General features: G+C 38.8%; 11 protein-coding genes across 15 annotated transcripts; 1 reads left to right on the plus strand and 10 right to left on the minus strand.

Annotated features, from left to right (window-relative positions):
* The first annotated feature begins 4,556 nt into the window (after window positions 1-4,556).
* Window positions 4,557-22,861, plus strand: kcnk10b (potassium channel, subfamily K, member 10b). Of its 2 annotated transcripts, none has more exons than XM_035951473.2 (7): window positions 4,557-4,675; window positions 9,153-9,568; window positions 17,009-17,126; window positions 19,449-19,609; window positions 19,890-20,082; window positions 20,185-20,327; window positions 20,959-22,861. In XM_035951473.2, coding segments are annotated over exons 1-7 (1,677 nt in total). In that variant the 5' UTR covers window positions 4,557-4,674; the 3' UTR covers window positions 21,604-22,861. The 2 variants fall into 2 exon arrangements, with proteins under 2 accessions (XP_035807366.2, XP_023133130.2); XM_023277362.3 differs by lacking the exon at window positions 4,557-4,675 and adding an exon at window positions 4,704-5,270.
* Window positions 22,862-34,592: 11,731 nt separating this feature from the next.
* LOC129347743 (psychosine receptor-like) lies at window positions 34,593-35,519 on the minus strand. The gene has a single exon (XM_055005734.1). The coding sequence runs from the start codon at window positions 35,517-35,519 to the stop codon at window positions 34,593-34,595; it is 927 nt and encodes a 308-aa protein (XP_054861709.1).
* A 3,059-nt stretch (window positions 35,520-38,578) lies between these two features.
* LOC111573253 (B2 bradykinin receptor-like) lies at window positions 38,579-41,805 on the minus strand. Its single transcript, XM_055005735.1, has 2 exons — window positions 41,789-41,805; window positions 38,579-40,497 (listed from the first exon to the last, which is right to left on the minus strand). The coding sequence occupies exons 1-2, from the start codon at window positions 41,803-41,805 to the stop codon at window positions 39,465-39,467; spliced, it is 1,050 nt and encodes a 349-aa protein (XP_054861710.1). The 3' UTR covers window positions 38,579-39,464.
* A 3,546-nt stretch (window positions 41,806-45,351) lies between these two features.
* On the minus strand, window positions 45,352-46,691 carry LOC118469107 (B2 bradykinin receptor-like). Its single transcript, XM_035951476.2, has one exon. It carries the CDS (start codon window positions 46,689-46,691, stop codon window positions 45,639-45,641), a length of 1,053 nt encoding a protein of 350 aa, XP_035807369.2. The 3' UTR covers window positions 45,352-45,638.
* A 4,814-nt stretch (window positions 46,692-51,505) lies between these two features.
* Window positions 51,506-53,604, minus strand: LOC129347744 (B2 bradykinin receptor-like). The gene is made up of 2 exons (XM_055005736.1): window positions 53,585-53,604; window positions 51,506-53,127 (listed from the first exon to the last, which is right to left on the minus strand). Exons 1-2 carry the CDS (start codon window positions 53,602-53,604, stop codon window positions 52,137-52,139), a joined length of 1,011 nt encoding a protein of 336 aa, XP_054861711.1. The 3' UTR covers window positions 51,506-52,136.
* Window positions 53,605-59,935: 6,331 nt separating this feature from the next.
* LOC111573256 (B2 bradykinin receptor-like) lies at window positions 59,936-63,595 on the minus strand. The gene is made up of 2 exons (XM_023277325.3): window positions 63,476-63,595; window positions 59,936-62,244 (listed from the first exon to the last, which is right to left on the minus strand). Exons 1-2 carry the CDS (start codon window positions 63,493-63,495, stop codon window positions 61,200-61,202), a joined length of 1,065 nt encoding a protein of 354 aa, XP_023133093.3. The 5' UTR covers window positions 63,496-63,595; the 3' UTR covers window positions 59,936-61,199.
* Window positions 63,596-64,995: 1,400 nt separating this feature from the next.
* LOC111573257 (B2 bradykinin receptor-like) lies at window positions 64,996-69,923 on the minus strand. Its single transcript, XM_055005737.1, has 4 exons — window positions 69,909-69,923; window positions 68,348-68,484; window positions 68,069-68,255; window positions 64,996-66,074 (listed from the first exon to the last, which is right to left on the minus strand). The coding sequence occupies exons 1-4, from the start codon at window positions 69,921-69,923 to the stop codon at window positions 65,037-65,039; spliced, it is 1,377 nt and encodes a 458-aa protein (XP_054861712.1). The 3' UTR covers window positions 64,996-65,036.
* A 1,441-nt stretch (window positions 69,924-71,364) lies between these two features.
* On the minus strand, window positions 71,365-82,927 carry LOC111573283 (B2 bradykinin receptor-like). Of its 4 annotated transcripts, XM_055006219.1 has the most exons (3): window positions 80,740-80,898; window positions 78,240-78,798; window positions 73,671-73,839 (listed from the first exon to the last, which is right to left on the minus strand). In XM_055006219.1, exons 1-3 carry the CDS (start codon window positions 80,757-80,759, stop codon window positions 73,816-73,818), a joined length of 603 nt encoding a protein of 200 aa, XP_054862194.1. In that variant the 5' UTR covers window positions 80,760-80,898; the 3' UTR covers window positions 73,671-73,815. The 4 variants fall into 4 exon arrangements, with proteins under 4 accessions (XP_054862193.1, XP_054862192.1, XP_054862194.1 ...); XM_055006218.1 differs by lacking the exon at window positions 78,240-78,798 and having other exon boundaries at window positions 71,365-73,839; window positions 80,740-82,927; XM_055006217.1 differs by lacking the exon at window positions 80,740-80,898 and having other exon boundaries at window positions 71,365-73,839; window positions 78,240-78,410.
* Window positions 82,928-85,587: 2,660 nt separating this feature from the next.
* bdkrb1 (bradykinin receptor B1) lies at window positions 85,588-87,668 on the minus strand. The gene is made up of 2 exons (XM_023277394.3): window positions 87,564-87,668; window positions 85,588-87,252 (listed from the first exon to the last, which is right to left on the minus strand). Exon 2 carries the CDS (start codon window positions 87,247-87,249, stop codon window positions 86,134-86,136), a length of 1,116 nt encoding a protein of 371 aa, XP_023133162.1. The 5' UTR covers window positions 87,250-87,252; window positions 87,564-87,668; the 3' UTR covers window positions 85,588-86,133.
* Window positions 87,669-88,496: 828 nt separating this feature from the next.
* LOC111573258 (B2 bradykinin receptor-like) lies at window positions 88,497-91,307 on the minus strand. Its single transcript, XM_023277327.3, has one exon. The coding sequence runs from the start codon at window positions 90,457-90,459 to the stop codon at window positions 89,425-89,427; it is 1,035 nt and encodes a 344-aa protein (XP_023133095.1). The 5' UTR covers window positions 90,460-91,307; the 3' UTR covers window positions 88,497-89,424.
* A 564-nt stretch (window positions 91,308-91,871) lies between these two features.
* On the minus strand, window positions 91,872-95,437 carry LOC111573294 (B2 bradykinin receptor-like). The gene is made up of 2 exons (XM_023277388.3): window positions 95,224-95,437; window positions 91,872-93,456 (listed from the first exon to the last, which is right to left on the minus strand). Exons 1-2 carry the CDS (start codon window positions 95,241-95,243, stop codon window positions 92,418-92,420), a joined length of 1,059 nt encoding a protein of 352 aa, XP_023133156.1. The 5' UTR covers window positions 95,244-95,437; the 3' UTR covers window positions 91,872-92,417.
* Between the last annotated feature and the right edge of the window lie 15,799 nt (window positions 95,438-111,236).

A 111,236-nucleotide genomic window follows, 5' to 3' on the forward strand; every position in this document is an offset into this window, starting at 1 on the left:
TTAATTAACAGGAGGGGGAAAAAAAAAACTTTCATTAGCTTGCTTCTTAAAATGGCTACAGTAGATGCAGATCTAAATTCCAAGGGGAGCTGATTCCAGCAGTGTGCAGCATATTGACAAAAACGTCATTTCACTGAGTTTATTCTGAACTCTGGGCATCACTAACTGACCACTTTCTGCAGATCTGAGAGACCCTATAGGCTTGTACTCAGCAAACATATCTACAATATATTTTAGGCTAAACCATTCAGAGACTTAAAGTGAACTCTATTTTTTACCAGTGTGGGCATGTAAAAAAAATGTCGTCTTGGTGTTTGTCAGTATTACCGGAGCAGTATTTTGAAGGTTTTGCAAATGTTTAAGGGTTTTATTAGGTAGGCCAGTTGGGACTGCTTTACACTAGTGGAGTCTACAAGCTATAAAGGCATGAATTAGTTCTTCTAAATCCTACTTGGACAAAAACGTTCAAGATTCAAAGATGCCAGAATGAGGATTTAGTCACAACTTCAACGCAGCAGCTAAAATTTAGATCCTCATCAATGATGCACTAAGATTTTTGACCATTTTTAGTGGCCAGGACTCAAGACTTAGTTATTTATTGCCAAATAGAATTCATGCCAGCCCTGTCTTTAGTTTTAGTGAAGTAAGTTTTGTTGCATCTAATTTTTTTTTCTTTGTCAAGACAATGTAAGAGCCAAAGGTAGATCAGGGTGTTGTCTGCATCCCAATGATAAGCAAGACAGATTGAAACAGACAGATTGAAAAGAAGGCGGCCAAGAACCGATCCTTGTGGGACTCCATATATTATTGGGAGTCTTTCAAGTACATATGTATATATAAATAGTCACTTTATATATTCCCTATCTTTTAGCTATAATCAGAGCCACCAAAGGACCATTCCCAGAAGTCTGATCCAATCTTCCAGTCTTTGTAGGAGTACCTAGGATATCTAGGATTTAGGCGAAATAACAATCCTGTGTACATATCTGTGTTTCAACACTAAGGGATTTCTTGGTTTGAACATTCTGCATAAGAAACAAATCATGTGGAGAAAGATCGAGGCAAACAATGAGGTTTTATTATAAGTGAAACAGTTTTTCAAAGTTTTGTCTGTCAATAATGTCAGATTTTTTAAAGATCCTTTTCACTTCTCACGCAAAGATTGATGTAAAAGACAGTTTTACTTGTTTAATGATGACCAGAGAGTTGCATTTTTCATTTTTGGATGCAAGCAAAGCCAGGAAAAACCCATAAAGCACAGTAAAAGCCAGCTCATATTGTCCCAACCGGTCATTACACATCTAAATTAGAGTCACTGTACCTGCCCATTAACAGCAAGATTACACAAAAATTTCCCTGGTAATTGCACTGATATACAACTGTCTTCCTGAACCGAGCAGATGCCAGTGCTATTAAAAATGCTGGTCTATTTAAAAATAACCCTCTTATGGTCTTGCTTGACAGGGCCTCTGGGCTTCCTGAATCAAACGTCATTGTCCTATGATGCACCCCTAGGAGACAATATAGGAATAACTATGACTGTTATTTTATGCCGTCATAAAAAGTGAGACCTATTGGCAACTGTGTAGTGATAACTGAAGCTGCTACACTTGTCATCCAATGAATAAATATTGAAGTGAATGCATTACTGTTTTTTTTTTTTTTTGAGATGTAAGTGCAAACAGTTAATTATGGGACATTTTCACTGTCCTAATGTTACAGCAGGTTCAAAAGGCTCAGGAGCAGGAAATGAAACAACACCAGCATGAACGTTTCAAAAATGCTTTTATTCACAACAAAAAAAACTCTATACAGGAACCGGAACTAGAATCTTAGACAAAGAAGAACTAAACTACTACTAGAACTCAAAACAAAAACCATCTAGAGGTACAGAGGAATAACTACATAGAAACTGAAACTAAGGTTAACCCACGTATGGTAACACCAAGGTAGGGAAACAACTGAAAATACAAAACTAACCCAGCCTAGACTGCCAGTAATTATGAGGTGAAACCCCAGACTAAAGCTATCCTGTGCAAAGCATAAAATACATTAAGTTAAATACGGAACGCTGACTATTTAAATCAACGTATTAACAATACAAAGAGTCGGGTGATACTAGGGCTTGGAAACTTAGCTGATGAGCTGAGAACAGTCCTTTTGGTTTGACTTCATCTAGAACTCTCTCTCCCGGTGTTCGCCATGTGCTTGGTAAGTTGGTGTCAGTAGAACCCAGTCGTGGCAGATGTTTCCAGAGAAAATCTTCTTTCCAGGTGTACGTTGATGGTCCCAGGTTAAGCTGGCGACAGGTGGAGATCCTCCAAAGAAGAAGGCAGAATCTGTGGTTGGACGGAAACCAGCAGATGAAGGAACCCAGGCAACTCAGCAGGCAGGAATCAGCTTTCTAAACACAGAAAACAGAATTACCGGCAGTTCTAGGCTGGTGGCAAAGACAGTTCTACTCCCAGCACTAACTGGAGATTAGACGACGGTCCAGCTTTGAATGACAGGTGCCATCTGCTTTTATAGAGACGCTCAGAGACCAGTCACTCAGCTCCACCTGCAGCTCGTCTGCTGATTACAATGCAGCACACCTGCTGCCAGCTTCACCACGAACACACCTAGGAGAGAGAGAGAGCAAGGCCGAAGGAGGAAGCACTACCACAGCCCACAGCCTTAAGCTGTGGCTGTGACACCTAAACTGTCGTAACAGAAAAAAACACAGATATTTCTGATGACATTAATAATGCATCAGTTCTGTTCAGGTGTCCCTATAAGACAGAAAGCATGAGTAAAACAGGACCACTAAACCGGAAACTACAAAAAATTCTGTCTTATGTCTTATATGGAAGGGTCTGATTGTGCATGTTTGTGCAACTTCCACTTTGGTTTTAGTGACTTGAGGTGAATGTATTACATCTCAGTCCAGTTACTGACCTTGACTGAACCAGCCTGGTTATCCGTGTTGCTAATAAGAGGAGGAGTGTGATCATTAATTCAGGATCTGTATGATGTTCTCCTGGGTCCTAGACATCTACCAGATGTACTGAGGCCATTATCTTCTTTATTACTGCACTGTAAGAATTGACCATGGTGTGCCGTTGTCATGAAAACCACAACCCTCAGTGGCTTCATTTACAACAATGCGGCAGTGGGAAAAACTGTCCAATGTGGGAAAACAGAGTGCAGCAAATAGAAGTTATGATTCGAGTGACTACATATCAACCATGAGAACATTCTGTCAGCAGCATATTGTTAATTCTGCCGTGTTCCGTGTATTGTGTGATAGACCTTTTAACCCCTTGCGTAATTTCCCTGCAAAAGATTATGACTTTCAAAGCGGTAATGTAACATGCAAAATGTGAAACTGGTTGGATAGTGTTGTTAGCCTGAACCATAATGCTGCCTATCAGTATCACTATGCACTTAACAGCCACAAACTGATGCAAACTGATCAATTAATGTATCGCATTAAAACTTAATGACATTAGACATGAACATTATCTGAGCCAGTAATGTTTTCTAATGCAAGTTAAGTCTTGTTAACTCCAGTAAACCGCTCTGACATGAACAAAGCTTAACTTGCATTTTGTAAGTACAGAGAAAAACAGGCATTTTGCATTTTTGCTAAATAAAGGAACAATGAAGATGCAGATTCAACCTGTATAGTGACAATGTAGTACGGAGCCTGTCTGGACACAACATCACACTTTTAGTCTTTGAGGCAGTGTTACACTTTACATCTCATTTTGCTGTCTGATTGAATCTAATGTGACTTTTGGTCTTGTTATTCACAAATTCTCAAAGAACATTTTATACTCTTTGTCTTAGTAGGAAAGGCACAGGTAGAAAAAAGCCACTAGTGATTGTTCTGTGTAAAGCAGCAAATAATGGGATTAGTTACACCTATTTAGTGCCCACATGCTGAATTCTGCTGTTATCTTAGCAGTTTTACCACAAATTTTATTTTCAATGCTGTTTTACTGGCTGAATCCATTTACTGCAGATTGTGCTTGTTTTCCTGTTTTTTTTCCTCGTATTGTATTCTGTTCTTTTTGTGCTATGAAAAAAACTCAAAATACTCATTATTTTGCACTTGCACTTGTAATTGCAGATAGTTTTGTGATTATCATTGTATAACTATGACAAAACCATAAAAGACGATGTTCAACTCTTTTTTTCTTATTATATTTAATTATCAGGCATTAAAAAGTGAATTAACTGTCTATTGAAATCAATGAAATGGTAAAAAATGAATACAAAAAACTCGATACTTAAATAAAATATGAATGAAACAAGACTTTAGCCACAGATACTCCACAATGAAAAGTCTTACATTTTGGATATATTTCGTCATTAAAAAGGGGGAAAGTATCCGTGAGCTGGGATTTACTTAAAATTTTCTAAGTAGCCTCTTTAAAAACTGTCTCCTACAGTCTGCCCAACCATCTGACCGAATACACGGTTCACAGCCTAAGAGGATGGTGGAGGTGACGTGTTTTAACAACTGAACTTAATAAATAATTCAGTTTCCCATACATGTGAATGATGTAATGGTTAAAGTCAGCCGCTGATTTGGTGCTTTACATCCCCGACTTGCTTTCCTGCGCCATGTGCTCAGTCGCCGGTTGCCAAACGATGAGAGGATAACCCCGTTTGGAGCCAACATACAAGAGTGAGTATTGATTTCAGTAATTAGTGAAAATGTAGCTGATGCAAAGCTCGATGCACATTTACAGTAAAGGCAGGTGGAGTGTGGTGCGCTTTTGGGTGATAAAGGGAGGAGAGCATCATCTCCCGTTGTTCTTGCTTGGATGGTGTAACGCGTGCGTAAAGTTGCCTGGTTGGACGCGCTCCGGCTGTGTTTTTGGACCGGACCACTGCCGTGCGTGTGTCTGAGCGTGAGATGGGATGTGGTTTGGACCGACGGCTCAGTGAAAAAGGTGTCACAAGTATCTCAGTCTGTCAGACGAACGACACGCGTCCAGGCGAGGTGGAGAAAAAAAGAGGAGGGGGTACCGGGAGGGCAGACAATGCGGTTCTGCGACGCGCTGATTCCTCTTTACAATTTACACCCACTTCCACGCAAACATGATGAGGACGCGCCGAAGATGCCGGGGAGGAATTTCTCGTGATTTTTGTGTTATTGTGTAATTTGGCAGTCGTGCTGAATAAATTCAGATTACTGACGTTTTGACTGAGAACAAAAACAGAGATGAAATTTCCAATAGAAAACCCGAGGAAACAAGTTAACTGGGACCCAGAACAAGGTTAGTAAATTCTGTTTTTGTACTAACTTTAAATATGTGTAATCTAATAGGGGGCTACTCCTAATCTCAGTAACATCTCGTGGAGAAACCTGAGACGCAATCGCGTCAGACATCTTTCACCGACTTAAAAAGCTTTCATTTGTTATTCACGTGTTATTTTTTTTACAATTATTATTAGTAGAGACGTTTCTTGTATTTGCTTCTGTAAAACAAAAGAAACGTTTATTCAAGAAAAAGAGGTTGTGGTTTTTCTATTCTCCATCCTTTCTCTGCTCAATTGTAGCTGCAATACAGCGCTGCTGGATGCGGGGCTCAATAGTGTCAAGTGAGCAAAAATAACAACAAGTGAGACTGTAAAAGTTGTCAAAATACAAGTATTAAACGTTACTGCTTTCCCTACACCAGGCTACACTTTCCAATCATAATACCTTTACTTTATCTTTTGTCTCTATTGAAATTAAAAGTGCTGAAAGATGCTATTTAAAGGTATAATGAGGAACAGGCTGCGTAACCTCATGAGCAAAGTTTTTATTTTGAAATCAGTTTTTGCCGGAAGACTTGGTCTCCATATGTTATTCAGATCGACTTGACGCTTCATTTTGAGACAGCTGGTGAATTTCAACGCCTACAACCTGTCCAGTACCTTCTGGAATAACTGGGCCAAGAGCCAAACTTAGCCAACCTGAAATTCTACATGTTTACTATTACTAAACTTAGTTTGTAGAGCTTTTTCATCTAATTCCCGCACACAATATGGAGCTGGCATTCTGAAATGTTGACAAAAACAATAGTGCCATCACAACTGCACCTCATCAAATTCATGTCGATATATATATATATATATATATATATATATATATATATATATATATATATATATATATATATATATATATATATATATATATATATATATATATATATATATATATATATATATATATATATATATATATATGGACCTGAGGCTCCCTTGAACATTTCCTCTGTTCTGGCCAGACATACTGGAGGCAGGGAGTGAAGGCTAAGAGGGAGCATCCGAAACTATCAGATAAAAAGCCCTGCTTCTTTCCACTCAGGCCTTATTTAATTTGCAAAAATCAATGTGGAGCTGTTTCTGTGGCTCAGAATGGATTTTAGATTAATGGCACATTGCCTCAGAAATGCGAAATGCAAACCAAACTGTGTTCATTTCAGTTAGGCTTTTTATTGCATGCTCTAAATTATAGATTCATAATCGTTATGTGTAATTATTAATATTTTTTGACACTTAAATAGACCAAAGTGAATAAATATGTGACTTACAGCTTTCTCCCCTATAGCTGCCGCTACCCTGCTGTATAGCTCATTTATTCAATTTCACTCACTCATGAGATGAGATGAAAAGCAATTAACGCCTCAGGAAGAAAAGTTATGGACTTCTTTTGGCACTATTTTTAATTCATTTACCAGTAGGTGCTCTACTGCATCCATGAAAGTGACCTCACCAAATACAGCATGAGGTATTGATCACATATCTGTCAACTGCTTCACTTCTTGGTCTTAATTTGCTAATTCATCTCATGTTCTAAAAATAACTGGCACCGCCCTTTAAGACACATATACTGCAACCTGAAAGGATTCGCTTTGCACCTGCCTATAAGCTTGTGGCACCACTTTGCTGTTATTGATTCACTCATGATAAAGGGATTAACTAACTAGATTCATAGCTCCTGGATCAGAGAGTCAGACACTTCCTGGACGTCCTTGACTCATCATCTGTGTGTGTTTGTGCGTGAGTGTTGTATGTGTGTGTGTTTGTGTGTGTGTGCGTGTGTGTGTGTACACTACATTTATCTCACCATACCCCATGAGCGATACTCATCCCATTAAACAAAAGTGAGCCGCCATCAACCAAATCCATTTCTCTTTCCTACCTTTGAGGGTTGCATCATAACAGACCACAGGCTCCGCCCATAGCTCTGAGGCTCTCCATGCACTCCCATCTGAGAGAAGTGGGGGCGTCAGAGGTGAAGGCCGGAGCAGTGGAAAGCTTATACAAGGCTTTATATACATTAAGGGAATCTAAATTTGGCTGCCTCCTTGGTGCTGTTCGCTTCATGGTTGACCTGCTGCAGCACACATACATTTATTATAAAACTCACCTAGAAGACAATGGTCAAAAGTGACGCTTATCCCTCACTCATATCCTGTTGGAAAAATTGAATCTTGCTTCCCTGCAAAGAGAATAACTCAATTTTCACCTCCGCCTAACATCAGGATACTGTAAGGGGTGTCAGTGGAGTGTCTCTAAATGCTTGTGTAATCTTCAGGTAGTCATTTATTGCTGCTGATTCACTTTTCCAGATTTTTTTTTCAATTAATGTTATTTAATGATGAGATTTTCTACTGAAGCGGGAGGTGAGGGGCTGTAGATGTTTGAGGCTGTAATTTACAACACCCATCTTTAATGGCTTTAATGTATTAAAGTGCTAAAACATCTGGGGTCACTTAGACATGTCCTTATTTTTGAAAGAAAATCAGTTTTTTTCAATGCAAATAACATTAAATTAATCAGAAATACAGTCTAGACATTGTCAATGTGGTAAATGACTATTCTATCTGGAAACAGCTGATTTTTAATGGAATATCTACGTAACGGTACAGAGGAACATTTCCAGCAACCATCACTCCTGTGTTCTAATGCTACATTGTGTTAGCTAATGGTGCTGAAAGGCTAACTGATGATTAGAAAACCCTTGAAATCCTTGTGCAATTATGCTAGCACATGAATAAAAGTATGAGTTTTCATGGTATCTCGCAAAAAACAAACATGTATATATATATATACTAAGGACATTTCTAAGTGACCCCAAACTTTTGAACAGTAGTGTATAAATATTGTTTTGGTTTTTTACAGTCAATGTGTAAATTAGTAAATTAATACACTTTTCTGTGACTTTACTAGATATTATATGAAATCTGACATAACTGGGAAATTTTGTAAAATGACAATTTTAAAAATTATTTAGCATTTTTGTAAAGAAAAAAATGTTTTTTCTGATTTAGATTCTATAAAAAAAAACTGTCTAAATATACAATCAAATGTTGTCAAAGAATGAATTAACATTTGTAAAAAAAATCTATTTTTTTACAGCTTTTTTTTTACTGTTAACATATATTCATATAAATGTAAAAAAAATTCTTCATTTTCTGTCATTTTAGAAGATATTACGTGTAATTTCAACTAATAAACAAGTAAAATAACAGTAAATAGTTTAAAAGCATACTGTTAAAAACTAAACTAATGTGGATTTTTTGTCCAGTGTATTGTCTTGTAAAATTTTTGAGGGTACAGAAAGTCTTGCTGTGGCTCAGCTGTACACTGCAGCTTTGTCTATTGGCTTTATTTGCCCAGAGTCAAAGGAAGAAATTGCTTTTTATAGCTTCATACAGGAGGCAATAGATTTTTTTTTAAATCACTGTGATGAGCTCATGTTTATGCCAGGATAAAGCAATGTCCCCTTGCTGTTATTAGATGTGAAATGTAGGTCATAGGAAAGCTAAAAGGTGGGAGTTATTACTGTTATTAAACTCATATCACACATTAATTTTAACTTTCTCATTATCTGTTGCCACAGATTGGTTATCAGAGTCTAAGACAAATGACACACACAGGAATCTGGAAAGAAATCAGCACAGCAAATGAACAAAATGTCCCTGTGCAGTCATTTCAAATGTATTTCTTAAAGCTTAAGTACCACTTACAAAACAACAACTGGCAAAGCTTGTTCGCCTACAACAATCACAAGACAAACGTTTTCTGTCTTGATACCCTTAAACAAAAAAGGTAAATAACATGCATTTATTCTGTCTCCTGTTACATCTCACTCTCTTTCTTAGTGGCGGTCCAGACCAACCTGGTCCCTCCTAAAAAGGCCCAGCCGGGGGCGGTGAAGTCCAGTCTAGTCCAGGCTAGCGTGGCCACCATGCAGAACCCGATGGGCTGCGACCCAAAGGCCAATGGTCACTGTCCGCTGCCTCGCCTGTCCATCTCCTCCCGCTCCGCTAGCGTGGTGGCCAGTATGGACGCCAGCTTTGACGGCTCGACCACGGTGCTGCACTCGGTGATGAAATGGAAGACGGTGGTGGCGGTGTTTGTCGTGGTTGTTCTCTACCTGGTCTGTGGAGGTCTGGCTTTCAGGGCTCTGGAGCAGCCGTTTGAGAGCAACCAGAAGACCAGCATCACCCTGGAGAAGGCCAAGTTCCTGGAAAGATACCCGTGTGTCATTCCTCGCGAGCTGGATGCCATCATCGAGGTGAGTGGAAATGAGATTTAGAGTCTATTAAACAGTGTCATTTTCTTGTTTCCTCTTACTACATGTTTGACAGCCTTGAGTTTAGTTTGTAAAGGGAAAAGAAGAAAAGAGAAACTCAATGAAAATGATCTGAAAAATAATGCTGAGTGTCAGTCTATTCAGTCTGTCAGATAAGGGAGGAAAGTCAGAGGACGGACCTTTATAGCAGCAGTTTTTTTAGATGGTGATTACCATCAGGGGTAATTAAGAGATCTTGCGTAATTAATTCCTGTTTCAATTAGCCTGTCGCATGATCCTAAAAAGATTAAATTATCACTTCCTACACTTCCTTTCCATTCTTTCAGCACATGAGACCTTTAAATCAAAATAGGAAATTTAAAATTGGTCTCACGTGGATTATTTGTATTTATGACAAACTAGTCTGAACTTAGAGCAACTTAAAATCAAACTTTTATAATAATGGTAATGTATCAAATGACAAAGTAAAAACTAGTGACAGTGAGAGAGGGGTCACTCATAGTAATAAACTTATAGAGACTAATCAGTGGAATCTGCAACTTTATGGAGCTTCATGTTGAATTTCAGATCAGTCCAGAGAACATCACATGTGTGTATGATCACTCATGTGACAATAAGTGTTTATATACGGATGCTGATATGATGAGTAACCCTCATGCTTGCTGCCAGTTTCACCCATTAATGAAGATAACAGGAAGTTACTCATGAAGAACTTCAAACTGAGATTGTGCAAGTGCTTCACTTGGAGTAGTTTTGGTGCTGTTGCTGCAAAAACAGCTGCTTGAACATGATGTTTTTAGATGAACAGTCATCCATAATCTGACTCCACCATACAATCGGTATACTACTTTGAAATACAATGGTTGGAGAAGAGCTTGTGTGCCCACTGTTTCAATTTTTAACTGAACAAATTGTAGTATCTTGTGTCCCATTTGTCATTCTTGACTTTTACTTTTTTGCTACACTATTTAGATGTACTTCATATCTAAATGTGAACGTGGGTGAGATGCATACTGTACTCACAAAACTGAAGGTAGTTGAGATTTTGCAAGGGTTACACTCAGCTCGGTCACAATTCTTTCACCAAAAGAGTGTTTTCATGCAATAATAAAGCCCATTTACCAACTTAAACAGCAAAAAACAATGTCATTTGCCTTCTTCTAGCAATCCAGATGAAATAATAAATTGATTATCCTGTGTCTAAAGCACCATCAGATGACAGGCTGTCTAGCATCTGAACCCAGGCTGCTTCACAACAGGTCCATCCTCAAGCCACAAGCACAATAATAACTCCAGGGTCACCACAGAGATAGCCGTTATTCTCAATGACACTTCACATCTGTTGGAAGATACACCACAGTGGCACATGCGGTATTATATATTACATAACAGTGCATCAAAGTAATCTCAGAGAAAAGGGCAAGTAAGCGCCTTCTACCTATATGGCATTTATCCTCTGTGAAAATGGTCAGTCGCAATGACCTTTATGCTGTAGTCACAACAGAGAAGTGCAATCGCAGCTCAATATTGATTTTATTGTTCAGTTTGTGTGTCAAGAAAAAGTACTGCTAATAAAACAGACCTAGTTTTTAAACTTGTAATAGAGAGTCCTTTTGAGAAATAACTAAGTTGCATCTTAAACTCTCTATAATAAATGTATTAGTACAGTGTGAAATTCCAGAGTGCTGCTTTAACAACACCCACACGTTTTAAATAAGGAAAGTAGCTCATGGCCATAACAGCAGGGTTGTATTTATTGTAAGAAATATTGGAAGCCAAGATTTTCTGGTTTCTATCAGAACTGTGTGTGATGTTGCTTCTGGGCAATTTTAACAAAAATGTTATTAAAAATCAGGGTTTTGAAGAACCAGAATCTACACAAAACTGTGTGACCATGAAGTGAAATACATTTTTGATAGGAATTAACTATTCTGTGTTTGATATATGAAGGTGTACACAATTACTTGTTCAAAGCATGACTGATATCACCTGATATTGTGACATATTGTTGATTTAAGCCAACCCGTCGCACGCTGTGTTCCACATTTTACCAACGGAGCTTGTGAAACTTTCTTTCTCAATCAATACTAGTGTGCATTGGACCAGATAACCAGCAGGACGACAAAAAGAAGCATTTGCATCAGACTGCAACTTTACTGTGCATTTTACAATATCTTTTTCCACTGTCAGCTGCTTTATAACACAGAGCGCGGCGATGCTTCACGCTGCTCTCTGGCATCACACCCAGAATTATAGGTCAAGCTTTAAGGTCACTACATCAAACTGACACGTACAACTGGAAAAGGGATTGGAAAATGATTTGAGACTCACCACTGTGCAGTTTGCTGAGTGGAAAGTTTGATTTGTGAGGGGATGCAGAGATAGAAAAAAAACTGAACTAAGATCAATCTAACATTGCTTGATATGGACTTCAGATTTTCAGGAAGCACAGACAGGGACATTTTGTGCCAATAACAATCAAAAGAATTGACCAACACAGGAATTAAAACATTAGTATCTAATTAGCAGAAATTAAAAAAAAAAAAAAAAGCATCATACTGATGTCAAGAGAGCAAAAAAGACCTTTTTGGAATAATGTGCTTTCCATGTTTCCCTCTTGTAAACTGAGAGTAGGAAAGACAAGACTCACATTAGTGCCACAGTGGGCCCCTGTGATTCTCTTAAGTTTGAAATATCCCTAAAGAGAAAACCCAACGAGTGGCATTTGCTGTGCTCCACTTTCCACTAGAATGCCTCCATTTGATGTTAACATCTTCAACACTGCTGTGGTGAGTAGTGGACTGAATATCTAGTTCTCTCCTTCTCCACGCCCACCTGTGTTCTTTTATTCTTCCTCAAAGAGGCATCCTTGGTTTTTTCCTCCCTTGCGGTGCTCAACCTATGAGCTTTCAAAGGCACTATCACGACTTTGTAAAAATCAATGACAGTGTTTCCTAAGGAGAAGTGTGGAAATTAAAACCTTTAGCATGGTGTGCCTGGGGTCCAGAGGGAATCAATTATTCATCGCACAGGCCAGCAGTCACACAACTCCTGCTGCTCGGAGCAAAAGTACGAGCAGCAGCAGCTGAATCACTAGACTAGAGTGTCTTCTGGACAAATGATCAGATTCAGGCATTAGAGATATATGATGGCTTATCATTAGACCTCAGAGAGAAGGAGCCAAGAGGCTGAAATTTGAGGAAATCATTTACAATATTACATCTGGCAGATTTTGTTTGATTTTTTTGAGCAATGTGCTTATTTGCTGTTTTGTCAAGCTGTCATGAACTTGTCATATTTGCTTTGAGATATAACCCGTTTATTCAGAGCTTTCGGAGTGTTAGCTAATTTTGATTCTGCCAATGCAGTTTCTGCCAGTTGATATGTCCTGGTATGATTATACATTAAGCATAATTTATATAAGTACAATTTATTTTGAAAAGCCATCATATTTCAGAAACCCCTGTTAAGTTTGTTCTAACATCTCTGCATGACTTTACAATATTTCATAAAACTTAAAGTTCGACTGCATAAAATCCATAGAAGATATGAAAACACAGATATAGCCGAATAATATTCAAAGCCTTGTGACCTGTTGAAAGTTTGAATGAAATTTATACTGTAAAATATACCAGAGCTACAGGGTTCCAAAGATGGCTGTGTTTTGACAGTTGTCCAGCTGACTTCCCATTAATTTCTAAGGGGACTGTTAATGCAGTTTATTACGAATTTCAAAAAATCATATGACAAATCAAAAACCAAAACCAAAAGACAAAGCACACCATTCCCAATCAAGCCACTTGTTTTCATATGTTTTGTATGGGTTTTCTTAAAACTGCGAGACGAATATCATGTTGGAGAAATCTATAATAACACAAAGCTCGAGCAATAAAACTAAAGGTGCTTCAATGCTTGTGCAATGGCACAATTAATTACTGTACAGATATGTAACATGCCATTTTCCCAGCTAAGTCTGTGCAAGAAAGTAAACTGCCATTTTCCCTGAAATGTCATTTTCTGTAAATCAGAAGAGATAATGTTTGATTTCACTGAGTTATGAAGGTATTTCAACAATAAGTGTTGCAGAAATAACAAATACCAAGCCATGTGTCAAGCTCACGCTGACAAATAACACAATTTTTTTCCTCCTGCTATCTCAAGAAAAGGCCTTCAGGACACACTCCTTCACAAGTACTCCATCAAAAAGCCTGTCTGGTCCTCTAACAGGTCCCTTTATCGGTCTGTTCATGCTGTGTCAAGCCTGTCACTCAGCTACTAGATCTTCTGTGGGGATACAGCAGTGGTGACTCACTGTTGTCAAACTGTTTGGTGGAGGAGTTAACAGAAAAAATGGCAATCTTGAGTAGCATGTACGTGCATGAGAGGAAGGAAAGAGACGATATTTTACAGGGGCAGCTCTCGTTAAGGTGTACTCCACAGCGTTTGTCGCTGTAATGTGTGTCAGCTTGTGTCTCGGCATGTCTGTTGACCTCCTCATGTCTGCCTCAGTATCTGTGTTGTCCACACACCCACTGGGTGCCCACAGAGACAGCAGACCTAATTGGCTTTCCGGTACCGTATGGATGACTCACGCTGAGGCACGATGTGAAGCCACGCCGTTATTGACACCAGTCAAGCCCCATTTGTTGATGAGTCACTTTCCTACTCATAAACTTTTGTCTTGACTGAGACACCTGCAGTAAAACTACATCAGGATATGCAACCTACACCATCATCATTTATACCAGTATAGATTATTTTCTTTAGAAATGATTCTGAAAAAGCCAAACCTCCATCTGTGATGGACCTCAGTCTTCCCATATGGCAATAAGCTTCAGGGCTTCAAGGTGGTTAAGGTATAGCTATAGACGTCAGTCATGGTGAAAGTGCTGCAGAGGAGAGTGCTTGGCACTGAGTCACAGCGAGGTTGGGTGAAGGAGAGAGTGAAGCACCATGCTGGCTGGATAACTGCCGTCACCTGCTGTGGGGCAGGAAGGCACATTGAGAGCATAAAAATCTGCAGTGAGTTTGATTGCTCTGTAATGATCCTGCAGTGAGAAATGTGAAAGCACACAAGCTGTCACAAGTGCTTGGTGGCGACGTCTGCAAGAGAGTCTGAATGCTGATTCCTTGGTGGAATCAAAATAGAAGATGCTGTGTGAAAGAAAAACACCATTTGTCTTGGTAATTAATGTGCCGCAACACAAAGTCGGCATCCTCAAAAGTGCATGTGCGAAAGGAGGATTTTTCACATCTCTAATGCAGCATGAACTTGGCTGTGAAAAAGGCACGAGACAAAAATAGACCGCCTCATAAAGAATTCAGACACATCGTGCAGCTATTTATAGCGCTCCCTCGACTCCAGAATTAGGCTATTTGGGGTTTTATGATATAATTACCACTTTGATATTTCCCCCATAAAGTATCTGAGTCTGCTAAAACATGTGAAATAGTATTATTGCAATTGGCTAATTTTAGATGCAAAATCAGTCTCACTGGGGGGCTGCGCTGATGGAGCTGAGGTAATCACATGCAAGATTATGAGTAGGCATGTGCGCCGATGCGTTCAGAAATGGTCCTACACTCTGTCTGCTTTGAAATGTATGTCACGAGAGTTGATGCATATTTTATTATATGGACGTGCATCTCACTAAAAGCCTGCACGGGCAGATTGAGGGGTTGCTCTGAATGAAGAAGCTATAAACCTTATAGGAATGTTGGTACATTCACTGAAGCTATTTCTTACCAAAGAAACTCCTCAGTGATTTTCATGTCAGCAGAAATGTTTAATGAAACCAACAGGCAACATTCTATACCACAAATTTCTATATAGATGCAAAAATAAATGAAGAAACTGAAGAAGCCTCTTGAATGGGGGGTTTATTGAAGCTCCGAGGATCACCATGACCTCGATGACTGAGAATCTGCACAGATGCATCCTCACAAAATGCTCATAAACAGGGAAATTAGAAAGAACACAAGACACTGGAATAAGTTTTCATGGCTGCGTAATGGAGCACAGGAGACCATCAGTGAGAATAATGATGCAGGGAATGTTTTCCAGACACGAGGCAGTCTGGGAATATAGAAAAGCTGATGGACGAAAGAAAAAGGGCTGAGGCTGAAGAGAAGCGAGATAATGATCTTTGAACTGCAATTGAAGGTCTTTGTGGATTTAATCTACGGGTGGAGAAGAGAAACGGCTGCATTCGAAGAGCCAGACACGGAATAATTTAAACCCATCTTGTGCCATATGTTTGTGCACAACACATGTCAACAGTAGCAGTAAAAGAGGAATTATGGTATGGTTTTGAGGCATTAGTTAGAGTTGTATGTACATTGTGCAACAGCAGTCTTCTAGCTTGCATTTAGACGTCACTTGCACATATGTGTTTTTTTGAGAAAGGGGCTATTTTGTGGATACAAAAGGCTGTGTACTGGGGAAGCAACCCCAACAAAAAGGTGCAAGATAAATCTGAATTTAGAATTCAAATAAAAAAGGAGAAAATGGAACTTTTGCTAAACTGGTTAGTGATAAACATACATACATCTTGCTATAAGGGATTGCAAACAGACATTGTGTTTGTTGTAAGTTCACGTGCCAAAAAGATTGGGATTGCTGTTGTGGATTTTATCAATTAGAGCTCGAGTCATAGCAGATGTTTGCAAAACGTTTAATAATAAAATTGCTTTATTAATGCTCATTACAATTCTCATTTTGCTAGTTTCTAATTAGTTTGGACTCAGTAATTTAAACAAATAGTGTTTTGTTTAACAGTAACACAATATAATATAATTCTGCTGAGATAGAATTATACTGAAATGATTGAATTAATCATAGATTGATCCACATAGCTCCCCTGCCTGTTATTGCAGCCTTAGAATAATCAAATTCCCCATTTGACTCACATCCCTTCACCACTTTCAGGACTTTGTTCTGGGGTTTTTTTTCTTGTTCTCTGTTCTTTGTTATCTGTAAGTGACTTTCCAGGTTGATGCTGAAGATAGTAACACTCGATCCATCCTGAGTTACCTCACAAGTGTTACATAATCAGTGGCAGGGGTCACTCATGAATAATTAAACACATGTAACAGACACCGATACACACAAACATTGATGGGAGCTGGGTTAATTACTCTCTCTGGTCACACAGTCAAGGCTTTGTATAGCAAAATAAAAAACAGCAATGTGCTTGTTGAGCTGCCATCAGATTAGCTGGCATTAAATCATAACTCTTGATTACTGTTTGTATAAGAATTCAGTAGCAAAATTGGAAGCAGGTGCTATGAAGGGTTTTGGCTGCTTCTCGGTCCAACAGTGTGTCTCTGTTTATTTGGGTAAGAGCTTGCTGTGAAGCTGTAATACCTGCTTTTGTTATCATTGTTATTTATGTTTTTTTTTTTTTTTTTAAACCTTTCCAGCATGCCATAGACGCTGTGAGCCCAGGAGTGAGGCCTATTGGAGACATGTCGTACAATTCAAGTAACTGGGACCTGGGCAGTGCCTTTTTCTTCGCTGGAACTGTCATCACAACCATAGGTGAAAGATTTAAAGTCTCTCTCCTGGCATTAGATTAACCCTTAAAATCATCTCTGTTAATAACACATTTGTATGTTTTTTTCCCCATCAAAATAATGCCTCAGTGGCTTAGATGTAACTGTACACTGTCGCCTCCGTTAGTATGCACAGATCTGGTGTCCATGCCTCTTTCTCCACCCAACTGTCTGCCACTTGCTGCAGCTTAAGCACACCAGTTCACCAATGAATCTGCTCAAACACTATAAAAGTACTCTGCTATACAATGAAAAGTTATGACATTGGAATAATTCAGTCATGCATGCATGAATCAGAAACAGATTAATGATACAGAAAGCCACACCTTACAAGATGGGATTGGTTCCTCAGGTTTGTTATGTATGAAACACTTGCATGAATCCATGTTTTTGAGACTGCAGTTGGTACACTGTAGTTCTAACACAGAAATGCTCAGCCAACATGGTCATGGTACATAATATGTCTTTTAGTATATAAAAAACAATATATGGACAAGTTAACAAGGTAAAAAAAATAATAAATAAAAAAAAATAAAATCAATCTTTAAATAATTCTCCCTTTAATACACTAAAATTAATGAAACCTTCTATTGTTGACAGTCAATGTCCCAAAAATCCCAAACTGCAAAAAGAAAAAATAACATATATATGCAGAAGGTACCATGGACTACAAGTCTTCTCTTATATGTACAGTCATAACAGTCAGTGAATGCTATAATGCTGCCTATTCATTGTTGATTGTATTATCATGGAAGAGAGAAGGCACTAATTCTGCTTTTCTGATGTTGTCCCGCAAGTGTTCTGTGTTTAACAAATGACCAAGGGGACATTATGAACTAAATAATCCTAAGAAAAAAGTGTAAAACACACAAGTAAACCAGCAATCTGTAAAATAATTAAGGGAGAAAATTAAACTGAACTTATTATTGTAAAATTAATTTCATTATTCTATTGGATTTCATTTTGTTTTATTTTTTAATTTTAATTTTTATTCTCACAGTGATGGTGTTATTTCACGTCACTAAACTGGATAAAAAAATTACATGAACAATAAATTCTGAGATAATATTATTAATAATACATGCATTGCCCTCCAAACATGTCATAGCAATAGAGTGAAATTTCCCCGCACAATCTCTATTTGTCAAAGATGTTTTCTCATTACAAATCCCTGTAAATGTGTGTAAGTCTCTCTGTGTTATTGCTGCCCTCAGGTGAGTTTGAAAAATTGCTTTGCCCTCATAAGGTGATGCTAAATGATGCAAAGCCCAACCGCTGTGGAATTTAACAACCCGTGAAGCTCTCCATTCTCAATAATGCTCACAAAACAGATACTGCTGGCACTGATGTGGTTTTACTTTAAGTCTTTTCCCTTAAAAGCTTCTGCTGCTTTTGCAAGAAGCATATGTTATAAATAATTTGCGACTGATCACAATTCTTTGAAATGGGAAAGTGAAGCTTTGATCTAATGAAACCATTAGATATACTTAGAAACCATAATTGTAACATCAAAGCTGACGAATTAAAGTCTCTATTCTTTCTACTAACTGCATGTACCATTGCTTAAGTGACTGGAAAACATAATGTCCCTGACCCGTTATTACGGTGCGGTTCACAGATTTAATTAATATAGCATTTGCTGCTGAACTGTGGCATTCAGTGGCTTCATTTACTTCACTGCTTGGATAAAAATTGTTTTTTAATATCAGAAGTTAAAATTCAAAACCCAAGGCAACCAGGATTAAATTCAGAAATAAGAATGCCATTTCTGAGACAGAATCAAATGAATTTAAATACAAACCTCTATGAAATATTCATGATCCAACTCAGCTTGATGTGAGAAAACTAGAAGAACAGCATGAAGAGATTGAAAGAGAAGTAAAAGTAAACATGGTACAAAGACACACTCATTTTCTGGTTGCGACAGGTTAAAATGCAAAGAACTGAGTAAAATATGCAGTATGTTGTGTCTCCTGTTTCCTTGCCATCTTCGTTGTACCTTCTTGTATCACTGTATGTCACTGTAAGGTCATTGTTAACATAATTTGCCTTACAAGGAACCTAATTATTGTCTCTCCTGGAGCTTATTTGAACCGTGCTCCAGGAACTGAGAGGTATTACATAAGGGCTTCCATTGATTAGGTTGCATAAGGAAGCCTTGATTGTCTTCTGCTTCTCATCTTACTCACCACCTCTTCTCAGCCCCGCTCTGTGTCTTTGTTTTCCTGTCCTTAATGTCATGTTGCCTGACTCATTTTCCCTCCTTTTTTCTTCTCTCCTCTTCTTGCTGCTCTCACTGTTTTGACAGGTTATGGAAACATAGCTCCAAGCACGGAAGGCGGAAAAATCTTTTGCATCCTTTATGCCATATTTGGCATCCCTCTCTTTGGCTTCTTGTTGGCGGGGATCGGAGACCAGCTGGGGACCATCTTTGTGAAAAGCATCTTGAGAGTTGAGAAGATATTCAGGGTGAGTTACAAGTATTACAGTGTAATGTTCTGTCTTTGCTCGAGTGTTGTGTTGCCTTGGAGGTTTTGCTGCATTTGCAAGTGTGTTAAAAGAAAACGTCGAAAGTATTATTCAAAAAGTTTCCAAACAACAAGCTATTTTCAACTTTTTAGTTCATGTTTTATTTATATCCCATTGTTCTTCAAAGGAATATTTAACCATATCCACTTTGTTTCGCTGATTGTCTCCTTTAGATGATCTTGTGTTATGTCTAATGGCACCTCGTATTCGGTTTTCTCAGCAAAAACACAAACAGATCAGTCAGACAAAGATAAGAGTGACGTCCGCCATCCTGTTCATCCTGGCCGGCTGCATTGTCTTCGTCACCATCCCTGCTGTCATCTTCAAACACATCGAGGGCTGGACCACGCTGGAGGCGATCTACTTTGTTGTGATCACTCTCACTACAGTGGGAATAGGAGACTATGTGGCAGGTAGAGTCATGCAACAGAAGGCTGTTCACTCACAATGGACTGTTTTGTGAAACTATCAGGACTAATTTCTGATCGTGCCGGTATTTCTTCCTTCTCCACCAGGTGGAAACCGCGGGATCGAATATATGAAGTGGTACAAGCCTCTGGTGTGGTTCTGGATCCTTGTAGGTCTGGCGTACTTTGCCGCCGTCCTCAGCATGATTGGAGATTGGCTCCGAATGCTGTCCAAAAAGACCAAAGAGGAGGTGGGATTCTTTTGATATATTGGTCATCCCTATATCAGAACAACAGAAAATAAACGTCATTTAGCTGCTAGCTCTGCTAGCCCTTCTGTCTACTCTCTTGTTTCATATTTTTGATTGATGCTTAGACTTTCTCAGAAGATCCTCTGACAGGCTGCTGGTGCTTTAAAAGTTGAAGATGTTGCTGAATTTTACTAAGTCAGAGAGGAATGTATGAACTAAGCCTACAGTTCAGTGTACTGTTTGTCATTTCAAATGAGAGAGAAGTCGAAATTTCATAACTGATCCCAAAAAATCTAGAAAACAGTTGTGTGGTGTTCAAGATGAAGCTCTACTTTACTAAGTCTGATAAGAATGTATGAACTAAGCCTTTAGCACAATGAACTGTTTGTCATTATAGATAGAAAAAACTAAATTTCATAACTGATTCCAATGTATTATTTCAAAATAGATCAAAAAACAGCTGTGTGGTCACATTTTCTGTGAATTTACCAGTTTTTGTTGACGAAACAGTGACGTATATTTTTGTTGGCCTGCCTTATTAACAGTATCTGTAAATTACTGAATCTATTGTTAACTAAAAGATTGACATCAGTTATATTCTGATCCTTTCGTTTTTGTGCTCTTGTCACAGGTTGGGGAGTTTAAAGCTCATGCAGCTGAGTGGAAAGCAAACGTACGAGCAGAGTTCCGTGAAACGCGGCGACGTCTGAGTGTCGAGATCCATGACAAGCTCCAGAGGGCCGCCACCATCCGCAGCATGGAGCGCCGTCAGCTGGGCCTGGAGCAGCGAGCTCACTCCCTCGACATGCTGTCGCCAGAGAAACGGGCCATGTTCGCCAGTCTGGACGCCGGCCGTTTCAAGACTTCCTCCCAGGAGAGCATCGACACCAAACTGAACAACCTGAGGCTGAAGGGGGCCTGCGAGTCGTACGAGCATCAGGGTAGCGAGCAAACACCACAGACAGCGTCTTCCTCGGAGGAGAATCTCTTCAACCTTCGCTTCGGATCCCTCACCAAAATGGCCAGACGCAACAAGAACCGTGAGCTGAGGAGGAACATTCCTGAAGACTTGCGGCGGGCGAGTGTAAGCATAAACAATGGTAGCGCCATGCTGGGAGAGGAGAGGACGGAGGAGGAGGAAGAGGATGGGGAGCAGGATGAGGAAAACAGGGAAAGGAAAGAGGGAAACACCAGTCTGACCAACCTGTCACAGTATGTGATGGATCGCACCAAGTTAAATGGCTTTGCGCCAGCACGGGACAAAGAGAACGATTAGATATCGAATGAAAGAATACTTGAGTGTAGAGTGCAGAATGTTGAGACTTGAGAAATACTCAGACTGAGTGACAATAAGAGTGCACGGTCCTTTCAGATGTCAAGAAATGTGCCTTTCTGTTTCCTATGCTTAGATTGGAGCTGCTCCCAGGAAATTCAGTCACCGTGCCATAGCTATGGGAAGAAAATGTGTTGCCAAATATGAATAAAAGAGAAGAGGCTGTAGTTAAAATACCTCATTACGGATGTTGCTGTACAAATGGGCTGCATAAGAACTTTAATTTCCACCGGAGCTGTCTCACTCAGCCCTGTTGTCTTTCAGCCCTCCAGGCTCTTATGAGCCACTTGGGCAATGACCATCTGTTCATGCTGAATCTTATTTTTTAACAATGTGAGCTGGACAGCTACAGAGCTGGACTCATGTCATTCATCTCCAGAGACATTATCGATCCACACTCACTTTGTCATCTCATGCTGCGGTGGCTATTTTTAGCCCAGCAGCCAGCTACAAAAAGGACTACCAACGTTTAATGAATGGAGGGTGGGAGGTTGTGTTTTTGCTGGATTAATAGACAACGTGAGTATTTACCTAGATGGCTTGTACAATTATTCCTACATCATATGTGGCTTTTTGAAAATGTAGCCCGGGGGAAATGCTACTACATACTAAGAGCTTCTGAAAAACAACAACAAAAAAAAAGAACAACAACAAACTATTCCCAGTGCATGGTTATTAAAACACAACCATAGCAGTTAACTGACATGATCTAACTTGAAAGCTTGGAGCTGCAGCTGTAATAATGTTTCTTTCTGTTTTAATAAAATGAAATGTACGGCTTTTATTCATATTTTGTACTGCGTATCCACAGTAGATGACATGTGATTCAGTAATGATTGCTACCGTTTTTTTAAATGTGAATCAGCATAGGCATAAATACAATACAAGCCTACTAAGATTGTCAGCAATGTTGAACACAAATCAGTTTTGTTTGTTTTTTTATTTTGTGTATGACATTCATAAGATCACATACAGGTCAAGAGTATTTAAATGAATTTTAATCAATGAATGTGATGCTATTGATTTTGTACTCACGAAGCATGTTTGCATCTCTGTTTACTCCTTTTTCTATCAGACAAACACCTGAGTTGTATTTTCCATTGAAATGTAAAATATGAACTAAATAGGTCACGTTGCTTTTTTGTATTTCTTTTTTGAAACACAGTCTATCATCATGGTTATAAACATCTTTACACTGAAATGTCTTTGCTTGCAGCTCTTTGAGGTTTACTCACTGAAATGTTGAGAACCTGACTATTTTTAATTTAAAAAAAACTTTATTCGTATTTTACTCAAAGCCTACTTTGAATTTTACAGAATTATTAAATGTATCACTGGCGTGCTTTGCATGCATTTCTCAAGGTGAACACCACACATGTTGACTGTTCGGGTAACCTTCTTTTCTGATAGCATTAATCTTTCCATGACCATGACCTGTGACACATTAAAATGACTGTTTGATGTGTACAGTTTAATTTATGAAAAGATTGCATTAAATGTAGTGAGTGCCTTTTTCCAGGTAATAAACATTACAAAAGAAACATGAAAGTGCGTAATAGCTGTACTAACAACAGCATGTGCATGTCAGTGGACGAGAATAGAACTGAAAGGTACATTATAAGGGGACTGCATGTTAAAGGACATTTTTTTACCTCATTATTTACCACAATTAAAGCCTTTGTGCCGGTTTTCCAAAGGACAATATGACTTGCTGTGACAGAAGGAAAAGCACAGGGGTTAATAATGGCAACAAAGTCGGGCTGCTAGAAGGAATTATGGCTCTGTTTTATACACATTTGTTTGGTATGTTATTACAGTAACAAAGAAATTCAAACGAACATAAAGATAATCACGTAAACACATTTATTTCAGGGTTTCTTCTTCTTCTTTTTCTTCTTCTTCTTCTTCTTCCTCACCTCCTCCGTCTGCTTCTCTTTTTCTGTGAGCTGCAGGACACCCAGAGATGGTACATCTTCTATTGATCACTATAGCTAATGCATCTAACCTCAGAGGCTCAAGACTACACAAAAAAAGAAAGAGTGATGCCATGGTAACCAGCCTAACTACACAGCAGCAGCTTTTTTGGCCAGCTTTACAGAATGATAAAAAAAACAATAATACTGGAAATATGTGCACTCTATTTGGATTGAATTCCAAGGCGAAGAGGAGAGTCTTTGGTAGCAAATTACATTTTTCTGACGTCTGAACAGTTCTTACAAGGAAAGTTAAACCATCCAACAGCATCTCGGTGGCCAACATCAGTGCTTTAACCTGATGGTATCATGATATAAGAATTTTGCAGAAAAAGGTGGCACCAACTCATTTAAAACCCTAAAAACAAGAAAAAATGAAATCTTAAAATGAATCCTGAAACAGACAGAATGCAAATGTAGGGAGACCAACACTGGTGTTATGTGATCACACTTTCTTTTTCCTGTTAAATGACAAGCAGCAGCATTTTGCACCAGCTGCAGACACCGAAGATGACTGCTTTTATGCCAACACATAAAGGATTACAATAATCTAACCGAGTGGCAATAAATGCATGAATAACTTTTTCAAATTGTGTGGGACAGAGATGAGCTTATGTCTAAAGGGTCAAGATTTTTACAACATCTCTTGTCAGTTTCTCGTCCAGTCACAAACCATGTCCTCATTAAATGTGCATCCTTTAACTAGAACATTGATAAGGACACAAGTGCCCATGAGGAATTACGGTCTCTGTAGAACAACTGAGTTGGAAATAGTTAAACTTGACCTCTATTGTAATGCACATCTATCCTGGTAAAATCCTTCCAATAAACCAGTGCTGACAGATGCACTTAGCATTTTTTGCAGTTAAATATAGTTCATAGTTACTGGCATGTACGCCACATCAAAAGCTATTTAATGATTTAAAGGGGTACATGTGTATTAAAAAAAAGCCACATAGGGATACAGCATATCAACCCAGCATTGATTCTTATCCCTTGTCTTTATTTGCCCCTCTCCGAATTTTAAAATGGTCATTTTTAAGATAAACATCATCACTGTCAGTCTGCCTCGGTGCAGCTTTTGGGTAATTAAATGGCAGAATTCATTATTATGTAACCGGCTCCTAGCGTGCTGGAGAACGCTGAAGGTCTCTATTCGTGCATGTCTACCTCAGAGCCACAGTCACGTGTGTCCGAGTGTGTTGGCGCCCAGTAAAAATCATCCAGCTGACAGCACCGCAAAAGGAATTAACCAGAGAGGCAGGTAAGTAATGGCAGACACATAAATTGCATGTTATAGTGTGTGTGTGTGTGTGTGTGTGTGTGTGTGTGTGTGTGTGTGTGTGTGTGTGTGTGTGTGTGCATGTGTTTATGGCGCTCTTCTTCAAGGTGGTAGTGACCTCAACCCGCTCTGCCCCACCCTCCTTCCCTCTCTTTCTGTTTTGTCAGTCCCTCACTATCTTTCTGTCCTCCGTCTTTATCTCTCCCCCACACATGATGAATCACCAGGGGATTCAATTCACACAGTTTTGTTTTAAAGATTGCTGTTCATTAGTCTATTTACTAGTGACTTTAGACAATCAATTGAAGTAATTTATAAGGAAAGGGGTTGACAGGAAACGTGTTCTTGATCTGCCCAGGAAAAGCCATCGATAAGCATGTCTTTCAAGGATTAAGCTTCGCATACACTGCTGAAAACACAAATATTTTTTGGACTTGGAAAACAATCCTGACATTTTAATATGCAACAAAACTTCACTAACACAGCATCAATTGAAACTGAAAAAAATGCTTTTGCTTTGGATTGAATCACTGCACCCTTTCAGTGAAAATTCAGTTTGTTACTTTTTTAAGATGTCCACATGTGGCTTTTCTATGCTAGAAGACAAATTAGGAGTGAAATAAGCATTCAGAGCATTTCCACCTTAAAACTGCAGCTTACCAATGACGGTGTCAAAAGCAACGATTCAGACTTGTGGAGTTTCAATGAACCAATACGTTCTTCCTCCAGGGCAGACCCTTCCAAATCATTATTCTTCTTCGGAGTAGGTTTTCCAGTTCGATTATGTATGCCTGAATTATCCAGTCCAATATTACAAGCTGCTATTGTCGAGCATGGAGTAGTTTCACGGTGTTTGAGCAGAGTTGTAAGTTAGTGAGTGGGGAGCAGTCAGTGGAGAGAAGTCAAGGAAAAATCTTCTAAATATGCAACTTTGATACATATAATTGAGGTTTTACGGGTTAAATCAATGACCAGAGAGGGACTTTAAATCAAAGAATGATTCCAAATATTAACCTTCAACTGTGCATCAGTATTCTACAGTAACAGAAAACATTTTTCATATGCAAATGCTCCCAGTTTAAAATTTTCTGTTCTTTAAACATTGCATGTCTAACTTTCCTATGAAGAAAATTAGGAGCTGAACCTGGAATAATATTGCATTTCAGGCAGGAGTTAAGATTTAGAACCATATGTGGTCAATGTGGACTCTAGAAAAAGGAAAGCAAAGACTGTATCAATTTTTAATGATGGTCTAAATAAATAGATACATATATATAGACATTTAATTTGCCCATATAGTCATAAACTGCGATTTTACGTTTGCAGCCTCGGTTTGTTTGACAGATTATCATTATTGCTGTGTTGGGTTGGATCAAACTACATACAAACAGCATACATTAAAAAGCAACACAGTGAAAGTAGATGTGAAGTTAATAATTTCGCACTTATGTTACCCTTATTGAGGAATAAGATCGCTAACTAAATGAGATCAAAATGATCCAGATTTGTCCTGCAAAAATCTCCCTCCCATCACTTTTATCTATTTGACACATCAGACACATCAAAAATGTTTATCTTCCTGTGAAACTCTTTGTTTTAACAGTTTTGTGTTGTTAATGTAGAAGCTTACATCTATCTACTGTGCTATTCTAAATGTAGAAAGGGTAGAAATCCATACAAGGGGTAGTCAGTTACATCTGGATGCACAAAACACCTGTTTCCTCATGAAGGAAAGTGAGAAGGAGGTTGTGGAAGCGTTTGAGCTTGATGGCTGATGAGACGATATGTGATATGATTGATTCATTGCTCTGAACCATACAGTAGTCATGATGCTCTAAAATTAAGTTACTTTATCGTGTATAAAGACTTTGATTAGGTTCAGGATTTTTGGTTAAAACGGAGGATTTTAGTTGTTATGGGCATCATAATAAGCACAAGCTAAGGTTCTGTAATGGTCAAAGGGTTAAAAAAAGAAACAATGGTCAGCTTTCAGTGTTAAAGTCTAGAATTTTGCAGGTCTATCCATCCACTCCAAGCTCCTGTGTAGAATTTGTTGTTCCATATCTACATCACCTGACTTTCTCCTTTGCTCCCCTTATAATTACCACAGCCACTAGAGGTCACTGTCCCAGTTACACTTGGATCATCATAAGATACTTGCCTAATTGATCTTTAGGGTTGTTTTTCATAGAAAGAGTGTTTCTTTATCATGTATTTCATCACGTTAATTGACTTGTGTATCAACAACTTGAAGGCAACTGTAAAGCGCTTGCATGACATTGGCACGTGCAGTTTTCAGTGCTGCTTTAATTCAGTTTACCCATGCATAACTGATGGGATGTTTTAGTGAGACTGAGCCTTGAATGCAACAGAAAAAAAACATGTATTCGTTTGATACTTTGGCAAAGTAGTTTCATCCATCTGGCCTTCATCTAAATTGAGACAGACACGGCCAAAGGATAGTGAGTGACACTAACAGAACATTCCTGGTCTTAACACTTATGTAATGCCAAAAAGCATTCCTTATGGCTTCAGTTTTTTTTTCTAGCATACTGAATCCTTAACTGCTGTCATCCATCAAAGTGAAATGTTTGAGAATGTGCATGTTTGACCGTACAGGCTTGTTTGCCTCGTTCAGGGAGCTTGACACAGCATGCGTGGGCACACATCCTAATCTTAGTGAGGGTAATCAAAGGGATGAGGGGCATGAAATGAATTCACATCTTGTTGCAAACAGATCAAGAAGAGGGATTCTAACAGTGAATTCCCTTTGCACATTGAAAAATGGCCATGAATCAGCCATGAGGAAGGCCTCTGTGGGGGGAAACTCATTCCCTATGTTTGCACATCATTTAGTCATGCATAAAGCTTAGTTGTAAATAGTAATATTCTGCACCCAAACCACAGCTTCTCTCTGTCAGAAAATGAACTTCACTTCCTGCTAGAATGACTAGAATTTGAAATCATTCCTGTTACACAGCCGTCCACTTTGCTGAACCTTCACCTGCTAAGTAGTGTGACTCATGATGCTGTGGGTGGGACCGACCTCGTGTTCCAAATTCAAAATAGAGGAAATGTGGTTGCTATTTTAGGTAATCTTCAAAACAGCATGACTGAAAGGATACATGCAGCAGAGCAGAATAGATGTTTTTTTTTTCAGCTAACAGGGGCTAATATACTTAGTCCAAATCCACTTATCTACATTATGGAAATAAACCTTTCAGCAAAGCTTTCAGTCCCACAGTGATTTTAGCCTCTTATTTCTGGTCAGACACTGATGTAAGAGGACAAATTCTTGATCGTCACATATAATATTTAGAATTAAAATCACCAAATTTTTACTTAAAAAAAAGCACAAACATATCAGCTAAAAGGGGCATATACTAACTATATTGAAACAGGTTTTATCATCATTCAGCTTCATGCCACCAGAGTGACTTTGCACATTTGTTTGGCGATTGAATCTCTGCTGTTTCACAAAAGCCTAAATACATCTCCAAAGATAAAAAACGACTACACCTGATCTGCACTCTGAGTAGTCTACAAAAGCCTATGTCTTTGAAACGTTGAAATGTTTGAAACAATTTTTGCTTCTGCATTTTACAACTTCAAGCAATCTGCAATCTTTACTTCAAAAGTGAAAAGGATTGTTAAGTCTTTGTATTTGTTTCAGATTATATGCCCTAGAGCCAGATGTACAAAAATACAACTCCAAGGAAAAAAACGCATGACACTGTTACCCAAAGAAAACCAACAGAAACAGCATTTCACCTAATACGTTAAAATTAACACCAACACCGCTGCGCTGTAACACTGAGAGCTGCTACCCAACTTGAACATCTGATTATAATTTCCCCACAAACCTTCGAGAGGCTGTTGCCAGAACAAGGAGTTGTTATGAGGAAGAGAGAAGTGTGAAAGTGCTGAGAGCGACAGGATGGATGATGAAGAGCAAAGGTTGGAGGGAGTGCCAGACGGCAGCCTGGAGAAAACCCAGCATGCCTCACTTAAAAAGTACTGGGAGAGAGATGTGAAATCTGCCTGACAACGTGTCTGACAACTGAGACACTGAAGCGAAGAGAGGTGTTGCATGATGTCATCTAAACTAGAGAAACTGAACAATCTGGAGTTTGGTTCGAATGACACCTACAGTAAAACTGGTTTATTTAAAAATGGCAAATCTGACTTGACAAAATGGCGTAATGATCAGGGTGAACACCACATGTTCTTAGAAGCCCCTGGTTTGACTGTCCAGACCTTTACCACATGTTGTTCCCCAACTCTGTCCCGCCATATTTCCCATATGTACACTACTGTTCAAAAGTTTGGTGTCACCCAGGCAATTTCATGTTTTCCATGAAAACTCACACTTTCATTCATGTGCTAACATAATTGCATAAGAATTTTGTAATCATCAATTAGCCTTTCAACACGATTAGCTAACACAATGTACAATTACAACACAGGAGTAATGGTTGCTGGAAATGTTCCTCTGTACCCCTATGGAGATATTCCATTAAAAATCAGCCATTTCCACCTCGAATAGTCATTCACCACATTAACAATGTCTAGACTGTATTTCTGATTCATTTAGTGTTATCTTCATTGAAATAAACTGGTTTTCTTTCAAAAATAAGGACATTTCTAAGTGACTCCAAACTTTTGAACAGCAGTGTATCTATTGTGTGTGTTAAATAAAGGCAAGAAAGACTCCAAAAATAAATCCCTACTTTGAGTCTGACTGAGCTTTTTTTGTATGTTACCTCTGACCCGACATTTCTTGTCGTCTTCTAACATAGTCCCCAATCAAATTATTGTTTTCTCTAGAGCACAAGATGTTAAAGTTCAGAGAATCACCAAATTCAAATAATACCTGTACCTGCTCAGTGACATCAAAAATTAAAAACACATACCAAAATATTCCATCCACTGATGCCAAAAAGTAGTTGAGAATAAATAAATAAATCAGCCACAACATTAAAGCCACTGATGCATGAAGTGTTTAACACTGATCATCTCATTAGCATGCAATGTTCTTCTTGAAAACTTTGGGTCCTGGCATTTATGTGGATGTTCCTTTGGCATGTATCACCCACTTAAACATTATTTCAGACCATGAAGCACTACCCGATGGCAGTGGCGTCCCCTCAGCTGACACCCACACTGTGAAAATTGCTCGGTAACAGCTCAAGAAACATAACAAAGAGTGTTGAGCAAGCTCCCCAGGTTTCAATCTGATCCATAAAGGCCCCATCCCACAATCCACAGGCCCCAAAAGATCTGTAGCCAATCAGATCCACACACCACAGGACATCACCAGATGTCTCGCAACAATATTAGGCAGGTGGTTTTAATGTTGTGGCTAATCAGCTGATCAATTAATCATGAGCATGATCTTTATTTGTTGTATTTTTGGGATTTCTGCTGTGCAATCTCACAAAATTTAATAAAACATGTCTTAAACTGCAGATTTTGTCTAGGGAGCAAAAGTTTGACAGCGAAAAGAGGCTGTTCTGATCAGGGGTACAAGTGTCTGATTACAGTTTAATTGAAATATTTTTATTTGGCTGTGTTCCTACACATATACACATCTCTTGCATGATACCAGATAACCAGATTGTTAGTTTAGTTTGTTGATCATTTTGTTGAGCACATTTATTTCAAAATCAGATACATGGAATGGACTCAGGAGCCTTGATCCAGTGTGATGCTTTCTGCTTCTGCTCTGTTGCTATTATGGCAGAATTTGTGCACATAGAGTGGAAAAAAAACAAATAAAAGACAGTGAGACAATTTGGATTATAGACTTGAAGATATTGTTGCTAGGGGCAGATGTGCCGGACAAAAGCAGATTTATTAAGGATTTTAGATTAGAATAATGCATAATTTAAACAAATGAAACTCTGTTGGAAAAGGTGACGGTGATAAAGAAAGGAAAATGCATCATGTTTATGAGTCGGTGAGCAAGGAAACGTTACTGTTGTGATGTTTTTACTGCAGCAAATTAAGTTCATGGTGGAGAAAATTGCCTGAATGTAACTAAAACTGTACTGAATGACTGTAGTAAACAATAAAACTAGATCAGTTCTATTCTTGTTTACATTACAAATAGCTTATGTAACGTCACTACCCCACAGCTCTAGACGGCTATATTTGTCCATCTGTTTTCTTTTATTAGAACGTGTGTGTATTCGGTTCAGGTTTTCTCTGCAGCACGTGCGTCTCTACATTAGTATTCCCACAGTCCGCCTGCAAGCATCCCGTGCAAGTAGCAGCTGCTGGAGCTGGGATTGGTCAAAATGTAGCCCTGCCACCTGATTCAAATGCTTGTTTCCAAATGCTTGTTGCATGAGGTAGATTCCTAACAGTAAAAATCCAGTCAAACCATCTATTATCTCCATTCTAGCTGCTGTGTTTCAGTCTGCACCTTTTTTATCCCAGGAATAACCATGCAGTTACATTTGTGTGCGTACAGTCAGATCGCCGGGGCAGATTACAGTCCGACTCATTCATCATGCCTCAGGCTCTCACACACGTGCCTCTGTTGAAATTCTGCCAACATCCAGGTAGAGGCTGAGATTCACTGACAAAACCCATTGATCCTCAGGTGTTTCGATCTCCTGATATGCTTGTACTTTACATATAAAGGAGACTGTCTGTTATGCAGTCAAGGGCAATGGAAGGTAAGGAGATTGGCATTCAGATGGGTTTTATAGCCTGCTGGTTCTGCTGATGCAGGTTGTTCAGTGTCAGGTGAAGCATATTATGACATGGATGAATGGATGGAAGAGGGAGGCTGGACAAAGATTCACATGGAGGCGCACATGTCCTTTCCAGCCTTTGTTGTTACGAGGGCCAACAGCAAGATGAAAGGAGTCATGCAGTGTAAATACCTGAGTGACAAAATCTTGCGAGGTTGCCCATCTCTGAAGGGTCATATTATTCTTTCAAAATAAAGATCAAAGTGTTCTTTCAAGGGATGTGGTCTCTTGCTCACTTTATGAGGACTCACCTCCCATTTGGGGAAATAAATCTTGTGCCCCTAAAGGTTATCTTTACTTTTAATGCCTTTGGTTGAAATGGAACTGTATGAATATATTTGAGCTGCACCAAGCAGTCTTTATCTGCTTATGGTCATGTTGTCAAAATAAAGTTAATAGAGGACAACATTTATGTAATAAAACACTGGACAGATTTGTATGTGCAGTGTGTAGTATAGAACATGCACTTCTCCAACTGTCCACCAGAGAGCTCCATACAGCACTGTTGATGTTAAGACTTGTTTCCCACCTTAGAACAACAATTAAAAACACAGCCTTAGATATACCTATAAGTACTGTATTATATTTTGTATAATATTTCTTAAAATGTTAGCTACATGCTATTGCCTGCCATCTTCAAAAAAAAAGCATTCATCACAATCTCAACCAAAAAGCTCTTCTATAGGTGTTTGATTTTGCCTCAAAAATGAAGAAATGAAGCTAAAATTAAATCAGATTAGTCAGATGGTTCTTTAATTCTTTTTTTGCAAAGCTATAGCATTTTAGCTGACAATGTTGACAATGTTAGGGTACTAAATTGTGAACCTTTTTCTTAATCGTCCAAAACATATGTGCAATGTTTTGTTAAACGATGGAGAACATCACTTAATTTATGAAATGCAAATACATTCTTCATATGGCACCTGATCCTCACTTCTCTTACTGAAAGTACAAATAGTGTGACAAAGTGGGGAAAAAAAGCTGAAGTGAAACCAGTCAAATGTGTTGTCACACTGTGCATCGGGTGATAAAAGTCACACAGTTTGTTTAAAGACAACCATTCTTCTTCTAATCACACCTTATTCAGTTAAAAGGTGTCAAGAGACAGGTATTTATTTTCTTTGGATCTGTTTGAAGTTTTAACACTGAACAAACAGTCCAGCTTGGAACAGCTGTTCTCTATGACGCACCGCTCATAAAGGCCATATGCTGATTTTAATGAAGTACCACAACAGCAGACCAGAGACGTACCTGTTAATTAAACTGTCAGTTGCAGAAGGTACAATGAAAATATTGTAAACACTGGCAGTGAGCTACCGTAGAGATTTGTTAAGCTTGAAGTTAATTACAAATGCTGAGATATGGACTGTTGTGTGATCCGTTTATATATATGTTTACCTGTCTGATCTTTCTTGCTTTGTATTTATTTTATATTGCTGTGACTGTGAATCTGCCTTTTGTGATGTATCTAATAATGTGGAACTTGACATCAGTTCACCTCTCTGTAACTATTTTCAATACTAAATGCCGATGCAGCTGATAAAGCTGATTATGTTCTGTATTCATACTGTTCTTATGACGAGACCACAACCAACAATGAATTGATTATTCCAAGAAAGATTGCCCCTAGAGCCTTTCATTCTTCATTTTCTGTGACATAAATTAACTGTCCTATCCAAACACACACAAGTCTCTCTGTTGCAGTGGGTAATGTGTGTCATAGCCAAGAACATGACTGCTGTTTATTATCTTGAGTAAGTCGCATGTTGTCTTGCTGCTGTGTAAGCTCACTAAAGAACTCTGTGTATTAATCCACTGAAAGTAGTCCCCCACAATCGCATCGACTTCACACCAGTTGAATAACATTTTCTAAAATACTGGAGTCCGGCTGCAGAAAACTACTGAGTCTTTTAGAAAATTAAGCTATATATAGATGGCTGATAAACTGAAGGAAAAACATGACCCCCACAGTGAGGAGACCTGGTGGCTCTGATATGCTGTTAGGGGCATTTTGCTGGCAGGATCGGGTCACTGAGTGATCACCTTTATCCTGTGATGAAATCTTGTGGGAATGGTCTCTTCCAGGATGCCACTGTTTGCATCAATGGTTTGGTGCTTTGTTTGAGCTTTCTATCATAATCATCAAAACACCAAGCTGGGGAAAATCTTTTGAAAGAATAATGTTCCAAATCTCCAGCAGAGTTCCACAAATTTGTAAAATCAGTGCAAAGGTGAACTGCAGCTGTGCAGGCAGCAGCACCTTACTTTGAGGTTGGGTATTCCTTTGGTTTCGACCTGTCTGTATAATTCCTCCGTTTTGAAACCTGCAACAACAGATTCTTTTTGGTCACTTGGTAGTTGTGTTAACAAGTTCATCGTCCAGTTAAAGGTAATATGCCAACATGTTAGTGTACAGTTGCTTATTTACACATGCAGCAATTATGGAGCCACATCACCCTTAGTTTGGTGTCTTATCTTTGGCCACCTTATGAATAAAAGTCAGACATTCATCCTTTTCATTCTGTTTTTGGCCTCTATCAACTCTGCTAGCTGTGCACCAGTTCTCTTGCGTCCGGTTGAGCTTTTTGAATGAAAACTGTTAAATATTATTTTCCAACAAAGGATATATTTTTTTATATATCTTAAACATTATCTGATGTGTATCTTTTTAAAGATTCATGTCTTCGTAAGAAACAGGTAGTTTCAATGTATCACAAAACAACAAAATGAATGCAGCGTTGGTGTCTTTAAATATAATAAAAATTAAAAATAATGTAAAACACCAGCAGCTTCATCCTTACAACTTTGTCACAACACTGGATTTGTATATATTTTTATGATAAATGTCTAATTGTAAAATAAAATTGAGGCAGTTGTTCTGTGTTGTGCTTAAACTGCTATATCTTCAACTTTGCTTCATTTCTTTCTCCGGAAGAAGAGAATAATCTGACTGACATTCGCCTGCCCTGTTCTAGTAATGAAGCAGTAGAGGAGCGGATCTGCAAGGCAATTGAGGCTTGAGATAGCAGTACTGATCTTGTAGAGATAGATAACCCATGCAAAACTTGTGCAGTCCTCCACCATTGTACGGAGAAGCATCATGACATGGATCGGTCCAAAGCAAAACACAAGGCAGAGCAGAACTATTCTCAAAAGTTTTGTAATCCGTTTGCGTTCCTGCTTCTCTGTGGCTTGGTTGGATTTCACCTCCACACAAATCCCCCAGGTGGAAAAACACACCAGCAGAACAGGAATTACAAACCCCAAGAAGAAACGCACTATATTGGCACGAGAATGGTGCTCTGACAATGGAATGAAGACATCAAAGCACACTGCAAATGCATTGCTTTCATGGTACGAGTCTTCCAGGGTGATGGTGGCGGCGTTGAAACAGGCCACCAACACCCATATGGCGACAGTGACGCCTGCAGCAGTTGCAACTTTCCTCAGGTACGTGTACTTCAACGGGTGAACCACCGCCAGGTAGCGGTCAACAGCAATGCAGCAGAGGAGAGCCTCGCTGGTGTAGAAGTTGGTGAAGAGAACAAAGACAGACAGCACACAAATATTGCCTCCAAATGTCCAAACTCCTCGCCACAGGAAGTCCAGCCACAGAGAAAGACCAATGGTGAAGGTCAGGTCACTCAGCGCCAGGTTGAACATGTACACGCCAAGCTCGTTCTTCTGTCTGATGTGCTGCCAGGACACGTAGAGGAAGAAGGCGTTGGACGGGATGGCAGTTACGATGACAGCCCCGTAGAAGACGAGAAATGGCCTCCGCCTGGATACGTTGTCAGCCGAGTAACATTCTGAATAGTTGGTGGACAGGGTTAAGTTCTCCATTGCTGATGTGGGGTTCATACCTTGCAGTATAATATGAGGAAGGAATTAAGGAAGGAACACAACAATGCATATGATCACGTAAACCTTTAAATTTAGTTCAACCTTCACAGAAAGTAGCTTTCAAGAGTTTGCCCGAAGCTTTTAAAAACTAAAGATGTCATCAAGGCTACTTGGAGACTACAAATTATCACAGAAAACTTTTTGTTACAAACTATGGTGAAAAAATGAGAGCTTATCAGTCAGACAGAATCTACTGAACGATGCAAGGACACAGTGTTTTGCTGGCATAACGTTGCTTCTTCTGCCTTAATTTTGACAATCAACTGTCTGACAGTCTGAGCCCCAACTATATGATAGAATTAAATGATTGGAGTGGTTCCTTAGAGTACCATGGAAATGCAAGTCATATGGTTTATTTTAGCAAATAAATAATCAATTCTTTTACCGTACTGTTGAACAGTTTCATGGCAATATTATTTTAGATTTTGTTTAAGCCTTTATTAGTGCTTTATTTGTACAAATTATGAAAATAAGCCTGCACGACATGCTGCAGATTAGTAATCCATTACCATTAAGACTCATCCTGCCTTATTTTTGTCAAAGTTACATTATCATCTGCTGTTTCAGCATAAAAACACTGCATTCAAAATTATGCTCTGAACATATCTGCAAAGCATTTTTCCTGAACACTAAACACAACAAGGAAGACAAAACACACCCTCTTAGCAAATACATTATCACGTGACAACAATTTAACAAAAACAATTGCCAATCAAACATTTACTGTGATGGAATTATCTGCTGGAGGACCTAAGCTTTACACTGCTAGTAAAGGTCAAGCATGAAAAACCTTTGATCTTGTCCTTTAAATCTTCAACCATCAACCATAGACCTGCATGACCAAGTATTTCAGAGAATAAAGTATAAATTTGTTTCAAATTTAACTGTACTTACCCTTTGTTCAGTTGTATCTCCAAACCCTGCCCATGAAATTCATTGTTAAAAAAGAAAATCAAAAACCAACGCAGAGTTCATTCATTCGGTTGTCCTTTCTTCTCCTGCTACTGTCAGTTTGCTTAAAGGAACAGGAAAGATCAGCAGCTGTCTCTTCATTGTCCCTGACTACCGTATTTGATTTACTGGGTGACAGGCCACAACAGAACAAACTGCCAGTGTTAGAGGATCACGAGGCAGATTTAATTAGGGCACTAAGTTTAAATGAGACTGTGCAATTTTATGGTTGATGTGGCAACACAGACATGGGGTCAGGTAAAGGAGATTCTGAATTGTCTGATAAAAGAACACGTGCTGTTTTACTAGATGTCTCCATAGTATAGTTATGATGTGGCTGGCTGAGCATATGTGCCATTACAGGACAGCTTTACATATTTTTTTAGACCTGTCTTAAAAACACATATTCACATGTACACTAAAAGTACTAATGGTTGTAGTAAGGATTGTTTAAAGTAGTTTAAATGTAAGTAGCAGGCAGGATGATTCCACAAAAGTAATGGTAAACTTCAGCCGTGACCCAGCAGGTGACTATTGTATTAAGAATTAAGTGTACACCTTTCCTAGAATGTGATACTGCAACAGAAATGTCTAAAATCCTTTTGAAAATAAAACATTTACAGCATTTATATATTATTATTAATATTTCATATTATTCATATCTATTTAAACAGTAAAATAGTGAATAAAGGCAGCAGTATACTCTACAATCTCTTCTCAAATTACACATCCCTGATAATAAATTTTACACTGGATTTGCAATTAGGCTATGGGTTAAAACAGTGAAAATAAATAACTAAGCTATCAGAGAAGAGAAACTAGAAACTTGTCTCCCTTTCTTCACAGCTTTACCAGTCTCTTTCTTGGCTTTCTTGCTGATTAAACACTATATTATAGGATCTAGTGTAGTATTAATGGTTGTGATGGCAACTGTGACTAGGTATGGACTCCAGAGCCTCGTGGCCTGGGACCCAGTGTGGCCCTGAGCAGCATGACAGTCTGCTGTAGGACACTATATAGGTTGGAAGGAACCACAGCACCAGTCTCAGGATAGATGTCCCAGCGATTGCACCTGCTAAAGCTAAAAAGTCATGATAAAGACAACAGGCAAGAAACCCGCAACCACCTGTAAATTGGTGGCACTGACATCTTCTTCTGCCTCGACATTCACTGTATCTTAAAGTTTGCACTGCCCCCATGTGGTCTGGTTGGCGAGGTGCACTGCCATGTTGTTCCCATTCCTCATCAGCATAAAGGCTACATGGAGGCCTGAATGTGAGTGTGAATGGGAAGTTCTCTTTTGTGGTGAGCTGACATAAGCTTCAAAAAAAAAGCTGGTTGGCCATGCTCAGAATTAAAAAAGCATCCTGTGCTTTCATTGTGGATGCCATTTCATTTCCACACTGTTGAAATTCAACACAGGATCAAGCAAATTTCTTAAGACTGGACAAAAAAAAAAAAGAAAACAACAACAAAAAAAAAACTTCCTTTGAGAGGGTAGAGTAGCACTTCCATCAAAGACTCAGATTTGTAAAATCTCTAACTGTTTATGGCCCCAAGAGGTACATTTTCACCTCGGATTGAAATGCAGTGTGGTATGTATTTGCTATTGTTTACATTTCAATGGGAATCTGTTGAAACTGCAAAGTCTATCCACCGAGGACCTAATATTGGCAGTTCACCAAATAAAGGCTTGCTGGAAGTGCTAGAAGCGAGATCCAGTCCAGGGTAAAAAGGAAAAAAAAGGAACACATCTGTCCTCTTTGATCAATGCATCATGCATATTTGTTTTTAATGGCCAATTTATGGTAACACTGAAAATATTGCAAGGTTTTCATGAGGATGTACATAGTGTTTCAACAATCATTCTCTCATAACAGCAAACAGCTTAATATGAAATGCACAGTGATTTATGCCTTACAGACATAAGGGATATTGATGGAGCTTTGATCCTTTTGGACCTGACAGCATTAAGTGAACACCCAACAGATTCAGCATCACACTCCTCTAACACTGTCAGCCTCAGGATGGACAGTTTATTTAAGCATCAAAATGAATGTAGCAGAATTACACTACACGTGACTAAAAAGGTATGGAAAGTTCATTGTTCTGAGTTTCCTTTTTAGTATTTTAAATATGCAAACACTTCACAGTTTACACACCGAAGTTGTTTCAGCAACACTGAAATGTGTTAAAAAAATACAGATACAGCGGTATGACTATTTATCCTGATCCTCTGACTTTGAATAGTAAATACTATGCACAAAGCAACAAACTATACAAGCATTCAAATATCTGCACAGTGTGCCGGTTGCCAGTCTCCAGTGTTGACTTGAGTTGCAATGTCACACACAAAACTAAGAAATATTACAGGATTTTAAAATAGGATGATGTTTGTTTTTGAATATCACAATCACGCAACAATACAGTTATGTCACAATGTACAAATACACAAGACAGAAAAAGAGTTTAAAATACATATCCACAGACATACACATGCATTCAGGCATGAAACATCCCAACACTGACTTGTTATATCTAAAGTTTCAATGATGTTACATAGAGACACGAAGTCTGCCTCCATTTCTTTGGCACATTACTTCCATTTTCTTACATTGTGTCCATTATTGCTGCTGTAAAACGTGTGGTAATGGTATTTGATGTATGTCTGATAGCTAATGAAACAGAGTCACATTAAGTCACTTCCTTTCAGAATGACCACACCTTCATTTCAACACATCTGTTAAAGTTTGACACAAAACACCAATAAAATGTGGCTTTATTTAAATAATGTGTATGTCTCAATCATCCTGACCTCGGACTTTTGTGTTGTCACGAAGGTTGCTGTTGTTAGGGCTATGTTGTTTTATTGTACAAGATCTTGAAAACATGCACACTGAGTCAAAAGATCACCATTATTAAAGTATCTTCAGCTTAAAGACGTCTTGACACGTTTGTGCTTATCTGCATGAATAATTCCTTAACTTTTGTCTGGAAGGTTTTCCCTACAATGACATAGAGAATGGGGTTGAGAACACTGTTGGATAAGGCTAAACTGGTGAAAATGTGTTGGCAGATGTACAAATTGTTGAAAAAGCGGCACCCATTCAGAATATTAACTCTACTGAGCAGGTATAGTATGCTAACCACATGCATTGGTACCCAGCAGATGAGGAACGCCAAGAGGACCACCAGGACCAGAGTGGTGGCCTTCTGCTCTTTTTTCTGAGCATTTAACTCCTTCTTCAAAGTCCCACTCAGAGTGTTAGTGATTTTGAGGGTGCAGAAGGAAATAAGGAAAGTGGGGATGATGAAGATGAACAAACTGATCCCTTCAAACACCAGAAACGTGGAAGGACTTGGAAAATTTAAATCACATGTGGTAAAATTTCTCTCAGAGTCATGTACAACTTCCCTGTAAATGAGTGAGGGAACATTCAAGAGAAAGCATACACCCCACACCAGCACACATGCCACTTTGGCGTAAAATGGCCTCCGCATTCTTCCACTGGTCAGTGGGTGAACTAGTGCCAAATATCGGTCAATGCTCACCAGAGCAAGGATGATGATGCTGCAGTAGACATTCATGCTGATGGCGAAGGGAAGCAGTTTACAAACAGTTTCACTAAGGTGCAAGTCATATTTTGTTCCTGCAATCACAGCAAGGACGGGAAAAGGAGACATCAGAAAGAGGTCGGCAGCAGCCAGGTTGCTCAGGTAGATCTCAGCCACAGTACAGGCCTTTTTGTGGAGCCAGAAAACCATCAACACAAAGACATTCAAGAAGATTCCCAGCACACTGATGATCAAGATGTACACTGGAATCACTGTGAAGATCCAATCATTTGGATTGTAGTGGCACCAAGTGTCATCTGTGCTGTTTTGATTTTCATCCACAGCTTCATGGCTGAAGTTTGCAGGGATGCTGTTGAGAAATAAAGGAAGGAAAACCAGACAAAAGATCGTGCTTAAAACTATTGGAAACTTACATCATCAATTATCTAACTGTTTGTTGTAATGATGTAGAGATGATGATAATACTGAGAAATTCTGAAATCTGAGTCACACTGAATTCTGTGAAACAGAGGAGCACATTACAGAACACTATAGTTGTTTTTCCAATTGATTCCTGAAGTGTTTCTTTACAACAACAAAAAATCTGTAGCAAACTTTACACTCAGTGTGACTCAGCTTTACAAAAATCTTGTCTTGGTAGCTCTTCAAATATGACAGCTGAGGTTCCACACACTGGTATGCTTTTGTTCCAATTTTCAGCATTTTAGTGTGTTATTTCACATTATAATTATTACATGATCATATACTGAATATTATGTGATTGAATACTGATGTTGGAAGACAACAGTCACCATATGTTAATAAGTACATTTTGTAATTAAGTTAAAAACAAAACAAAAAAACTAAATTAAACATGAGTTCACGAAAATGGGGATATTTTCTTTTGTAAATCAACTCCATTCAGTCTTCAATTGCTTGTGCAAGCAACAGAAAATGAGTACTCAAAGAGACTGATGTTTCCACAAACCCCTTTATGGTGTACTAAAGAAAAAAATTATCTATTTCCAAGGACCATAACTAAGTGTGGTTTGTTTGACAGTGACTGATAACAGATAAAATTCATTTGGATTCGTTAGTAATTGCCAACTGTTGTCATGCACCATGTTATGTAAAGTCCACACAGATTAAACAGACCAAGCAATTTCCGCTAATGATCATAAAATTAATTATAGGTTTGTAATAAAGCAATAAATTTGTAATTAATATTTGCTGAACCTTTTTACAGTGGAGCAAGCTTGATTTTTTGCTGTTTGCTTGATTGTTAACGTGAGTAGAATTGCAAGCATTACAGATTTTTATATTCTAACTTTGTGAGCGAGCAATGTTTTCTTGCAGCTTTATATCAGTGATTATATGTAATTTTTCAATCAATAATCTTCTTAAGAATGTTTCTTAATAGGTAATTTGGTATATTTAAACCTCATCAACATGTAACGCTTAACATGTGAGACAAATACAGTTAAGATCTAGAAGCTGACATGTCGACACAACAAAACTACAAAACCTGACCTGAACCTAGCTGTTGCTTTTTGTTTACGCTTTTATAATATGTCTGCTTATTCTTGTTCACAGCTAATGTAAAAAGTATAACACTGTTTCTGCTGAACACGAGTGAACACTGCTAAGTTGTTTATATTGTAATGAGAGAGATTGAAGGTAAAATATTGACAGTTCTTGCATACCTTGACAAAAGAGTCATCCTTTCTGGTGAAAACAGAAAATGTTAAAATTCCAAGCAAAACTCTTCCAGTTCCTTCTGCTGCTGTGCTCCGTCAGTTTCAGGATCTCACTGAATTAAGAAGGTAAACTGATAATAAATTGATGTGGGCCAATATCTTTGACTCATTCACTTTATTGCCACCTCCTCCTCTTTTCATATTGCCCCTCCTGTTTCGTCCTTTTTCTCGTAGAACTGTGAATCTCAGGTTGCAGTATTCAGAGATTGTGTTCACATGATTGATGTTTTTTATTGATATTTTCCCAGAGATTGCTTTAAAATAAAGTTGACCCCTGATGTGGACATCTCAGCCCTCAGCAGGTTATGAGAATGTTCATTATTGTATTCATGCCACTTAATTCAGCAAAGTCATTTGAAAATATGTTTTGAAGTGGAAAATTTGTGGGCAGAGTTGAAAAGGCGTAAATGCACAAGACAGCCTACAAATCTGACTTAGTTACACCAGTTCTGTTACTGCTGGCATTCAAAGAAATGCAACTTTACTAAAACTTCGATGCCACTCACCTCTGACATACTGGTCACGAAAAGGGCCTTAAAGTAGTTTGAAACAGAGTCCTCTTTCTATGCAAAAAACAATTCTGAAATTTAGCAAACCTCAGCAAATAAGCATTGCATGTGGCAGCAGAAAGACAGCTGAAAACTAAAACACTCATATACATATAGAGGTGTAAGATTTGAGATCTTATCACAAATCTTAATCTGTGATAAGATTTGAGGAAAGTGCACCTATATCTTTTATTGTGCTGTTTTTGTATTACGTAACTCTTAAACCCAACCGGAAATAAACCATTTACACCACAGTCAACCATTTTATTACAAAACAAATAGAGACAATTTGTCCAATAAACTGTCAGAAATACAAAGACAATGCAATGTTTTTCAAGAACTCCCTAATAGTTCCTATCCATAATTTGTTGAAAATAGGACATAGGACAACGGACCGAAGCAGTCCCACTTTCAAGTGTTCTTCTGCCAGGATGTTGCAGGATCTGCTATAGCAACAAAAGAACTATCAGGGAGATTCCTAATCAGAAGCCGTGGATAAACAAAGGCATCCACGATGCTCTGAAGACCTGCACTGCCGCCTACAACACAGGACTCACTGCTGGAGACATGGGACCTTACTGGGCCGCTATGTTCAGCATCCACAGAGGAAGGGAGGCCAAACAGAGGTACGGGGAGAAGCTGGAGTCACAGCTGCAGCAGAGGGACACCAGGGGACTATGGCAGGAACGAAGAACTATGACGGACTATAAAGCAGCACTGATGCCCATGGTGAGTGCTGATATGTCTCTGGCCGACGAACTTAACAACTTTCATGCGCGCTTCGAGGCTCCCAGCTGATCCATCCTGCCCAGCAGAGAGGAGGAGACGCTCACCGTGACGGAGTATGATGTGAAGCTGATGTTTCAACTCGTGAATACTAAGAGAGCTGCGGGACCTGACGGTATAAAAGGCCGTGTCCCCAGGCTGTGACCTGTGCCAACCAACTTGTACTGGTGTTCACGGAAATATTCAACCTCTGGCTCGGCCAGTGCATCATCCCCAGGTGCTTTAAGCAATCTATTATTGTTCCTGTCCACAAGAAAGTTAAGCCCAGCTGTCATAATGGCTACCATTGCCCTTACCTCTCTGGTGATGAAATGTTTTGAAAGACTGGTCAGAAACTTCAGCACCTCCTCCCTACCTGTCTCCATGGACTCCCTACAATTTGCATACCGGCCAAACAGATCTACAGATGACATCAACCCCCTGCTACACACAGCCCTGGCCCACATGGACACTAGGAAGGGGAATTTTGTGTGAATGCATTCAACACCATAATCCCCGCCAGACTGGTGACTAAGCTGCAGGACCTTGGATTCACCCTCTCCATGTGAAGGTGGGTCTACACCTTTTTGACCAGCAGACCACAGATGGTTCAAGTGGGAAAACACCTGTCCCACTCATGCACCGTGAACATGGGTGCTCCCCAGGGCTGTGTGCTGAGCCCTCTGCTGTACTCACTGTACACTAATGGTTGTCTGTCCACATCAGACTAACACCATCATTAAGTTTGCTGACGACACAGGAGTGGTGGGACTGATCTCCAAAACAACAAGGAGGACTATTTGATGGAGATCACCCACCTGGAGGACTGGTGCAGAGACAACAGCCTCCTCCTGAATATCAGCAAGACCAAGGAGCTGACTGTGGATTACAGGTTCAGTTGGACAGAGGTGGAGAGATTTGAGAGCTTTAAGTACCTGGGTGTCAACATCACGCAGGACCTGACGTGGTCCTGTCACATCAACACCCTGGTGAAGAAAGCTCAACTGTCTCTACCACCTCGGACGCCTGAGGGACTTTATGGTCCCTGTCAAGGTGCTCAGGAAATTATACACCTGCACCATTGAGAGTGTTTTGGCTGGGAGTATCACCACCTGGATGGGCAGCAGCATCCAGCAGGACTTCTTGGCCCTGAGGAGGGTGGTCCGCTTGGCTGAGTGCACCATCAGAACCACCTTCCCCACTCTGCAGGATATTTACAACAAACGATGCAGGTTAAAGGTCAGGAAGATTGCAAGCGTGCCCACCCACCCCAGCCAGAATGTTCTCTCTGCTGCCGTCAGGGCGGCGTTATTGCAGCCTGAAGGAAAAAACAGAGAGGATGAGGAGGATCTTCTTCTTACAGGATGTTTGCCTGCTGAAACTGGAAAAATAGTCTAAATCGACAATGAACTTGCAAATTTATTTTAAATTCTTTAATTCTGTTCAGTATCCTGTTTTCTTGTTGCCTTGTATATATACATATATATTTTTTGCACGATTTGACACTTTGATTTAACATATTTATTCCACTCTTCAATCTTGGCAAGAAAATTATTGTAAGTTTGCACAAGTCGCAATGTCACTTACAAAAGTGAATAATATTAAAAGGTTTACAAACATGATAGGATTGTTTTGAATATCACAAGGAGGTAACAATAAAGTTATGTCACAGTAAGTTGACACAGACATGTCACAATACAGACACAGAGATTTAAATACATACACATGCTTTCAGGTGTGAAACATCCAACCACTGACTTGTTGTATCAAGAGTGTAAATGATGTTACAAAGACACATAAAGTCTGCCTCCCTTTCTTTGTTACTTTACTTCCATTATCTTAGGTTTTGTCCATTACTTCAACGATGTAAAGCATGTGTGGTAATCCTATTTAATTATGTAACAGTGTAGTTCTTGTGTTACATCTGAAAGCATGATAGCTAATGAAACAACTGTTAGGGTATAAGTGGTAGAGTGTCAGATTTTGGTAAATGCACCAGAAGTGTTACAAAACATCAGCAGGGTGTCCTGAGATAGATAGTCAGTCAGTTCCAGTATAAATGACCACACCCTTCATTTCTACTAATCTGTTGATGCTAGACGCATAAGAGGAATAAAACAATGAATCTTCATGCTTTAGTTGTCCTTATCCATGACTTCATTTTCCAAAAGTGTTGTCCTGAGAAAATATGGGGTCAGGACTGTGTTGCGAAAGATTCTCTGAAAGATACACCAGAGTGAGCAGGTTCTCACCACAGTATGTAATCAAATAAACATGACATTGTCTTGGCTTCACCCTTCTGAGAAACAGCTTGAACATGAATACATCCTGAATATTAGGATCATTTAATTGTAATGTGAGCAAAACTTTTTCTGACATTATGTCTTCGTAAGCAATAGTCAGTTTCATTGTACAAAATCCTTAAAACATGCACTGCAATTAAAAATTACTTTTATTGGAGATCAGCTTGAAGCATCTTCAGCTTAATGACATCTTGACAGGTTTGTTTTCACCTGCATGAATAATTCCTTAACTTTTTTCTGGAAGGTTTTCCCTACAATGACATAGAGAATGGGGTTGAGAACACTGTTGGATAAGGCTAAACTGGTGAAAATGCGTTGGTAGATGTACAAATTTTTGAAAAAGCGGCACCCATTCAGAATATTAACTCTACTGAGCAGGTCTAGTATGCTAACCACATGCATTGGTACCCAGCAGATCAGGAATGCCAAGAGGACCACCAGGACCAGAGTGGTGGCCTTCTGCTCTTTTTTCTGAGCATTTAACTCCTTCTTCAACGTCCCACTCAGAGCGTTAGTGATTTTGAGGGTGCAGAAGGAAATAAGGAAAGTGGGGATGATGAAGATGAATAAACTGATCCCTTCAAACACCAGAAACATGGAAGGACTTGGAAAATTTAAATCACATGTGGTAAAATTTCTCTCAGAGTCATGTACAACTTCCCTGTAAATGAGTGAGGGAACATTCAAGAGAAAGCATACACCCCACACCAGCACACATGCCACTTTGGCATAAAATGGCCTCCGCATTCTTCCACTGGTCAGTGGGTGAACTAGTGCCAAATATCGGTCAATGCTCACCAGAGCAAGGATGATGATGCTGCAGTAGACATTCATGCTGATGGCGAAGGGAAGCAGTTTACAAACAGTTTCACTAAGGTGCAAGTCATATTTTGTTCCTGCAATCACAGCAAGGACGGGAAAAGGAGACATCAGAAAGAGGTCGGCAGCAGCCAGGTTGCTCAGGTAGATCTCAGCCACAGTACAGGCCTTTTTGTGGAGCCAGAAAACCATCAACACAAAGACATTCAAGAAGATTCCCAGCACACTGATGATCAAGATGTACACTGGAATCACAGTGAAGATCCACTCGTGTCCATCATAAAGGCACCAAGTGTCATCTGTGCTGTTTTGATTTTCATCCACAGCTTCATGGCTGAAGTTTGCAAGGATGCTGTTGATAAATAAAGGAAGGAAAACCAAACAAAAGATTATGCTTAAAATTATTTGAAGCATGCATCATCAATTATCTAACAGTTTTGTTCTAATGATGAAGAGATGATGATAATACTGAGAAGTTCTGAATCCTGAGTTACACTGAATATTGTGAAATACAGAGTATAGCTGAGTACAAATTAAATGCTGTCTACTGTGAAATATTGAATTCTGTGAAACAGAGGAGCACATTACAGAACATTATAATTGTTTTTCTAGTTGGTTCCTGAAGTGTTTCTTTACAACAACAAAAAATCTGTAGCAAACTTTACACTCAGTATGACTCAGCTTTACAAAAATCGTGTCTTGGTAGCTCTTTAAATATGACAGCTGAGGTTCCACACACTGGTATGCTTTTGTTCCAATTTTCAGCATTTTAGTGTGTTATTTCACATTATCATTATTACATGATCACATACTGATTATTATGTGATTAAATATTGGTGTTGGAAGACACTAACAACCACTATATGCCAATAATTACATTTTGTAATTAAGCTAAAAACAACGCAAAAAAACTAAATTAAATGTGAGTTGACAAAGACAGAGACATTTTCTTTTGAAAATCAACTCTAATCAGTTTTTAATTGCTTGTGCAAACAATATAAAAATGTGTAATCAAATGGACTCATATTTCCTTAAACCCTTTATGGTGTAATAAAGAAAAACATTATGTATATGAGAGTAACATAACTGAGTGTGGTTTGTTTGTTTAACAGATAAAATTCATTTGGATTCATTAGTAATTGCCAACCGTTGTCATGCACCATGTTATGTAAAGTCCACACAGATTAAATAGACCAAACAATTTTCTGCTAATGACCATAAAATTAATTTTACGTTTGTTGTAAAGTAATAAATTTGTAATTAATGTTTGCTAATTTTTTTCAGTGGAGCAAGCTTGATTTTTTTGGTATTTACTTGATTGGTAACATGAGTTAAAGACTTTGAATGACATGTTTGTTAATGAACAATGCTTTCTTGCAGCTTTGTCAGTGTTTATATGTAACTTTTAAATCAATAATCTTTTCCAGAATGTTTCTTAATAGGCAATTTGGTATATTTAAACCTCATCAATATCTAACGCTTAACATGTGAGACATGTTAAGATCTAGAAGCTGACATGTCGACACAACAAAACTACAAAACCTAACCTGAACCTAGCTGTTGTTTTTTGTTTACGCTTTTATAATACGTCTGCTTATTCTTGTTCACAGCTAATGTAAAAAGTAAGACACTGTTTCTGCTGAACACGAGTGAACACTGCTAAGTTGTTTATATTGTAATGAGAGAGAATGAAGGTAAAATATTGACAGTTCTTGCATACCTTGACAAAAGAGTCATCCTTTCTGGTGAAAACAGAAAATGTTAAAATTCCCAGCAAAACTCTTCCAGTTCCTTCTGCTGCTGTGCTCCGTCAGTTTCAGGATCTCACTGAATTAAGAAGGTAAACTGATAATAAATTGATGTGGGCCAATATTTTTGACTCATTCACTTTATTGCCACCTCCCCTTTTCATTTTGTCCCTCCTGTTTCTTTTTGTAGCAGAATTGTGAATATCAGGTTGCAGTATTCAGAGATTGTGTTCACATGATTGATGTTTTTTGTAGTGTTTTCCCAGAGATTGCTTTAAAATAAAGTTGACCCTGATGTGAACATGTCAGCCCTCAGCAGGTTATGAGAACGTTCATTATTGTATTCATGTCACTTCATTCAGCAAAGTCACTTGAATACGCTTTAAATCAACACATTTAAACAGTTTGTTACAACATTTTTAGCTGGGCAGTGGCTGACATTCATCGTACCAGGCTTTGATAATACAATTAGTTTTATTTTGTTGGTTTTTTTTAGTTATGTGTTATGTTTGGGTCTGTATCCTTGTTTTAATTGTAATAAAACTCTTTGTTTAATTTGATTGGTCTCTGCTTGTTCCTATGTGTCTGCACCTGTGTTATCTGACCGAGGCACATTCTAAGACTTAGAATTAGTTAATTGATGTTTTTTAATATTGTGGCTTACCTTTTTCCATTGTGTGTTTATATATTGGTTTGGTTCTGATTTCTGTTTGCAGTTTGTGCTTTTGTAACAGTTTTACGGTGATAATAAAGTGAATCTTCACTGACAAGAAAAACTACGCTTTGGGTTTGAGGAACCACACCATTAGCGAGCTACCAGTGAAAATCAGACAACTCATAGGGAGGACAATATATGTGGCAAATATACTCGTTTCATTTTATTCTCTTCTCTCCCTGTGAGTTGAATCCAAAACCAAAGCTACCTACTTGTGCACGATTTTGAATGCCACCTGAAGCATTAAAAGTTAGATGCAGACTATGACAAGCCTTTCATTTCAGAAACAGTGTCTCCTCATCGCTGAGCTTCACCTGAAGAATGATTCAGCATTCTAGAGATGTTGTTCATTACATGCTCATACAGTATGTGCAGTGAAGTCTGAAGACACTCAAGCATGCAGACAGATAGAGGAGAGGGTTAAATGTTTGGTGGAGAATGTGGGCATAGGTCCCACGACGTCTCGCTTGCTGAGCAAGCCCTTTAGAATTTGAACCATATTCTCTTCCTTGTGAAGTGTTAAAACCAGTTGTTCTGCTTTTTCCTCAGCTCTGTAGAAACAGTTTGTGGAGGAGTTGAAGTACTTTCCTCATGAGGAGTTGTGGCGTTTGATGCAACAGTCTCTTGTGTGAAAGGCTGATGAGTGAGGACATGCTCGGCCTCCTCTGTGTGTGCTCTCAGCTGCTCTCTGCTGGTGTTTTGGCTGCTGTGCTTGTGCTGCTGCTCGGTAAAGAATGGCTGACGCCGTTCGCTCAGAGGTATAATTAAAGTGTACTGGTCCATCAGCAGCATCTTCTTGAAGATGTCCATAAAGCTGAGCAGCCCCTCCTGCTTTGCTCAGCTCCAACAATACATTCTCTGCAACAGTGAGAAATGAAAGTCAGTGGAAGAATCCTTGTAATGACTGCTTTAATGGCTGCCTGATCCAAGAAAAAGCACCTACCTCCTCCAAAGACCTGAGACTAACAAGCCTGTGGTCTCTGTATCAGTCTGTCTCGCAAACTCCTCTGGAGTCTATAAAGAGACAACAGTGTTTAAGTCAAAGACTCTTTCCAGGTAGACAGATAAATATATTTACACAAATACATTTTGTGAGGTACTCTATCTTTCGGAGTTGCTTCTAATTTATTTGAGTATTTTTCATTTTCCCTTACTTCATGCTTTGACTCCACTATGTATCAGTTTCAAATATTGTACTTTGTGCTCCATTTGTTGATAACATTATAGATATAGTTTGATAAAACAAGAATATATTATATAATTAAATTATAATGCTATATAACAGATGAACATAAATGTTCATTTGTCCTTGAGGGCAAATTTGCAAGATGTCCAGCAGATGAGAATTACTTAAATCTCTTTCACCAGCTTCCCATTAAAGTAATGCACACTTGAATGTAATAATAATCATATTCTAATGCGATACATTAATTTGAAATAAGCCACTTTGTCAAATTTACCTTTGGCACTTTGAGTACATTGCGATGTCGATACTTTTGTATTTTTACCTAAATATGATTCTGTATATAAGTCGAGCAGAAAATCCGGTTGCTGATCCACAGTTTCCACAATGAACTTTATGCAGCACAAACCCATACATATGTTGAACCAAAATTTCTTCACTTTAAGATCTGTTTCAGGAGCACATATCTCCATTTTGTCAAGAAGATACATACCACATCATATTTGTCATCCCTCGGAAACAGTGGGCAGCCAAGAGCCAGTTCAGCTGCAACCAGACCAAGAGACCACATGTTGATTAGCTCAGAGAAGCTCAGACCCTGCAACACCTGTGGAGCTCTGAACAAACAAGAAAAGTTCCATGTTATGCTTTAATGCTACAATTTCACTTCCATCAAGATGTTGCATACAAAAAGATACAAATTTCTCCTGGTAGCCACATGTTTTCTGATCTCCAGTTCCTGTACTTACATCTACCACAGAGTCCCCACAGATGACCCTGGAACAACTTTGACCAAAGTCAACCAGTCTGGCCTGAAGTGGCTGTTGCTTCTGGTACACAACCATGATATTGTTGGGTTTTATCTCAGTGTGGATAAGTTCCAGGGTCTCGAGGTGGCTTAGTGCTGAGGTGGCCTGAAATAATACCAATGTGTTCTTGTGAGATCTCAACTATAGTTCCTCTTTAAACATGGTATATGTTTTAAAGTATGATATCAATACTACTGAGGGTAATGATTGGGAAAATCCAACATACCTGATGAAGAGCTGGAAGGATCTCAGACCAGATTTAGACAGAAAACCCAGAGGTAGAACAAACATTCAGATCTTGTACTTTAGTAAAACTACCAGTAACACAGAGTAGAAATACTCATGCATTCAACAGTATACTTAATTAAGAGTTTCAAAGTATTAAAAAACTAAGTTAGTCCATATCAACTATATATAGGGCTTTCTAGGAACAGCAGGTAATACAATACATTAATTCCACAAAATTATTTTAAGTTTGCCCAAGTGCTACAATGTCACATACAAAAGTGAATGCTATTAAAAGGTTTATAAATATGATAGGATTGTTTTTTAATATCACAAGCAGGTAACAACGATGTTATGTCACAATAAGTTGACACAGACATGTCACAATACAGACACAGAGATTTAAATACATACACATGCTTTCAAATGTGACACATCCAACCACTGACTTCTTGTATCAAGAGTGTAAATGATGTTACAAAGACAAATAAAGTCTGCCTCCCTTTCTTTGTTACTTTACTTCCATTATCTTAGGTTTTGTCCATTACTTCAACAATGTAAAGCATGTGTGGTAATTCTATTTAATTATGTAACAGTGTAGTTCTTGTGTTACATCTGAAAGCATGATAGCTAATGAAACAACTGTTAGGGTATAAGTGGTAGAGTGTCAGATTTTGGTAAATGCACCAGAAGTGTTACAAAACATCAGCAGGGTGTCCTGAGATAGATAGTCAGTCAGTTCCGATATAAATGACCACACCCTTCATTTCTACCAATCTGTTGATGCTAAATGCATAAGAGGAATAAAACAATGAATCTTCATGCTTCAGTTGTCCTTATCCATAACTTCATTTTCCAAAAGTGTTGTCCTAGGAAAATATGGGGTCAGGACTGTGTTGAGAAAGATTCTCTGAAAGATACACCAGAGTGAGCAGGTTCTCACCACAGTATGTAATCAAATAAACATGACATTGTCTTGGCTTCACCCTTCTGAGAAACAGCTTGAACATAAATACATTCTGAATATTAGGATTATTTAATCGAAATGTGGCCAAAACTTAATTTTCTGACATTATGCCTTCGTAAACAATAGTCAGTTTCATTGTACAAAATCTTTAAAACATGCACCCTCATTCAAAATATCGCTATTATTGTGGATCAGCTTGCAGCATCTTCAGCTTAATGACTTATTGACAGGTTTGTGCTCATCTGTGTGAAGAATTGTTTAACTTTTGTCTGGAAGGTTTTCCCTACAATGACATAGAGAATGGGGTTGAGAACACTGTTAAATAAGACTAAACAGGCGAAGATGACATAGCAGAGATCCAGATTTTTGATGAAGTGGCACCCATTCAGAATCTTAAGTAAACTGAGCAGGTCTAGTATCCTAACTACATGCGCTGGCACCCAGCAGATCAGGAACACCAGGAGGACCACCAGGACCAGAGTGGTAGCCTTCTGCTCCTTTTTCTGAGTGTTTAACCTGTTCTGTATCCTGTTTCGCAGAGCGTGAATAACATTGACGGTGCAGAAGGAAATCATGGAAATAGGGATGATACAGCAAAATTCATCGATCCCCTGAAACACCAGATACATAGTAGGAATTGGATCTTCAAGAGCACATGTGGTAAAATTTCCCTCAGGGTCATGTGTAACTTCAAGGTAAATAAGTGGGGGGACATTCAAGAGAAAGCATACACCCCAAACCACGACACATGCCACTTTGGCATACAATGGCCTCCGCATTCTTCCATTGGTCAGTGGGTGAACTAGTGCCAAATATCGGTCAATGCTCACCAGAGCAAGGATGTAGATGCTGCAGTCTGCATTCATGTTGAGGAAAAAGGGGAACATTTTACACAGTGCTTCACTTAACTGCCAGTCATCTTTTGTTCCTGCAATCACAGCAAGGACGGGAAAAGGAGACACCAGAAAGAGGTCAGCTGCAGCCAGGTTGCTCAAGTAGACCTCAGCCACAGTACAGGCCTTCTTGTGGAGCCAGAAAACTATCAACACAAACACATTCAAGATAATTCCCAGCACACTGATGGTCAGGACATACACTAGAATCACAGTGCGGGCCCAACTGCTTGGTTCAGAAGTACACCAAGTGTCATCTGTGTTGTTTTGATGTTCATCCACTGTGTCATGGCTGAAGTTTGCAAGGATGCTGTGGAGAAATAGAGGAAGCTTTACAAGGAACTCATGTTGGAAGCTTTTTAAATATGACACTAAAAACAATTACATGACATTAATTGTTTTAACCAAACTTTAAGTTTGAAAACAAAAACAATAGTTCAATAAAATTAGTTTTGTATGTTTGGTGTAGTCTGTTGACTAATGTTTTTGTGTGTCATGCAAAAAAATAAATATTAACCCTGATTTGTGGAAGTACTTTAAAAATTGAGATATCTGCTTTTGCAGATAAACTCCACTCATTTATTCATTGTTTGTGCAAACAGTGAAAAATGTGCAAAAATACAGATGGATGTTTCCACAAACGCTTTATGTTGTAATAAAAGGAGAACAAGCCAGAATGATACATGAGTAATATAACTAGGTGTGGTTTATTTGACCTTAGACTGATAAAAGAGAAAATGCACATATCAAATAAAGCTTATGCATACCTTGTTGGTAAAAGAGTCATCGCTTCTGGTGAAGACAGAAAAGGTGAAAATTCCCAGCAACGCTCTTCCAGTTCCTTGTGCTGCTGTGCTCTGTCTGTCTCTGACCTGCTCACTCAAAAGAGAAAATAAACTGATAACAAAGTGATGCCAGCCAATATCTTTGACTCATTCACTCTATTGCCACCTCCTCCCCTCTTCATTCTGTCCCTCCTGTTTCTTCCTTTTTCGAGTAGCATTGTGCATCTCGGGTTGCAGTATTCACAAAATGTGCCAACATGATTCATATTTTTTTATGGTATCAAATATTCGTTAAGTTTTCTAATGCAATGTTTATTGAAACTTGGTAATATATTTTAAAAAGCCACTGGCCAGCCTTAAACTGTGGTGATTACAGTGTTAATTGCCTTCAGTCTGGGACAATCTTATACTAAGTGGAGGCAAGACAGCTGCAAATTCATCCACACATTTTTTTTCTCTGTGAAAGTCAATGGAACTGCATCTTAATCCAGAGGGAATCACTGTCATGTTACACAAGGCTAGTGAGTTGGACCTCTGGGATGCCTGGCACAGTCCAGTAGATGTGATGTGATGCTATTACAGGGAAACAAACTACTTCACACAAATTAAATAACTTACATTTTTAAAGCCTCTCCACATATGTTGTCTTAAATGAAAACAGAGTTGAGTGGCTCTTTTAGCTGAAAATAAAAGAAGCACAAAGTTGGAGACCTTTCCTTGGAGACCTTGAGGTGTTGTTTTCCAAGAATCTTCCAGGGAGCCAAAGGCATAGCAAGCTGAGGAATTGGGATTGTCATACCAATGGATTAGCAAGACTGAAACAGATTAAAAACAAAAAAAAAGCATCATTGTAATTAATAGTAGATGATCACAGTTACAGGACTGTGCTTATCTGGATTGGTTCAATGAGCCTTGCATTCCAGTTTTATCCCATTCTTTATCTCAAAACTGCTCAGACTCTGTCGGGTTACACCAGAATTATAACTGAACAGTCCTTTTCAGGTCCTGACATAAATTCTAATTTGAATTGAAGTCTGGACTTGGCTTCAGCCACTCCAGGACATTCGCCTTGATGTCTTATAACATTTTTGTGAAGCTTTGGTTGTTTGCTTTGGGTCATTGTCTTGCTAGAAAACAAATCTTAACTGAACACGAAGGGAGATTTAATGACTTGGATCACTTGGATTACTTATTTACCATATTTAATTAATTGACATTAATTTGTAGAAAGCTGTTTTTACTCAGGGGTGGTTAGCACCTTTGCCTTGCAGCTAGAAGATCCCTGGTTCGCATCCCCGCCTTCCCAGGATCTTTCTGCATGGAGTTTGCATGTTCTCCCTGTGCATGTGTGGGTTTTCTCCGGGTACTCCGGCTTCCTCATACAATCCAAAAATATGCTGAGGGTAATTGGTTAATTGTCCCTAAGTGTGAATGTGAGAGTGATTGTCTCTCTATGTGGCCCTGCGATAGACTGGTGACCTGTCCAGGGTGTCCTCTGCCTTCGCCCTAAGTCAGCTGATAGGCTCCAGCCCCCGCGACTCTAATGAGGATTAAGCCATGTATAGATAATGGATGGATAGTTGGATGTTTCTACTCACATAAAAGAGTCTTTTGTTGTAAATTCTTGTTTTAAAAGTCAAATTAACTTGACAATTATGTAGGGAGAAAACTCCCAATTGGGAACAAGACACAAACAGGCCAGAGAAGCAGATATAGATGTATATTGTGCATCTACAGTGCAACACATAAGTGTCATTAGGGAGACTGTAAACATAACATTTGCTTCCATTTCTCCTGCGGCTTGCATCAATTATCTGCATTTGTGTCCATTATTTCCTCCGAGCACAGTGTTGTATATTCTCTGAAAGTGCTGTTTAACCATGTAACAACAGCATCATTGTGTCAAACCTCATGAAATACCAGTTCATAACATTTCAGTCCTTACATCCTTTCCAAAACTAAATAATTTGTCAATTTGTCAAGGTGTCACTCACCTATTACATACTGGCCACAAAGAGAACCTTAAAGTAGTTTCAAATGAAGTCCTATCTCAATGCAAAAAAAAACGTATAATAAAAAATAAATTCAGAAATGTAGCAAGGCTCAGCAAGTCAACACTACTAGTGGAAGCATTTTTTTCTGTGCACTTTTTTTCCTTGCACATGCATGTGAGTATTGATGCTTCTGCAGCGTTTGTTCAATGTACACAGGCAAAGAAACTGTACGGATTTGATCAGAAATGGACGAGTTGGTGAGGTACACTACCATGTTGTTCTCCTCCTTCACCAGCATCTAGACTACATACAGAAACAGGCAGCTGACTGTAAAATAAGGTAAAAAAAAAAAAAGGTGTGGATGATTTTACATGAAGTTAGAGGTTGCAATAATACAAAGGTGGCTCTAGTTCAATGTGATAACTTATACTGTGCATATGAGCTGCTGAGGAGAAGAGTTTCTTTTCATGGTTTTGAACTGACTGGTAACATTTTTTCAGTGTCTTTGGAAATGGCGCCACCATTTGTGTAAAATCTCTGTTGAGACTGAAAATTCAAGCAAGTATGTTGCTGTATTTGCAAGGTTTTTCTTGTGTTCCAGGACCATTTACCCATGCTGGCTCTTGAAGCATTTTGTTAAAAAAATCACAGGTTGTAAACATTAATAAGACATTTATTTGCATTTACATTTGTTTATTTGACCTGTTCAAGCAAAATGTTACAAATATACACATTTAATTTTACTCTGTTCTCTTCCTGTAAGAGATGAATCAGCAAGCAAAGCTCCATAATTATGCTTGGAGGCCACCTGAAGCAGTAAAATGAATGTGCATATTGTCACAGGCCTTTTATTTAGGAAACACAGACAGTGTCTCTGTCATTGATCAGCTCTCAGTGACTGATTCAACAGTCACATGCTCATACAGTGCAGTGAAATTTGAAGCCTCTTAAACACAAGCAGGCAGAAGAGAGGCTTTAATGTTTGGTGGCCAATGCCGGCATCGATCCCGCTACTTCTTGCACTGTAAGTGAGTGCTCTCCCATCTGACTTAATTCTTGTTTGACTGAAGAAAACTCTGCAAAGTGGATGGAGAACATGAGAAAACACTGATTAGGGGTCATGAAAACTTGCTGTGACAGTTACATCTGTGTGGAAGGAAATAAGGGTGTGCTGGCAGTTCATTAAAAGCATAGCATCTCCTTAAAAATAGACTTGTCACTTCTGATGGACACTAGATATGCACACACCGTTTATGCATATGTTCTCAAATATTTTTAAATTATATTTATCACATACCTCAATACCCTCGGAGGCCATTTGTTTGAGGAAATTGAATTCTGTGCTTTTTAAGACTTTTCAGAACTTGCATATATGTTCCAGGAAATGAGATCAGATGAAAAACAAACCATGGAAGAAAAGTGTGTTTGAAAGGGGATAGTGCTTCATAGGCACAGTGTGTGGTAATGTGAAGCCATTTATAAGCATTAGTTGCTTTTTGGCTGACCAACATGTGAATGGATTGTGATATAATTTGAATATATGAGACCTCCCTTCACTTTATCTGTTGTTTGTGACAACCTGTGAGCTGATCTCTCTGACTTTGAGTGGATTTTCTGTGAACATGAAAACAATGTGATATTGTCCTTAATGCTTTGCCTCCCAGTGCAATGCAGACTCAAACTGAAACTTGTAAGCACAAAAACACCCCCAAAAGTTCCCAAATCTAGTCAAGCCAATCCAGCCAAACATGAGTGTAATGACTGTTGAGGGAAAACTATGTTGAACATTTTACAGTCCTGGTTTGTTCGTATGGGAAAGCCAACCAAGATCAGACCATTTCTTTCCCCTGGAAACTTAAAAAAGGTCATCCATACTTATATTTTCTTCAGATTGGACTTTTGCAGTACAATTTATTCTTGTGCCAGCAAGTGAAATATGCAACGACTGCAGTTACAAAATGCTGCAGCCAGGTTTTTTCCATGCACTAAGAGAAGAGACCACATTACACCAATCCTTGCTTCTCTTCACTGGTTAGCTGTGAGCTTTAGAATTAATCCTTGGCTTTCAAAGCCTTGAATGGTCAGACTCCTGATGACATCTGTGTTTAGGCAATTTCAAATCCCAAACAGAGACTCACCCATGCTCCCCGCTCTTATATATTTGTCGTGAAAATACAAAATTAACAGTTTGTTTCAGTGTATGTGTCTGTCATCTCTCTCCCTGTCTCTCTCTCTCTCACTCACTCTCCTGCTCTCACTGCCTGCACTGTTGATTGCTGTAATGCACATCAGCTGCAGTAATCAGTTCACTCCATTCACCTGTTCTCCACCTCACCTCCACCTATTTAAGCTCTGTGCTTTCATTCACTCTCTGCTGGATCATCGACTCACATTCTGTCACAGACTCTGGTTCCCCCCTTGGATTTAGTTCTCCACACCAAGCCCTGTGAACCCCTCATCTGCTTCAGCCCCTTGGACTCTCCTGCTTCCCCCCATCCTGGTTTTTCTCCACTTGGACTCTATTTTGCTCCAACCTGTTCGTGGATATTTCCCAGCCTTCTGTCTGCCAGTTTTGTTCCCCCACTAACTTCTGGATTCCCTGAGCCTGCCTGCTTTGTCCCCTTAGTTCTGTTTCCCCTGGTTTTGGAAGTACATTGTTTTGTTGTCTGGTTTAGTTTATCCCCGTTTGGTTTTTGTAGAGCTGCGGGTTTTTTGTAGGTCTAGTTTGTAGTTAATTCTAGTCTTAAATTTGGTATTCTTTAATTGCTTTTGCAAGCAATAAATAACATGTCATCATATAGACTTATGTTTCCACAAACCCTTTATGGGTAATGAAAACAAATTAGTTAAGTAAAAGACAGGGAGACTTGACAGGTTTATAGGACTATAAAATAGCATATATATGACTGGAAGTTTTCACATCATTCAAGTTACAATTTGGTAGATGGTCACAATTACAACATTTAGCCTGTCTGGATTGCAGTTCTACCCATTCTTTATCATAAAACTGCTCAGATTCTGTCAGGTTACACAGGAATTATGACTGAACACTCCCTTTCAACTTCAAGTCCAGACACTAATTCACTCACTTTGAACATTTTTTGTGTAGCTTGTTAAACTCATGTTAAAACATACATGTTGCTGAAAAACACTTTTTAAAAAAAAAAAAAAAATCAAAAAACATCTTCGGGCGAGGTACAAAAAAGTCAGATTTGTGACTTAATAATATGAGTTTGCAAATGATTTAACATTATTCATTCACAGGATTAATATGTTGAATTGAGCTGATTGTGCAAACAAATACAATGTACATCCAGGCTTGATTTTGGAAAGAGACACTGCCATAATTAATGTGTGTCACTGCTGTATAAATATTTTGTTAACATGTCACAATGTACAGACTGGAATGATGACTGCAAATGTACACAAACTACTACATCATTGCTGGGTCACATTCTGTCTATGTCTGGAATGAAATTCCCCCCTCGTTCACTTACATGAAGAAAATAATGTGTATAAAATGTAATTGTAATAGGTATAACAGCTACATAGTGTATTATATAAATTCCGTACAACATTTAGGCAGAAAACCTAGAAGTTGTAGAAGAGTTCAGATCTTGTACTGAAGTAATAGTATCAATAACAGAGTAGAAATACTCAGACATTTAATTTTCTTAATAAAGATTTAAAAGAATTCATAAAACAGGTTAGTCTGTACCAACTATATAAAGGGTTTTCCAGGAACAGCCTGTATTTACACGTCTTATCTTGTCATCTATCAGTACCAACATGTTATACTGAAGAACTGATCGTACAGTTGTGTTTCATCAAGTTGTTTACATTTGAACAAGAGTCTGTCAAGTCTACAAAGTCTATCCACTGAGGGGACCGGGAGAACTGGAGTTCTTCTTTAATCCTTGTCAGTTCAATATTTAGAGCAGCTCACCAAATAAAGGCTTGTTGGAAGTGCTGGAGGCGAGATTCAGGATAAAAAATACAAAAACATCTGCCTCAATATGTTGTGCCTATTTAGGGTATTGCTGAAATACTGCACAACTTTCATTAAAAAGTACAGCTATTTACTTGTGGTTTGTAACAGCTCAGTTTAAAGTTCACAGTGATGCAGACAGAGTTCAACAAATGCAGTTCAGTCTAGAGGATTACAGGCATAAGATAGTGATTGAGCTTCGATCGTATTGGACCTGACAACATGAAGTAAGTACCCTAAAGATTTAGCATCACATTCCTCTAACATGGTCACACTCATGATGGATGGACAGCTTATTAAAGCATCAAATGAATGCAGCAGCATTACACTACACATGACTGCAAAAGCATGTAAAGTTCATGGGTGTATGTTTATTTGTATACCAGCAAAAGATTAAAATTGGTCCTTTGCATTTCTGTCATCCTATAGCAAGTGTTACAATACATTTGTTATGCAAACACAACTGACACACACAGGATATTTCAGCAACAGTGAAGTGTGTTCACCAAGTGAAGACAGAGTTGCATGACCAGATGAGAAAATATTCTTCCAGATCCTCTTACTTGAATAGTAAATCAACTGCACCAAGCAACAAATTACAAACTGTACAAGCATGCAGATGTCTGCACAATGTGCAGGTAGCCACTCTATACTGTTGGCAGGTTGAAAAAGTATTTGAAGTTTGCTCCAGTCGCAATGTCACACACATAAGTAAGTAATATTACATGGTTTTAAAACATGACAGGATGGTCTGTGAATAGTACAAACCCAAAACAATACAGTTTTGTCACAATAACAGATTTGTCACAATACAGAGAATGATATTTAAATACATGCACATGCATTCAGGAGTGAAACATCCCAACACTGACTTCTTGTGCCAAGAGTGTAACTGATGATGTATAGAGACACAAAGTCTGCCTCCATTTCTTTGGTACAATATTTCCATTATCTTAGGTTTTGTCCATTACTTCTGTGATGTAAAACATGTGTGGTAACCCTGTTTAATTATGCAGCACTGTTGCTGTTGTGTTAAATCTGAAAGCATGATAACTGATGTGGTTGAGTTGCAGATTTTGGTAAATACACCATAAGTGATATAAAATGTCAGCAGGATGTCTTGAGATAGAGACATATTCAATTACTTCCTTTTAAAATGATCACACCCTTGATTTCTACCCATCTGCTGATGTTAGACAGAAAAGAGCTAAAAAAAACAATGTGACTTTAAACAATAAATCTTTATGTTTCAGTCATCCTTTTCCCTCACTTTTGTATTGTCCTAAAAGATAAGAGTTCAGGACTATGTTGAAAAAAGTATATATTTGTGAGTGTGTGCCTACATCTTCCTATCGATTATTTATACATCAGTGCCTCAAAAAGCATTTAAGTGTTGGGAGAAACCCCGGCACATAAAGAAGAGTTGCAGAAAAACACAGATGTCCTACATTCTTTGAATCATTGAACACAAATATTCTTGGTCCTCCTCCCAGCTAAAGCACTTGTAATTTTAAACATATCTTTCTTACATTGTATCCATGTAAAACATTGCCAGTTCCACTGTATAAAATCTTTAAAACATAAACCCTAAATTAAAAAAATACAATCCCACAGCTTAGCTTGTGGCATTCTCAGTTTTAACACTTCTTGACAGGTTTGCACATGTGGTGAGGAGGCTGAATGTTGATTTTCTCCTATTACTTATCTGACTGAAGGTCTCCTTAACTTTTCTCCGGAAGTTTCTCCCTACACAAACGTAGAGAATGGGGTTGAGAACACTATTGAAGAAGGCTAAGAAGATGAAGATCTGTTGGAACCAACCTAAGCGAAACTCACACCCTCCCACAATGTTATATCTACTCAGCAGATCTAGTATCTTAAACACATGGAATGGCACCCAGCAGATCAGGAACGCCAGGAGGACTGCAAGAATCAGAGTGGTAGCCTTCTGCTCCTTTCCCTGAGTGCTAAATCTTTCCCTTAACCTGCTTCTGACAGCTTGAATAATTTTGAGAGTGCAGAAGGACATAATAAAAATGGGAATAACAAACTTTAGAATGACATTGAGGATGCTTACCACTTTGTCTGTTTGATCTGAATAAGAAAGAAAGCATATGCTAAAATTCTGCTCAGGGTAGTGTTCAACTTCCCTGTAGATGAGTACAGGGACATTCAACAGAAAGCATACAGCCCACACCACTACACATGCCAGTTTGGCATAAAATGGGCTCCGCATTCTTCCATGGGTCAGTGGGTGCACCAGTGCCAAATATCGGTCAATGCTGACCAGAACCAGGATGTAGATGCTGCAGTCAGCATTCATGCTGATGGAGAAGGGGACCAGTTTACACAGGGTTTCACTCAAGTTCCAGTCATATCTTTTTTGCACATTCACAGCCCAGAAGGGTAAACTAGACATCAGAAAGAGGTGGGCAGCCGCCAGGTTGCTCAAGTAGATCTCAGCCACGTTACAGGCCGTCTTGTGTAGCCAGTAAATCATCAACACAAACACATTCAGGATAATTCCCAGCACACTGATGATCAGGATGTACACTGGAATCACAGTGAAGATCCACTCGCTTTCATCATAATGGCACAAAGTGTAGTCCGTGTTGTTGTGGTTTTCATCCACAGCTTCATGGCTGAAGTTTGCAGGGATGCTGCTCATAGACAAAGAAAGCGATCCAGACAAAACGTGATACTATAAACCATTTGAAGTGTACATCTAAAATGATCTTGCAGATTTGTTTTAGTGATGATGAGAATACTGAGAAACATGGAATTCTGAGACACCCTGGATATTGTGAAATATTGAGTATTGTTGAGTACGAATTGAATGCTGTCTACTGTGAAATATTTAATAACAACATATTGCAGAATGTCATAGTTGTTTTTTCAGTTGGTCCCTGAAGTGTTGCATTGAGAACAGAAAAAGGGCAGCAAACATTAGACTCAATACGACTCAGCTTTCCAAAGAACTTGTCTTGGCAACTCTTGAAATATGAAATCAGCGGTTCAACACATTAACATACTTTTGTTCCAATTTTCAGCATTTTGTCATATTATTTCTACGGCTGGGACTTTAACTCATTAATTTTAATTAATCAATTCATTACAGAAAAAATAAAATAATCACCCTTTTCTCAGTTCTTTAATTTCTGGCACACTGGTAACACTGATGCACACTCCAGCCCAGTAGGTGGCGAGAGACCGCATTGCTTGGCTTGTTGGGCAGAAAGTTTTCTTTTAAAAGACTTCCCAATGACAGCTTTGATAAAAGCGTGGTTGTGTCCAAATTCTGCAATGAACAGTTTTCTTACCACTACAGCAATTCAAGCTGACTGTATCACCTCAGTGCAAAACATGTTGCCACAAGCACAGACACCAGAGCTAAAGCTACATGTACACAAGGCCATTTTTTCTAGCATGGAAACGCGGCACGAGAAAATACGGCCCTGTTTTCTCCTTTATTACGAAAAATGTTAAGCAAAAGGTATTTATGAAAGCATTTTGAGGCAAGAAATAAGCTGCTGAATCTGTCCTTGTTTTAGTTCGACGACGACTAGTTTAGACATTTAACGAAAGTTTCTGTTTTTGGAAACTGTGGTTTTGAATATAGCCCCGGTTCATTTTAACCCGGCCACACAGTAATAAATGTATAACTATAACATTTACAATTACATTACATGATGTTTGTTTTTACTGCTTGCTGAGTAGGACTGTAAGCATCAAATCACATCTTTGTTTTCTTGTAACATTAAAGTTGTGTTTAATCTAGAAAGCTGGCTAGAAAGTATTAAATGTCTTATTAATTTTAGTTATTACTAATAAAGTGACTACAGAGGATGAAAGCAATAGAAAATGCACAAACCACATAAAGCTTATGCATACCTTGTTGGCAAAAGAGTCATGCCTTTTGGTGAAAATAGAAAATGTTAAAATTCCCAGCGATAATCTTCCAGTTCCTTCTGCTGCTGCACTCAGTCTGTCTCTGATCTGATCACTCAGCCAGTATCTTTCACTCATTCACCCTATTGCAGCCTACTCCCCTTTTCATTCTGTCCCTCCTGTTTCTTCCTTTCTCAAGCAGAATTGTGTATCTTAGGTTGCAGTATTCAGAGATTGTGTTCACATGATTCCTGTTTTTTATGGTATTTTCCCAGAGATTGCTTTATAATAAAGTCAATAATAAAGTTATTGTCACTTTCGTCAGCAACAGTACTTCACTCACTAGGAATATCCTTAAACCAGCAGATTTAAACAGTTTGTTGTGACACTGTATTGCTGGGCAATGAAGCTGACATTAGTAGTACCTGGTGTTCATATTATTTTTGAAATAATTTTGGCAATGTTAGGCCTTTATTAGATTGTGACAATGGATGAACGACAGGACAGAGTTTCTTCAAAGTGAAACTTATATTTAAAAAAGCTTGCTAATGAAACCTAAAGTATAAAGTTGATGGGAGACTTTTGTCAGCTTCCCAACATTGTTTTTCTAAGAAACACAGATGTGCAAACATTTGAAACTTCTCAGCTTGCCTCACTCAAGATTTTAAGGCAGCCACATTACAAATTATTTTAAATTGAACATGCTTCTTCATGCTTACACTGTAGGTTATTATGAGTTCTGACTTGATGCAATTTTGTCATCTCACATGCTGTACAAACATTATTTTCTGTGTATCATAATTTTAGGAAAGGTCAGTGACGAGGGGACTTGAGCATTTTATGAAACGTAGTAATGTACTAAAAACAGCCATTTGTCAGTCTTAAACTGTGGTGGTTTTAGTGTTAATCACTTTCTATGTGGTACAGTCTAATGGTAAGTGGAGACAAGACAGCTACAACAACTTGCAACCTCACCCACACAATTTCCTCTCTGATAGTTTAACAGTGAGACTATCCTGAGAGAATTATTGTCATGTCACACAAGAATGGTGAGGTGAGTTTCTGGAGCACCTTTGACAGTTCAGTAGAAAACAATCTGTGCTGATATCACATGGAAACAAACCGATTCACACAAAGCAATAACTCTCAGCATTTTTAAAACTTCTCCACACGTGTTTATTAAAAGAAAACACAGATGAGAGGCTCTTTTGGCTGAGCACAGATAATACACAAAGTTGGAGACCTTTCCGTAGAGACCTTTAGGTATCCATTTCCAAGAATTTTCAGGGAGCCAAAGGCATAGCAAGGTAGAGAATTTGACTGATCAAAACAATGGATTGGCATAAACAAGATTAAAACACATCAGAACAAAACCTCACTATAATTAACTGTGATTTTTCATGTTATTTGATTGAGATAAAAGGAAATTACCACATAACAGTTGCTATAAGTTACTTCCTCCTGACTTTGTGTTGTAATGAAAACATATAGGTTCAGGACTATGTTGTGTCACTCTATAAAATCATAAAATTGTGCACCCTAGATCTGTTTGCAGCACTTCAGCTTAAAGGTTTGTGCTTATCTGCATGAATAATTCTTTAACTTTTGTCTGGAAGTTTGTCCCTAAAATGACATAGAGAATGGGGTTGAGAACACTGTTGGATAAGGCTAAACTGGTCAAGATGACTCGGAAGTGATGCAGATTACTGAAAAAGCGGCAGCTATTGAGAATATTAACTCCACTGAGCAGGTATAGTATGCTAACCATATACGTTGGCATCCAGCAGATGAGGAACGCCAAGAGCACCACCAGGACCAGAGTGGTGGCTTTCTGCTCCTTTTTCTGAGCATTTAACTCCTTCTTTAAGGTCCCACTCAGAGCGTGAATAATTCTGAGGGTGCAGAAGGAAATAAGGAAAGTGGGGATGATGAAGATGAAAACACGGATCCCTTGAAACACCAGATACATAGAAGGACTTGGAAAATTTAAATCACATGTGGTAAAATTTCCCTCAGAGTCATGTACAACTTCCCTGTAAATGGCTGTGGGAACATTCAAGAGAAAGCATACACCCCACACCAGCACACATGCCACTTTGGCATAAAATGGCCTCCGCATTCTTCCACTGGTCAGTGGGTGAACTAGTGCCAAATATCGGTCAATGCTCACCAGAGCAAGGATGATGATGCTGCAGTAGACATTGATGTTGACAGAGAAGGGGACCAGTTTACAAACAGTTTCACTAAGGTGCAAGTCATATTTTGTTACTGCAATCACAGCAAGGACAGGAAAAGGAGACATCAGAAAGAGGTCGGCAGCAGCCAGGTTGCTCAGGTAGATCTCAGCCACAGTACAGGCCTTTTTGTGGAGCCAGAAAACCATCAACACAAAGACATTCAAGAAGATTCCCAGCACACTGATGATCAGGATGTACACTGGAATCCCAGTGAAGATCCAATCGACTGGATCATAAAGGCACCAGGTCTCATCTGTGTTGTTTTGGTTTTCATCCACAGCTTCATGGCTGAAGTTTGCAAGGATGCTGTTGATAGTCAAAAGAAGCAAACCAGAAAAAACATTATCATATAAACTGTTATAAACCTAATGATGACAAGAATACTGAGAAATACAGACTTCTGAGTTACTCTGGCCACTAAGAAACACCGAGTATAGCTGAGTGCGAATTAAATGGCGTCTACTGTGAAATTGCAGAATGTCGTTTTTCCAGTTGGTTCCTGAAGTGCTTCCTGACAACAACAAAAAAATTAACAAATTTTATACTCAAATTTGCCTCACAAGGAACTTGTCTTGGTAGCTGTTCACATACAATTTCTAGGGTTCAACACACTGGTATTCTTCAATTTTCATCATTTTACCTGATTATTTAATATTATGATTTTAAATATTGATGTTAGAACACTAACAATCATTCTATTCTATTGACTGTTTTGCGAAATTAATTTTTAAAATGAAAACAAGTTTAATAAAGTTTGTTTTTGTATTTTGGGTGTAGTTTGTTAAATTATCTTTTTTTAAGGACAGTAAAAACTGAAAACTAAACATGATTTGTGCAAGTATAACAAAATGGAGATATCTACTTCGGAAAATAAACTTAACTCATTTTTTTATTGCTTTTGCAAGCAATAAAAAAATGTGTAATCAAAGAGACTGATGTTTCCACAAAACCCTTTATGGTGTCATTAAAAACAAACAAAAAAAGTGATCCAAGTAACATAACTAAGTGTGGTTTGTTTGACAGTGACTGATAACAGATAAAATTCATTTGGATGCACTAGTAATTGCCAACTGTTGTCATACTGCATGTTATGTGAAGTCCACATAGATTAAATAGACCAAACAATTTTCCACTAATGATCATAAAAGTAATCATGGGTTTGTAATTAAATAATAAATGTGAAATTAATGTTTGCTGATATTTTTATTAGTGGAGCAAGCTTGATGTTTTTGCTATTTGCTTGATTGGTAACGTGAGCAGAATTGCAAGCATTAAAGACTTTTAAAGACTAACTTTGTTAACAAGCAATGTTTTCTTGCAGCTTTGTCAGTGTTTATATGTAATTTTTACATCAACAGTCTTTTCAAGAATGTTTCTCAATAGCTAATTTGGTATATTTAAACCTCATCAACATCTAACGCTTTACATGTGAGACAAATACAGTTACGGTCTAGAAGCTGACATGTCGACACAACAAAAGTACATCCTAGCTATTGCTGTTTGTGTACGCTTTTATAATACGTCTGCTTATTCTTGTTCACAGCTAATGTAAAATGTGAAATGTTGTTTCTGCTAAATACGAGTGAACACTGCTAAGTTAATATTGTAATGAGAGAGAATGAAGATAAAACATTAACAATTCATGCATACCTTGACAAAAGAGTCATCCTTTCTGGTGAAAACAGAAAATGTTAAAATTCCCAGCAAAACTCTTCCAGTTCCTTCTGCTGTTGTGCTCCGTCAGTTTCAGACTCTCACTGAATTAAGAAAGTAAACTGGTAATAATGTGATGTCAGCCAATATCTTTGACTCATTCAATTTATTGCCACCTCCTCCCCTTTTCATTTTGTCCCTCCTGTTTCTTTGTCTAGCAGAACTGTGAATCTCAGGTTGCCAGTAATCAGAGATTTTGTTCACATGATTGATGTTTTTTATGGTATTTTCCCAGAGATTGCGTTAAAATAAAGTTGACCCCTGATGTGGACATGTCAGCCCTCAGCAGGTTATGAGAACGTTCATTATTGTGCTCATGATACAGCAGTCGAGAATCAGTTTATAATATTTATTTACAAAACGCTCAACGAACAACAGGAAGTATTTCATGAAAGGTCACCACATTAACGGCAGAACACTAGGGCTAGAGACTGACCGGAGTTCTCTATTGGCCCGGAGGGTACCAGATACTGAACTCAATGCACGGAATCTATCAGAGTAGTTATTCTAACCAGAGCTTGGTATTTGCAAGGCAGGAAAGACAAGATCATAAGACTCATAAAGTGAAACACAACTGCCGACTAGTTTGCCACAAAGCAAACCAACGGGATGCAGGTCTAACTATCGTTAACATACAGGTACTGACAGGCTCAGCGAGAAACAGGGAACTTAACTGCCCTGGGTAGGAAATGATGGTGGGACGGGGTAAGGTTGGTGAGGTGACGTGTGGCAGATGGAGACCAGCCTGGACGGACAGGTGCTGCAGCGGTGGAATCCTGGCTGTGGCCGTGATGGAACTGAGGAGAGCATGAGGTGGTTCCGGATGATCCAGACTTGAAGGAATGAGCAGTAAAGTGAAAGAGCACAGGCACTGGTGAGCATGAGCACAAAACAAGGAACCAGAGTGAACGAGGCTGATACCAACAGTGGAGGTTCACGATCCGGTGATGAGTAGTGGCAGCGTCTGGCTTTTAAGGGGGAGGAGTGTAGATTGGATAATGCTCCTGCCTGCCAGTCCTGCTGATTACAATTGGCAGCACCTGTCTGCTGACCACACACCACCTAGAAGAGAGGGAGAGAAAGGGAAAGGAGGAGGATCTGCCCCTACTGGGCAGCTGAAGTTGAGGGCGTGATACTTAATTCAGCGAAGTCACTTTTATATGCTTTAAATCAACAGATTTAAAGAGTTTGTTACAACATTTTTAGCTGGGCAATGGCTGATACTAGTTGTACAAGGTGTTCATATTACAAGTAGTATCTTTTTTGTTTGTTTTTGGTGATGTGCCTTTATTAGATTGTCACGATGGAGAAATGACTGGACAGTTTTTTCAGGAGTTCAGTGAGACAAATTTCACCAGGTTGAAAATGATTAATTATTGATATTCATTTAAGTTTCATCTTTGTCCATAATGAGACAATAGACTGTTTTTAACTGCAAGACCGTTGTTACCAAAACCATATATTTTGATAGCATGATGTGCACGGGAAAATTTTAATATTTTTCCTAGAGGTATTAAAAGAAATACAATTTTAGTTTAACTTAGATGGTGCTCACCTATGTCTACATACTGGCCACAACGAGTACCTTAAAGCAGATTGAAACAGAGACCTCTCTCTATGCAAAAATCAATTCAGAAATTTAAGTCTCAGCAAATAAACACTGCTCCTTGAACCAGAAAGACAGCTAAAGACTAAAATTCTCATATACATATAGACATGTAAGAACTGTGGTAAGATTTAAGAAAAGTGCACCTATCTTTAAATATGATTTTTTATGTTATGTAACTCTTAAACCCAACCCGGAAATAAACCATTTACACCACAGTCAGCCATTCCATTGCAAAACAAATAGAGACAGATTGTCCAATAAACTGCCAGAAATACAAAGACAATGTAAAGCTTTTCAAAAACTCCCAAATAGTTCTCATCTATATATATATATATATTTTTTTTTTTTTTTATTTTATTTTATTTTATTTTTTTTTACATAGGATTTGCAATTCTAAGTGAAAAACGAGGCCAACAAGTAATTCGACTGACAGAAGCTGTCTCACTTTCTGGTGATCTTTGGCCAGGATGTTGGGACAGTTGCAGGATCTATTATAGCAACAAATCTTGATGATGCATTAGCAGATAAGCTTGAAGCTTGCAGCGCTCCCCATGTGGTCAAGTAAGATAATGTGTATCATAATCTCCAAAGTGGAGAGGGTAGACCAATGCTAGATGGCGATGCAACACACACAGACTTGAGCCAATGTAAAAGCTGCTGTACATGATTGCAGTCACCAAATTGCAGACACCATCACCTACATGCCTCTGCGGGGCTTGTTCAGTCCACACAGGCAAAGAGATTGTATGGCAAAGGTCAGAAATGAAGAGGCTGCAAGGACATACAGAGACGGATAGTTGACTGAAAAATAAAGTAAAATAATGGGTGAATGGTTTAATGTGAAGTCAGAGGTTTTGATGTCATGAAGATGGCTCACCTTCAGCATCGGCATCAAGGTAAAGGATATTCATCCATCCATTATCTATACAACGCTTAATCCTAAATAGGGTCCCGGGGGGAGGGTGGAGTCTATCCCAGTTGACTGAGGGTGAAGGTAGCAGACACCCTGGACAGGTCGCCAGTCTATCACAGGGCTACATATAGCAACAATCAAGCACACTCGCATTCACACCTATGGACAATTTAGGATCACCAATTATCTTCAGCATGTTTTTGGACTGCGGGAGGAAGCCAGGGTAACTGGAGAAAACCCACGTGAACCAGAGATCTTCTAGCTGCAAGGTAACAGTGCTAACCACCGAGCCACTGTGCAGGCCGGTAAAGGATATAACACCCATTTCTCTCAAGTAATTGTTGGCACATAAGGACACTAATATTGCTGTGCGGTGGAGTTACATTCATTTGTCCAAATTATTTACATGCAGCACAGGGTTTTGGTACTTTGTTACCCATAATAAGCACCATAGATTTACTTGAGAAAACTTAACTGGCACCTTTGTTTTTGGTGTTGTCATTTTAAATTTAACCTGCAATATCATTGCTCATGACTTGACACCACCAATCACTGGTCAGAAGTTTGGATGCTAAATGGTGTGGCTTAATACATAAGTCCTGACTTGGTCAACAGTTCAAGCAAAGTGTGGTGTTCTACCCTGCAGCAGAATTTTGGGTGCAGCAGTGCCCCCTACTACTGCTTTCTCCATGGAAAGTGATGTTACAACAGGGGCTTGTAAACTACGCCTTGGGCTTGAGGAACCACACCATTAGCGAGCTACCAATGAAAATCAGACACTCACAGGGAGGACAATATATGTGTCAAATATACTTGTTTCATTTTATTTTCTTCCTGTGAGTTGAATCCACAACCAAACCTACCTACTTGTGCACAATTTTGAATTCCACCTGAAGCATTAAAAGTTAGATGCAGACAAGCCTTTCATTTCAGAAACAGTGTCTCCTTATCGCTGAGCTTCACCTGAAGAATGATTCAAATTCTAGAGATTTTATTCACTACATTCTCATACAGTATGTGCAGTGAAATCTGAAGACACTCAAGCATGCAGACAGATAGAAGAGAGGGTTAGATGTTTGGTGGAGAATGTGGGCATAGGTCCCACGACGTCTCACTTGCTGAGCAAGCCCTTTACAATTTGGGCTACATTCTTTTCTTTGTGAAGTGTTAAAACCAGTTGTTCTGCTTTTTCCTCAGCTCTGAAGAAACAGTTTGTGGAGAAGTTGAAGCGCTTTCCTGATGAGGAGTTGTGGTGTTTCATTCCCACAGTCTTCTGTATGAAAGTGATCAAGCTTCAATCATACTGGACCTGACATTTAACATCACACTTCTCTAGCATCACCAGACTCATGACGGACAGTTTATTAAAACATCAAAACCAATGCAGCAGCATTACACTACACATGACTGCAAAAGCATGTAAAGTTCATGGGTGTATGTTTATTTGTATACCAGCAAAAGATTAAAATTGGTCCTTTGCATTTCTGCCATCCTATAGCAAGTGTTACAATACATTTGTTATGCAAACGCAACTGACACACACAGGATATTTCAGCAACAGTGAAGTGTGTTCACCAAATGAAGACAGAGTTGCATGACCAGATGAGACAATATTCTTCCAGATCCTCTTACTTGAATAGTAAATCAACTGCACCAAGCAACAAATTACAAACTGTACAAGCATGCAGATGTCTGCACAATGTGCAGGTAGCCACTCTACACTGTTAGCAGGTTGAAAAAATATTTGAAGTTTGCTCCAGTCGCAATGTCACACACATAAGTAAGAAATATTACATGGTTTTAAAACATGACAGGATGGTCTTTGAATAGTACAAGCACAAAACAAGACAGTTTTGTCACAATAACAGTTTTGTCACAATACAGAGAATGATATTTAAATACATGCACATGCATTCAGGAGTGAAACATCCCAACACTGACTTCTTGTGCCAAGAGTGTAACTGATGATGTATAGAGACACAAAGTCTGCCTCCATTTCTTTGGTACAATATTTCCATTATCTTAGGTTTTGTCCATTACTTCTGTGATGTAAAACATGTGTGGTAACCCTGTTTAATTATGCAGCACTGTTGCTGTTGTGTTAAATCTGAAAGCATGATAACTGATGTGGTTGAGTTGCAGATTTTGGTAAATACACTATAAAGTGATATAAAATGTCAGCAGGATGTCTTGAGATAGAGACATATTCAATTACTTCCTTTAAAGGACCACACCCTTGATTTCTACCCATCTGTTGATGTTAGACAGAAAAGAGCTAAAAAAAAAAACCAACGTGACTTTAAACAATAAATCTTTATGTTTCAGTCGTCCTTTCTCCTGAATTTTGTATTGTCCTAAAAGATATGAGTTCAGGACTATGCTAAGGAAGATACACTTAAACTTGAGTACATATTTGTGAGTGTGTGCCTACATCTTCTCATCCATTATTTATACATCAGTGCCTCAAAAAGCATTTCAGTGTTGGGAGAAACCCCGGCACATAAAGAAGAGTTGCAGAAAAACACAGATGTCCTACATTCTTTGAGTCATTGAACACAAATATTCTCGCTCCTCTTAGCTAAAGCACTTGTAATGTTCCACCAAGAGCAAACAATCTAAGAGGTGCATCAAATCCCACCAGAGTGAATAGTATCTGATGGGCAGCCCTCAAACATCATGTTTCTGATCAAATAAATGTGCCATTTTTGCTGCTTCACCCTAAACGCTAAATAAACCCTGTAAATACAGATTATCCAAAAACACAGTGTAGAAATAACTACCTCATATTTTGTCTGTATAAAACATCACCAGTTCCCCTGTATACAATCTTGAAAACACACAACCTAAATTAAAAAATACAATCCCACAGCTTAGCTTGTGGCATTCTCAGTTTTAACACTTCTTGACAGGTTTGTACGTGTAGAGACGAGGCTGAATGTTGATTTTCTCTTATTACTTATCTGACTGAAGGTCTCCTTAACTTTTCTCCGGAAGTTTCTCCCTACACAAACGTAGAGAATGGGGTTGAGAACACTATTGGAGAAGGCTAAGAAGATGGAGATCTGCTGGAACAAACTCAGGTGAGCTTCACACCCTCCCACAATGTTATATCTACTCAGCAGATCTAGTATCTTAAACACATGGAATGGCACCCAGCAGATCAGGAACGCCAGGAAGAGTTCTACTCCGGTGCCCCTCAGCTTCTTTCCCTGAGTGCTATAGCTGTTCCTTAACCTGTTTCTGACAGCTTGAATAATTTTGAGAGTGCAGAAGGACATAATAAAAATGGGAATGATAAACTTTAGAATGACATTGAGGATGCTTACCACTTTGTCTGTTTGATCTGAATAAGAAAGAAAGCATCTGCTGACATTCTTCTCAGGGTAGTGTTCAACTTCCCTGTAGATGAGTACAGGGACATTCAACAGAAAGCATACAGCCCACACCACTACACATGCCAGTTTGGCACAAAATGGGCTCCGCATTCTTCCATGGGTCAGTGGGTGCACCAGTGCCAAATATCGGTCAATGCTGACCAGAACCAGGATGTAGATGCTGCAGTCGGCATTCATGCTGAAGGAGAAGGGGACCAGTTTACACAGGGTTACACTCAAGTTCCAGTCATATCTTTTTTGCACATTCACAGCCCAGAAGGGTAAACTAGACATCAGAAAGAGGTGGGCAGCCGCCAGGTTGCTCAAGTAGATCTCAGCCACGTTACAGGCCGTCTTGTGTAGCCAGTAAATCATCAACACAAACACATTCAGGATAATTCCCAGCACACTGATGATCAGGATGTACACTGGAAGCAAAGTGAAAGTCCAATCGATTGGATCATAATGGCACCAAGTGTCATCTGTGTTGTTTTGGTTCATGGCTGAAGTTTGCAAGGATGCTGTTGATAGACAAAAGAAAGCAAATAAAAAAAGACATAGTATAAACCATTATAAACCTAATGATGACAAGATGATGAGAATACTGAGAAATGCAGACATGTGAGTCACACTGGATATTGTGAAACACTGAGTATAGCTGAGCACGAATGAAATGGTGTCTACTGTGAAATATTTAAAAACAACATATTGCAGACGGCTCTAACAATCATTCCATTCCATTGACTGTTTTGCAAAATCAAACTTTAAAATGAAAACAATAGTTTAATAAAGCTTGTTTTTGTATTTTGGGTGTAGTTTGTTGAATTATGTTTTTGAAATTAGAGTAAAAACTCAAAACTAAACAGGATTTTTTCAAGTTCAATAAAATGGAGATATCTACTTTTGAGAATAAACTCAACTCATATTTTTTAATTGCTTTTGCAAGCAATAAATAACATGTCATCATATAGACTTATGTTTCCACAAACCCTTTATGTGTAATGAATGAAAACAAATTAGTTAAGTGAAAGACAGGGAGACTTGACAGGTTTATAGGACTATAAAATAGCATATATATGATTGGAAGTTTTCACACCATTCAAGTTACAATTTGGTAGATGGTCACAATTACAACATTTAGCCTGTCTGGATTGCAGTTCTACCCATTCTTTATCATAAAACTGCTCAGATTCTGTCAGGTTACACAGGAATTATGACTGAACACTCCCTTTCAACTTCAAGTCCAGACACTAATTCACTCACTTTGAACATTTTTTGTGTAGCTTGTTAAACTCATGTTAAAACATACATGTTACTGAAAAGCACTTTTTTTTAAAAAATCAAAAAACATCTTCGGGCGAGGTACAAAAAAGTCAGATTTGTGACTTAATAATATGAGTTTGCAAATGATTTAACATTATTCATTTACAGGATTAATATGTTGAATTGAGCTGATTGTGCAAACAAATACAATGTACATCCAGGGTTGATTTTGGAAAGAGACACTGCCATAATTAATGTGTGTCACTGTTGTATAAATATTTTGTTAACATGTCACGATGTACAGAGTGGAATGATGACTGCAAATGTACACAAAGTCATTGGGCGGCCAATTTGTCGCACTAGCCTGTTGTGTGAGAAAGAACGGACAAGAAAAGACACAAAAAGACAAATGTTTTTGGTCTAGGTCCACAGTGCAAGAAATAAGTGTCATTAGGGACACAGTAAACATAACATGTACTTCTGTTTGTTCTTCAGCTTTTATCAATTATCTACATTTGTCTCCATTATTTCCCCCAAGCACAGTATTGTATATGCTTCTCTAAGTGCTGTTAGATATAATACAACAGCATTATGATATCAAACCTAATGAAAGAAATGTTTAGTACATTTACATCCTTTCATTGATACAAAAACTGAATATTCTGTTAACCTGTCAAATGTATAAAGTACATGCTTTGGAGAGATTTTCAAACTGGGGATTGCAAGTACTGCACCAAAGCAGACTGATAAAATTATTACAGAATAGATACATTTATTTTTACTAATCATTTTTTACTAGAGGCATTAAAATAAATACTACTTTATTGAAACTTACATGTTGCTCACTTATGTCATTCTGGCCACAAAGAGAACCTTAAAGTAAGAGTCCTCTCTCTAAGAAAAAATGAATTCAGAAATTAAGCAAGGCTCAACAAATAAACACTGTCTATGGAAATATAACACACCCATATACATACAGGCATGCAAGTGTTGTTAAGATTTGAGAAAAGTACACCTGTCTTTTCATGCTGTAAGGAACCAGACACCTCTTCAACCCAAACACAAATAAACCATTTAAAAGACTAATACAGATGGTTGAATTAGTAGAATTAAAAGTAAATAATTTGTTTATTCTCGGATTTGCAATTGTAAGTTAAAAAGAAATACTGTAGTGATTCCACTGACCAAAGCAGTCCCACTTTCTGGTGGTCTTCTGTCTGGTTGTTAAAATAGCTATAGGATCTGCTATAGCAAAAAATCCTAATGAAGACAGGCCAAAAACAATCTACATTTGCTGATTATCTTGAGGCTTGCAGCGCCCCCAAGTGGTCCAGTGAGATAATGCTGCTCTGTTAATGTAGGTGACAGTCTCTACAGTCCAAACAGCAATACTCACAACTGCTACTGTCTTCACTCTATCACCCAGTGAAAGTGGAGTGAGTAGATCAGTGCTAGGCAGTGATGAACCAGAGAGGACCTGAGCCGATGTAAAAGCTGCTGTACATGATTACAGCCACTAAATTACAGACACCATCACCTACATGCCTCTGCAGGGTTTGTTCAATCCACACCCTCCAAATTCAATGTACAAAACCTTTATTCACTAACTAAATAAAGAATGAAAATGATCATTTTTGATGTTTTTTCTTGTCATCTATCAGTACCACCATGTTATACTGAAGAACTGATCCCACAGTTGTGTTTTATCAAGTTATACCATAAGAATTTTTCTCGTGAAACAAACTAGGCACACGCAGCCTCAACACTGCCAAAAGTGCTCAAGTGAACTGTCCGTTGTTTACATTTGAACAAGAGTCTGTCAAGTCTACAAAGTCTATCCACTGAGGGGACCGGGAGAACTGGAGTTCTTCTTTAATTCTTGTCAGTTCAATATTTAGAGCAGCTCACCAAATAAAGGCTTGTTGGAAGTGCTGGAGGCGAGATTCAGGATAAAAAATACAAAAACATCTGCCTCAATCAATATGTTGTGCCTATTCAGTGTATTGCTGAAATACTGCACAACTTTCAATAAAAAGTACAGCTATTTACTTGTGGTTTGTAACAGCTCAGTTTAAAGTTCACAGTGATGCAGACAGAGTTCAACAAATGCAGTTCAGTCTAGAGGATTACAGGCATAAGATAGTGATTGAGCTTCGATCGTATTGGACCTGACAACATGAAGTAAGTACCCTACAGATTTAGCATCACATTCCTCTAACATGGTCACACTCATGATGGATGGACAGTTTATTAAAGCATCAAATGAATGCAGCAGCTTTACACTACACATGACTGCAAAAGCATGTAAAGTTCATGGGTGTATGTTTATTTGTATACCAGCAAAAGATTAAAATTGGTCCTTTACATTTCTGTCGTCCTATAGCAAGTGTTACAATACATTTGTTATGCAAACACAACTGACACACACAGGATATTTCAGCAACAGTGAAGTGTGTTCACCAAGTGAAGACAGAGTTGCATGACCAGATGAGAAAATATCCTTCCAGATCCTCTTACTTGAATAGTAAATCAACTGCACCAAGCAACAAATTACAAACAGTACAAGCATGCAGATGTCTGCACAATGTGCAGGTAGCCACTCTACACTGTTGGCAGGTTGAAAAAGTATTTGAAGTTTGCTCCAGTCACAATGTCACACACATAAGTAAGAAATATTACATGGTTTTAAAACATGACAGGATGGTCTGTGAATAGTAAAAGCACAAAACAATACAGTTTTGTCACAATACAGAGAATGATATTTAAATACATGCACATGCATTCAGGAGTGAAACATCCCAACACTGACTTCTTTCGCCAAGAGTGTAACTGATGATATATAGAGATATGAAGTCTGCCTCCATTTCTTTGGTACAATATTTCCATTATCTTAGGTTTTGTCCATTACTTCTGTGATGTAAAACATGTGTGGTAACCCTGTTTAATTATGCAGCACTGTTGCTGTTGTGTTAAATCTGAAAGCATGATAACTGATGTGGTTGAGTTGCAGATTTTGGTAAATACACTATAAAGTGATATAAAATGTCAGCAGGATGTCTTGAGATAGAGACATATTCAATTACTTCCTTTTAAAATGACCACACCCTTGATTTCTACCCAAAAGAGCAAAAAAATGTGGCTTCAAATTTTTGAAAACAGCCAACCTAAATAAAAAATAATAATACAATCCCACAGCTTAGCTTGTGGCATTCTCAGTTTTAACACTTCTTGACAGGTTTGTATGTGTGGTGACGAGGCTGAATGTTGATTTTCTCCTATTACTTATCTGACTGAAGGTCTCCTTAACTTTTCTCCGGAAGTTTCTCCCTACACAAACGTAGAGAATGGGGTTGAGAACACTATTGAAGAAGGCTAAGAAGATGAAGATCTGTTGGAACCAACCTAAGCGAAACTCACACCCTCCCACAATGTTATATCTACTCAGCAGATCTAGTATCTTAAACACATGGAATGGCACCCAGCAGATCAGGAACGCCAGGAGGACTGCAAGAATCAGAGTGGTAGCTTTGTGCTCCTTTCCCTGAGTGCTAAAACTTTCCCTTAACCTGTTTCTCAGAGCTTGAATAATTTTGACAGTGCAGAAGGAAATGATAAGAATGGGAATGACAAAGTTTAGAATGACATTGAGGATGCTTACCACTTTGTCTGTTTGATCTGAATAAGAAAGAAAGCATCTGCTGACATTCTTCTCAGGGTAGTGTTCAACTTCCCTGTAGATGAGTACAGGGACATTCAACAGAAAGCATACAGCCCACACCACTACACATGCCAGTTTGGCATAAAATGGGCTCCGCATTCTTTCATTGGTCAGTGGGTGCACCAGTGTCAAATATCGGTCAATGCTGACCAGAACCAGGATGTAGATGCTGCAGTAGGCATTCATGCTGATGGAGAAGGGGACCAGTTTACACAGAGGTCCCCCAAAGGGCCAGTTAAGTCTTTGTGATAGAGACACAGCCCAGAAGGGTAACATCGACACCAGAAAGAGGTCGGCAGCCGCCAGGTTGCTCAAGTAGATCTCAGCCACCGTACAGGCCTTCTTGTGGAGCCAGAAAACCATCAACACAAAGACATTCAGGATGATCCCCAGCACACTGATGATCAGGATGTACACTGGAATCACAGTGAAGATCCAATCGTTTTCATCATAACGGCAAGTGTTGCTTTGGCTTTCGTTGCTCAAGTTTGCAGGGATGCTGTTGAGGGACAAAAGAAAGCAAACCAGAAAAATATTGTACTTAAAACTATGTAAAGCTAACATCAAAAAGGACATTGCAGATTTGTCATAATAGCATAGAATGGTGAGAAAAGAAGAATTTTGAGTCACTCTGGATACTATGAAATACTAATTTTAAGGAGTCTACTGTGAAATATTTAATACTAAGAAGCAGAGTAAAACATTGCAGAATGCCTTTTTTTTTTTTTAAACAAGTCTCTTGAGAACAAAAAAGTGAAGCAACCTTTACGCGCAATATGATACAGTTTTACCATGAACTTGTCTCCCAACTTTTAAAGTTGTCATGAAACAGTTCAACTCATTGTTATGGCTGTTTGTCATCTGGCCAGAAATTTCCAAAGAATACTATGTGGACGATGAGCAATATTACCAATGAACTGGCTGCCTTTGAGGTAGTTCTCAGCACTTTAATCTTTTACATTAAAGAGTTCTGAACACGAGGACCACCTGATAACTGAGTGGTTAACGGTGCAGGACACATACCACGTGTGCCAATGGTGTTAGCAGTGAATCAACATTCTGACTGCATGTCATTCCCCTGTTCTTTTTCCCCACATTGTCTCCCTATCTTTACTGCTATCAACATAAAGGCAACATGCCAACGAAAAGATTAGTAAAGCATGTTACTGGCTTCTGAAGACACTCAGATTGTTACGCATGTTTTGATTCCCTGCAAAACCATACTTTAAAATAAAAAGCAAATCCACAAAAAATAAACTGATTTTAAGTTTGTTTGATATGCTGTGTGTTTGCTGTTGATTTATTTACAAGATTAAAGGAAGAGAAACACTCAACAAGAGTCATGCAAGTGAATAAAAATGGAGATATTTCTTTTTTGTTACCTCGACTATCAAAAAAAAGCCACGAAAAATGTGGAAAATACAGACTGAAGTGTCTGCAAACGCTTTATGGTGCAGTTGTAGATAATAAAAGAGAACAATGATTGATAAAAGATAACATTCACTAGGATGCCCTGCTTGCATCAAGAGGTGCCAGGTCAAAGTTTCTTTCTTAATTAGTAATCTACTGTTGCATATGTTATAAACTTATTTATGTGTTGTTAAACATGACATATAGATTAATGTTGCTTTTGACAGCTATTGTATCCATACTATATTCCATTATGCCTGTAGATTATGCCTGTAACTTAGAAGCATCCACTTAACAAGTACTCATGCATTTAATACGTGCATGTTTACATTTATGCATCTGCAAAACACAGAAGGATTTGTAATTCTATCTCTGAAGAAGCCGGTAAGTTTTCAGATTTTATTGCTTAAGGTGCCAGTGGAACATATTACAAGCAGCTGCTTGAAATACCGATCGCTGCTCTGGAACGATCCAAGAATTTTTTTTCACATCTGGAGAAAGATTCTACCCCATAATTTGTGCACCACAACTTTTCCCTTGTGTGTTTGCACTTAAATCTACTTAAAATTTGATGTTAACTACACATATATGTTCATATGTGAGCATATCCTCACCTACGTTTGTAGCCACCTTAGGGCAGGAGTGCCAGCAACAGTTTTGAATAGTAATCACTGTGTTCTCACTGTACGTTTGAACTTTACGGCTACAGCGCGGCAACAACAAATGCTGAACATGTTGAGACAAATACATTTACCGCTGAGATGTTCACATGCTGGAACAATAAAAATGTTTTTCAAAACTTCTTATCTAGCATTGCAATTAAAGACTTAGATTTTTTCTGTTTGGGTTCACTATTGCTTTTCATGTGGCATTTAAAAAAAAAAATCTGCATATTGCCATTCACAAGCATTAAAACATTGTTAATGCTGAACAATGGTGAACACTGTTGCTAGTATTATAACTACAGTGAGTATGAAGGTACAACATGCACAGCATGAAAATGCACAAATCAAAGTAAGCCTCTGCATACCTTGTTGGTGACTGAGTCATCCTTCCTAGTGAAGACAGAAAATGTAAAACTTCCCAGCTACACTCTTCCAGTTCCCTCGGCTGCTGCGCTCCGTCTGTCTCTGCTAATAAATGATGTCAGCCAAGGTATTTGACTCGCTCACTCTATTGCCATCCCCTCCCTTCCCTTCCTCCTTCTGTCCTGCCTGTTTCTTCCCTTTTCTAGTAGCATTGTGTGACTCTGCTTGGAGTGCTCTGTCAATATGACATGTTTCCTACAGTATTTTCCCAGAAGTTGTTATACAAACTGTTTATACCTAATGTGGTAATTTCTAAACAAAGTTACCTGCCTGTAAACATCACATGATAATGTCAGAGGATATCACCCACAATTCAGTATACATTTCCAGGGAAAATTGCCCTCCACAGCCACAAGGTAAAAATTTCTCTCCAGCTCTTAAGCTACTAAAGATACACTCTGGATAAAGGCAGCCAACACTGAAAAATATGATTGTTGATGCTTATTGGTAGAACTTGGAGATGACAATAACAACCACTTTTTACTGCTGTAGCGGACACGACTTGGCTTCTTTGGAATGCCAAGGCAGACGCCAAACCAGAAAACAAATCCTTTTTATTTAGGATGGACCCAAAAGCCACATAACGCTGCCATTTTGGACACTGCACATTATGGGAAACCTTCCCTTTCCCAGTAAAGAAACTCCATTAAGTGCAGAGGTGGGTAGTAACGAGTAACATTTACTCCGTTACATTTACTTGAGTAACTTTTTGAAAAAATTGTACTTCTGAGAGTAGTTTTACTCTGCCATACTTTTTACTTGAGTAGATTTGTGAAGAAGAAACGCTACTCTTACTCCGTTACACTTGACTCTGTACTCAAGCTTCCCTCGCTATGCGCTTTCCAGCCAAAGGAGGCTCCAAAAGCACAGCACTACACAAAAGTAGGAAAACGCTAATCTGATCCTGATTTGGGTTGATGTCATTAATAACTTGATGATTTAAATTTAGTCACTCTTCAGCATATCGATCATAACCCAAATTACCGACTGAGTGTGTTAGATCGTCCGCTAACTATCCTCTTTCACCATAACCCTCTTCCTTGAATCAGATTCCCCACATTCAACACACACACACACACACACACACACACACACACATCATACTTCTCACTGTACATAGCTCACCTGTATTGTCTTAGTAGAATAGTTAATAAATGGTTTCCATTTAGACCAATTCACGGTCTTGTGCATTTCTTTGTGTGGGAACTGAAGTCCACTTAATCAGAATACTAGACTTTCAGATATCAGACTGATCAACTTTTTTTAAATCAGAGTCTCCTTGAGATTTTGTTTAAATTATTAATTTCCTCAGACAAACTGAGGATGGTGCTCCTTTATTAACGAGTGCAAACATTACTACTACAGCGGTTACGCTACACTGCCCTCTCTTTGTCTTGTTCAAGTAGCAGCCTTGTCCTTTCAAACATCATCATCAACAACATAAAATTAACCACCTAGGCTATCACAGCAAACAGCAACACAGCAATCAGTTAGGCTCCTTCCATTGCTCTAGTTTGTCTGCGCTCATGGAACTAAAGTTACATCAAGTAATTATTTTGGTCTATTTGAAATAACATCATGGTTAAAGCTGTCGCAAAATGATTGCTCACCACATGAGAAAACCAGGGGCAACAGGATATAAAGAATAGCCAGATCTATCTCTGCACGTCATTTCAGAGTCAAATATAGTCCACTATCTCAAATAAAGTTTATAGTCAAATTATAACAGTCTCACTCACCGAAAGCAAGCTTTGCCTGTTGGCCTGTCATGTACATTACACATTTATGAGGCTTTCTCCTCCCTTGCCACTACCTGTAACCTGTTATCTTTAAAAAAAAAAAAACATTTTCAGTGCAGAAAAACAACATAATCTACTTCCAAACAGCAACCTATGTCTATGCTGAAAATGATCGGTAATGCTGAAGATTTGGATGCAGATTACCCTGCTTGATTTTAATGTTAAGTTTCACTTCCGTGCATGCACATTTCCACCAAAACAATTCCCCCTATACAATTTTGGAGGGGCACCATTGCTGCATCCTGGGCTTAAACACCACCCAGGACAACTGGGAGTGGTTTAAGGAAAAACATTTTAAGCATTTTGCCCTTATGACAAAATGACATAAAGGTGCAGCCAGACCAGTCTCCAGTGTCACTACAGCGTCTGTAAAACAAAACTATAATAAGTGTGTAGCTTTAATCACTTTGTCTAGTAACATGATTCTTGCCAAACTTGCTCAGTCTTCAGTCAGCTCTGAACAGGTCACATCATTGTGTTCCTGGCTGATATCCAGAATGTTTTCTGGCACCTGCTTATAGAGTGCAAGCACAAGAGTGTCCACAAGACACTGGCCACTGTAGTTTAATTTGTTGCCACTGGTATCACTATTAACACACATGTACATTGCAGGTGTTCATTTTGTTTTACTGCTTGCAAACAGAAAGCAACAACAAAGATTTAAAGAAGAGGGATAAAAGAATTTCAGTAGAGAATGGCTGATTCAGGTGAATGTTTCAAGACACACCTAGAAAGTCACGAAGAGATAACTATGAATGTATTTCAATATGGTATATAAGAGTATATGTAGAAAAACAAAGATAAGAATCTAATTCTATATTACTGACTCTCGTTGCTGTTATATGTCAGGCCACCAGATAAGGAAAACGTTTCTGACTTGCTCCATTTTCACATAAAAGCTGGACTTCTGACCAAAGTGATAGACAAGTGGAAGGTAAAGCAGCTGTTCATACAGAAAAAAAATAATCGATTTAAATAAAATGACATCTCACCAGATGAGATTTAAAAACTCCCTTCAGTGAAAATGATTATCTTCTTACCTTGTTAACATGTCACAACACCCTTGGACTGCACTAATTACAGTTTTAAGAACACAGAGTCAAATAGCTTGAGTTTCCAACAGAGCAAACCCAAGAAACCAATCAAGTCAAATGCATAACATGCAGGTCAAACATGCCCAGCAGAATTACTTCCCTCAATTTTCCAGAGCTTTAAAGGGAAGTACAGCTCATTGTCAGGCTGTTCAGTCTGGAAGCTTTTAGGGGTGTGGAGAATCAATGTTTGACTCACATTCACAAAGCAGCTAAACTCCCCAAATCCAGACTTTCCTGGAACAGACGCAGGCTAATAGCCTTCACAGAAAGGTAAATGAGTGTTGTGACACAGTGCATTCCACAAATGTTCAAATACAGCTGCATCTTTGTTTAGTAAGTTTGAACTTGTCTTGTTGGGACAAGTCAAACTGCTTACTGTAAAAATGACCTCTGAAAGTGATTCATAAACCCTTTGACACTACAACTATTAACACTAAAAGGATGTTCTATAGTCTTACAACACTAAGAATGTCATGACCGTGAATAAAAATAAGCTGGCAAGGACACTAAAAAAGGACTAAGAAAAGTATGTGCATATTTGGGAATACCTTGAATAGACAATAGTGAGCAACATAAACAACTATAAACAGCCTTTAGCCTTGTCGTGAAATCAAATTCAAGCCATATTTATGTTATTATTACAAATGGTCCAACAGTAACATTCACTGCAGCACAATTTTCGATGCATCACATAATTAAAACTTACAAGTTTGCATTTGAGTTATTCAGAAAAGGTTACTATAGCTTATAGTTAGGATAATAGCTTAATATTGGACAACAATAGTGTAATAATAACAGTTCCTAATGACTGATAATAGAACTGAAAGCATGTGCAGAGTTTATGCTGCAAGTGTTGTAGTAGACGGATCCATCACATTCACCACAGCATCAGTCCTAATACAGCATCTATCCAACCATCAGACTCCTCATCACTTACAGAAACTTCCATTTGTGTTTGGCATCCACCAATTGCTTTCTCATATCCATTATAGGTTATTATGCATTCTGACTTAATCCTGTTCAGTCAGCTCCCATGCTGTTCATACATTATTTGCAATTATTATTTGTATCACTAGGAACCTTGAATATTTTATTGAAACAAAACACCAGTCACTGGTCAGTCTTACACTGTGGCTGTAGTGTTAATCACTTTTAATTTTGGACAGTCTAATGCTAGGTGGAGGCAAGACAGCGGCAACAACTTGTAACCCTTCCCATACAATTTCCTGTCAATCTGTCCCATGTGACAATGGAATTACATCCAAATCCAGAAGGAATCACTGTCATGTCAAATGAGAAAGAAGAGTATGAATTTTGAAGTGGCACAACTCAGCAGAAATGAATGTGTGCTGACAACACATAAAAACAGACAGATTCACACGAATTAAATAACTTTTATAATTTATAGAAGCCTTTCCACATTTTTAGGAAAAAGAGAGGGCAGATGAGTGGCTCTTTTGGCTGAACATAAATATAAACCTTAAAACATTTCCTTTGTTGAGTACTTTTGAATCTCTTCCAAGAGTCTTCCTGGGAGCCAAAGGCGTAGCATGCTCCGGAAATTGTATCATCATAGCAATGGATTGGCATAAACAAGATTAAAATAAGTCAGTACAAAGCCTCTCCATAATTAACCGTGATTGTTCATGCTATTCGATTTAGATAATAGGTCCTGGAAATGACCAAATGGCTGTTACACATGAAATTACTCAACCACTGCTAAATGTCAAAGCTGTGTATATTAGTTTAAAGATGTAGCCTCAGATTTTATTAGCTGTAGGTAGCACACTTAATTGCATGAGATGGTTGAAAATGTCATGTTTACAGGTTGCAGGAAGACACTTGCTATAGAAAACATACTCCGATGAGTTCCACAAAGTACAGAATTGTGAGTGAATAGTTTCCAGCGTATTTAATGTTATGTGTTTACATTCAGGATTAATGGGTTTGCTGAGCTGACTGTACAAACAAATCCAGTAAGTTCCAAAAATAGATAAAATTCATGAGCGTTGATGTTGTAAAGAGAGTCTGTATATACCATATGTCATTACTGAATAAATATTATTTTAACCTGCCAAGATGTACAGGGATGAACATTAAACTGTAAAACATCACAAGACAGCAGCAATGTAACAGACCAAAGAAACATACGTAAATGCATACTCAGTCTCATTGTCCACAATACAAGACATAAGTGTCATTATGGAAACTCTAAGTATAAAATATGCTTCCATTCCTCCCAGACATTACATCCATTATCTTTATTTATGGCTATTATTTCTTCCAATAACATTATTATATATCCTCCAATAGTGCTTTTTAACTGTTTAACAGCATTATAATTGTGTTAAATCTCATGAAGCAGCAGTTTTGAGGGTCATATCCTCTATATTGTATCACTTTATCCATAAGCTGCAAAGGAAGTGGATGTCATCAGTGCGAGTCACATTTGCTCCTTTGGATTAAAAATGACCACAGGCTTAATTTGTTCTGTTCTGTTAATATAAGTGGACACCAGTGAACGCTGGTAAGTGGTCATGTCCGATCCTCTGCGTTGATATCTATTCCTTCTGTAGATGGCGCTAACTTTCTTTCTAAAGTACTGTCCAGAGAAGACATACAGCAAAGGATTGAGGGTACTGTTGAGAAAGGCCAGATACACTGAGACCTGTCCTCCTATGTCAAGAGTGTGAGACCACAGTGTCTCATCCAACACTTCAACATCACAGAGTATGTCAAGGAAGGTGAATACCTGGAAGGGACCCCAACAAAGTAGAAATAGTAGCGTGACAGCGTACACCAAAACGGTGGCCTTTGTGTCATTGGCGTCGTGAAACCCTATGCTCTCGGTCCTCTGACCTAAAGCCTTGATTATATTCCCACTGCTGAAAACAATGACCAGAACAGGGAGCACAAAGCCCGCCAGGTTCATCAGTATCTGATGGGCCAGCTTCCAAGAACTGCCATGATTGTAATCCAGTATACAAGCTGTGATGCCGTACTCCTCAAAGAACTTAACCTTTCTGTGAACCATGGTTGGCGTGCTCAGCAGGAACCCTAATATCCACAGTAAGATGCAGTTCACCTTGGCGTAAAGTGTCCGTCTCAGCCACCTGGCCTTCATGGTCTTTACAAGTGCTAAGTAGCGGTCGATGCTAATCATCATCAGGGTGTAGATGCTGGTGTAAAAATTGATGATGATGACGGAGTTGACAATTTTGCACAAAGCATTTCCATATGGCCAGTGAAACTCGTTGAGGATGTTCATTGCCCAGAAAGGGAGGCTACACAGAAGAACAAAGTCAGCCAGCGCCAGGTTGCTCAGATAGATCTCTGCTACGGTCAGTCGATCCTTGTGGGCTACAAACACTCCCAGGACAAAACTGTTAAAAAGAAGCCCCAGCAGAGATATGGTGAAGACATATGGGGGAATGATGGTCAGGGTCATGGTCCATTCTGTGGAATCTGGAGATGCTGATGCTGATGGATTGAACGGCACGGATGTGCTGCTGTTTTCAGACCACAACGTTGCCACAGTTATGAGTGTCATTGACTCCATGTGCTGGACAAGAAAACAATTCCATGCTAATCAGTAAAATTCTATTATTGGATTTAAAATGCATGATGCTGTGTTATTTTGACTCTTACTGTTGTCTTTGGGGTCAAAGATTAAAACTGAACACCTAAAATTCAGCCAGAGCTGCCGTTGTTGAGAAGAAGATGTCATATTAACAAGTTAAATAATCTCCCTGACTGACTCATCTGAGTCTTTTCTAAAGGCTGTGTACCTCCCGTTAGTCTCTTATGCTCTTCTTACCCTCAAAACTAAAAAAAAAAAAAAAAAAAATATATAGGTTGAACAGAAATTCTTACCTTAAGTTTCGTAAAAACGTTCCCCCTTTGGTTAAAATGTTAATGATAAAATACTCGTCTGTATCGGGGCTCAGCTGTGTACACCAAACTCCTGGTGAAAGTACACAGTGAGGCAGATGGGAGATCTTCTGTGACCGTTTTTGTATACAGAGTAGCATTCTTCCACACCCTTTGCCAAGGAGTTCAGTATATCAACTTGTTTATGAAAAAGTCAAACTTTGGTCCAGGCACATACATGAGGTAAACTGAAAGTGCTCTTAATATGTTGGAGAGAATCCTAAACTGGAGTTAGCAAGTTCAGACTGTAAAGAAAAGAAAGAAAGAAAAAAGACGTATTTGTACTATTTTACTGAAACCTACTTATGTCATCCTGATACACAAAGTTTTCATGTAACTATAACAGCATTCCCCAGGGATAACAGGAACGATGATCTCACATGCTTACGTGTATTTCCGATAAATGTAGCAATCATTTGAATGATAAAACCAATTAACAGTATTATTCTTACTTTTTACACAGTGTATGATATTTCTCTATATGTGCTGAGATCATTAGAATGAATACCTTGTTCCTAAAAGTAAACAATATTATTCCAAAATGTTTACCTTCTTATTAAACCAAATTTCTCCTTAATTCATGTGTCATCCAAATGAAGTCTAAATTTTATCCTAACCAAAGATAACAAAACAATGCTGATATATCGTAGGTCTAAGACCAAGTAACAATCAAATGGGACACATTATGAAATATATATATAGTATTTTTTTTTATTAACAGTATAGAATGGAACACATCATCATAAAATGAATATGAAGTGTTGCTGTGCCTCCCCTTTTATGGTCAAAATGATAACAGCACTCTTGAATCATTCTAAGAGCAACTGGCCCATCATAATCCAATGTATAAACAATCATATCAAATCAAAGACACTCAGTCACAGATGATATTTTATTGAAGACACTAACACCCACACATTGCTGAATTACTTTTGATAACATTTTAAAAATCTTAGGGGACACTTTGTCTTTTCTATATCATTTAAGTGTTTAGGTATATTGATAAAACTTAAGCTAAAGCACCACGTTCACTTGCTCTACTCTATTCTCTGTACCACAAACAAGGAATTGTTTTTGTTGTGCATATTCTTACATCTGTTGGAGTACATGCAAAAATCAATTAGGTCATTCAAGAAACCCCAGTGTCTTAGAAAAACAACTTTGCTTCCAGAGCTAAGCTTTTATCAGACCACCATTCTTGCCTTTCTTTGTCAAAAGCAACAAAAGGGGAGTAAGTCTGCAAGGCAACTCAAGGTCACAGTAATTAAAATTAAACATGGACTCAAGTTCAGGATTGCCAGGTCAAGGGTAGCTTTAGATGTGATTTATCTCAAACAAAACAGCAGAGTTAAAGAGTTTCCAATGAACTTTGCTTTAATGTTTTTACAAATTGTTACAAAGAAGATTTGCAACATTCTCATATTTCTACAGTAATTATGAAATGAGCTACATGGGAAATGGGGGCAAAATGCCAGGCTGCCTTTGTCAAACAGAAACAAAACCATCCCCCATCGCCTCTGAGATCACTGCTTAACATGTTATATCTTGTTTGCTTAAGTCAGAAAATGAAAATTTCTAGTAAAGCAACTCTCAAAACAACATACTGCGGTTTTGAGAGAGGGTGTAACTGTTTTTGCATGGGTTAGAGAAACAAAGCTCCTCCATGTTAATAATTGAGCTTTAGATGGAGTCATACTAGTCATTGATTTAGGTTTATGCAAAAGACACTCATTGCATGTTAACTACATTTACTTCTTTAACAACTCTTTTTCAGTCCATATGTTCTCTGTATGTGCAGAGAGATCTAGATTTTAGTACTCTCTGTTTGCTTAGTTGAGTTCAGATTGGCATTGGAATGACCAGATTTCTTCCGCTGCTGTTTCCTTCTGCACACCACAACTTGAAACACTTCCTTTGCCCTCTGCTTGAAGTGTTTCCCCACAATCACATACAGGAAAGGATTCAGTGAGCTGTTGCTGTAGCCAAGGTAAGTAGCCAACTGGTTGCCAATGTCCAACACATGCGCCCATGTACATCCAGAGATGACTTCATAGTGATCCAAGGTGTCCAAGAACATCAGAATCTGATAGGGCAGCCAGCAGAGAATAAACACAGCCAGAACAACAAGCACAAGGTACGCCGCCTTCCTCTCCACACTCCCTCTGCTGCCTTTTCTCATCTTCTCGCTGCTTCGAATGACTTTAGTGATGTGGTAGCTACAGAATGACACAATGGGAACTGGGATAAGAAAGCCGACTATACTGACGGTTATGTTGTAGCGCAGTCTCCACCCTTCATGTGGGTATGCGAGGTAGCATGCGTCGATGCCCAGGTGAGGGAAGAACTGCACAGAGCGGAAGAGGACAGCAGGGAAACTGAGCAAGATCCCAGCGATCCAGATACCAAAGCAAATCCCACGCGCCCAGAAGGCCTGTCTCTGCCTTCCCTGGGACAGCGGTCTGGTCAGGGCCACATATCTGTCCACGCTCACAACTGTGAGGAACAGCATGCTACAGTAATAATTCATCCCAATGACAATGCTGACAAGCTGGCACATGAACTCGCCGAATCTCCAGCGGAACTTGTCGATAATGGTTGCAACCCAGAACGGCAGACAGGAAACCATGAGGAGATCGGCCGCTGCCAGATTGCTCAGGTAGATGTCAGCAACGGAGCTGCGCCTCTTCTGGAAACAGAACACACAAAGGACGAAGGAGTTGCCGATCACTCCCAGAAGGCAGATGATGGACATGTAGGCGGGCTGCATGGTGTAAACCCAGTCCCATGCATTTGTGTGGTTGCAGACAACCTCAGCACTTGCAGCACTATTGCTATCCATAAGTAATTCACCTTCTGAGTTTGGGGTTAAAATGAAAGCTGCTTTTCAGGAACGGAGATTCAAAAGGCAGAAAATTGAGGGTGTGTTCAAAACGAATGGTCATTACAGGGAAACCTTTTAACTGTGTCAACACAGTATCTAACGTCTGTGTCGCTACCTTTGTGTCATGATTTGAGCTCTATGTGTGCAGGAGTAATTGATTTAATGGAGTGTGGATAGGGATGCTTTATCAGCCAGAGCAGAGAGCAAACACATGCCGCCATCAAAGAGGAGAATCTTAGCAACAGACACTGTAAGCAGCATTTGTGTGGTTAAAAAAAACAATAACATACACATACTTGTATAGATGTACAACAACATACTGTATAACTACAGAAAGTAACAAGTTCTACATTAAAGTCAAAATGAAATTTTAAATTCTCTTCACTTTTGTGTAAGAAAATATACAGTAAATCTAGGTTTTAGTGTGACTATTGAATATATTTTAAGTTGGTATATTTAACTGCAGCTGTTGACAGACATTTGAAGGCTGGCATTGCTATGCTGTTAGCTTCCATTGTGTGGTATTGACAGGACCACATAAGATAAGAAAAATAAATGATTTTTGTTTGTGTTATATACTTCACCTCCTGAGCCAGTAGCGTCTCATCAGTGCTGCATTTATACAGCTCTGTAAAAAGGAGGTCGTCATATACTTTGTGCTGTAATTTGAATCGACACACAGAGTCAGTAATAAATGTACTGTGTCTTTCACACATCATTTATCATTACTGACACTGATCCTTTGTTTTTGTAAGCACAGTTTTGACCTGACAGGTACACAATCTGATAGAAACACCGAGGACTGAGCTATGTCATTTTTAGATGCAGACTCAATCAACATGTTCTTTGAGCATGAATATGAGAAGAATGTATTTTTCAATTTTGAAACACCAAAGCAAAAGCCAATGGTTGCATAATTCTGAAATGCCAACAAAAATACATGAAATGAGGTTGAACTGTTTATTTTTGGCAGACATTTTATCATTTGAGGTAACTTTGTCTGCCTGCATGTTTTTTCTTCCACCACAATTTTCTGCCCTGGCACTTGCGGTAAAGCGTGATTTCCCGTTTGGCATAGCATGCCCTCATTTTAAGGACGCCGACGGGTGTACCCTTACCCACAGCCCACAATGAGTCAGCACTGGGCCATTAAATGATGGTGTGGGGAGAAAGCTACAATGCGACAACCGAGGTCTATAAAGCCAACAAAAAGGAGCATGTTTATGCATCAGCAGTGGAAAGTCTTTGACAGAATCCAGTTTTAACTCGGCAGACAGTGAGTCAGAAACACCAGAAAACACTTAGCAAGCAGTTGTTCCTGTTTTTGTGCTCAACTTAACATTTAAATGCATTATAAAGACTCAAAAAGGTATAAAACCATAAGTATGTTTTATTTGATGGTTACGTATTGAACAAACAGTGATACTATTTGCATCTTCAGAGTTATCAATAATATGAGATGTATGAAAATATATATTTGCTTTTTTTTTTTTTCTTCACTGCAACCAGGCAGATGTAGATCTGTACATTGAAGGTATGATTTAACTGTTATGAACCAATGAAAAACAAGTTTGTTTGTTTTTTAGTTCATGCTTAATGATGCATATTTTTTTACATTGTTGACACAAGATAATATTTTTTTGCAGTCTGTAACATGTTAACTACTTCTAGATGTAACATTCAAGCCTTGAGCAACCCCACACATGTAATCATAGTTCTTCATCCTAATTAAAGAAAGAGTTTTTTAAATAGCATCTTGAAGAAGGATTATTTGGTCCCATTACTCCACACCTACTTCCATCTCATTTTTCAACCAGAACTTATCATTTAAACACTATTAGATGCCAGTTAACCACATCTTTCAATCTTTCTATAAAGTTTGTTTTTCAGTTGAGAAGTATTTTGACACAAGTGTTTTATGGCATAGTCTTGAGTGTAGAGGTCAGGTTTGATCGTGTGGACTCTGAGGACACTGTTTTCTTAACGCTCCACTGCTGGAAAACCTCTCGAACTTTTTTCCGGAAGTTCTTTCCCACGATAACGTACAGGATGGGGTTGAGAACGCTGTTGAATAAGGCTAAGTAGTTGAAGATCTGGTTGCAGATGTCTATGACAGCCGTGAGGTGACATCCTCCCAGGACGTCGGCTCGTAACAGCACATCCACTGCGGTGACTATGTGGAACGGCACCCAGCAGATGAGGAAGGCCAGGAGGACCGCCAGCACCAGAGTGGTGGCCTTCTGCTCTGTTTTCTCAGCATTTACCCTACCTATTGTTTGGACCTTCAAAGCCAGAATAATCTTGAAAGTGCAGAACGAGATGATTGAAACGGGAATGATGAAGCTAAAAACGATCAACATCCCATCACAGAGCAGCTCTACAGTGTGGCTTGGGTATTCCAGAAAGCATGCATCGATACCATACTCAGGGAAATATTTCACTTCCCTGAAGATGAGCATGGGGACACTGAGGAGCAAACCGAAACCCCATGTCAGCAGGCAACCTAGTTTGGCATACTTTGGCCTACGCATTCTTCCATGTGACATCGTATGCACCAGCGCCACATAGCGATCTATGCCCACCAGAACGAGGAAGTAAATGCTGCAGTTGACGTTCATCTTAATGCCCACATTGATGATTTTACACATGAATCGACCAAAAGGCCAATTGAAATCATAGGCGATGTTGACAGCCCAGAAGGGCAAACAGGACACCAGGAGAAGGTCGGCAGCAGCCAGGTTGCTCAAGTAGATCTCAGCCACGGTGCAGGCCTTCTTGTGGAGGCAGAAAATTGTCAGGACAAACACGTTGAACACGATTCCCAAAACACTGATGATCAGAATATACACTGGCTGGCTGGCATTGAGCCACTCCCAGGCTTCCAGGTCTGGACAATGAGTGCCATTGGTGTTGTTCAGGTCTCCATATGATACTGTGGTGCTGAGAGTTGGGAGGCTGCAGAGAGTTAGGGAAAAATAAACAAAAAAGAATGAAATGTCAACAGGTAAATATATTAATATTTATTATTTGGGTAAATATGTACATGATGTGGCTGCCAGCAGGTCGTTCACTGGCTGTTCCTACATTTTCAGACTTTGTGCTAAGTTAACCTGAGTGACTGTTTGCTCCATCTACATATTTACTGCACAGACGTGACAGTGACATCAATTTTCTTATCTCAGTCTCAGCAAAAACACAAATATATATCACACAATGTCAGAGCATTCTTTGAAACAAGCAGTATTTAAACATATGAGAGATATTACAAATCGTATTTACTTAAAGCTTCATCATTTGGTACAAATGAAAATGTAGCTGACTGGCATACTTGACCAAATGTTCTAGCTGAACACACAATGTGTATTTTCATAGGCTAAAGAAACTGCTTGGAAATTTTATTTTTGACTTTTAACTAATAATACTTTGGTGCTTCTTTGGTTTTCCAATTAATCATGTGTATATTTCTCTCTATGATTATCAGGTTCAGCTATATAATTTGCTGTTGGTTTGTTTTTTGTTTTTTTTAGAAGTGACTCAGCCCACTGGAGAGATCTTCATTACAGGGTTATCCCCTGACTTGGCCTTTAAGTTTCATATATGTATATATACATAACAGTCAATGGTTGGGGTTTTCTTTACTGTTTCTGTAGCCTGTTTCTTTAAAAAAACGTGACCTTTGTAGTGAAATGAAATCACGCCAGCTGCCATAAACAATTACTGTGGTAATTACGCCTCTGCAAACAACTCATCAGCAGTGAAAACTGCTACCAAAAATGGACATCTCTATACTGTGCATGCACTTGTGATTGGAATTACTAATTGCTTCATTGCAATCACGAGTTACACATACCAGTCAGACTTTAGCCATAAATCTTGTGCCTGTGTCACATTCATGCACTAATTATTGCCATTTTCCACTAATGAGCAACAGGTTCTCTAGAATTCTCTTTGGAGTTTCTTTGCACAATATACGATTCCATCTTAATCATCTGGGAATCTATTATGAAATATTATTAAATCAACACCAGTCATATTGACAAATGATATTGAGCACTTATGGGAATGTGTCTGAATGTGTCAAGACTGAACTGAGCTGCGATTTACCAGCAGACTTCACCAAAAGTGTCCCAAAAGTTTGTTTCTGTTGGAAAATGCCAGGACTGTGGCAGCAGGAAATTGGAATGCAGAAGCTGCTGGAGCAACATGTGCTTCACAAACCACATGTTACCAGATGTTTAACATTTATCAAATACTAAAACTTTAGTTTCTTTAGAAGTCTCACTACGATGCACTGAAATTATTGTTATTATCCTTTGTTCAGCCTAAATTTATACTCAAAAAATGTATGAAGAAATAAACAAAAACAAATTTAAAAAAAAGAAAATTAGAGGGTGCTGCAACTCACTGTCATGTAACACTAAACCTATTTGGCACTAGAAAACACTTAATTTTGATTCCCAGTGGAGATGGATTGCTTTGAGTTTGATTTAGCTGTATTTCACAACATTTTAAATTCAACAGCATCTTGCTTCACACATCTCCACACATTTTTAACAAAGCTTCTGCACATGGTGAAAATCAATCAATCAATCTTCATTGGTCATTGCACACTTTCATATAAATGATTATAAAAACACAACAACCTTCTCAACAAAAATTGAAGGTATTGCAGATTAAATTAAATATTTTGCAATATATAAAGCTAATAATGTTCATACATACCTTGTAGGTTGAAGAGTCATTCCTCCAGCAATGTGAAGTGTCCAGATGCCCGACTACACAGTCACCAGTAAACTCCCTTACTCGACTCTGCCTGTCTCTGACTGGCTCTCTTCAAGGAAACTGTAATTAAAGTGATGTCAGCCAAAAAGGCAAGGCAAGTTTCTTGGCATAGCAGAAAAAAAAATCACTGGTATGCTCTGCTCTCTTACTCTCTCTCATGTTTCTCCTCTGTCCTCCTTGTAGCACGATTGTACACAGCATTTATATGTGTTTGTAATCTGTTAATGTTTACAGGCTAAATGCTTTATGACTGGGGTAAAGATCTCAGGGACAGTAGACATGTTCAGATACACATAATCATTACCGTGTATGGTGGAGGTGTCAGAGAATTCTCCTCCTGTATCATCAGAATTATGGCAGATTTTTTTTAAACTGTTGTTCTCAGTAAGCAGCCACACAGTTTGGTTGTTGTTATATGTCTTTATGTAACGAGTGTTTAATCGTCTGCTGTGAGGATATTTCAAGGATTTCAGTGGAAACTGCTGTGAAGTTTGGGAAGTATTCTTGTTTTTTAAAAGAATAGCAGTAATAATAGTTTATTACATGCAAACCTGACTAATTTGACTTGTTGTTCTTTTAGAATTTTTACTTCTTGCACGCCTTAGTCTAAACTTGGTGACATTTGAGCTGTCTTGTTGTCAGCTTCTTACCAACAGTCATCAATAATCACTTTGACGCAAACATTTATTTTCCCAGCAATAAAGTAGTGTAATTATATGCTTAGACCATTAAAGTACCTCCACTTATTTTTAGGGGGAAGTGACCTTACAGTGCATTAGGGATGAATTAATCCATTTCTTGTAAGATTATTGCCACAGCAAATAATGTTGCCATTTTAGTGGCTTTATGATTGCATAATGGTTTAGAGACATTTGCAGAAAAATGTTGGGTAATTTAAAATTATGGCCTACACTCCATTTATCGTGCTTGCAAACTTGTCATTGCCGACAAGAGTGTTCTGTTGGTTGATCAAATATGCACAAAGATACATTCCTGGCTGATTGTTGTAGAGTCATTGGTGTAGCCTGTTTCTGCCATTAACTTTCTAATGGGACAATGGAGAATATTACGACTGTGACCGTTTCACAGAAGCAGTTTCTCAAACAAAGTGCACAGGTTGCAGGTATGGCTTTTGTTGCGATTACTGAACAAGTGAGGAAATATTGTAAAATGAAGGTTTGCGTGTTGCAAAGTTTGTATTTTGGGATCTATTAGGCCTTCAGTGTTACAACCACAGCTTGGGCTGTGAGCTGTGGCAGGACTCTCTCCTCCCTTGGCCTTGCTCTCTCTCCCCTACAGGTGTGTGTGACGCTGACGAGAGGTCCAGGTGTTTTCCATTCGCAATCAGCGGATCGTGTGCAGGTGGAGGCCAGCTAATCAGCTTCTGTGGCGTCCCTATAAAGACTGCGCTCAGTCGTGGTTTGATGCTGGACTGTCTTCGTCCCTCCAGTCAGTGCTGTGAGCCGAACTGTCTGAGCCACGTTATTTTTTGTTCAACCACTAATTAGTGCTGACCTCTGCCTGCTGTTGGTTCCTGATTTCTCCGGTTCTCTGGTCTGCCATCTGGTCCTCCGTTCTTCTCTGTGGATTCTGTTGGATTGAGGAAATTGGCCGTCGTCAGTAACCACCAGGATAACACCAACCACATCACCTGGAGTGTCCAGATCCGTCTTACCTCCCTCTCCTCCTGCCTCGCTTCGGACGCCATACCTACCATCCTCGTGTCCACCTATTGAAAGGAGGCTCCTTGGAAGAATCAAGAGGAGACGAATTCCCCCATGGACATTTCCCCTCCCTCTCTTCTAGAGTCAGGAAGGTTCTCCAGCCCTAGAGTCACCAGACGTAGATAATACCAACCTGTTTTCGTCGTCTCTTAACCTTTGGGGTTTTTAGGTTAGAGCTTTTGGGGTTTCAGTACAGTTACTGGTTGTTTTGAGTTTGATTAGTTGGGTTTCCTTAGTTGTTTTCCTGCTTTGGTTTTACCAATAGTGGGTTAACTGTAGTTTTGGGTTTTGTTTTTGTTTTTAGTCCTTCTTACCTCTAGAGGCGCTTATGTTCAGTTTTTTCTTAGTGACTTCTGGTTTGGATTAGTAGTTCCAGTTCCGGTTTTTGGTATGTGTATATTCCTTGAGACTGTAAATAAAGCATTCTAAACACAAATCTTTCTGCTCTCATTTCCTGCTATTGAGCCTCTGGCACCTGCCGTAACATTCAGTCTTTGTTACTGTAGTTCGCACTGTTCTTATTGAGTCTTTATGTCAGTGTTCCTTGATCAAATTTAGTAATGTCACTGGTACAGGTTCCAACTTTTGCAATAAGAAAAAATATTTATGCAATTTTAGCATTCACATTACTGGTGCTGTTATGCCTGTTTTATGGCTAACTTAGCAGTTTCAGTCTCTGAGGTGAAACATTGGGCTACAAGACATTTGAAAACTTGGTCTGCCCTCCTTTGACTATGGTACCAACCTAAAACCTTACTACATGTTGGATTGGTTGATGTTCCTGTTTGTCCTTCAAGATTGTTTTGTTTCCCAGGGTTTGACTCATGCAAAAACATCTAACTAAACTTTTTCCTCTGAAGCTGGTTGTGCTAGTAGCCACTGTGGCTGGTGAGGTTTGTGCGGTCTGCTCTTTGCTTCATGTCGTGCAAGGTGTTATTTTATGGTTAGAAAGGGTTGCACAATCAAAAGCAACAAATCAAACAACACATGCATCATCTACTGTTGCTGCCAGTGTAATGATGCAAGATCCATTTTTCTCTTCCTACACTCACCCTAATCTTCCAGACTAATCAAATACACATAATTGCATGTGTATCTGTACGTATTATTACCCCTGTAACAGGATGGACTGGCAGCTCCATCACCAATATTCACATTCTATGGTCTTGTCTGAGAACTAAGACAAAGCCTGGCAATATGAGAGGTATTAAGATATCTTTGTGCAGCTAAATAAGAAGAATGATAAATCATTTTCACGTATATCACTGATTAGAACAGGAAAAAAAGGCTTTAAGCTGTGAATAATGTGCCAAAACTGATCTAATGTGTCACGGTCATAAGATTATTGTGCAGCAGATGCCTGACCATGAGGAAGTCGGTGACCAGAATGGCACACTATAATAAGATTCCCTGAAATAATGTTGCAATAGTGCATTGCAGTTCCCTACACTGAAACCCTGTCTCAGTATTCTGTTTTATATTTACTGCAAGTAGAACTGCTGACTGGTGAGCAGTGACCTCAGATCGACCTCCAACAGGTGGGATCCTGTCAGCAGAGTGAAGCAGTTAGCATTCAGACGTAGATTTCCATCTGGCGCCATTCTCTTGCCCACAATCAGTTTTCCATAACAGGGTGAAGTAGGTTGTCTGTCACATAATATAATACCAGCAAAGTAGTAAGCCTTCCTGGTGTTGCAACAAAGTGATTGTTTCTTCCTTTTTTGAAGTCACCATTTCCTCTTTTCTTTTGAATGTTAAGAATCACAATACGATGTCTTGATTGATGCATGTTTTTATTCAATTAAGTGATTGATTGTTTTACCAAAGAGTGTATTGTACTTATGTTCCACTGTTCTTATCTGAGATGCTCCCAAGGAACCAGATTCATTAGGAAGGGGAAACACAATATCTAAACAACAGAGCAAAAGTAGTTATGCAACATCTTTATTACAATAATGGATGCCTTAATGACCTGGTCTTAAATTATGTAATATTTACATTATACCTGACAATCTCATGATCAATATTGATTCCGAGTATATCTGCCAACAAATTCAACTTGTGTGAAGGTCTAAATTTCAGATATCAGGTCATGGATCGTAAATCTGGTCTTCTGCCAACATTTTCCAGACCTTCATGCCAACAGATTGTTTACATATTGCTTTTCTGTGAAGTGCTTGTATTTGTTTACAAAGTCTTGTCTTAACCTGTAGAAAATTGTATGAATAGATTTAATTACAAAAACTGTTTTGATAAGTGGGTAGATAGAAACCATTTCTCACAACCACTCTAGCATGTTGTTTTGATAACATGGTGATGTTGTGAATCTGGGTTCTTCTTTTCTTGTGTGAAGATTGTTTGATTAGACAAGGCATCAAACTTGATGGAGCAAGTTTCTTCACATGAAATAATGACATATACTACCAGTCAACAGTTTGAACACACCTTTTCATTCAATGCTTTTTATTTATTTGTATTATTTTCTACATTCTAAATTAATACTAAAGAATTTTTACAACGTAATTCCATATGCATTCTTTTATAGTTTTGATGTCTTCAGTATTAATCTACAATTAAATTAAATCAAAACCATTGAATGAGAAGTTGTGTCCAAACTTTGACTGGTAGTGTACCTCACATTCACACAATGAACATGAAAAATGGTTTATGGTTTTTTTTTTTCATTTTCTTTTTTTTCATTTATTATCTCTAAGGCTGAATCTAAAACGCCAGGTGGCTGTTTGTTATTAAAATGTCTGCAATGATGCCAGCTGGTTCAGGCGAAACAACAAATTCAACTTGTATAAATTATTATTGTGGTAATCATACAAAGACCACGCTGCTGATTATTGTTAGTGCGCTAAAATTAATCAGAAACTGTCAAGTTGAAGATATGTAATCTCACTGTTTCAGAAATGACTGTAAGAAAAACAGCTTCATTTATCGGATTGTTTTTGCACTGTGGCTCCTGTCATGATTTCAACGGTTTTAAGATCAACACAGCAACAATAGTAAACCACTGCCAATGAAAACACTGATGTCAGGAATTTTAGTGTTATCTTTTAGCTTTTCCCGCTTCAACGTATTATGGGTTGGTGGAAAACTGAACCTGAAAGAAAATGGTTGAATGGTCAAGATTTGAAACTATTTTCTGCTGATGGCAAAAACAGAAAGTAATGTGTAACCACAACACGTTTTCTGGAAACTGCTGTGAGGGATTTTTAAACATAATTTTCCAGTGATATGAGGACCACAAACACTGTTCTACCTCCGTTGCTTTAGGTTGCTCACAGTCTCAGGGGTGCTTATTTCTTAAACCTCAGCAACTGAAAATCTTAATTATGTGCATGACTAGAAGGGGCAAATGAAAATAAAAACAGGTTTTTTTTTTATTTTTTATATGACCTACGTGTGTCACGGTGAGTGGGGGGGTGGACCCAAAGTGAGAACACAGACAGGCGGAGACAGATCTCAATTAACTGAGTTTATTAAAACAATAACGGCTCAACAATTAAAACTGGGGAGCGCAAAACTAACTAAGGCAGGACTCACAAAAACAGGAAGGGAGGGGGCAGGCAGGCTCCAGGACACCGGCAAGCGGCCGGGTCAGACGGTGCAGGTGAGGGCGGGGGGGTCCAGGGCCGTTACAGGCAGCAGGACCGGGTCACGTCGGCAGCTTCCACAGAGCGGTGCAGTCAGCAGAATGCAGGAGCAGAGTGTAGGATCTGGCCCTGAACTGAATGGAGAGCCAGGCTTTGTGCTGCTGGTGATGGGTGGTGATGTGCTGCAGGTGTGTTGGAACAGCAGCTGGCCTCCATCAGCGCCGATCACCAGTCGGCACACACAGCAATGGGGGGAGGTACCGACAGCCCGAGGAGCAGAGCGGGGAACAGGGAAGACAGAGGGGCAGAGGAGGTCACGGGGGGTCAGCCAGGGGCAGGTGCGAGGACCAGGGAGGGGGCCGTGACAATGTGCCTAATATACAAATGGTAAATTGTAACATTGGTTGGTTTTAACAGTCTTTCCACCTTAGAACAGCATCTACTGGGGTCTAATCCGTCACAGGTTTATCCTCCATGAATCTATTCCTTTACACATGCATTAAGTGCTATGTTATAGACTTGCAAACAGAAAGGTCCTTGAGTAATCAGAAAAACACACTACAGCTCTGTCCGCTGCTGTTACTTATGTGTCAGTGGTGTGCAATGAGGGATATAACAGATGTCTGGACGAGGGGGCGGCGAGGCTCCTGCTCCTCTTCCAAAATATTCAGCTCATTTCCTGTCTCCCCCTGCCTGTCTCGTAGTGTTTTTTCCAGGTAGTGAGCTCTGTTACTCGGCGTCGATCCCACCCCCATTCCCTCTTTCATAACTCCTCACAGATCCGAGACAGTGGTGCTCAGCTCCTCCCAGATAGTTCATGTAGTGTTTTTGCAGCTGTCTCGTACAATCAGGGCCTGTGAAAGAAGAGTGAGTAAAAGTTTATAAGAAGTGGAACCAAACTAACTCCAGGGTGTGCTGCTGGGAGTGGTCCCAGGCCTGAGCTAATGTCTGAAGCCACTAATGCAGCTTTGACGTGCACTGTCTGATGCCGCTAATGCAGTCAACCACAAGAAAACAAGACCATTTCTTCAAAAATCTAAAATTCAACCAGTGCCGCTCAGATGTTCCCAGCAGACAAGATGCAGACATATCACCGAACACTGCAGTTTTTACTGTTACAGATACAGAGACTGAAAAATGAGTTGTTTGACAGAGTTTTTAGAAAGTGGTCTGTGTCCCGTATGTTGAAATGTCATTAAAAATGTCTTTTTAAAAAAAAAAAATCTTGCTTTTAAATGAAGGCGGCAACAAGGTATTATGCAATACTCTGAGTCAGCAGCCAGTGGGCAGTCATAATCCAAACGTCTGTCGCTTGAATTTTAGTTTTGTTTTAACTCTGTGATTTAGATGCCAGAACAAAAAAAAAGCAATTTAAGCAAACCTGGAAATCACCATTTATGGTAAAATTAATGCGTTTATGTCAACTCTGGCTGTTTACAGTTTAGAGAAAAAAAACACTGAGTGAAAAGTAAACTATGTGGGAGAAAGCCACTTGATTGGGAATGACTATCTGCTATTTCCAGATGATATTACCCAATTAAGTAACTCCTCAGGAAGCATCTTCTATCGACCTCTGCAAATGGTTTTGACTCATAAGACTCCCATCTGACTAATACATCAGACCGGTTAAGTTCTTACACAGGCCATTTTAGCAAATTATTAGGTAACACTCGAACTCTGAACAGTGTCTTTTACAAAGCACCTTCTTTGAAAAGCCTACAGTGTAAATGTGACACAAGGCATACACACACACACACACACACACACACACACACACACACACAGATATGTGTCAATATATAAAGAGAAATTGTGCATCTCTCGATCAATTACTTTTATCAATCTATCTTTCTCCTGTAATTTCACCTGACCTTCTCCTTTCTATAACCACAAGAGGGCTTCTTCTCTAGAATGTAAACATGTTGTTTTGGGGCGTTTACTGAAACTAAAGATACCATGACCACTAGGAGTCGCTTAACAATAAAACACAATGATGTGTCTGAACAAGCTTGTTTGTGCAGATGAAATATGAGACCATTTGTGACTAGAATACATGACCACTGTCTTCCTCGGAACAATAAATAGGATGTCCCTTGACATTATGCTAATACTTACAGACAGGCGCTCCTGCAAATAACTACTTTGTCTTTTTATCACTCATTTTTTTCTTGTTCATAAAAATGAAAACTTATAACATTTACAAACCCACAGTTCTGGTTGAAATTTTCAGTCTTTTAACATTCATTTCAAGAGAATATGTCATAAAACTAGGTAATCTGTGCAGTGGAAATGTGCAAGTTTTTTTTGAAACTGGTTATTTAAGACAAGATAAAACAAAGAAAGTGGGCTCTTTCAGTCCTTTTCGTTCAAAAGAATAAATTCCCACAAGAAAAAGAATACTTTGTGAACTCCCTTTCTTGGCTGTTCGTCAGACCACTGCTGTTGGAAAAGCCTCACCCTGGCTTTTGCACAAGTGGGCTTCTGAAAAACAAAATACAGTACAAAAGAACCTGAGTTCTGAGAAATTAACAGTGGAGACCTCGGTGAAGGTCAGCATGGAAGGAAGTAAGGCATACTTCATCTAAAAATATTTGCCATTTTATAAAGATAAACCTATTAAAGTTCTTAAGTTTGTCGTTATGCCATTAGGTTCATTTATCTACTGAAACACACACACACACACACACACACACACACACACACACACACACACAAAAACAATATATGAATACAGTCTATGATGTTATGTCAATTGAATGATTTAAAGTAGTCATAAACAATTCAAAAGATACATGTTTGAATAAGAAACCTAATCAGTGTTGCTCGTTAGCCTGAGGAACACAGGAACTGCACACCCCTGATACCATGAATACAATCTGTTTCCTTCACCTTGTGCATTCTGGCAGAAATGACTGAGCACTGTACATCACAACACGACACCGAACCGTGTTTGTCCACATGTCATCACAATAATGAACAGTTAAAACAGTCATATAATTCCCCAGAACAAACTCTGTGTCATAAACCTGCAACACACTGAGCTACTGTACTGCCATTCTATCACCTCGCTTGTGTACCTTTCCGTAAACTTGTCTTTTGAACTGTATAAATATATTTGGAACAACTTAAAAAACTAGGTCAGATTCCATATTTACTTGCAATGAAGTTAATTTTGTTTCTACAGTATACCTTACATATATTATCAGGATATATTATCCTGGAATACTAGCATCTGAAAACAATAAATATGGAGCCCTCTACTGGAAAATATATGTAATAGTCAGTGCCTTGGATCAGATGAGATACTAAAGTTGAGAGAACAGCTGATTTTGAAAACACATACACATAATATGTATAAAAATATTTAATACTTACACACACTGTGTTGTCAGACATGACTGTAGCTCCATCTTGACCAGAAGAACTCAAATCTCATACCAAACATCACAATTTATAAATGCTCATGCTTTCAGAATTTGACTCAAAAATGAGTACAAAGTACTAACTAAAAAAAATAAACTTTTACTAGAGGTGAAGTGCTCATTATGCAGAATGACCCACTTCATAGTAATGCATATTTTATTGAATTTTTTTCTTAATTCTTTTGAATGTAAATGAAGGAAAAATCATTATCTATTTGTATACTTAAGATATTATTGTGATTTCTTTCTTACATTTTTTTTGTTATTTAGATACTACTGTTCAAAATTTTGGGGTCACTTAGAAGTGTCCTTATTTTTGAAAGAAAAGCATTTTTTCCAATGAATATAACATTAAATTAATTAGAAATACAGTGTAGATATTGTTAATATGGTAAATGACTATTCTAGCTGGAAACGGCTAATTTTTAATAGAATATCTACATAGAGGTACAGAGGAACATTTCCAGCAACCATCACTCCTGTGTTCTGATGCTGCATTGTGTTAGCTAATGGTGTTGAAAGGCTAACTGATGATTAGAAAACTGTTGTGCAATTATGTTAGCACATGAATAAAAGTGTGAGGTTTCAGGGTGCCCAGGTAGCTCAACTGGTTGAGTGAGTGACCCATGAACGCAGCTGCCTGGGTTCATTTCCAGCTCATGGCCCTTTGCTGCATGTCTTCCCCCCGTTCTTCTGCCTGCCTCTTGACTGTTGCCTATCAAAAAAGGTCAAAAGTATAATTTTTTTTTTTAAAAAAGTGTGAATTTTCATGGAAAACATGAAATTGCCTGGGTGACCCCAAACTTTTGAACAATAGTGTTTATTATATCATTAATCTGATCTGGCAAATAACTAAAACAGTAAAACAAATGCTGCACAGTTTTGCTTCAGAACTCAAAAGGTGTAACAAAAGTGAGGTCCTCAAGCGAAGTACCTCATAATACTTAGGAACTATACTTGACTCCACTGATAACTTATAATAACTTCACGACAACTACTAATAAAATTTGAGCAGTTCTGTCAATGCAGAACCTCTCTGTATTTCACTCTGTGGCATTGTAACTTTACATTACCAAAAGCATCCTAATACACATTAGTTTTTAAGTCACACAGGAACCTTACAGATATCATAAATCAGAAGTGACATGCAAGATATAGGAATTGCTCCAAACAGAAAACAGTCTCCTGGCAAACTTGTCAAAGTTTCTGTGTGAGCATGAGATGACAGAGATCAACATCGATCAATTTCTGCTCTGCTTTGAGAGAACACCTGTCACACATTCATCACAACACAGGGAAATGGACGGAGGCTTCCACTGTTAGTGCTGATCCCTTCCCTTCCCATTCTCGGGCATTTTTGCTTATCTCAATCATCCTGTCATTTTCTGTCAGCCCGTCCATCTGTCTATCTGTCTCTCTGCTCGTCTCACCCTCCGCTCAATGGATCCTCCATTAGCCCCCGGAGTGGTTTCCACTTTCATTTTGGCCGGCAACCACATCAGTGAGACTCAACTGTGTCTGCCATCAGGCAGCTGGAGTGAAACATGTCAGTCTCCATGGTGACAGGCTGCATGTTCTGCATGCTGATGTTCCGTCACATTCAGTGTAGTGACAGAACTGTGGAACCCAAGACAAAACTCTGAGACTTACATCTAGTGCACATCTGCTAGAAAGATATATAATAAAATTACATAAATTCCTGTTTATAGTTCATATATACGGACATTTACATATAAAGTACTGTACTTAGCACCAGTCATAGCATCAGTTTTTCAGGGTGTTTCTTATTTATACTATGTGCTAAGTAAAGTGCTAAACAAACCAAATTTTACTTAGATTTTAGATTCCTCAAAGAAGCTGCTGTTTGCCTCGATAACAGTTTTGCACATGACTGACTGTATTTTAGCCATGTTTATGATGACTGCTCTGTCAAAAACTGTCAGGCCTGCAGGGGCTGGGTCCAGATAGTGCTCTCTTTCTCTCTCTCCTCCCCTTTCCTCCCTCTCCAGGTGTGTTCGGCTGAGTGGCTGCAGCGGCAGGTGTCATCACTCTGCAATCATCATCACCTGGTGCAGGAGCAGGTGGAATGTATCCAGTCAAGCTCCACCTCTACCACAATATAACCAGACGCCATTCACTTCTCAGTGTTGGATCGTGACACAGCTAGTAATCAGCTCTCTGCATGTTCACTCCAGCCACAGTATCTGCTGTCGCGTACCTTTGGTAATTCAAGTTGTTTCTCCTTTGTTCCAGTTCCGGGTCCATCTGCTCCTGCTCCGTTCTTCCTGGTTCCTCCGTTGGTCAGTTCCAATCCACAGTCATCTCTCTACCACCTGAAAATCCCTCATCTGAACTGTTCCACCTCTGGTGTCTCTCCATACCAGCCTACCGCTGCAGCCCTTTGTTCCAAGCCCTGTTCCAAATCCTAAAAGCCAACTCGCCACATCCAAACCCAGTCCCAGCGTCCTCCTTGGAGTACCTGTTGTCCATCAAGTAGTCTTGTAGTTGTTGTGAATATTTAGTATTGCTTCGTTGTAGTTTGCTTATTGTACTTAGTACCTTGAATTATGCTAATTTAAACTTTGAGTTTGTTCGAGAGTTGTTAGTCCTTTGAAGTATAGTTATCCTTCTTGCGTACTCAGTCCTGAGTTATCGTTAAATCTGGTCTCTAGTTCTGAATTGTTCTTCGCTAAATATTCCTAGAATATAGTTTTATACCTTTCTTGCCTGGGTTTTACCCTCCAAGAGTTAGTGTTTTCTGTTTGAGAAATTTATCCTCCCTGCCACTAGTAGTAACCTTGAGTACTGTAGAATCTTAGTTTTTCTTTTCCGGTTGAAGTCTTCTGGTCCTGTTTTGTAGTTCTGTTTTCTAATAAATCAACATTGCATCTTTGAATGGCCTGCTTTCTCATTTCCTGCACCTGAGCCTTGAGAAATCGTAACAAAAAACTAATAGGTGGGAATTCTTGCCTCCTTAATGCTCTGTGACCGTCAGCTGTGTTATGTTTAGATTGTGTTGGTACACACAAAAAAGCCTTATTTGACTTCTGCAAGAACTGCTCAGTTAAGTGAGGAGGGGAAAAAAATCCTGTGATGAAACTGGCTCTCATGGAACTAACTCTATACAACCAAGCATTTCATCTGCTGCAGAAGACAAGTTCAACAAAAGTACCACACTCACAAGTCTTCAATTAATGGCACTTCAGATCAGTCCACGTCAATGCTTCTAAGGGTTAAAGTAGGAGATGCTGAGATGTAGAGGAAAGTTAATGGATGGTATCACCTGCATGTGTGATCCCTACTGTGAAGCATGCAGGAGGAAGACTGAGGGTGATTTATTCAGTTTTCAAGGCGACACATAAACAGCATGGCTGCTACAACATTCTGCAGGAACACCCAGGCCTATCTAGTGTGTGCAAAGTACATTTTTTTATTTTTTTTTTAATGGGACAATCACCCATAACAAAGCCTGAATTTTATTCAGGCACCACCACCGCAAGGACACTGTAAATTCTAGATATATTGTCTAAGTATCTCAGCAGTGGGTTGGATTGCTATTAAATCTGGTACAGAGGCTGAATTCTCATGACTTTGATGATCCCCTAACTTACCCTTACACGTAATTCAAAGTTCTCTATTTAGTTCAGTTCAGTTTTATTTATAGAACATGAATTCAACATGAACTTCACATAGGTTAACACAGACAGAATAATGCATTATTGTTTTCAAAAGAGAAACCCAACAAGTGCAAAAGTGGAAAGACACCTTCAGCAGAACCAGGGAGGGTTGGCCTTGTGCCTTGACCAGTTGGGGTGAGGAAAATACTTATCTTGTGCAATATCACTAAATCAAAACAATAGACTGGCATACAATTTTCATTAAAGGTGCCTCCCTGACTCCTGATGTTGATGATCCCATTGAGGAAATCAGGTTAGCTGAGTCTCTTCCTAAACACACTTTTATCTGAGAAGCCTTCATGATTTTCATTGGGTTTTAATCTCTTTCAATTGTCTTATTTCTTTCAATACCATTTATTTTACATAGCATTAGTTTTTATTTTAAATTCTAAAGATTTAGTGAGCTGTGTGCTTTGTTTTGCCTTTTGAAGCACTCAAATTTTTAAAAGTATAGTTTTATTTTTCATTTTAAAAATTTTTCTTAATGCCAGTTTGAATTTTGATGCTGTACCATACAAATAAAACTACTTGCCCTTAACTTTTCATATAGCACATCAAGTCAAAACATGAAATTCCTCTAATGATTATTATTGGATATTTCAACAACAAATGATTTTCCTATTAGCTTCACCAATACCGTGTGTCGCCAATTCCAAATATAAGTATGCAAGCATTAACAAACTAAGATGGGAAAAATGCTCAACATTATATCTGCTAGACATCAATATGGTAACACAGTCAATGTGAGCATTTTAGCATGCTGACACTATCATAGCTGAAAGCACCACTGTGTTTATGTGCAGCCTCACAGAGCCACTAGCATGACTGTGGGCTGTAGTTTCTGCCACCCTGAACTAGAAGCCGAATGCAATGTAAGCAGTGTAAATACTAAGTCTGTTCACTGTCAACGACCTTCACAGAAAATGACAGTTACTTTAAAACATAATCACAGTAATAAGCTTAATATGCTGGAGAGATTTGGCTCAGGGCACAGGTGGGCAGGGCTGCATCCATCTTGATCAAAGGGCGGCTTCCTCATAAATTCCTGCCTCTTTCTGAGGATGTTTTGAATGTGAGATGAGGGACGGAGACAGATATTTCATCTCTCTTCCTGCCTCATAGAAGAGTGTGAGAAAGAGAGAGACCCAGCCATCCTCTCAATAGCGATATACTAAATCAAAACAATAGGGCTCCTGCTTTTTGGTTGACGGGTGATGCTGAGCTCCCATCATGGAGCAACAGTAATGAAGCATTTTCACTGAGGCTGCAGCAGCAGCAGCATCAGGGGGTGGTGGAGCCCCTGGGATTGCATTAACACTCTGTTTCCTGTCACACTTGGCACTCTATTTACCATCCCTTGTGACTGGAGGTACAAAGGAAAGCTTTAAACGGAAATGGATTACACGAGACTCCTTTAACATTTCGCCTGCATCTTGTCTCCTCACAAATGACAGCTATGGTTAATTAATCAGTGGGAAAGCTTTCAATTATGGGCCTGATTTCTGGGGAAATTACCAAATTACATGCTAATGAAGATGCACATCATCAGTTATCTCTGTTGTGTCAGTTTTTGCAGGATAGACATCATCATTTAACTACTGTGTCAGTTTTTGAAGGACTATCATTGCTATCCATAAGAGGGTGTTTGTGCTGACAGGACAAATCATCTTGTTTAATCATGTTGTTAAACAAAGCTATAGATGCTGCACCGGGCGTCATTACCAGAGTATAATAGCTGGATTGTCAAGCATCTGTAATGAACAGCATCCTTAGAGTGTACGTTTGTGTGTGTATTTATGTGTCAGATAGGGAAAAAATGGCAAAAAGGGAGCCCCAGAAAGAAACAAATTGAATCAGGGTCCAGAGACTGCTGTCACAAGCCACAGGTGCTGTCCAAATCCATTACAGTCTGTTCCTACCATGGAAGCAGCCCACCTTAATCTCTTTCCACCAACCCTCCTCCCTCCCTCCTCCCTCCGCTCCCTCCTTATACGGTATCAAGAGGCAATCACACAATGCCAGGTGGTGGGATCCCTGTAAAATCTGCTAGCGATGACAGCTGCCAGTCAGTTACTTACATAGTCAATCGACCAGAGAGCTCCATTCTGCTTGTGCACTAGAGCAGTTATTATCAAAAACATAGATCATTCCAGCGTCTGAGTCAATTACAGATGATGCAAACGCAGCATAATTCATGTTATGCTCAGATACTTGTGCTATATCAGTGCCTCTTTTAATAAGAGTTTAGGAAATACCATGTGTGGTGGAGCAGAAGAAGCAGGCTGTTGATCTGAAGAGAACAAGCACTCTTTATTCCTCTCTGAATGTGCCTGCAAGCAGTAAAGTGTGATCAGAACCCTATTATTGATTCTGTAACAAACTAATCTTAAGAGTCAGAGAAACTAATTAACAATAACCTGCAGCAAACTAATGTATTTCCATCTATTGTGGGATTTTGCCATGAGTTCATTCACCTGGTGAAGTTTCTGCTGCACAGCCAAGTCCAAAACTTAATAGTGAGTCATGGTCACTGTGATAATGACAGATTTCCACAGAGGCACAGTATGTGTTGAAAGAATCTGGTTAGAAACAAACATTATAAAGCTCTAAAATCATCTTAGGACCTACCAACTAGTGCCAGAATTTGTTGCCTCTCTAGACCCAGGTCTGGACTTCTGAATATATCGAATTCAACCAGTTAGAAAGCTTTGAATATTGGGTATTAAACACATTTAAGCTGACAACAGTGCAGGTCACCCTACAAGCAGGCATAGAGCGGAAATAAAGCCTCACTGAGTTCCCAAATTATTAGGCTGTAGGACATATTCGCACCATTTCACAAAAACAACATTCTTATTTAACTAAACTGGACTCTTACTCATGTGTAGTAGGAAAAAGCTCCAGTTTGAAAGAGCCACAAAGCCCACGTTTGGAGAGGATAATACGACAGCAGTAAGACTTTTATCCACGAGACTGAGATTTGAGTCCCATATGGTACCATTATTCTTCAACTTGCCTTTTGTTTTTATGATTCCATGTGGTTTATAGATGTATTTCATTTTTGATTATTGTCTTGATGCTGCATGTATATTGCTTTTACAGTACAACATATACCAACGTATGCAGTATGCAATCGACAACACTGCAAATTTCCCCTCTATGGGACTAATAAATGCCAATGTTTTGTTATGTTATCTGATCTTATCTCAATATGTTGTATCGTCACTGTACCAGAAATGAAAATCAAATCAAACTGCCAAAAAACATGCAATAAAGTTTATCTGTTAACTGCAGCAATGAGGAATAGTATCCAGAGCTAATGCTAACACGCTAACCAGCATTGTCTGCTGTTCGGCTGCCTTAAATGAATGAATGTGGTGAACCTTGAAATTCTCAAGCGGTCTTATCGGTATTCTTCAGTGCATGACTTACAATTAAACATGTAAAAGAGAGTGTTGAGGGAAGCAATTAAGCTTGCAGCCCTAAACACTGCTTGCGGTGGTTAGCTTTGAGTGCACACAACTATAC

The sequence above is a fragment of the Amphiprion ocellaris genome, chromosome 20 (genome assembly GCF_022539595.1).
Source record: "Amphiprion ocellaris isolate individual 3 ecotype Okinawa chromosome 20, ASM2253959v1, whole genome shotgun sequence".
Classification (NCBI taxonomy): Eukaryota; Metazoa; Chordata; class Actinopteri; family Pomacentridae; genus Amphiprion; species Amphiprion ocellaris.

What these genes read in the sequence shown, in the direction of transcription:
- LOC111573257 (XM_055005737.1), bottom strand. An exon ending in CCGGATCGTGAACCTCCACT is followed by an intron (nt 68,256 to 68,347) that starts GTTGGTATCAGC and finishes CATTCCTTCAAG; the next exon opens with TCTGGATCATCCGGAACCAC. An exon ending in CCCTGTTTCTCGCTGAGCCT is followed by an intron (nt 66,075 to 68,068) that starts GTCAGTACCTGT and finishes TGTCATCATTAG; the next exon opens with GTTTATAACAGTTTATATGA.
- bdkrb1 (XM_023277394.3), bottom strand. Translation starts at nt 87,249, where the DNA reads ATGGAGTCAATGACACTCATAACTGTGGCAACGTTGTGGTCTGAAAAC.
- LOC118469107 (XM_035951476.2), bottom strand. Translation starts at nt 46,691, where the DNA reads ATGCTTCAAATAATTTTAAGCATAATCTTTTGTTTGGTTTTCCTTCCT.
- LOC111573256 (XM_023277325.3), bottom strand. Translation starts at nt 63,495, where the DNA reads ATGACTCTTTTGCCAACAAG. An exon ending in ATGACTCTTTTGCCAACAAG is followed by an intron (nt 62,245 to 63,475) that starts GTATGCATAAGC and finishes GTCTATGAGCAG; the next exon opens with CATCCCTGCAAACTTCAGCC.
- kcnk10b (XM_023277362.3), top strand. Translation starts at nt 5,216, where the DNA reads ATGAAATTTCCAATAGAAAACCCGAGGAAACAAGTTAACTGGGACCCA. An exon ending in GAGTTGAGAAGATATTCAGG is followed by an intron (nt 19,610 to 19,889) that starts GTGAGTTACAAG and finishes CGGTTTTCTCAG; the next exon opens with CAAAAACACAAACAGATCAG. An exon ending in CCAAAAAGACCAAAGAGGAG is followed by an intron (nt 20,328 to 20,958) that starts GTGGGATTCTTT and finishes CTCTTGTCACAG; the next exon opens with GTTGGGGAGTTTAAAGCTCA.
- LOC111573294 (XM_023277388.3), bottom strand. Translation starts at nt 95,243, where the DNA reads ATGACTCTTCAACCTACAAG. An exon ending in ATGACTCTTCAACCTACAAG is followed by an intron (nt 93,457 to 95,223) that starts GTATGTATGAAC and finishes AACTCTCTGCAG; the next exon opens with CCTCCCAACTCTCAGCACCA.
- LOC129347743 (XM_055005734.1), bottom strand. Translation starts at nt 35,519, where the DNA reads ATGGAGAACTTAACCCTGTCCACCAACTATTCAGAATGTTACTCGGCT.
- LOC129347744 (XM_055005736.1), bottom strand. Translation starts at nt 53,604, where the DNA reads ATGACTCTTTTACCAACAAG. An exon ending in ATGACTCTTTTACCAACAAG is followed by an intron (nt 53,128 to 53,584) that starts GTATGCATAAGC and finishes ATTTCTCCACAG; the next exon opens with CATCCTTGCAAACTTCAGCC.
- LOC111573258 (XM_023277327.3), bottom strand. Translation starts at nt 90,459, where the DNA reads ATGGATAGCAATAGTGCTGCAAGTGCTGAGGTTGTCTGCAACCACACA.
- LOC111573283 (XM_055006217.1), bottom strand. Translation starts at nt 78,276, where the DNA reads ATGCTTTCTTTCTTATTCAGATCAAACAGACAAAGTG. An exon ending in CAGATCAAACAGACAAAGTG is followed by an intron (nt 73,840 to 78,239) that starts GTAAGCATCCTC and finishes GTCTATCAACAG; the next exon opens with CATCCTTGCAAACTTCAGCC.